At 37.4% G+C, this 144,179-nt stretch overlaps 2 protein-coding genes across 7 annotated transcripts; one reads left to right on the top strand and one right to left on the bottom strand.

The window, feature by feature from the left end:
* Positions 1-7,675: 7,675 nt before the first annotated feature.
* ACYP2 (acylphosphatase 2) lies at positions 7,676-54,408 on the bottom strand. 4 transcript variants are annotated; one of them, XM_052783946.1, is made up of 6 exons: positions 54,164-54,408; positions 53,456-53,472; positions 51,081-51,190; positions 28,593-28,716; positions 28,458-28,503; positions 8,520-8,640 (listed from the first exon to the last, which is right to left on the bottom strand). In XM_052783946.1, exons 1-5 carry the CDS (start codon positions 54,231-54,233, stop codon positions 28,495-28,497), a joined length of 330 nt encoding a protein of 109 aa, XP_052639906.1. In that variant the 5' UTR covers positions 54,234-54,408; the 3' UTR covers positions 8,520-8,640; positions 28,458-28,494. The 4 variants fall into 4 exon arrangements, 3 of the variants coding, with proteins under 3 accessions (XP_052639904.1, XP_052639906.1, XP_052639905.1); XR_008234700.1 differs by lacking the exons at positions 28,458-28,503; positions 28,593-28,716 and adding an exon at positions 47,939-48,092 and having other exon boundaries at positions 54,164-54,374; XM_052783944.1 differs by lacking the exons at positions 28,458-28,503; positions 28,593-28,716 and having other exon boundaries at positions 7,676-8,640; positions 54,164-54,355.
* A 17,893-nt stretch (positions 54,409-72,301) lies between these two features.
* PSME4 (proteasome activator subunit 4) lies at positions 72,302-142,918 on the top strand. Of its 3 annotated transcripts, XM_052783937.1 has the most exons (47): positions 72,304-72,591; positions 79,668-79,808; positions 80,357-80,473; positions 85,389-85,433; positions 86,799-86,948; positions 88,142-88,205; positions 92,128-92,202; positions 92,723-92,845; positions 93,331-93,423; positions 94,344-94,609; positions 96,199-96,385; positions 97,076-97,165; positions 98,967-99,031; positions 99,128-99,278; positions 100,925-101,023; positions 101,413-101,482; positions 101,938-102,005; positions 102,481-102,696; positions 104,720-104,877; positions 107,037-107,132; positions 116,074-116,129; positions 117,214-117,270; positions 117,461-117,516; positions 117,595-117,693; positions 118,191-118,253; positions 119,024-119,119; positions 119,958-120,089; positions 121,569-121,778; positions 122,475-122,611; positions 122,932-122,985; positions 123,846-123,975; positions 124,643-124,724; positions 125,295-125,448; positions 125,953-126,022; positions 126,771-126,896; positions 127,250-127,402; positions 128,166-128,270; positions 129,130-129,221; positions 129,612-129,743; positions 130,415-130,623; positions 130,934-131,019; positions 131,982-132,110; positions 133,175-133,330; positions 137,926-138,088; positions 139,390-139,523; positions 140,515-140,653; positions 141,311-142,918. In XM_052783937.1, exons 1-46 carry the CDS (start codon positions 72,413-72,415, stop codon positions 140,647-140,649), a joined length of 5,469 nt encoding a protein of 1,822 aa, XP_052639897.1. In that variant the 5' UTR covers positions 72,304-72,412; the 3' UTR covers positions 140,650-140,653; positions 141,311-142,918. The 3 variants fall into 3 exon arrangements, 1 of the variants encoding a protein (XP_052639897.1); XR_008234699.1 differs by lacking the exon at positions 72,304-72,591 and adding an exon at positions 73,138-73,155 and having other exon boundaries at positions 133,175-138,088; XR_008234698.1 differs by lacking the exon at positions 107,037-107,132 and having other exon boundaries at positions 72,302-72,591; positions 133,175-138,088.
* Positions 142,919-144,179: the final 1,261 nt, after the last annotated feature.

The following is a 144,179-nucleotide window of genomic DNA, read 5'->3' as shown; positions in this document are numbered from 1 at the left end:
GACACTAAAATAGCTCCTAGCATTCAGTTGTATCACAAGCCATCTGAAAGGTTAAAAGCAGTCACTGCAACCCATCCTGCATATGTACATAAAACACTCTGCTGACTTACTTCAATATTAGATAGTGTAAGAAGCAAAATAAGCACTGCAGGCCTTACTCATTAGGATCTGTCCTTTTTGCCTGGCTGAAAACCTGTAAGCATGTCTCATAAGCAGAACTGCCACCTCAGTATTTTCAGAACAATTAAGTTACTTCATTCAGAACATCTGTGCACTTTAAACATATCTTGACTAAGCCAAAAATTTCAGAAGTTGTGTGGCTATTTCTGTTCCTTCTTTTTCTTCTCAAAATATTACAGAATTTCCACCAAAGAAAAGGGCAGCTCAGGCGTGCAAGGTTTCCTACCACCTAAAGAGTAAGTTTTATGGCTAAATCAGAACAAAATTGTTATTTCATAAGTGATAATTTCTACAAATAACTGTGTGCAGACCTGTAACATTCTGATGACAAGAATCTCAGGAGTGAGTATTAACACCGTAAAAATGAACTACTGTTTATTCCACAGGACAAAGGCTGGTCACATAAATACAACCTAGATGTGCACCCATGCGCTGCCAGCTATTTAAACAGAGATGATGCAAGCATCTCCAACATGTCTTACATGTACACATTGACATACCTCTGTATCCATTAAGTACAAATATGGTTTGCTCAAGTTCCCGCATGTGAAGGTACTATGCTCTCTCTATTCCTAACCTGCACCTTGGTGCTGAGTGAGCTTTACAATCCCAAAGTCTGAGAGTTCCAAAGGTGTAAATATCCCTTTTTACAGCTGAAATTACTATCTAAACCAAAAAAACTTTGAACCTTTCTGTGCCTTAGTTTCCAAATGTCTGGCAAATCACACTTCCTACCTTTGATAAAGTAGTTGCGTGACTGGAAGTTGAAAGGCACTAAGTATTCTTATTCATCTGGCGGTTCTAGCCAGGAAAGCTTCAGGAAGGCATTTATCACAAAACACTGCATGCTTATCTGAATCCAGCAAACTTGGAGAGCTAAGAGTCTAGAGGAATCAAAAAATGCATTTCTCAGTTTGAGAAACATCAGCTTCAGACTATGTTAAATGTCATGATATTACTGAAAGACCAAAGGTAGAACATGGGTCCTTCATCAGCAGTGGTGAATTTCACAGTTGTGAATACTTTAAACAGTAGAATGTAAGAATTCAGTGGGTTTAATGGACTTTGCTTCAGATCAAAGTGTTGTTACGAATGTTAGTACCGTATCTTAGAAATAAGAGAAAGCCCAATCTTGTCAATCACTGTGTGCCTACAATTCAGTTTAAAACAACAGAAATAGTTTCTTCCTTCTCGGAGGCACATTACTGACTGCTAGATTATACTGTCTGCATAATGAATTTAAGTAATCAGCATTATGGTATTCAGGCTATGGCTTAACTGTGATAAATAGTGCCTAAATCCTATTCATCTTGGTATATCACTCATTCTTTGGAGTACACATTACTATTTAGTCATCATTTTGATTTGAAAGTGTCAGCAAACTTAGAAAACTGAACAGGTTTTTTTCTCTCTGAGTTATATAGTGGGTCACTGCAGACATGGTTATTTCTGATAAGAGATGTTACTGTTATAACCCCTCCCTTATCTGGAGATACACATCAATTCACACGTATTTTCCTACCTGGTGCGAAGATTTCTCCTCCCAAGTCAACTAAGCTGCTCAGCAGTACTCTAGTCATATAGTTCAGTAGTAGTAATGTCATAGGAATATTATGAGGGTAGTTGTTTTTAAACAGGGAAAAAATACAAAACATCAGCAACAGTTGTACAAGACTCACAGTAAGTCTCAAATGTCCCCAACTGTGTAATCTGCCTGGAGCACCAAGATGCTGCCATGCATGTCAACAGATGATTCTCTTAGCAGTTGATATATTATTTTGACCTCTCTTTTCATGCTCCAAACATATCTCCTGAGCTTTTGCTCCTGAATGCCTTCTCAAGCTCAAGAATTCCTTTCAAGATAGAACCTCTTCTGCTGAGACCCTCTTCCCCACCTAGCCATTTTCTGTTTATACTGCTCACCAAGAACTAAATCTCCAGTGATGCCATTGACTGCAGCTCCAAATAAACAACTTCAGGTAAATTTCTCCACATAGAGCTTTTTAAAAGTCCAGTTCCCACACCCTTCCTGCTCTATTTACCATCACTATGCCTCAGCTGGAATTTTAGTTATTACTATTAATGCTTCTCAGGGTTGTATGTATCCACTTATCTCTGCTCCCACTCTTTGCAGAACAACTTCTTAACTACAAATTAGTAATTGCTTGTTTGCTTGGGATAGCACAGCATCTGGCATGTTTTCAAGTGGTGAACTTCATGCAAGAAAGTTCAGGCTTTTGCAGTGTTCCTGAAGCCACAGTCATGCTTCTTTAAGTAGGAAAAAACCAAAGCCAGCACCAAGAAAGTGACTTAGTATCTTTATCTTATCTATCACTTCTCAAACACTGTCCCATTAATAATGTGTTTCCTTGCTTGGTAGTGTTCCTCCAGTTGCATGACCAATTATTGTTCTCACTGAAGGCCATGGCAGCATTCCAACAGAACATAAGTTACTGCCTCCAAGGTCAGAGCCTGTGTCTCTCCATTGTTCATTTTGTTATCTCCCTGCCAAATACAACTGAATGCCAGGTTACCTTTCAGCTAACGGAGAAACCTAGGGATTCTGGGTATACCTCCAATTCAGCCTGGTTTTAGTGTGCTACGTATAGCAGATCTGGAAAAGAATTGGTCTCAAAGAGCCTAAAGGGCATTGTTCCTTTTTTCTGGAGTAGACACCAGTGCATGGTTATGCTGGACAAAATTTACTTCTTGACGCTGATCAAACGTCTGTGAACCAAAAACATGGCTTAAAACCTATTGTCCACATTCAGGAACAACTCAAATGCAGAAAGAAATGTTACAAAACTATCCTATTTCTAAAATAGAGGAATCATGGGCATTAGTTAACACCAACGAGTTATTTGCACAGTTACAAGAGAAGCCACACTGCCTTTTCAAACAGCAGATCTCCCCTCTGATGATATTGGGCCGAACTTCTCATACTCCTCCATTAATGCTTGTTTAGAGTGTAATTCTTCATGCTGCTACCTTCTCATATAAAGGTGATTACATCTGACAACTGATTTAAGTGATTCATCAGAAAAGATTTTTATATATTTATATTTGTACTTATGTATATTAACTATTATAATAAGATCACCTAATTGTGAAAGACAACTAATAACCTTATCATTATTTAAACCATTCTTGAATTTTGACTAGTAAAACCTTTCAATCCATTTCTGCAGCCCTTTTAATCAGAATTGAGGTTGCTCCTCCTTTGATCTTCCATTTCAGTATTTCTTGTTCAGTTATGTCAGTATTAATATCAAATGAACTGGGGCAAGCATAGTTATTTTAAGTCTGTGCAATGTTTTTTTGGTTTTGATGCAGAAATAACTTCTGACTCTTTAATACTAGTACTTATACCCACTACATAAGATACTGTGAGGAGCCTTGAAGAATGAACAATACTACAGAAATTCCAATTTACAGTATTGCCACTGTATAAACAAACTTTTAAAAAACATTATAGCATACACCAATTTTTGCCCTCATCTTTCATTACAGTGTTCCCTTCAAATTAGAGTACTTTCAGCGGGTAGTAGTACGTAGCTATACATTAATCAGTAAGCTCTCTTCACTAATCCAGTTCATTCTGTCTAGTAAGAGGATTCCAGCAGCAAACATGCATACAGTTTTCTAAGAAGAAAGCAAGCCAAGAAAGGCAGCTCCAGAGGATACCAAGAAAATAAGAAGTGACAGATTGGTGTTATGTAAGAGAAAGTATGGTAGGAGATACCATCATGCTTTTCTCTGTACGAAGGCTTAAGAATGAGTAGGTATAGCAGAACATTCCTATTCTGCGTTACAACATTGTAAGTATTGAGAATAGATAGCATAATACATGATTCCATCACTCCTGATGAGGCAGAATGCTCTCGCTTCTGTACACTGCTTAGGGAAGATTAATTTTTTTATTCTTTAATCAAATATAAACCAATCCACAATTTTTTTAAATTGCCTGGCCATTTAGGAGTTAAGCTCCAATTTTAATTAAAATGTCTGGTCTTAATGTTAAATTACAGCAGAATAAAAGTCAGGCACAAAATTTTCCTTCAAGAAAGTCAGCATTGTCCAGAATTCACAAATAACCTGGAAATAACGGGAACAGACTTTCAGAAGTCTCAATCCTCTTTAGATAGGTGGAAACTATTTCCACTTACAGCAAGAATGGAGCTGGCCTACACATAATTTGTTCTTCCTACATTGCATTTTTAAAAAATAAGTCAAAATAAAATTAAAGGATATCTACAGTTATAACTAAGTGATATTAGTATGTAGTACAAAAGAAAAAGGTGTCAACTTAGTTTTGACATCTAATTAGCCAACTGTTCTTGCCTTTTTTTCTATCTTACCATTGGAATTCTTTGGCTCCTCAAAATCAATGCTGTTTTCATTAAATCTAGAGATACTGCTCTGATGTTCTGCACACACTGTATTTCCACAAATTGGATGATTTTGGACTCATGATACTTTAACAGAATCTGAGGATTAAATAAAATGAGAAGATTAATGCATGAAGTGCAAGGCAACACTTCATTAGTTGCAGTAACACAGAACACATGACTTGCAGCATGGAAAAATACTTGCAAGCAACCAAGTTCTACAGATGGCTCAGGTCTCCCCAAATGCAAAGGTGTCTTGCCCAGACTCATCCAATCCCTCTGACGAGCTCTTCATCCAACTTCAGAACCCCTGAATTCACTAGCACATAGGCCAGCCTCACTAGCCTACCCAGGAAGCTGACAGATGGAAGTTACCACTACCTCCTGCCACACCACAGGCTCACCATTAAGCCTTGACCTGCTTGGACTGCAGGACTGCATCCTGCCTCCATCTGAAGGATCTTTCAGACAGAGAACAGAAGGTACTTTGAACAGTCTTTGAATATCTGTCTTGGAAAAAGTCACCCAAGTTATAAAAAACAAACTGGTATCTGTTCACTTATAATAGCCTTTTCAGGAGAGCAACAATGACACGCTGTCTTCTAGACTACTCCGCTTCAATGTGCTTTTGACAACACCATCTCATGTAAGCTACTTAGAAACTTCAATCTATTCTCTTTCTTGCAGTCAGTACAAGCCTCCATTTTGTGTGCAGCATATCCCCACGGAGATGCAGGATTATTTGCTTATTGCTGGTGATCACCTGGGCAAAAGTCCTACAAGCTTGATATCTCCCCACAAGTAAGGCAGGTGCCACTTTGTGCAAATCAAACATTTCCCTGTGCATAAAGCAAGTTACTTCTCAAGCTGGCTATATGCCTTGACAAATACGGGATCCTAACTGTACTGCAGGCATTTGCATGAATAAAACATGGCTGTGCAACAACAGTTAAGAACAGGTATGATGCATTAAATTTTGATTTCAATGCAATGTAAAAAGAGCCTAAAATGTCTGTGAAGGCATTTCCCCATGGCCATGCATCAGGATGCCAGCAGCACTCAGTAAGTCAAGTATTAATTCCTCAGCTTGATAACAGATGGGCTTTGGCCTCAGTAACGCCTAAATTCACAGGGACATACGTTTTTCTATGTTATATATTATTATTACCCTTACCACCACCTTGGGCCACCACCTTCAGCTAGAATGAGGAAGCATAATGGAAGAGATCCCTTTGCCCCCGGCACTTCAGAAAACTCTACATGAGTATATTCCAGAAGTACAACTGGCTATAAGACTTCCCACAACTTTGAAGGTATGGAATGTGATATTTATTCCCTTTTTCTCTTCCTCTGAAAACCCTGCCCAGGGTTTCTGGGAAACAGACACACCTGTAATGCTTATTTGCTCAGCGAAATCTTAACCTCCCTAAGAATGAAACACATACTATGTGCTATTTATTTAGCACTGTTAGAAAACTGTTAAATACATTATGGCACAACACAAAGTACATCTATTTTAGTTTTGAATAATGTCAGAAACTACGAGCTAAACTCACTAAAGAACTTGCATGTATTTTTTGCCTCTTGTCATATCACTGACGTGAGGGAAGTGGATGCTGAAAATAGAAAACATCAGTATTGCTGACTCGCAAACAAAGAGGAAGGTTATAGATGTATTCCAGAATCAACCTTTTCTCAGATAGGCTCAAAACAAGTGCAAAAGCAGAGGCTGAGTGTTGTCACACAGATAAACACCCTTGTAACAGGCTCAACAAGAGATCTGACCTACAGTATATAGGCCACAGATTACAGGAATTATATTTGCTTAATACCATATTAGAAATAACTTCTGCTGAAAAACTTCTTGGTGAGGAAAAGAAAAGCACTCTAAAATCCTTGGTGTAGTGCTCATATCAAGACTTCAAGTATTTTTTTGGTTTTGAATATGTGAGAAAGTTACATACAGATTTCTTCATCTTTCAACTTTGAGAAAATTCTCTACCTGCACATTTTCTCCCCCCAAAAGTGAGCACTCCCTCCTCAAGCCTTGAATTTCTAGTGGAGTCAGGTTAAAATAATTGAGTCCTTATGAGCATCCAGCTCCAGCCATACCAACACATTGAAACAACAATTTCATCTTTGACTCGTCTTCCTGTGTATCTGATGTCCCATTTGTTTCCTGCCTTCCTCTATCATTGTTGCTCAAAATATAAGCAAAGCAACCTGGCTGGAAATGCCTTTGAGGGGGTATCTTCTGCCAGGTAGCTTCAAGGAAAATGTAAACTACTTCTGTTCTGCAGGATACAATTTTCAGAGAGGATGTAACAGGTATTGAGCTACCGCTACACGTGAACTTTGCCATTTATCACTTGAGTTGAACAAGAGTTATTGACAATGACTTCAACAAAGGATGCTTGTGTATAATCATAGAAGACAAGTGCAGTTTGAACTATAACAATTTATAAATAATTCCTCCAAATTCTAGAAAGGAGATTTTACTGCTTAATGCACAAAGGCCCAGTGAAAATAAATCTAGTAGTCAGTAGAAATACCTTTCTATGCACACCTTGCTCTGCACAGATGAAAAAGCATAATGCTTAAGTTATGAAATGTCCTCTCCTGAAATAAAAAAAAAAAAACAAACCCACAAATTTGATGATTAGCCTAAATTGACACTACCTATCCTTAGAAGAGATACAGACCAGGCAGTGGAAATACCAGCTTAAGTATCCCCATAAAGGGCATTTTAGATAGACCCCAGGCAGACAACAGCAGGCTCTGCCCATGCTCGGAGCCAAGCCGAGGCCGCATGACCACATTACTGCAGTATTACTGCACTTTATGTACTACACACTTCTCACAGGGACTTACAGCCTGAGCCTCCAGCATAGCACAATCACACCAATCTTGATTAACTGAGAATACTGCCAGATCATGCAGGTCCCTGCTTGGATATATGAGAGATCTAACCAAAGTCTTCCAGTATGTACTAATCCTGACACAGAAGTCCTTGAGAAGTGAGGATATAGGTCTGCTCCAGCCCTGATAAGACTCCTTAGTGCCTGTGAAAAAAGCACTACATATGAGAATTAGATCCACTACTGCAAAGACTTATCCAGTATTTATTACAAGCACATAACTCAAGTTTCTCAGGACCTTTCACGTACTTGATATGATGTGTGTGGATGCATCATGTTGAATCAGGTTCCAACATACATTGTTAACTAAGGAGCAAATACACATCGATAAATTGAAGATTTCAGTTATTTTCCTTTAGTAAGAACATCAAAAAAGCAAAAAGATCAAAACATCCTTTATAGTCAGTATGGATGTAAGCTGTAGGTAGACAAGGAAAAAGGGATGAGAGGCCACACATTTCATCATCTTGTTCCAAGACTTATCTGCATAATTACAGAGAATTTTAAACCAGAGCTGGTTAGATAATCTTAGTTTGAGGCAACATACATTTATTTTAAAGTACCACTATATCTTAACTAATTATCACAAATAACATGATCTATAATACAGAGCTGTTACAATAGAACTCTTAGTGTTCCAGCTCTATAGTTAAGTATTTTTGGTGAGGTTACGAACAGTAGAACATACATTAATTATTTTGCATCTAAAACATGAATCACAGTGTAAAGATTACGTGCCATATGGTTATATATAACAAGTCTCATTGTGCACAAATGATCACTGACACTTTTAACCATTTATCCAGCTTTCAAGATGCAATAAATTAGATATTGGCATTTTAGATATTAGATATTGACAGTCATGGTGTAAAATGTCTAATACAGCAACTAAGAATTCTTACTTCATGTGAACAGGGACCATTTATATTTATCTCTAGTACAGAAAGCATCCAAATACTCTTGTGACATTTTATGGAGGCACAAAAAATATCATGCAGCAGAAACATCATGGTTTTGTGCTTAGTGATGTTTTCTTCTATTAGTATCTAGTGCTAAATCCTGAGAAGTCAAGCTTGGAAATCTCCTTTTCATTGGAAAAATTTGTTCGATCTATGCGAGAACTTGGGCTTCCAACTTTACTCAGCCAGGATTTCCTGCAAGCAAAGTGAGAAGGTTAGCATATAAAAAAGTAAGAAGGTTAGCATATAAAGAATATGTTTAGTTCTTCTCTGTTTTCTCTCCTTTTCTCATTTAAAAGGAAAAAAACTATTTAAGTTGTGTCAATATGTCAAGAAGTTATTACAGAATATTACATAAAAACACATACAACTAAAGGCTAAAGCAGATTTACTTCAATAATCCTTTTTAAGTGCTTATTAATAGCATTAAAATAGATATGTATTAGCTTTACAGATTCAAGACTATACTTTTAGCAAGGACCTAAAAACCCTTCTAATTGAAAAATATTATGAAGAAAGAATTCTAATAGCCAGTTTACCCTTTTCTGACAACTAAAAGAAATGGAAACTGAAACAAAAATGAGTAAGTTCAAAACCAGCAAAAAGACATAAAGCAAACAAAAAAAATCAAAATGATGTCACAAAGCAATACTACATTGTAATAATACTGAATTTTATGCAGGCATTCTTCATTCTTATGTGGTGATTTTGCAGGTATTTGCATTACAATCCAATCTTTAATTATGCTGGTGCTTGCCTTCTTCCACAGCACACTAGACAATAGTACTGAACACAGATTACCATAATGTAATCAAGGCTGGAAGCTGACAGCACAATGGCTGCTCCTACACACACACCCACTATATTTTTATCCTGCAGTAATTTGTGAATTCACAGTAGTGACAAACTATTGTATGATAAAAGGAGGTGCACAAACACTTGAAGTGCAGCAGACGACACTGCTTCCAGAGAGGTTTATTTACAAAAAATACTTTATCAGTATCTTCTGTTGTACTAAAGTCTCAGAACTAGGAAAGAGAAAGTATTTTAGTGTACCATATTTAAGGAGAAATATTTCCACACAATTACTTTTTATAATTTTAATGATGCATAAACTGGTATAGATACCTAACTGTGATTGGTATTAAAAAATACATCATTATTCATTTAAATTTCAATTTGAAGACCATAAAAGTTATGTCTTAACAGCTATGTTAATTAATCCATTGAAAAAAATCACACTGAGCATTGTAAAATGCAATGTTCTTGCAGCGAGACTTAATTTTGATGACTTTATAATGAAAATTGTGCCTAGAGATTGCTTGTTGTAAGCCAGTAAATCAAACACACCCGAGATACAGAAATGTATCTTGTTAGAGACCTTATGTGGCAACAGGGTTTTTTTTGGTTGGTTGGGCGTTTTTTGTTGTTGTGTGCAATTTCTGACACAATGTACCACTGCAAAACATCTCAAATGTCTTAGCTGGTTATCAGAGACAAGTAATTTTCTCCAAACTGTGCTAGTCCTTCATAAGATTGGTCTCATCACTAGCACGGACAGTTCCAAACCTGTATTCAGGACCTATGCAACTAACCTTGGTCTTGAAACTCCACACACAGTCTCTTGATTATGAAGAAGTATATATCCTTGATACTTTTTTAAGAAAGCAGGTATGTCCTAGTACTCATGTGTTTTGAAATATAACCCTAGGAATATGCTTGGTGGATTATAGACTTGCAGTACCAAAGAGCTATGTGAGCCCCTTCCTATTTGATTGCTAAAATAGAGGCTCTGTATGGAAAGACTGCCTAGCAAACACAAACCAGGTATGGGTATCTCATGTTCAAAGTGTGACAAGCCTTCATTTAGTATACAGCAATTAAAATAATAAATATTTGTCAGATGTTTACACATCTTCACACCTCTTGTTCTTTGCTTCAGGTTGTGAAAAACCTCCCTTCTCGCCTGTTTTAGGAGATGAAGCCTTTCCAGTAAGGAGTATAACACAGGAATAGGAGGAGTACATGAGTGAAACAGGAGAACCCAACTTTCCACTCTGCACTGGAACCCTAAAGGCAGACCAGATATTTCAACAGAAGGAAAGAAGCCTAGTAATAGACCAGTCCATTTTGCTCCATATTATGAAAAATCTGAAAAGCCCCTTGTTTATTTAGCAGAAAAGTACTTAAGTGAGAAAAAAGAACATGTATTTGAAATACTGAATTACTTATATCTGTGTTATTTTTAGAAGACTAATGTGATATCCACAAGTGAACAGACTTTGTTTCTTCTCATTTTAAAGGTGAGCTTGTCCTAGACAAAACCAAGAGACATATATTCCTTGCCCAGCCTTCACAACTGTACATAAGACCAAAATTCATCCATGGCTGTTTCCAATTCCCAAGTTCCACTGCATGAAGAAAGTAACTCTGCAAACTTTGCACAGAGCAAACTTTATTTGTTGTCAGCTCCGTATACTCACATGAATAAGGATAAAGCACAAATTATGAAAATCCAATTAAACAATCCAGCTCCATGGAAACTCTTTATAGGATGCATGCATTTTACTCCTTATTTAATGCAGGAGGTAGGGAAGGAAGTGTTACAGAACTGCTCCCTACCTGTGATTTATATGACTACAGGGACTCAGTTCTTCACTAAGATGCTAATACTTTGCAATAGGACTTCATTGATCTTCCCTCACTTTGCTCAAGTGACAGACCATTCACTGAACACTATGAAGCGGCATGTTTTTTGCAAGCTAAGAGAGCAGGAAATCAGTATTTGCTAAAAGCAGTAGACAGTTATAGTTGTTTCCTCATTTATCTACAGAGCAGAAAATGTCATCTCTAATATCTTTGGTAAGGGTAGTATTTTTAAAATGCTTTTAACTTTCATTAGTATTCAGATCAATAGACCTGAGTTAAGAAAAGGTTCTGTATCCTCCTCTTGCTTCACTCAGCCTTCTTCATTGTCTTTCACATGCCATGAATTTCAGATCACCCAACGTGTGCAGGAGATTAGCTACAATTACTAGCACTTGGAGTTTTAGCTTGCCATTTATAGCATCCATTTGAAAATTCACTGCTGCTACCCACTTCTCTTCAGAAGTGAGAAAGCCTCCACCTCGCATGTCACATGGGGTATGTCTGAATCAAACGAGGACATTCCTTTAGTCTGTGACAGGACAGTATATAGCTTACTCTTCAATTTTAAAGGATGTATTTCTAAAGCTACACTGCTTCAATGAGTCTGGAACAAGAGCTAATCTCCAAACAGCCATTTCCTACCATGTTTTATTTCTCAAGTACTGCATGGCCATGCAACCGCTCTTGGCCATGCTCCAATCGCACTGTTCAAAACCAAACTGGCAGTGTGGGGACTAGATCGACTCAGACACACTTTAATCACAGATTTACAAGTTATACAACCTCCCTGTCCAGGGGAGAACCCAGGCAGGCCAGCGCCCTAGGGTCTCTCCTTGGGGCGTGCAGCACTCCTAGCACCCTCCTCCTGCCCTCTGCTACAGGGCTAAGAACACCCAGCTGATTGGTTCATTCAGACAGGCGGCACCTGACAATTGGCTGTTGCTGGTGTGCGCTGCCCACCTCCTTCTGGAAGCTTCTCCACAAGCCTCACAGCCAGTAACCACCCCTTACCCCCCAGATGTCCCCCACAACCAGGCCCCATGCACCCCAACTGCCACATCTGGGCAGGGCTGCTCACAAAAATACCCCAAAACAAACCTAAACAGCATTCCCAAGCACGTCTGACACTCCAGGCATTGTTAGTGAAGCCACTCAGAGCACACTGATTTTCTCACCGTTCTGGGTTTTACTTCCTCGGCCCAGTTAGGACAGCCTGCCTGAAACAGCTTCCTGGCTCAGCTTAAGCACACACTTTCTCTATCCCCATATTGATGGTGGCTTACTCGTAGTAGTTTAGAACAACTGGATCCATCATTCTTTTCCTTTTATCATTTCATTAACTAAAATGAACCTTGCTCAGTGACTCTGGCTTGTTACCTAGGCAACTGGTCTCTTTCTGTTCAACATATTTTTGGAAAACAACATCTAAAGAGCTGGGTTTGCACGATCCCGATTTAGATCCTCACAGAAATTGCCTGGCTGTGTACAGTATTCCAAGCAGGCATCTGTCTTGCAAAATGAGGCACACATGCCTACCTGTTAACTACTAATCGGAATGAAACCTGACCAGATCAAATCTGAAGAGTTCTCTGGAAATGTTATTTAAGGAGCCTTGCCTCCTCTGTAATACAAGATAACACTAGCACAGCCCTAAAAAGCACCGCACTTCGAGTACTACAAGCAGAACAGTAACTTTGATTTCCCCGAATAACTACTTTTTTTTTTTTAAACTGAAGCCTATGTTATAAAACAGATTTCTCTAAAATAAATGGCTTGGTTGGCACTATTCTCTGACTGAAATATCTTCGTACTTTGATAAGGAAAAAGTAACTCTGATACAGGAAGAAAGAGGCCTTTCTGCACCTTTACACAGCAGGCATGCCAAACAACCATATAAACGAACAATGCATTTTTCCTGTGCTAGACTCTGTATTGAATCATTGATACACATGGGATGCTTCTGCAATAGCTCATTTACTGTATACAAAAAGCCAAAATATTTTATCCTGAGATTGGAGCAATTTACAGTTTATAGTGCTAGAAATGGACCTGAAAATTACCTACAGCATTAATACTTGGTGAGCTAGGCACAGTTTAGGAATGTGTTTGTTTCTCCTCACCTTAACCACAGTGTCACTTACAGTGGAACAAAAGAAATGTGTACTTTTATTTAGAGGGAGAGAAAATAAAGGCACTGGTTTATTTACACTTTATTTCCCTTTGTTTAAGATAAAATACTGACGAGAATGTTGCTTTTTGAAGATTGTATTTACATCTGTGACAGCGTATAGACTAGGATTGCAAATATTTATAAAATACCTCCAAAATGTTGTTGTATTCTGAAACAATACTGTCAAGTTTTCATAAATCCTGATATTTAAATGTTTGCAGAAGAAATGTGGAATTCTTTTTCATTGGTGTCTGGCTTCTGAGCTTTTGGAAAGAACTTTAGCCATGGTTTTCAAGCTTTTCTCTAAAATCATAAGGGCTAGCAATATTTTACCCAAAACCTTTGTTTTTATAAACCTGAAATTCACATCTAGGTAAAGCGTCTAGTAGCCTGTATAGTAAAAACATCTCTCAGCTTACTGTAGAGCCTTTCCGTTGTCCCAACAGCTCTGCTCCTGCTGCAGAAGCCTAATAGTAAAATAGGAATCTGGAAACAAAATATATAAGGTTCCATGTTGTGAAAAAACTAGCAGGAAGGATAAAAAACTTAGTAACAAAAGTGTTTAAAAATAGTTTTGTTTGACATGATTTGAATCATAGTGTGGCCTGAAAAAAACACATTTAGCATTTTAACTTTAGCAAAAGCAATCAACACCTTAGTAAGGTGGAGAAAACAGGTTCTGAAGAAAATACATGAGGGATCCTGGGGAGAATCCTGGGAAGAATTACTAATATTTTCGTGCAGGATAAGGTCAAGAGGACTCAAGCAATATGTACAGTCAACTTGCTCCTACTGGCCTTCATCCTCTCTTCCTTGTAATTTTTTAGCTCTCAAAACTAGTCTGTAGCTTGGAGTAAAAACCTGAAGCCACCTGACCCAAAAAGCTGCTGCCTGTAGACAGCTCTGCTCAAGGGGCCTCCAAGCTGCCATGGAAACTGCTGCAATCGCCCCTGGCAAAGGGTGGGTTTTAGACTGTTGTGCCTGCTGCCTGATATACAACCAAAATCACTGCTGGCAGCAGTCCACACTAGGTCAGGATCTAACGTCTGCACTTAATTACATGTCCATGCCGTTTGCATATACATACCTGCAAAAGGAAGGAGGGAAGCAGTAGAGGTAAAACAAGGCGAAGTGCAAGGGAGGGGAATTTTAGCACATTTATTAGGATGACCCCACCACAGTCCACCAAATCAAAGCCAAGTGACAGGCTACTTCAAAGGATTAAAACAAAACAAAACAAAACAAAAAAAATAAAAAAAGAGAAAGCCACCAGTAGTCTAAGGATACAGGCCAACAAGTGGGTGGGCTAGAAATGAAGCAACCTGCTCAGGCGTAGGCACGGTGCCCCAGAATAGAGCTGGAGCCTGGAGGTGCAGGGAGGACTGCACCACTGCTGCTGCCTGTTCACTAGCTGCTCTGGGCACCATGACAACAGGAATTTCTTGGCCTATTGGATATTTAGCAGAAGTTCTGTAACTGTTTTAGAAAGGAAGAAAGATATTTAATCAAAACTAGTGTTTGGCTTTGTATTTTTAAACACAGCTGTCAGACAAATGTTGTTAATTTGTTTATATTTCTTCCTTTTCTGTCAAACCCTGCTGCACTCAAGGCCAGCATTTCGCTAGAGAATACATGATGAGCTTTTCTTTGAGGTACTATTTGAAAGTAACGTCAACAGCAAGGGCCCATTAGCAGAATCTGATATATTAAAGGTATTGTGTGACACAAGACGGAATAAGCTTCAAATACATATTTTGGTGTCACATTTCTATTTATAAACCTGAGAAAAATTACTTGTATGTTAATCTTCATCACATTGTGTATGTTATCAGCAAGATTTTTTAATGTAAAAGTGATCATTAGTAGTTTGCATTAGCACAGAATTTGACTCTATGTACCTCAAATTTACTTTGTTATTCATATCTGATCTATGTTAAATGCATTCACACCTTAATTTAAAGAGGAGGAATTATCCCAGAATGAATGAAACCAAGTATGAAGTTGTTTTGTTCTTGTATACAATGCAAAGATCTGTTGTGCATTTTCCTATTAATTTTGGTCAACTTCAAGTAGAATTTAATAATTTACTTAAACATGGGATCATAAGAAGTGTATTTTTATTAAAAAGTTATCAGAATATGTCTCTTTGAACCGTGTTAGGCAAGTCACATTTGGCTTCTTTCATAGATCTTATCAGAAAAAACTAAGAAATGTTGCAGAAATTTGTTCCAACAGAGTAAAGAAGTAAACGAAAAGTAAAACCAAATTCAGCCATTTCAGTAACTCAAAACAGCTTTTATGTCCACACTGACCTACAGAAAGTACAAGACAAAAGAGAATTTCCTATTAAGCTTGTGTCCTATCTTCCCAAAGCAATAAACATACCAGAGAGCCAGAAGCAGCAAAAAGGCCTATTGTATTTTTTCCCTGTAATATGTCTGCCTCTACAGGGTACAATTTGGCTCACAAGGCAGACTAGGAATTTTGGCTAACCCTACTCCACTGCACAGAATGCAATTGAAAGTTATTTCTCATTCCACATCTATTAAATCTAAGGAAACAGGAAGCTTAGATGAGGAGGAACTGTTGCTGTTAGTGTAACAACTCAGGCTTCTAGAAAAGAAAAGCTAGTTCTAATGCTTAGAAACTGGTTAGCACCCATCACCCACATAAACTATATTTAAAACAAATGGCTGTATTAGAGTTGAACAAAGAGAAAAGTACTATTGCCTCTGACCATCAATTTTGTACCTGAGAATATTAATTAAACCCTTACCTTGGCTATTTCAAAGCAACCCTATTGGAAGACCATAATGAATCATGACACTTTGGCCAATTCAGTTTTACTTAAAATCCATTTCATTATAGCGCCTGGTAAAACAGCCACTACAGTAAAGGGAACCCAGTTACAGCCATCCAGTTGGAGAATTCATATCAAACCAACATGCATCCACAGTCCAAGAAAGCATTCAAATAAGATAGAAAACTGCAGATGACAAATGCAATCAAGAATTTGAAAGACAACACTTTTCTGTTCTCTGGTAATGAGGTTCAGCAAGGGAGAAAGACATAAAACCATATGAGGACCAATCCCCATAACTACCATGCTTCCTGTATCCTCTATGTGATTCGCAGAAGACAGATTTACACAAAAAAATACAGATTAATTTGTTATGCAATAACTAAAAACAATGCCACACCAAAACACAGTGAATTCCTTCAAGCATCACTGGGATTCTTACTATTTTCCTCAAAAGTCTCCCTTACTTTGCAAGTACTTGGGATAGCTAAAAGACTGAAAACCAGGAAGACTCACTGAGAAGTTGCAAACTGGCCCTTTCCAATTTTAAAAAATAGAGATCTTAAAAGGGAAGCATCACCATTTTTAAAGCGTTACGTTATAGAGCACTGTGCAAGTCTGAGTGAGAATATTTAATATTTCCAGCATTGCAGTGACTGTACATGAATTTACCTTTCCCTAGAATACCATTGTTTGAATACTGCAGGTTGGCTCACTTCAAAACGTGCATGAGTGACTTGTTTCTATCAAAGTACCTTATATAAGCATCCACATGTGAGCACAGATTAGGTAGTTAGTCATCCAGCTGTTCCTCATGCTGAAGTGCATGTACAATTGCTTTTGTACGCACAGAACATCTGCCTACCCATTTTTATAGTGAAAACAAAACCCACTCCTCAGATTATCACAAAAATCTCAGCCAAAACAATTTTAAGCTGAAATACTTACTTCGATATGTTGGTATTTCACATACGTTTTCTTCTTGCTATTAGGCCAACTGATTAATATATGTTGGGACTTAAAAATTACCTTTAAAGAAAGGATAACAGCAACACATATGGTGTCTAGCCTCTATAGAAGTAGATGCTGTTGACAGAAAAATATGCAACAACAGAGAATTTTATTTTTATCTTAGAGCTTGCAAAAGTGTTTTTAAATTTTCTTATTAAGCATTCAGCTAGTGGAGCTCCATTTTTTCAACTGACTTTACACTACATGATTTAATATGGTAATTTAAATTGCACACTTTCAAAGGAAGCAGCTACACCTATCTTTTTAACCTGCAATCTCAAGGAGGTTTTTTTTAAGCAACTGTGATACGAAATAGTAGACGTTTTAGTATATGAATTAAAAGATCAGGAAAATGTTTTAATAATGTTATACTAGAGAGCACAACTGTTCAGAAAAACACTAAGTAGATTATACTAGCTAATAGTCTACTCAAATTTTACACAATGAGAAAATTTGGACTTTGTCAAGACTTACTGTCATAATGGTGTATTTTTTTTTCCATTATAAATATAGCTACAATAAGGAGGAAGCAAAAGATTAACATAAGGATATGTTACAACTATTACATTCTTTATTCAACAAGAGCTATTTATGGTTTCCAGCACACCATAACACACTTGAGGTGAACCCAGCATGGTATGTTTACAAGGAAGGTAACATTGTACCCATGGTATACAAGATGTATATACAATATTCCCCAGAAATAAAATCCCTTTTGCAATTGATTAGTTACCAAGAACTAGGATTTGTTGTTACATATTTATTGTTTCCATAAACAATAGAAACAGATCTTGTATTTAAAAGCAGTCATATACTTCCCAAAGTCTAGCCTGTCTCATCTGCCTTGAGGCAAGTCTCCAGACACAGCAAACAGCCTAAGGCAGCAGGGGCACAAAAGTGAGATGTGCCAAGCCTCTGGCATGCTGTCAAGGGCAGGCAGACTTTATGGAAGTGACATCTTCCATATTGCCACATCCCAAAGAGTTGTATTTCATTTAAAGTAAGAAAATTATTTTCATTCTTTAACATATTACTTCTTTATGATGTTTTTCTTACGACTTCATATACATTAAAAATACCATTCTTGAAAGACCTAATATAAAGATTGTTTTTCTCTACTGGCTTTATAAGTTCCATAAATTTATCATTTCACTTGTGGGCACTTTGGTTTTAAGTCCATAAATGCCACAGGCCATCATTGCAGGTGGGTATTAAATACATCATCTAAAGAAGCCTTTCAAGTCATGATCCCAAACTACTCCCATAGGAGGTGTCTTAGATGTATCAGCTGAGATCTTGAATAAGAGAACCAAAAATAATTCTCAGCCATAGGCTACTTGATTTCCTATATGTCTACATTATTCAAATCAGCTTTGTAACATCTCTAATTGTTAGGATTTATACTTTCTATTAATATCACGAAAAGCTCGATAGGAAGAAAAAAAAGACCAATTCATGTGAGCTGCAACAGTGCTGTAAGCACACCTATGGTAAAGTCCATTTCTGTGGTGTATAAGCTGTCATGAATATACTCACTTAGTAGAAATAAACACACTTAACATCAAAGCTCCAAGCTATTTAAGGAAGCTACCAGAGCATGAACATGTATTTTGGTTCAATGCTTCTTTGTATAAAAAAAATTGTTCTTTTAAACAAGGCTTTTAATATTTATTGAAATAAGATCTGATACATGTTGTTTGCTATTCAGTGGTTCCTGTGCTGTACATATTTTTATTAAAACTGAGTTTCAGACTATTTCTTTAAAAATTTTTTCCTGTTTATTTGCGGCAGTGATAAAATGAATCAAGAAATAGAGATTTCTTTCTGGAAAAAAACCCATCTTTTTCCTACAAAAATAAGGCCAGACTGGAAATCCTAAACTATTACCTTCTCTAGTCAACTATGGTACATCCTGCTTAAAGTTACCACTTAGAGAAAGCAAACCAGCAGATTTACTGATTTTTTCTTTTTTTAAATTATTATTATGAGGATAATGGACTTGATCTTTCCTCCTAAACTTTCCATTAGTTTTGGACATCTTCCTGCTGACTCATTAGAATCTGCCCTTTAGCAGTACATTTTTTTGTTACTGAGAGCTTCAGACTTCAAAAACTAGAATAAAAGCAGAATTCTACTGAAGACAGCATCTTATTTCTACTGAAGTCAACAGTAACACTTCTAATGAGTACAGTGGGAGACTTGACCTCTGTTTTTATGAAATTTAAACAAAGATCTACGACTACTTACAAGAAACAAACATCTGAAAGGCCTAAACCAAGGAAACCATCTTTGGAAGATGATTGGCCCATACTATTTTCAACTATTCCTTCCAAAGAGGCATTGTTAACTATTAATGAGCATCTTGTCTTGCACAATGGAAAATTTTTATTTTGTCACTTATGCTTCATGTGATGTAAGCTGCCAGAGCAGAAATGTGCATCAGGAGGCAAGTCTGGAAAAAAGGTGGTTTGGGTCAACATGTTAACAGGCCCACTTTAAATGTGCAGTGAGCTGGGCAGTATTCTCCACTGCAAAGAATTTCCATTTTAGAAAACTTATTTATCTCTTTTTTAGGATAACTTCATATTCCTTTGACATGGGTAACACCTAGCTAAATCTGAGTTTCTCTTTAATATTTTCTAGTCCAAATAAACTTGTTTGGTTTTCATTTAATTGTTTAAAAACACATTTTCAGAAGGACTATGGGCAATGAGCTAAGAATGCATGCTTTAATAATGAAACACTAAGACATTTTAAAAATAAGCAGTAAGAGTTAGGTGAAATCAGCTCTCTGCGTTTTTTATGTATATAATTGAGCGTATAAACTATTAGATTTTCAAGAGCATTGCTCAGGCAATGCCACCTAACTACTGTCTCTCACAAAGGTAGATTATAACAGCAGAGTAAGTGTAATATGTTGTAATTTCTTAATATACAAAGGGTTTTGATATTGTGAAATGCTTGGTAAGAAGAAGATTACTGGCAAAGTATAAATATGTTCCTAAACTCATAAATCTTCCCATTTCTTCATCTTTCCCTCAAGCTTCAGGGGCTGTCAAAAAGTATCAAACATCTCATTTGTTTTCTGTAATTTATTCCTTTTCTTTCTTTCCCTTCCCCCTTTTTTGAAATTTTATTCTGCCTGGACAGTTAAAGCAGACAGATCTGTTTCTGATCACTTTCACACTCTAGACTGCTGCTAGGGACTATGTAGGTTTTGTAATGTGAATTAAGAACTACAAAAAAATCCCAGAAACGCACTAATTTCACTAGCAGCTAATTTTACTGAAATTTGTTATGTACAAATACTTCATTAATATATGCTTGACAAACCTGGGTTTTATAGCTAATTACCAAGTGACTCATTAATGTACAAAAAGATGAGTAGTGAATGCTACCAGGCTAGTCATGACTCACCACTTTGAAACAAATTTTGTTTTCCACTACAAAGCTTGCATGCACCCCACAGAAAGGGCTTTCCAACAGAATTCATGGAAATGGGATAATTCACTGGTATAGTCACAGATGCTCAGCTGCATTATGTCTTTCCTGACTCAGCATTTCCTGTGATGGTCATGGTGTGATGGTGATCACCTGTGGGCAGGTTTTGGCCCTTTCCTTGTTAACTGTAACATTCCTGACTCAACTGTGCTAACATGCACTAAATTAAGAAGGGATTCAGGAATACAGTCCAAAGTTAATGCTTTCTTAAAGTGAAGAAGTAACTGAAGTATTTAAAATAACTAATTTCAAAATAAACTTTGAGTTACTTGGTACTTCAAGTGACAAAGATTTCCAAGGGCAGAGAGTTGAAATGCTGGCATTAATGACTGGCAGGTTTCCTAGAATAAAACCTCTCGAAAGGCACGCACTCATGCTCTTTGAATTTGCTCACAAAGGTTTGTTTGGCCATTTACAAGTGCACAGAGAATAAAAGATGTTTTCCTTTTTTGCAACCCCAAGACCTCAGAAGCAAAACAAAACTATTAATTTACGACAAAGAGTTATGCAAGCTTACAAACATAAGCAGTGTATGATTAGGGGGAGCTGTTCTAAAATAATAATTTTGCAGAATTGTCAGAACAGTTCATGTCATCATGCACTTTATAAAAACAAGAGTATGCTCCAGCTTCCTTGCTGTCCAGAAAAAATACTCCAAACACTATAGAAATCATATCAGTTAAATATGAACTTCACATTACAACAGCTGCAATGAAACTCAGGATGAAAAGGGTGGCTAGACCACAGATTTGGCTGCAGATAAAGACACTAAAAGCTTCAGGAATTTGAATGCCCGTTCTGAGATAAGCAAGGCCTGATTTTTAAGAATATTTATGATTATATGACAAATCTCATGACCAAACAAATGTAACTGAGATCAGGAAGGAGCTCAGTGCACATCACTTCTGCAAGTCACATTCCAGGGTCTCAAACTGGGTACCAGTAAAAGGAGAAAAACAGACAAACACTTAATTTCACCATTTCTCCTAACCCTACAGGTTGCATCCCCACCACCAATACTCCCCTTTCTTCCCTCAGTACATAACTTGGGAATAACTTCACCCCTGTAGAAGTCCTCTGCTACACCACCTGTACTAGGTAAGATGATGCACTCTTATTTGTCTTTTTACTACTTGCCACTCCTTTTGGGAACAATGCTGCTTCCAGTGAAGGGATATGACCATACCAGAGCACTCTCTGTAGGAAAAGAGCCCAGTTGTGTGAATTTCTCACCCTGCTGAAATCCCTGAAGTCTTTCCAATGGCACAGAATCAGAATTTCATCCTTTATACCTCTAACAAGCAGGTGTGATCACCATTTCGTTCAACATATTATGGAAATACAAGAAATGCAAAGTAAAATTTTCATTTCTGACATCATACTGAATCATTCTCCTGTATTTGGAGAAATTATTAACTTAGTATTCTATGAGAATTTTCATTAAAAAACACACATGCAAATATGTCTGAAGTAACACAACTGCTAGTACTCTGTAAATAGAGGTATAGATACAGCCTATGTGGGGCAAAACCTGCATTATACATAGTGTAGACAAGAATATATAAAGAGCTAGATCCTTACTGTAACACTTCTAGATAGAACATATTCTCAGATATATGTAGGTTTCCAATTCAAAAGACCTGCATTTTCAAAGATTATGGTCAGTCAAAACATACTTCAAACTCTTGAATACCAATGCTATCTTAACCACCAGAGGACATTTTCCTTTTGGACACACATACCAAACTACACACTAAAGTATTTAGGAGCACCAAACAACTCCAGGAGACTGGAAATCGTGGTACTCAGAAGTCAATAGATGTCAAAACCCAGTCATCAAGGACTTCTGCTAGCAATTCATTAGACAGTGAATACTTGTAATGCTGATTCTAAGAATTAAACATATATAATGTCATAAACAATGCAGTACACAGTTGTCGACTCAGGGAATTTAGCCACAGAACTTTCATTAAAGTAAAACATACGTCTAACTCTCCTGCACATCTATGAAATTCTCAGTGTATAATGTGTAGCATCAATAAAGCAACAACACTGTATTGCAAGTTAAAAGTTCCCACGTTTAACTTGGCTCTCCTGTTCCTTCATTACAGGACGCAAATATAGCATTTCAAGTAGAAAAGCTGTAAGAGTTATTATGAAGGTGCCTGCAAGTAGAAAATGTATCTCTACTCTTATTAGAGAACAACTTTGTTGTTACAATATAAAGCAGCAAAAAGGATTTTTATTGAATTAAAACAGTACATCCGTTTTGGCTTTAAACTTAATACAGGATGTTACGGTCTTGCCTACATATTTTTTGGTTTACTTAAACAATAGAAACAAGAGTTCATAATGTTCATAATTCAAGTATTGACAGATTTTTTACTGCTATGGTACAAATAATTCTATTCTTTCATTCTCCTTTGCTTTAATGACAGAAACCACCTTTATTCCTTCTTGCAAGTTTGCTTATTTATCCATGTATTCTGATACAGTATGTAGAAAAATACTACCACATTTTCTTAATTTTTTATCCCCCAAAATAGATAAAACTCCACATTTCAGCTTTAAAATAATTATTTCCACCCCATTTTTCTTTGAATTGTTGGACCTTTTTCATGACTCAGCTTTCCAAAACTGCAAGAGAAAGCCCCAAAATTCATAAATAGTGAAAGGTCCATTTCTTATTTCAGCTGTCAACAGTGCTTCACCTTCAAGACAGGTTAAAAATCAGTTCAGTGAAGGTCTATGAAAGCTAACCACCCACTTAAATAGCTCCCTATTCAGGATATTCACTTATAAGAATTTAACCCAAAAGCCTGATCCATTACAAATATACCCAAACAACTGGTAAGCATATCTCAATATAACTAACTCAAGGATTAAGTATAATAGCTTATGAAATCTGGATTTAGCTTCTCGGGCAAAGGAATCCAGTACGAACTTGAAGAGGCAACACCCTTCTTAATCCAGACAAAAAGCAACACGATTACGGTCGATATTCAGAATATTTAATTAAATATTACTATCTACTGCTTTGCCTTGCTCTTACAGCAGCAGTAAAATGATAAAAACAAAGCCAGAAGAACCCTGCCCAACTAATCAAATTGTAATTAATGGTAGAGAAAAAAAACCCTAAGACTCCTCTCCATACATTCAAACCTGGGTTACAGTGCTGGGCCTATCTGCTGCTCCTTCACTTTGTCTGGAGACAGAGAAAGTTCACTCCAAATTGCTAGAGCAGATTCTCTCCAAAACCACAGCACTGATGTATCCAAAAGGCTGGATGGCATCCAAGAACTGGATGAAGGGATGACAGTTTCTTACCTTTCACAAAATGCAAAACATTGATTTTATTAGGATAAAAAGTAATGCATTCTTCCCAGATATACAATTGATACACCACTGGTATGACCAGCAAATACCAACTAGGAAACAGACAAAACACTGAAGCAACAGGGCACTTGGTGGAAAATAGTAACTTTTTCTTTTCCTTAAACATGTACACAAGACTTACTGACAAGATTAAGAAAAAATACAGTGAAAAAAAAAAATGTAACAGGGAGAATGCCAAGAAGAACAAATTACCGGAACAGAAAACTATGCATAAACAATTCAGGCCTTGATCTCTATGTATAGTTTTAATACAATTACATTTACTATGAGCATATGGGACAAAAATGGTTACATGACTGTAGTTTTAACAAACCATAAACAGTTCAAAGTTGCTACGTTTAAACAGAACAGCCACACAACTCTGATAGAAACCTGGCTGGGCACCAGCCCCAAACATAGACATAGATGCTAAAGGGGATGCAAAGAGCACTTAATTCAGAATAATGGGTAGCTTTCCAATTCATTTATATGTGGAAAAATCTTTTTGTCCCTCCAGTTCTTCCTCCATCTCTATTACTGTCACTCTCACAAATCAAGGCTACCTTGCCACATATACACTTCATCATGCAGCTTAAGCACTGTGAACACAGCTTTTAATTTATGTTGCCTGCCATTAGCTCCACAAGAAAGTTCTGACAGTCAAAAATCCCAGGTCCTTGCTAGTGCATCAAAGATACAGCTGGCACAATGTTTCCTTATGAACTATTGGTACTTAGGACAGAATAGAGAACTACTCATCAACAAAAAGCACAGAGGAAAAAAACGAAGTTGTTTTAAACAGAATTAAACACGGCAAAGATAGAGCAAGTAAGTATGAACAATAATTCTGTGCCTAAATATGCACAGTTAAAGACAGAACATCAGCATTCATATCCTATGGTCTTCACCATTATGCTCAAAAGGACCACAGTCTGCATGAACATTGGCAGAAAAGTCTATGGAGAATGAGGACACCACTTTAAACCTCCTGATGAGGTTACTCAGTTGCTGGGTACTTTGTAGATGGCAGGAATAAAGGGTGTGCAGTCAAGTCTCACATCAGGGTAAAACCTGACACAGAACATCTCCAGTGTATGATGGAAGATCAAGTGACAGGTGAAGATGAACAAGCCTTCACTTTGATCCATACGCTCACAGGTGGAAGTAAGAGAAACAAAGAACTATGTACACTTTCAAATAAGGACACAAACAGAATCACTCATGTGCTTCTACAGAAATCACTTTGTAGGTTGCTCCAAAGTAACATGCTCTAAAAACTGAGGATTTTTGTATAAAATGTGATAAAGAACACCTAAATCTCTGTTTTATGATGTTACTACGTAACAGTCAAATTGGACTCTTTCCTGATACTTTTTTAAAGTAAATTCAGTTTTAAAGAAAATTCCAAGACCCAAGCAATTACTTATTATTTACTGCTCTTCAGCACACCTCAGTGAATTCTGGAAGAGACTGTGTTTGCTAAGGCATGCAAAACACTTCCCTTACAGCAAAATTCTTTCAGATAATGAAACTGTTCCATGATAGATGCTGGCTAAAGGATACAAATCATTCCACCTGATCAAAAGAATTTTTTTTAAAGCAAATTATTTTTCATTAATTATTACTTTATGTACATTCACCACTTTTAATAGGTATTTGAGACAAATTTATGTTAAAATAATATGCATTCAATAACTATTTTAGCTGCAGAATCCAGGCAATACGGTCCACGTGACTCTACACTCACCCCATAGGTTAAGAAAGAGCTCTCAGAGCAGCAGTGGTTAGCAAAGTTTTTAAATAGGGTTGGTATCGGTCAGCTCAAAGTAAGAGTAATGGCCTTGTTCAGTTCATTGCCTACGAGTGGTGATTCAGTGTGTAAAGTTGTCTCTTCAACTGATATTAAACCCTATGAAATAACACAAAATAAATGAAGCATAACTATGAAGACTACATTCTACCATACACCTTCCAGGAATCTCTAGTCAAAAAAAGAGGACTTAAGTAAACCACCAAAAAATCCCAAAGCAAGCCTATTTTATAGAAGTTCAAAAGTATTTTAAGCTACTAAGTGGAATTAGGCACCAAAAAGGCCTTTTAATATTTTAGAACAGAAATGATAAAGTACTTCCTTTTAAAGAAAATATTTCTGCACAATAATTCCAATCAAAGTTTCAGTTGTACCTGGAAGTACCAGGTATTGCTAGAAATACCTTCTTTAGCTTAAAATTGCCATGATGAAGTTCTCACTTCTCTTCCCAGCTAGCCTGCATTTGCATCTAGTTTCAATTACATCCTCATATGGTTGGTTCACGGCACCTGTAATGATGTCAGACTGGTACCTCAGGAGTATTTTAAGTATTTAGCTTCGTAATTCTAAATTGTAAAGCAGTCAAGGCAACATCAGTTGGACAGCATTATTGGTCCCTGAAATTACCCCACCAAGACACACAGATATTTAAGGATGCAGCCAGAGACCTGTATCACCTATTGTTACATAAACGCCTCTGTCTTTCCCCATCTTTTCACTTACTCTGTTCTATTCATGTCATACATTGCAGTTTGTTCTTTGCAATATGGATCCAATCTGACTTTCTGGTTAAGGATATATTTGGTGAAATTCCAATGTTCTTCATTATAACATAAGATAATGAAAGATGCTGCCACTCAATTGAGACTGCATTCCACTCTAAACTTAAAATTCAATGAATCTTTTTATTCACAAAGTCATACATCCTCCCTAACCTTACAGCTCTTCCACTGTGAGCTGAAAGGATTTTCTGACCTTGTAAGAAAACACATTAATTAACAAGTTAAAGTTAATTGAGTTCTTTAAGAAATTCAGGTCCATCTCACTCTTCATCTGCAATTAACTTCATAATGAAGAAGTACAAATTCTTCAAGCCTCTGCATATTTAAAGTCTTAAATAATTTTCATATAGGCAACATGAAGAAATTACATGATAAATTGCTATTGAGGTTTATTATATAATTATGTGAAGCAGTGTGGCCTGTCTCTTGGCAGTGGGCCCTATCTTGCCTTCACACTCATTCTTCTCCAATGCTGCCTCTAAGGCTTCTCCGTGTCAGCATACGGAGGCAGCGATCACCCAGACACAACTCACTACAATGATAAACCCACTGCAAACACAAAGTCAGGTGCAACTACACATTTTGGTTGCTCACACCAGAGGTGATGCATTAATGAAATGCATTAATGAACGAAATGCACTAAATGAAAATCCAGTTTAACTAGCCATGATGCTCTGCGTGGCTTTTCTGTTTTACTGCAATGTTGAATGTATTCTTTCACTTTTTAAACTGATGTCTAAACAATATATATCAGATCTCCAAATCACTAGAAACATTGGCCAGCTTAGTTCTTCAATGATTTTTGGAATTTTTAATCTCATCAATTTTTTAAAGAAATAGGAAAATGTTGAAAAATAGTTATATTAATGATACAGTACTGACCTGTATTACAAAATTAAAAAAAATTGGGTAATTTATTTTGCCCCAAACAAAGCACTGAAAGCTTTGAAGAATTCAATAGTTAATGCAATTACTTTAATATGCTTTATAATTGCATTTGAACTTAAAAGTATGTGAACTTGCATTCATTTATTCAGACATACAAAAATATTAACTCCAATCCAAACAGGTAGGGGCATGCAAAAAACAATACAATGTTTCTTTAATAAGAATTTTACCTACATTGGTATACCACTACTAATACATCCGAATTATAACAAGACTCCTGCATGATATTAAGGGCAGTATTACTGTTATTTGTAATCTGACAGAATTAGAGTATAACGCAAGACACCTTCACAGTGGAAATAATTTGGTTGAATATTTCCAACTAGGGTCAAGTTCATCTTACACAGACACCAATTAAAACATGTTTAAAACACTGCTTGACTAGAAGAAAAAAAAAAAGTTTTCAAACTCTGGGGTTTAAGTTGGGACATGCTGCAATCAGTAGAGGCAGTTCAGGTGGAGGGCAACAATACGCAATATCTTTGAGATGCCAGAGTGCTCCAGCCCATCGGACAGGCCCTCCTGCCCATGGAAAACCTCCACAGCCATTTACAAGAGGTAACTCTAGTTTTGGAAGCCAGCCAGGATCAGGATGGCAGAGATGACAAAGCATATCAGCAACAGTATCATACTGAATCACATTTACCTTTGTCAAAAATTTTACACAAGTTGTTAGACCAATCAGCTATTTTAGTGGTATCTAAAAATCCGCTAAGCTTCTTTCAGAAGAGGCAGAGAAGGTCTGCCACTAAAACTGGAGCTGTAACACAATGAAAGATGTTAACATGAGAAAGGGAGTTACATTGTTACAACCACTGCTACTTTGTGACTAGAAACTTCAGTGTAACTCACTGAACCCTGCCAATAGCATTCATAGCAGCAATTATTTCCACTTCTAAACAGTTACTCAGAGTAAAATACTGCTTAAGGTATATAGAAAAAACAGCAGGAGGCAGAGGCTTCTACCTGTACTACTGCCAGTCTCAAAGGTTTTCCAATCCTCTTAATGGCTCTGCAATGACACGATGGGAGATGCTTTTGTAAATGGTACTTAAGTACTAAAACAAACAGGCTAACTAGAAACAGGGTGGTTACACCTACATTAGCCAGAAGCAGGGACCAGCAAGAGCAGGTTTGTAGAGTACAACGGTTGGTGCTGAGGACCTGACTTCCATACAGTATTATACCTTTCAGACAGCGTCTTCTCCCCATCCCCCCATGATTTCTTAAATGAAAATAGAAAAAAAAAAAAAGAAGAGATACAGCAGAAGCAGGATATAGTATCAGAAAAATTATTAAAACTGATTTTGTAAGTGTTTCTGTTCTTCCTAATACTCCTACCTCTTCAAAAGTAGTACTACTAAATCACTGAAAAATTTCAGGATTCCTCTGGAGTTAAGTATCTCAGTCAGCCACAGACACCTCCATCCAGAATATTCATCCTTAAATAAGTACAGATGTGAGCTAAGTCTTGTGTCTCCTGGCTTGTAGGTGAATACCATGTTAAATGGACTTTAAATGCCTCTTGTCATGTTTGCTTCTGTAAGCCTGTGTAGCTCTGCGCTCCACCTGACCTGACCTGTATTTCCCATAACCCCACTCAAGTGATGACCACCAGTGGCATTTGTAATGGATGTGTCTGGTCATGATGGCTGCATCTGTCTCAAAGTGGATTTGGGGGAGACACATAACAACACAATAGCCAAGGACCAATTTGAACAATTCATCCACCTAACCACAGTGCTGGTCAATGTCCGACTCAAGCCAAATTTGGAAGAACCTAACACCTGTCGTCAGTATACAAATATGACTATGAGTCAATTATCTTACTCCATAAATAGTGGATAGCCCAGGGCCCATTGAGCCCTCCTGCACACCAGGACCTCCCCTTGAGTAGGGACGCCTCTCAAGGTTACTCCTCAAGGTTGAGAGATTCCTTGCCTCAACAGATTCTCAGTAAGTGATTAATAGCATGCTAAACTTTGAAATCTTAGCAAAGTCATATAAAAGATTGATTGTGCGCATATAATCCTTTAGATGTAAACTGTGGACCAAGTCTGGGACTAAATCTGGATCCAGCTAGCCCTGAACTGCCCTCTGAGAAAGGGTTTAGAACACAATGGGGTCCTTTCTGAACCTCGTGACTCAATGGGAGGGTGTCCCTGACAGTTTTGTCTGACCCTGTCCTCTATGCAGTAAGCATCAAGTGAACCTTGCGATCGAACCTTATTAAACCACTGTCACACTTACTATCAAACTTTGTTAAATTGCTCTTTTTTATCAATAAACATATTGCTACTTCTCTCTTATGAGTGAAGTGCATCACTCCATCTGTGACAGCCTGAAATTGTATTGTGTTTTGCAAGCACACCACAATATATCACACTGTTCCTCCTTTAATTTAAAGATCTTCATTTCAATAAGACCTTGCAAGAATGGTATTTGAAAAGAGGCAAAGAGATTAAAAAATAAGCACTGAAAGAAGTTTCTCTACATTTTTATGAATTATACATTTTTCTATACAAGACAGTAAACAAGATTAATTGTATGTATGTTTGTAATCAATGTTTTCAGACTTCCAAATGTTTCATACTCAAGCTTCCCTCTCATACTCACTGTTATGATGGCAGTGTTCCTGCTAAGTTTAATTTGGCTCATCTTATATCCCTCAACACGCTGCCTGCTACAGGAATAGAACAAGCAGAACAGAGATGGGGTGACACAAGCACACATCTATGATTCCCTCTAGCTTAGAATTCATATTTTTGCAGCCTCCGTCTTCTAGGAACTAAGAATTTGTTCTTGCAAACAAGTTTTACGCAGCCAACAAGGGACTAGTCACACAAATATTCAGCCATTTTACTAAACTCAGTACCTACAATGTTGAAATAGCAAGACACAGCTATCAACAACAAATATTAATATGCATATTTAAATTACTGTTCAGCAATTTGAAAAAATATTTCTACCTAAGCCTTTCCAACTTCTGCTTCCATGTTGTTGAAATTTCATTTTCAATTAAAGCTGTCAACCAGCTTTAGTGAAATCAAAGATTTTAATTACACTTGGCAATCCCGAAATTGCTGTCTTATTTGGAAGAAGTGTTCTTCAATATTAGCCACCAAAAGAAAATTGATATTTAAATTCATCCCTTCTCTCGTGGCATTGACTCCCCTGCAAAGTAGATGGAAAATAGGATTCTTCTAGTGCAGTTGGTGAAAGAAATATCTAGAAGGCAAAAAATACATAGCAACTTCTACATATGCAAGTAGATTGACATCTAGTGTGAAAACACTGAACTACAAAGCCTATACTGCATATCAACAAGGATGAATTTAAAATAAGTAAAAAAATATGTATTAGTTTAAATGACAAGAGAACCAAATCCTCCAAGCACCTTTAAATATTTTTTTCAAATTGCTACACAGAGCCAAAAACATTTTACTAGTGACTGAGGAAGTGTAGCTTCTAGAAGAGAAGAAATGATACGTTAGCAGTGAATCATAAAAGCCAATGAGAGAATCAGGAAAGAAACTCAAGACAAGACTGAGAAGGAGAGGAGCACAGGCTAGCTGGTCAAGCAGAAGTTCTTTTTCTAACCTTGGATAAGGTGAAGTATAAAAGTTAGAGACAAAGGCAGAATGATTGCATGATTTGTTTTAGAGTTTACAACTGAAAAAGATCTTGAATACCTTCATTTCTGTGATGTAGGCGCAAAGACTGATTAATTCTTTATGAGTAAATATGATTCCTTAGCTTGACATGGACTCAATATGTTAATCATTAAACAACTGACAGTTTCCAACGTTGCAGATATGACCAAAGGATTGTTTTCACTCAGGAAAACTTAGGACTTGAGGGAACCTTTGCGCGATGAGTCAGAAGCAAGTGATGACTTCAGGATAAGCTCTGGAAATAGTAAATATATCTGGAAAAACAAAACAAAACAAATAGCTGTTCACTGTGCCATTTTTGCAAGGGCACAGAACAGAAAACTGTAAGCCTACACACTGAAGTAAAACTTTCCTGACAGTAACTATACTGTACACATCAAGTCAACCGGAAAATAGTTTCTTGGCACCATTTAAACCCTACAGAGTTCTAAAGAGAAAGCTAAAAAGAATTTGCTCAATACCAAAGACCTTGCCAATCTCAAATATATCCAGTTTTGCTCCTCAAGCTAAGGATTTTCAGAAACTGCAAACAAGCAGGAAAAGCTGAGGAAAAAAAAACCCGTATCTTGTCAATTTTTGTTTTGTGCTAGCAACCCAACAATCTGAAACTAACTGGAGAAATGCCCAGTAAAGATCCATGACTGCACCCAAGATAACTACTCCAGAAACATACTGAAAACAAATGAAAGTTACATATTTTTGGAACAAACAGCTTAAGTTTTGTTTTCCTTGAATATCTGAGAGATCTAGGGAGTAAGTTGCTTTATGCTTACTTGACTCCATTCACCACATCTTACACATTAGACATGTAATTCATAGTTTACCATGTTACTTTTAAAGTTTATTCCTACCAGACAGTTTGTGTCTTATCTCCTCTTCACAGGCTAATTCTGACACTCAGAAGTTCTTCTCTAGCAGCCCTACTCAGTACATGTTTTTCACTGAACACGAGCAGTTTAAAAGACCACCATAATTTAAGTGCAATAAATCAAGAGAGATCTTGTATGCAACTACAGGAAGAGAAACACAACACAAACCACAAATTAAATATACTTCCCTACATCCTAAGATACAAAACCTCCACAATTCAAAGGAAAAAATCAGCAGGTGAAGAAAGGAATACTGAATGGATGAAAGAATTGAACACATCCAGAAGCAACACATGAGATTCCCACTGTGAAGAATCTCTAACTATGAAGCAGTTGATATTTCATACCATACTTCATTGGTTCATGAGCTACACAGACTGCATTATATTTTACTTTGTTGTGAGGCTGAGAAATTTAGGACACCTTCTCTAGATTCAGATATAGCTCTGGCTGAACATTTCCCAGAAAAACAGTTCAGAATTCAGTTGAACCAGCTACCAAACAGATTCACGATCTGCTTTCTCATCTGTCATTAGTATTACACTGGGTCTGATTGAAAAAATAGAAGATTTAAACATACCACGGCATTACTTGAACATAATTATTTTCTTTGTTTTTACCATCCTTTTTTCTTTGAGGAACTAGACATCAGAACAAAATGTGCAATGAACCTGAACAGATATGGCATAGAAAAAGAAATACCTGAAAACTATTCATAATACTCTTAGTATCTCATTTTCACTAAAGATTATTACTAATCCCACTGTTCAGATTTATTAATCAAGTGCCAGAAAATCATGAGACCAGCTGAAATCTTATGAGATCTTTAAAACAAAATTCAGAGGTTTTGCTTGCCTTTGGGTTTTGGCACTATCTTAACAGTGCCAACTTTTTCTCTGCAATGTGCAAGGCTGAAAACCGTTCTTTAAAGCAGAACTTCAATTCCTACATAATAGTTTTGTATCAAGCATTAAGGCTTTGAGAAAAAACATCAAGTATTGTCACAAAAATCTTTAGTTAGCAATGCAGTCAATCCAGGTGGGATCACCGAGTCATTAGTGAATTAAATATTATCAGTGTGCCTGAAGACAGGCTTCACAAAACAGACTGTTGCTGTTCTCTGTAGAGTTAATTAACTAAAAACTAACCTCCCTTTCTAGACATTTTATTTTATTCACCAACTAAAAACACACCAGCAGTTACTTGCTAGAGCAATAGCCCTCTTTGCACTATTTCTTAAGTTATAGCCCTTTCTCCCAAAGGAATTTAGTTTTTCTCCTTTCCTGAAAGAAATCTTTCCATCAAGATCCATATGCTTTGTGAGGCTGACTTGTTTTATTTTTAATATATCACTAGATTGCTTAAATTTAATCAAGGCAGAATTTCTCCATCATCCAGTCACTTTTTCCCACTATAGTCATATAAACATAGCCAAAATTTCAACTTAATGCCACAAGAGGAACTTGTTTGCTGTCAAGCTGTAGTAGAGCCAGAACAACTGGGAGGGCAAAAGTGCTCATGGATTTCAATGTCTGCTGGCCTCAAGACAGCTGCTTTTCTTTCTATTGGAGAGTGACAGAATCAAGGAAAAGAAAAAAAAAAAAATTTAGAAGTACTTGATTCGCCTGCCCATCTTACTCCTTCCTCTTTGAGCTGGTTACAGAACCAGAACTAACATTTTCTTTCATGTCAGCATTTAGAGTACTTCATCTTGTGCTTTCCTCAAAATGAACTCCATTCTCATTGCCCCCACCAACTCCAAAGCTAAGAAAAAGGTCTTTTTGCTCACCGTATCAACAATCCTGTACCTTGAGCAGAGGGCAGGCTCACCAGGTGCTGTTTGAAATACTGTCTACAATGGCAATAATGCACAAGTTAATGTAATTGTGGTAATTTTTTCTTATATACTAATTATTCAAGGATAAATGCTTGTTTTAAACAAAGGTAAAAGACTTAGGTTACACTGCCATGGGCTACAATTTTGTTTTCTTTAAATATGTAGCAACTTTTAAAAAATGCTAAGTTAACTAAATCCAGGATGACTGTATAATAATGATACAGAGTATACATTATGCTTGCTCACAGCAGACTGGGGCAGGGTAGGGAACATGTAGCACAGGCCTTTCCTTTTGTTCCCCCGTATTTAGATAGGACCTTGAGATTAATTCCAAAAGCCACTAGCATGTTACACTGCTGATCCACTTTAAGAGCAGGGAGGCAGTCTGAGAGGAGAAAAGGGTTACCAACCACAATGCTCTAAACAAGTGGCATCAACATTAACTTGAAATGGACTGTGTATTCCATCCTCAGGCAAGCCCATGTCACCTCTGTTCCTGTTCATTTCACCACCACTAATTTTCACTTGTGGATTTGCCTAATCTTGTGACCAGCTGAACATGACAATTCTGGATTGTATTTTAAGAGGCGTAGATCAGAGAACTTATTTCTACCTAAAGACAGCTATTTAAAATTAACACTTGCTACATACCAGATATACTTTGACGTCAGCACATTATTGAAACTACCATAAATTCTCTGTCCCTTCCCACTGTCCTTTGAGGTTTTCTCTAACAGCAGCAACAATAAGCAACCACCTACCAGGGAAACCACTGCTGCAAACAAACACTTTGCTACCCTGGAACACTGACTCACATTAACCAAAGGGACTACATATTTACTGCCTTTAGTCCCCTGGCATTTCTGTTCCTTTTCCTCACTAAAAAATATTGGGTTAGGCAGCACATATCACCTGGCAAAGAGTAAGAAAATATGCTATTTCTGTTGAGTCCCCCTGTATCTCAAAGCACATGCTGTGATTTCAAACAGGCAATGAAGTGGATGGATTAAGGCAAATGTTTCCCATAACAAATGCCATGATGTAGTCAGGGAGATATGGACAGACCCTTGCACCAGTAGAGTCCCACTAAAGACATCCGAGCTCCACATTCATACAAAAGCTATCCATTTCGAGATTAACGTCATAACTTTTGACAGACACATTAGCACATTTAGAGCATTTTAGTAAGTTCTATTTTCAAACCACATGGTAACACAGACCTCTTTTATGCCTTTCTACAGGGAATCACATTCCCAGTGACACAATCCCCTCAGGAGAAGACAGGTTTCCATGCAAGACTCCAACTAAAGACATTAACTTCATTTTTTACCTCCCTTTGGGAGGATAGTTAAAGTGCAGTCAGGAAGAGGAGAGCCAATAGCATAGCGTGGCTTCCTTAGGGGCACTGTTTTCAGGGTAAAGGCATCAGGCAGGTCCCTCATGGGAAGGAATCTTCAGCAATCCCTACACAGCTCACACTGCTGTCCCACAAGCTCTAGCATCCCCTCCCAAGTCAATCCCACACAGGAATGTGACATTTTAACTCACTGGGCAAGGCAAACACTGGCACCTATCCCTTCAACACGCTGCTTCATGCCCGGGTCCCATATGTGCTCCACACTTTGCAATTTCCATTTGTCTCCAAGAGGCATACCTTACATGCCTAACAACTAGAAAACTTGAGATGATTTTTAAGTATACTAGATCACTCCCAACAGAATCAAGCAAAATATTTCGCATTTCTCAGAACGTGTGGTGCTCAATATTTAGGTTGTCAGCCTTCTACATGTTTCTGGTTGGGAATAACTGGAACATCTCTTTTAATGTTAGCTAAAACAGTAAACCAGACACTAAGTTGAAGAGATTTTTGTTAGCCCAAATTCACTGAATAACTGTGACTAAACTCAGGCAAAAGAACAGCTTTCAGAAGGTGAGAATAACATACAGTTTTAATACAAGACTACAGGTCTGGTTTTTTAAGTGTTTATCTACAGGTCTGCAAGTCCTGAGAAATCTGCTGTATGTACTTAAACAGCACGGCAGAGAAAAATCCTGCCTGCTGTTCTGGTCCTACACCAAAACCCTTTAAAAGGATAATGAAGACAGCATCACATTTCATAAGAGATTTCCTGAATGCCTGCTGAGCTGACCTTGTTTACAAGTACGCACTGAAACGATTAATTGCTCATACATTCCAGTCCACACTGCTATGGCTCAGAATTTTCTGCCTATACTATCCATATGGATGTAAGCCAGAAAGAAAATTTCTATGTAATTATCCAATTAATTATTATTAATGCTAGCATTTAACAAAAAAATGCCAGCTGGCATACATAACCATCACTTCACTTCTATTGTGCAAGAACTACAGAAGGCATTTGTTTTCTTATTAATAGCTATAAAATACAGACAAAGTAGACCAGTTTTGTTTTAAACTACAGGATCAGAAAGGCAAAGAGAACAGAGTGGTGAAGGACTGGACTGGGAATCAGGAAACAACTTGAGTTCAGAGTCTGCAACAAAATTCCTGTGCAACTGAGCCAATCAGTTCATCTCTGTGCTATAGGTTTCCATTTGTAAATTAATACTTTCTCACTCTCTGGCTTTATTGCTTAATTTTACTATCTGTTCTTTGGTAGTAAGAATCTCTTAAAACATGTTAATAAAGCAGAATGGGGCCCTGACTGACTACAGCCTACAAATTTTTTTTCTTTGTACTGTTTAACATCAGGGGGATTTTGAGATTAGAAAGATACAATTTCTTCTGAACCTAGCAGAAACTGACAGCTCCAGCTGGCCCAGAGAAATCAGCTGATACAATAATGTAACACTGTAGTTTGAAACAGTCCACATGCAGTTACTGGAAACTAGATAAAAGCATACTATACCCTGAAATTTAGAGCAAGATGTTATTCTTCAGGGCTTTGTTGACATTAGCTAACCAATGCACAGAACCCCAACAACTTAAAGGGAGAAACTTTGTGCTGATGATTAGTGTAGGACAGGGTATTCACAGTCCCACACCTCCCTCAACTCCATCACAGATTTGCTGTATGAGACTGTACTGATGCTGCTCTGTGCCCCAGTTCCTCTATGTACAGCATGGGCATAATCCCTATGTAGCTACTCAACAGAATTGATTTCAATTTTAATTCACATTTGTGCTAGGAATTTAGAAAGACAGGCGTTTACCAAAATTTGCCTCAGCCATCATTCCAAATATACATAGTACTGTCATGGCTATCAGTTTCAGCTCCATTACAACAGCAAAAGTAATTATGAACTCTATCTGGTTTTTGAAGTTGTACTATAATGCTACTGATGTATTTATGACATCACTTACTGCAATAGCAACAAACACCCCCTCGGCTTGGTAACAGTAGGTCCTGACAGCCGAACTTCACACAAAACCATTAAAGTGTTGTGTAAACTGGACAACACAGAAATCCATTAGATCTTGATCTTCAGGGGGGGTCCCAATAGATATCCTGACATCCCTGGCACACTTAGCATACAAAGCGCTTCAAGCTTCAAACCAAGCAGAGATGTATCTCATTTCACTCATACTAATATTCAGCGCTTTTCCCCTAATTGAGAGGATATAGCAGTTAGACGAAAGCTGAAAACATGAATACAACTATTAGCAGGGTTCATCACTAGGACAGCCAGCATTCAATCAGCTTTGGTCTCCCTAGCAGGTCTCACACAACACGTTGTGGGGATTACCACCGAGTGTTCATGAGGGCAGCAGGATAATATAATATAGCGATTCATGCTCTAACAAAAAAGATCTGGAAAAGCAGCCAAACAGACAGCAGTCATTTTGCAAGGCATTACGGGAGCCCTATTTGCCTGAACTTTTGCAAAGCTGACCACATCCTAGCTATGACTTTTTTAAACATAAGTAGATATCACGAGTGATGTTCGTGACAAACAGCAGGGAACAGCAAATGTGTTCTCCTATTGCTGAAGGTGAAAAACACTGCTCAAGCACAGTTTCCCAGCCAAGTAGGGCATAACACATGCAACAGTAAATTGCAGCAGCACAAATAAAAATTCTGTGTATATACTCCCAACCACAGACAGGTTACAGGTGTGATTCACTGGAAAACAGGCAGCTGACCTAAGAGTTTGAACAGATTCATCTCCAAAAGGAACTGAATTTGCACTCCAAAAAAGTGGTTTTCATTAGAATATGCTGCCAGTTTGTCTATGAGGCTGCTGGGGAGCCTGAGCTTTCAAAGTTCACAGCCCCAGGATAGTTGGGCTATGCAGACTTGCTCAAGACCAATCCTTCCAACACTCCTGGCTCTGCAACAGCCTCTGCAGAGCTCTCTTAGGGCCAGAGTCCTTACAGCCCCATGACTGACAAAGAAGATCTCAGTTTCCAGGCTCCAGTTCCTGGATCCACAGTCTGTAAAGGCAGGGCACGTCAGGGAGGTCTCAGACTGGCAGCAGCCAGCTGCTCTTTTTCACCCCTCCTAGAATACAGAGCCAAACCACCTCATTTTCCTAAACTTGAAAATCTCCTCTGCAAAAAAAACACTGAGCCATTAAATTTAAAGAATATTTTAAACCTGTACAGACTGACAGCAGGTATAGCTGTGTTGAAAAGTTTCCTAGTACTGACCTTGAAATCTAATTTCAAGGAATGGCTTATATTATACAATGAGCAAGGCCAGAGGCTCAGGATTAGCATTTGTACAGCATAACAGGATTTCAGGTGAGTTCCTATATGGTAGGCCAAACCTCTTCAGATCCAAAAACATGATGACTGAAATCTCATTAAATGATTGCTGGGAGATTTGTGAGATTGGTTTTGTGGCTCCAGATAGTTTGTTTACTAGTATGTAGTAAAATTCTATGGCTTATAGAGTCAAAAAAGGGAAGGAAAACTATTTGTCCAGGACCCTCTCCCACCAGAATGGTCACTGGGAGTTCAAGGAATCTTCTTCCAAACATAGTATCAGCTGCCCATTTTAAAGCCTGCTTTTCTTTCATTAAGTTCTGAATACTTTCCAGACTTTTTCCTGGCTGATTTTCTTTCTTCCTTTAGCAGCAGGGAAACAAGCAGGAAGAGCCCACAGCATCACAACATAGGAGCACAAGTCTGAACACCAGTGGAAAGCATTTGAGGTACACCAGCAGAGTATTCACTATAGATTAAAACAGCCAGCTGTTGCACCCCAGCTAGGGAAAAAACATCACAAAGAATACCAGCTTTGAAAGGAAAGCTTCTAATCCAGTAGCAGAGTGACTATAGTAAATCAACTCAAGAGCAAAAGGATGTCAGACCAAACCCAGTTTCTTCTCCAAGTTTATCCAAGTGGTTCTCTGTAAAGAGACTTCAGTATCCCCTTCAGAGGGGCCACATAAAACAGAAAGGCAAAGATGCAGAAAGTAATGTTAACTCTGCAGGATAGTTGGTAGCATCCAGCATAGTTCAAGGGGAAAAATCTCAGGGCACCACATTAATCAAATAAACACTGTATTTCCCTGGAGCATAAGACAAGGGAGTGGAGGGAAGAGTTGGGGAAAAGAAAAGAAGGTAAAATTGAGTTATATGTTATATAATGAAGTTACCTAGCAATACCTTTTTTTCTACTGCTGCGATGCACTAATAGTGGCAGAGAGAAGAGCAGCATCAGAAGAAATTTTGATTTTTTTTTTCCTCCCCTGTTGGCAAAGGGCAAAAGGGCATATCTTAAGTACATAAGTGTGAAACATACTCTTCTTCTATAAAAATATGGTAAATAAACTGAACACAGCCTGCCCATGAATCAAATCAGTACTACAGTAATTCGTGGAATAAAACAAACAGGTATCTCTCAGCAAGATAAAAAGGCTTTGGAGTTCTTTGCCCATAAAACAAGCTCTAACTAGCTTCCTCCTCCTTTCTCGCTATCTGTGCAGCGTGGCATAAGTAATAAAGATTTCACTTAAAGTCCCAGATTCACCTAGCTAATCAAGTGCTTAAATCCTAGAGAGATTATGCTTTTCCAAGTCATCATTTTTACCACCAGAATGTTGATAAGATCAGTAGTAGTAAGATTCATAGGATATGTGCATCATTACACTAGTGAATTCAGAACTAAATCAAATCCACCCACTCAACGCAGGATTCATGGTTAACTATCTGCCCCCCCCCCCCACTTTGTATGCCGTCCTTTTCGACTACCAAATCTTTGCATTCCTATGAAAGAGCTCTTGCATCTGGTACTATACACATGATGTAATACATCTGAAAAATATTCCCTCCTGATTTCTTACCAGAAGTGAGGGCTACTACTAGCTTAATCCTGAATCTGTTTGCCTAGTTCATAACACTTGTTCTGGGGAGAGCGGCAGCATTCTTGTAGAGGTCTTTTCATCCTTATATTATGCAACCTTAATATTAGTTTAATGTTGCTTTCTCCTCTGGATTATAGACACAAATCTCTAGACCCAGAATAACACCCTTCATCCCTCTTATGATAGAAAAGTGGTCACAACAGGCTTGTTCCCTACTTACTGGTCTATTAATCTTCAAATAAAATCAGCATGCACAAAAGGAAAACAAACCCCTTCAGCCATCAAGTGTGAAGATCAGAGAACAAAACAGATATTATAGTGCACTGTAGTACAACTTTTTTCTAGTCTACCCCGACTTTTGAATGCTTGGCTTTACAAATTCAGTAATGATCTTTTAACATTGCTCTGCACATTTAATCTCCATTTTTAGACCAGTTAGCTGAATTCTTTTCCTTCTCAGTAAGCTTCTGTAGGGTAGAACATTGAGTGGACACCCTTATCAAATTATAAGTTTGTATAAAGAGTGTTAGTTACCCTTTCAGTATACAGAAGATTTGTTAATTCTTATGCCTTGCACTTTTCAGAAGGCAAATATGCACTATGATATCCAGCTACCATGTAGGTATCCCTGGCTATTTCTTGGTTCATGCTAATGTCAGTTAGTACCTACCTAGGGAGAAATATCAGAATTTACATGAAGCCAAACCAAAAATTTTCATACCAGAATTTACATCATACTTTTGGCATGGCTTCCTGGACAACATTGAATAAAGTCACAACCACCCTACACAATCTTTGTGCCTAATCTGCTGAAACACATTAGCCTTAAGCAATGCTGTTTAAAAAAAACATTTTAAAGTGCCCCAATTTATTTCAGTACAAAACACACTTCGGAATTTGAGGTCAAAGAAAACGTGTTTGAATAAAAAAAGCAAAACAAAAAATTAAATTTCTGAAGTTGTTCTTTAAGAACCACATTAGCTGTTTTTTATTTTCAGAACTTGTTTGAAACTTCACATGCAAGCTGTGGCCAAGATGCATGTACATAAGCTCATTGAAGTTTATATACAATTTCATGTGTGTAATCCATGCACATGAATAAACTCAGTCTCACCAGCATCCGAGTCTTTCCTACACAGGAAGTAAAAAGCTTCTCAATTTCCTTCCCATTATGTTTATGCAATTTGATACAGGCAAATACAAGTAAGCTCTACAGTGTGGTAAGATGACTGGAAGCTACAGAGTATGATTGGTGAAGCACTAAGCTCAAAAGCAAAGTACAGCAGCTTAGGTTCACTGCTGTGAAAATAGTCCCACAGCTTTTGGCTCTTTCAACAGGGGTAAAGGAAGACTACTTCAGAAGGCAACACTGACATTGTCTCAGCAGTCTTGACAGAGTAAGCCATATTCTACAGGACAAACATTTAGAACCTTACACCACTCAAGTACCAGTTTTATTTCATACTGCAAAAACCCAGGCAGCTTTGTCAAATACACCATCTATAATAGGTTTAAAAAAACCCCTATCAATAAAAGCATGTACTTCGTGTAATTACCAGTTTGTTAAAAAGATCTGTTTTTTACTGTGTGCACACAGTTATTCCCCTTGATAAGCTGGAGTACAAAAGCCTCCTTTAAAAATCCTAGTTGAAACTGAACTTGTACTCATTAGTGTTTCTGTAAATGTTGTGTTGGAGCACTAAAGACATCTAGAACACTCTTTCTTCAGCACAAAAAGCCAGAATAATGGCATTAAACTGTACCACATCCTACTGTATCAGTAATAAGAGAATACCTTCACTCTGAAAATATCAAAGCATTGCACGTGGGCCCAATAATATAAACTACAAAGAATGCAAAAATGCTTTAAATGCTCAAGTGAATAAAAAGCTTCCAGTAGAAAACACACATCATAGTGGAATCTGCATTTTGAAAACAGTCTCCCAGAAAGCTCAACCAATCCTGCATAAAGTTGCTATAGAACAGTTACTGTGGTTTAATTAAGAAGATTAATTTAGAGTCAAAATAAGTTCTGACTTTTCAGTGTGGATGAAAGGCATCTCACTTCTAATTATGCAAGGAAATGCCTAAATTGAGTGTTCAGACAACAGTTTCACTTGCCTGTGTTTATAGTACAATCCAATACAACCCTGCAATCCTACTTGCTTTCAACTATACAACAGAAATCTGAGAATTGAATGTTATCACAGATAAGTCATCAGCTAAGCAAATGAAAGCCTGGAATTCTGTAGCAAATTAGGACTTCACATAGTAACACTGCTAAAGGACTTTGAAGCATTAATGCAACATCCCTGTGGAACCATCATTTCCAAAGAGACAAGCCACTAGAGAGACATAGTAAGAAAACAAGTTAAGCACCTTGCCCAAGATCACATACTGAGTTTTCCAAGACACCGTACAGAGTAACACTTCTTATTGCAGAGGCACAATTCCAGAAATTCAGTCCTGTTTCAATGCAGGAATAACATCTGGTAGATGCTCTATAAACATAAAAGGAAAGCAGCTTTGTGTCTTGTCTGTATCTAACAGTTAAACAAATATTAATATGCCCACTAGTAATAAGAACAAGAGACCAGGTACACGAGAGGCCTGCAGCAACTTCTTTTCTCACCTCATTTACACAGACTTACAAACATGCAAGTGTGGAATACCTTAAAATTTTAATGAACAAAAGGAGTCATATGGCTCCCAGTAAAGCAAACAGACATTTCTGGCAGCTTGAGAGGGAGGTGGAAGGAAGAAACATTCTTCACTGAATCAATTCAAGCATCAAATACCATAAGCTGTTGAGAGGCGGCCCCCTCCCTCCAACAAATGAGGTAATAACTCAATAGACTTGTGTTTAAGACTAAACTATAGCACATATTTTAGAATAATAGCTGTGAGAATTAAAACACTGCACTACCTTATTAACCTTAAGTGTCATGAGAACGTGATCTTCAAGAACTTTTTATTCTCAAACCTGACTAAACTGCTTAGCTTGCACTCCTTCAAAAAAATCAAATACTCAAAAGGTAAAGAAAACATGAGGATTAAGCTCTAATAAGACAGTATTTAGTAAATCCTAATTAACTATTTGTATTATAAGCCTACATTTAGCATAATTTGTTAAACTATATTTCTATCAAAATATATTACTGCAAACACTTCAGTGATCAGAAATGGAAACAGACACTTTATAAAGAATTCCAGTTCCTCTGAGCTACTGCAAATTCATAGTGACTGTAAAAATTTCTAGATTAAAAAAATCTACCATACCATACAGCTATCTTTATACTCCAGCAGAAAAATCAGGGGTGTGGAAAACATTTTTTGCACTATTCCATATCAAGAAAGACATAACCATGGCTAAAAGCTTCAGTGGTTTATGGCATTTCAAAGTAACCAACAGAGACAATCCAGCAGTCTAAGGGACAGGACCTGTGCCAGGAGTCCACTTCTATTTCTGGCTCTGTCACTGGTGGGCTGTGTGACCTTAGTGGAGAGCTACACCTCTCTTCCTTCGACCACTCCTGGTCCTCAGGGAGAGAATTGCCTTTTGCTATGCCCTTAAGTGACTAACAAGAGCAGACTTCACTTAGGGGCAGTTGGCACTACTGCAAGATATAAAATGGCAAGGGCAGAAGAAGGGTAAGCCACCAGGCCTCCAGTTTTATGTTGGAAGCACACAGCGCTCTCCTTCAGCTAAGTATCATGAATGTCTTACTGGTTTTATTCTCAGAAGCCAGTAACAAAAAACTACATCTTCTGACTTACCTGACCCATTCCTTGTCTTTTAACCAGAGTACAGTTGCTACAATAAACCATAATTAGTTCCTTCATTTATCTAGTTTTGAACTGCTAAGATCTCAAAGAACAGGGTTTAATTCCATTCTTCCCAGGTCATCATCAGTAACGCCTAGTAAATTTAATTTACAGGACCAAGCTCTGAACCTGCATAACTTAAATAGTTCACAATTTAGCCTATCACTTTTAAGCAATAAACTAATAATCATAGACAAGAAGTTAACACCTCAAGCATTCAGTATGAAGAGAGATGGTCACATTTACCATTACACTAGCCACAAAGATTATGGTTTAACACAATTTAATTTTCCAGTATAGGTTAGTTTAACCTTTAAACAAATAAAAATAAAACCAAACAAAAAAAACTGAGCTTGTTATACTTGGACCCACATTGAACTATAAAAGCCCCCATCATATTTCTTGTCATCTGACTGCTATTGAGTCACTGAAACACTGTAAATCACCTTCAGTGGTGATTAATGGAAGAACTCTACTTCATTACAATCATAAATGAGAACACATCCTAACCCTTTTTCACTATTTCACATTTTAGCAAAATAAAAAAGAAAGCTTAAAGAATGTGATTTTAATTTCCCTCTCCCCTTTCCTTCAAAATATATCGCTGTCAGCTTCCCAAGAACAGCACATCCAAGAAATACTTCAGCCATATTATTATGGCACATAGCTATCTCATTGACAAGACACAAGGTAAACATTAAGTGCTCTGCATCAGAGCAGATGTATTTTTATAGAGTATTATAGAAAATAAGCATGGCAAAAAGTATTGGGCCTCACAATTTTATAAATGATTTCTGTAACAGCAAAGCCTGTAACAACCAGTGTTCTTTGCATGATCAACTTCAAAACTAGCAGTTGCAATTTTGTTTCTATATGCTTTTCCAGACACCTGGGATGCTAATGTTCACCTTGGCCTACATATTCGTTGATCACATAAAAGATACAATGGAATTTCAGCCAGCGTGTTCATTAAACAGGGCTAGCAATTAAATCATTCCAGTAATAAATTTTTACAGCCTTTCAATAAATACAAACCTGAAAATGTATACCTATGAATTTGGAGCCTACTTTGAGAACTACATTCATCTTTGAATAATGGTAAGAGTTTCTCACAGCCTACTTCATTTGTTTTAGAAGTAATTGTATTAAGATGGTCTAAATATCTCTTTCTTGCTATATCCTCTCTACCACATTTGATCATAAACTTGGTAGAGTTTATCAACCTCCCCTCCATATTTCACTTCCACCACTGACATTCTCCTCTCCCACACTAACAGATTTCAGAATTTTCCTTCCATCTCTCCAACCAATCTCCCATAATGATTTTTTTCTATTACAGCACACCTTTGGTTACTGTATCATGCTGCCTCTCTGCCCCCCAGATATAAAAGTATCTCTGGAAGTTTTGTAACTTTTCTGCTAGTCTGATGTTACTCACCATTTCTTGAATCTACTAATTCCCAGTCTGCAATCACATTATTTTACAGATCAGCTGTTGCCAAACACAAATTGACTTCCATATTCTCTCCCTAATCCATCAATATTTCCAACCTCTCTGAACTTTTCACTCAACTGCCTTTGTCTTCTTTTCAATAGCAGGCTTCTGGGTATACCACAGAAGTCTTGAAAGTATCTAAAAACCTAAACCACTTCCTTGTCTGTACAAGTGTCCCCTGCAGATTCATTTCTACTATTATGCCTAGGTTCATGTGCAAAGAAGCATTACAGTTTCTTCCCTTAAACAACATTTAGACTGAGCTGAAAATTTAAAAAAATATCCCTTTAAAACGGACAAAAATCTCAAAATCTGTTCATTTTATATCTCAACATAAATTGGGTTTTAAGATCCAGGATTTTGCTCAAGGAACCCAGTCATAGTCTAAATATGGAGGGGTTTTTTTACTAGCATTTAGTTCTGTTTCATGCCATCAGGGCTATTCTCTGCAAACAATTAAAAATTATATTGAGGAAAAAAGTATTCAATGCCAGTTGGTACAGACAGGAATCTTGGATACACCCAACTAATGAAGCAGAGACAGAAGGACACTTGCAATATTAACTAATACAGAGTTTTGTTCTCCCCTCTTACATGGTAGAAAAATCTAGATTTTTCTACGCAGATACACACTGAAGTAATTTTCAAGTCTTGTGTCATTCATCTATTTAATATTAATTCTTCTTAACTGATGTTGATATTAAAAGGTAAAACATTCAAATTAAATTAGCATTAATTTACTAATTAAGAACAATTTCCAAGACAAGCAATCTATATTTAATATCATGCCTTTCTACAAAGACAGGAAGAATACTTACTGTGCTGTTATATACTACTTGTGTCTAAAAAATGTTGTAAGATTTCACATTTTAAAGTGTCAACCTTATTTGAAATCTTTGATTTTTGGAATAAATTCTGAACTTGGCAATCTGCAAGAGTCTTCCTTTTTTAATGGCTAACTAATATGTCATCATTCAAAGTTCAAAAAATTCTCATAGGAAAGTGATTTCTAGCCTGTCAATGCAAGTTGCTATGGCAACAACCACAATGACTACAACAGCTCTAACCTTATTTAATGAATAAAATGGAAAAAATATCACAAGATACTATAATGAAAACCCTGTACTATAAGTCTTCCTGAAAAAAAGAAACCAAAGGGCTACCTCCTCTACCCCATTTAACAATACCTGGGCTGGCAAAAAAGCCTTCAGTTTACCATAAAACCTTATGTCATTATGTTTTAGAAATGCTGCAACTCGGCTTTTCTTGTGACTTCAGTATTCTTTGGCTTACAAACAGGCAAAAGACTGAATATGAGCTTTCAGTATCTAAGGATAATGGGTGTTATCTATGTGGCACAGTAGCAGCAAACAGAACAGGACTCTAAAATACAGTAGGGAAAGAGGTAGTGAAGAAAAAGATGGATTCTACCGTAACAGTCTAAAAATAGATACACTTCAAATGAAGCATGTATAGTTGAAAGTATCTACAGACCAAACAGCTCCATCTAGAGGTTAAAAAGCAAAAGCTATTAAAGCAAGCTTCCAGGTAAAAGGTTCTCAAGTCTTCTTAAAAATAGCCTCTAAAATGGTCTGCAACATCTCCCAATTAAAATGAAAAACTGGCTTCAAAACACACTTTTAAGTAAAAGTCACCTGATCTGTGAGAATCTCAAAGTTTTTCATTAAAACAAATTGAAGACAAATCTTGAAATGAAAATACCTAAAAATCAAAACCTTCTCATTCATACCTCAAGCTTCTTGAATTTCAGTGAAATTCATGCTGAAATCCTAGCCTCAGGGAAGTCAGTAGATTTTGCCAGTTTTCAGTGTGGTCAAGATTTCACCACCACAGAACGTAAATCAAAAACTTACACCCATATTCAACACGAAGTGAATGGTCCAGTAAGGAACTAAACTTCCTGTACATACAACACTTTTCAGGCCCCAATTCTTCATACTTACCTACCAATTTCCACTTATTTCTGCAAAAGTCAGAATGCCCCTGCTAAGTTGTTACATGCTCCAGAGGAAACTCCATTTCGCATTTCATCTTTCAAAGTAATTCATCATAACCATATTATATGTCTGCAGAGAAACAATTACTTCCACACTTTAGGACAAAATCCAGGCTTCAGCATTCTGCTTAAGAAACTACACCAGGCTCAGGTAAAAAAGGCCAGTTCTTTTCGCTGGCAAGATGGGTAGGAACAAAAGCCGCAGACCACTGCCTGCATTAGCAAACTCTCCTCTGTGCTGCATCTGCAGCAGTAGACACATAGCCTCTGGCTGCCTTCCCGCACCTAAACCCTCAGTTCTAATGCAATAAAGTTGTATTTGACTACCTAAGACTCTCCAAAGATCATCGGTTGCCTGGCCTACTGATTTTCAAAAGTGATCTTCTCTAACATGCTCTCACTTCACTAGAAAGTTTTAAGTATGGGTGGATAGTCATACCTCAAACTCTCCTGCTTTAAAGCTTATGTTCTCCATTTTATACTGGTTCTGGTCACTCTCCATCTAAACTCCATGCATGCATTACAATAATGCTTAAAATAGATCACCAGGACCATCTTCATAATTCCTCCCAGATTGTATTTTACCTTGCAGCCTGCATGAAAAAAAAAAATCATATAAAGGCATTGTTTCTTGAGCCTGTACTGGATGCTTCCTAGCTGTGCCTCACAATACAAGCAGTGATACAAAACAGAATAAAAAGGGTCAGAAAATCAGGAGCAAAAGACTGCTGCTGGAAAACCGTTGGGTTAGAGGTCTGCCGCTTTACTGCTCCAGAACAAAGGCATGCTTTGTTATTCACTCCATGCTTCTAGTAACATTGAATTGCCTCATGGTGTTTTTCCCCACATTTTCTATACTTTCCCTGTCTTTATCCTCCTCTCGAACCCTTATCCCTCTTTTCCTCCCTCCCATATTGCTTTTTCTATTTACCTGTTCTAGAACTGTACTTTCTAATGGCATCCCTACTCTCTTTTTAGTCTATGTTCATGATTCTATTTAGCATCATGAAAAAACAAACATTGTTTATGATAAACCAAAACACCCCTTCCATCTCCCCCTAAAAAAATACTAACATTAACAAGCCAGAACCAGTAAAACAACTGAAAAATCATTTTATTACCATTAATACGTGATTTTTAAAAGTCCAGGTGCTGCACCTCTGAAAATCAGGCTATTTTGTGCCTAAAGTTTAATTTGGAAACTTACAGAAGTATGAAAATACCTGTCCGAAAGACACTGAACAAACTATTCTTGAAAGATTTCTACAAGGTAACAGATTGTCCCAATATTTGAAATAGCACTCAACAGGAACCTTTCTTGAAATATCTTACAGTATTGATTCATGTACTGTATTTCTCTGAAAAGTGTTCAATTTCTTTGAACATACGAGATCTCCAAATTTTTAAGTGTCATACACATACAGTCTCCTAAGTTCTGAATATCTAGCAAATACAAACAAGAGCTTGCACAGGAAGCTGGTGCCAGAATTTTCTCCTGATTATTTATCACAGTTTGATTACAAATGTATGTTTAGGATTACTGGTTAATATTAATTTGCCATAGCAGAAGCAAGCCTCACATTTTTATTTAATATAGTATTTTAAATAACCCTTCAATCTAGAACACAGTATTATGAATTCCTAGGAAGCGTGACTGAGCATTACAAAAAATACTATAAGCGCTGCAAAAAACTTCAAAAACGCAAACCTATTTTGATCTCCTATTAACATGTACTAGCAGAGAGAAATAAGGGCCTGTAGCTGTTCATATACAAGAGCTCCCTTTTCCATGTGCAAGTTCACCGATTGAATGCCAAAAATAAACTCATTATGTTTTCACGATATCAGAGTGCACACAGGGAACAAGGAAAAGTGAACTGTTTCTCCTTCAGCATTCTACTCTAGGATCTCCAATTTAATAATCAGATCTCAATGCATACTTCAAAATTGTACTTCAACTTCAGCATTGCAACATTATTCCCACATCAGAGGAAAACATTGATTTCCAGCATGAAAAGAAGCAGTGGCAACACAATGTACATCAAAAGCTTCAACTTTTTTTTTTTTGGTCTCAATCCAGTTTGTTGACCCTACTTAAAATTGTGTGACAATGAAAAATTAAAACTTTTACTTCCTTTTGGAATAGTCTGTACATATCTTTGAGAAAAAAAACTAGTCTTGTTAGTCTAATTTTGCAGCTGTACTGCCAGATCCCCTATTACACACAAACTTTCTGGCGTTGGGGTAAGCACTGTTTCCTTTGAAACCTATTGACACAGATAATGGGGAAAGGGAAAAGGATAGAAGAAAACACTGCATTCTGCAGCAATCCTAGTTCATGCAAATACAAGAAATATCAGGAGCTAAGCTGTGCTTTCACTTAAACCTGCTTCATGGGAATAAATCAACAGACTAGAAATTTTTAAATGAAAAAGTACTCCAACAAATAGAAACCAAATCCCAATTTCTCACATATTCATTTTAGGTGTTCTAAATTAACTAGAGAGGTGGCACCAAGTTACTAAATTTACAAAATACTTAGATCAGGCAAAAGTCTTCCAGAACACAAGTATAAACTTGACCTATGAAACGAACAACTGATGTTTCTCTGGCTTTGTAAATGATTTGCAGCCCAAGATAAACAACCAAATGTTAAGCTCAAGACCAAAGAAAATTACTACAAATACTTCTGTCACATTCAATAATCATATATAAATCTCTTTACCAGAGAGTGTAACACTACTTTCTCTGCAAAAAAGCCAACTTTACTTTATCTAAGTTCAGTTTTGAAGCAATTCCTGTATTGGAAAGTGCTGGCAGAATTTGCACTAATAATTGCCCATCCATATTAAAGCTTACAAAGGAAAGTTTTACCATCACTCATTCTTTGTTGAGAGAACAAACCACTGAAGGATTTTTAAAAACTCCCAACAATCTCCCTATATACACTTGCAAAAAATGATAGCTGGAAGCAACTGAATTGGGCTTTGTGCTTTTCCATGCATCATTTCCTCAGAGTGATAGCTGTAAGCATTCAGAAATTGGCAGTTTAATAAAGAAAATAATACCTATTCCTTTAAAGACACCAAAATATTTCAAAATTTATTTACAGATAGTAGAGACTACAGGCCTTTACTGAAATGTGTATTTTTTTTTTTTTTTTAATCAGGGGAAAAAAGTCATACTTAAACTCAGTTTCCATTAAATTAAGCACAGGCTGAACAAGCATTTCAAGAAATTTTTCAGTCTGTTTCTTTACAGAGATGTTTTGAAGAATTAACCAGATCTGTGCTCACGTGTATGAATAAAGGCTTCTTCTTCATTTCACAGAAAAGAATATGTTAGGGAAATACACTGACAAACTGTGTGACATTAGAAATTAAAACTGGCTAATGCCACACACTATTTTTAAAGCTTAAAGACTTTTCTACAGCTTAAAAGAACGTATCCCCTCAAAACTAAAACTGATTACTGAAAGTACTGTTACATTACTGACATATGAATGTACTTGTCACTTTGGATGAAAAATGTTTCTGTAAATTACTTTAATAAGACTAAAAAAACCCCACAAAAATACTTACATTGCATTTACTTTATCTTCTGGGCCCTGAACTTGGCCCGTTACAGTTCCTTGACTGGTATTTTTAACCCAGCCAACCACTCCTAATTTCCTAGCTTCCTCTTCTGTGTACTGATTTGAAAAAATAATGAAAAAGGACAATCAGTGTCAGCACATACACCCCATGTATACCACTTAAAACCCCACTTTCATTTTCATAGCTTTAATACCTACACTTAAGAAAAAAATCCATGGATGATACTTATACTCAGGCATTAAGAATCTCCTGTCAGCTCTGAAGTTGCAGCAGAAGCAGCCAGCTTTTGAAAAAGAATGAGATTTTACATATAGGTAATAAATGCATGAGTTAATTCCCACTTCCATCTTCACAGCTTTTAATACTTATCTTCAAAAAAAACCCTATAGATATGATGGCTCCCACTGAGACACTACACTGCTCGTAATAAAAGTCATCTTCCTCTTTGCTTTATCATATGTACATACATAGAAACCTTCTGATGGTGTGATGCCTTTTTTCACTGACAGGGAGGCCAAAGACTTGCTCCCCTTATTTCAGGAACTTAACACAGTTTTGATCACAAAGGACTCTACTAATCCCACACCACTCCCTTGTACCTACTCTATTCCTTTCTGTAGCCCCTATCACTGCTCATTTGTCTCTTCAATCACATGTCCAAAATCATTAAATTTGTTAGATGTACAAACTTCATAGTTCCTTTTCTCCAGTTCCATTTTAAATCCTTGCTACCTGACTTTCACTCCTTAAATTCTACCCCTAGCTGCTGCATTACTACTAACAAATTGCTGCAAAGGTCGTAACCTAATTATACTGGTTTTCTAGTATTTTTGCAATACTACAACAAATTGTGGTTTCCCAGTTATTCACTTCTTCTGAGTGCCCTGTTTTCTGAGCTTGTTTTTTTGGTTTTGGGGTTTTGTTTTGTTTTTTAAACTTTCCCATTTTCTGTCTTTCATGTACGTATGAAACATATGCATGGTTTTCATATTTTGTCTCTGAACACTGAAATGGTAGGGAACGGAACGCCTGTTTTGCAGAAATCCATTAAATTTTTGTTCCATATAGGACAATAAAAACACTATTAGCCAATACACAGTACTTCATTTCATCAATAGCAAATTTATTTATATTAAAGGTACATCCTCTGTTTTGCTTCTTGCACATCTAGTAAAGAGGTATAAGACTGTGTGGCCCATGGTTTTATTTTGTATTACAGAACATCAACAGACTGATGGCTCCAACAATAAGATCTGAGAGTTTTCAATACATTTTGATGGGAAAGAGCCAAACATTTTAGAGTATGTGCAGTAATACCCAAAAAGTACACAGATACTAAATGTGTGCACTGCATTATCAGCCTCTTTACACACTTACTCTAATGTCAACAGCCAAACTGCAGGTCAATATGACTACACTCCAAAAGATGAAACAAATTTTGGGGTAATCTAGGCAATGAAAAGGTGTTGCTAACCACAAAGAGTATTTTTCAAGTTGATTATGAACAGCTTCTCCATAGGAACTTGTCCAAAAGCATGGGAATGCAGCTGACAACCTGTTTCTCAATACTGCTTATTAGCTCAGTACTGGCAATGTGGTGTGTGCACACACAGCTCCAGGTCAGCTCAAAACAAGGCAGAGCAAGCTTGCACCTGCCCACCACATAACGTGTGGGCATACCTTTTCCACTTGATAGAATAATTAAATTCAAGACATACTATATCATAATTCTCTATCCATTTCAATTTTTCACTATTTCACAATACATATAATCTACACATAAAAACTTTCAGGTCTAATATTAAGCATGGTCCACTATTTTCAGGCAAAGAACTGTTCTTATTTGAAATGTGTCCTCTTGCTTCTTGGGTTTCTGTGAAATGCAAAACTACCTGCTGCATGTTCAGAGCTGGGGAGACATTTGGCTGGAATATGAGCCATAGACTGTGTGTTTGTAGCACATTGTTACAAGGAAACACAATAAGCTTCCTTAAATATGGGTACAATTGCCATTAAAAAAAAATTAAACTGGAACACACTGTTTCAGAAGCCAATATCAAGAATCTAGAGATTAACATGTTATAATGCTCTTGTGGCTGTTTTATCACAAGTAATCCAAACACAATCTTTAGATAGTATGCAAACAAGCAACACATTAGTAAGCTTTTAAAAATCCATTTTAATATAACAGTAATATAAAACATTTTTTCCTTTTAAATCCACTTGCAATACTTAACCATCTAATCTAGAACTCAAAGTTCAGGTTGGATATGCTTATACTCTACAGACCTGCTGCCGTATTTTTAGCACTGGAAATACTATCCTGTAAAGTAGAACTGGTAAATCAGACATTGCCTTACCATCCTGAAACAGACACCTAGAAAAGAAAGAAAAAGACATTAAAATAATTTGAAAGAATAACACTTCTAGGAATTTCACTTCATGTAAAGTTACAGTAAACTGCATACAAGTCATCTGGGGTCTTTCTTACAGAAATTTTGGAGAGCAGTTATGAATTTTAACGTTGGGCAAACTCTACAGAATTTGGGTACAAGCTGGCCTTGAGTCTTCCCTTAGACAAACGATTATTTTCATTAACGCAGTTAGCTCATGTAGCTTTCTTTAACGAAGACGCTGCGGTATGCGAATTGCATTTGACTCAATTTTCACGTTAGAGGTTTGCTGCCAACCCGGCGGGGGCGGGGGGGCATTCCCACACAACCGCGCTGACAGAAGACGCGAGCATAAACGCGGCTAACAGCAAGTGCTTTTGACAGCACAGCCTGTGCTCTCCAGGGAACCGGACGAGCCTTACAGTGGGGGCATATTTACAACCTTTTTTTCCCCCCTTCCCGCTGGGGGCGAAGAGGCGGCCGCCGCTCCCGCCCCTGCCCCGCTCCCCCACACGACGCCATCGCCTCAGCCCCCTCCCGCCTCACTTGCCCCCCCCCCCCCGCGCGCATGCGCGGCCCGCCGCAAGGGCGCGCCCTTGGCGCCACCGCAGCAGCAGCCGCCGCCTCAGTGCGGCGCCCCTCCCCACGCGCCCCCACCCCAGCGCCCGTCTTTACCTTGCACTCGTCCGAACACTTCGTAATCCACCGATTTGAGCGCGCCGGAGGCCTTCGCTAGGGCAGACATGGCGGCCGCGTGGGCGAAGGAAGAGCAGCTGTCGCGTAGTACGCTGCTGTCCGGGCCGCGGCCGAAGGGGGCCGCCGCCGCCTTCCCCCGGCCAGCGGCGTCCGGACGGGAGCGCGCGAGGCTCAAGCTTCCCGCGTAAGCGGCCGCCTCACACAGAGGCAGGCGGGCAGGCAGGGGCACGACACCCCAAATGAACCCCCTGACTGGGAGCGGGAGAAACCGCCACTCAGGGAGTACCTCGCCTCTGAGGGCCGGCGCGGCCCTTCGCCGCCTCAGCCGGGCTACAAACGCTCTGCAGCAGCTGCCGCCAGTGGCATGTCGTGAGGTACTTGCTGAGGCTTCGTAAAGGCGTTATTCCCTCTTGTATTTGAGATTAGAAATACGTTGAGAGAACAAAGGTCTGAACGAGACTCTCCTCTTTCAGGGCTGGTGCAGTAGGTGTATATGCCCAACTGGGTTTCCCACCTCGAGCATCCAGCACACAGGTAACCAGCATTAGCCTCTTTCAGGGATTTACAGGAATCATTGAAACAAAAGAAGTATTTTCCACGCATGGCTGAACCGAGGCAATTTTGACTGATAAGGTGGAAAGTTAAGTAGTTGAAAGCTACAACATACAACACTCCCCCACCCCCAGTTTATCTTGGGCATCCCTCCCTGGCAAGGCTGCATGACTGACTTTTCTCACATCTCCACATGACTTCAGCTTTCACACGGAGTTTTAAAAGCTCTTTTCTCTTCCCTGTTCAACCACTGTTTTTTTGCTGAGGCAAATACCAAAGCCAGCAAGGGGCCAGACTCCTCAGCTGGAGCAGTGGTCCTTGGAGATAGAAAGCTCCCCTCACACAAACTAGTACTCACCAGACCCTCACACTGGTATCTATTAGTGCTCGTGTTTTCATTAGCAACCCTTTTCAGAAGTGTTGGTGTGTTATTTCTTTTATGTAGGTGCTACATGCACAAAACCACAGGCCAGGAATCAGTTGTTTAGTGGACTGAACCTCCAACCAAACACCATGAAAATTTTTCTGTGGAGTGTTCTATGTCTGCTGGCAGTTTAACTTGTCCCCCTCCTGTATTTGCTTTTTCCAAAAAAATCTTCGGTGTCTTCAGGTAGAATTCTACACTAGAAGCAACATTAACCAACCTTGGAAGATGAACTCGGCCTTCCCTTACTCACCAACAGATAAAGGCAGGTTAACTATGACTTTACAATAAAAATGAAAGTAATAATTTTATTTGCTCTCTCCATTAGGCAATTCCCTCCCACACACTGCTTCATGTCCTAACAGTAACGCAGCATAACCTGAGTTGTTTACACGTTTGAATCTCAAGACTATAGGGAGGTTAAAAATAGATCAAGACCTAGAAAAAAATAAAATCGCTTTTCTGAGATACATTAATTAACTAGAGAAACAACCATTCAATTCAGTGCAGAACAAACATGTTCACATAGGATCAGAAAACTTCCAGTATTACAGGGAATAGGAACACAATGGACAAAGTTTCATCATTCACTTTAACTGTATAACATGTTAAATCATACCCTTGCTTTTTACAGGGGTCATACATTTTGCTAGTGTGGAATCAGCACCATTTTGTTTTTAAAGAGGAGGATTCTATAGAAAGAGGAACAGAACGCAGTATAGACTGAAAATCTTTTGTCATTTGCTGCCATCTATCAGCAGTGAAGAGCAAGACAGATAAAAAAATAAAGGTACAATAGCAACCTATTTACAGTATAAAGCATTGTAATGCATGCCTTGAAACTAGAGCTTATTCTGGTACTGATTACCCTTTGCTATCTGCAGATTCCAGTACTGGCAATGGCAACCTTTGTTTTATCAAGAGAATCTTTTGACTTTTCAAGTGAGTTTTCTCAATGTCACTCAGCTAGGTCTCCTCATATCTGTACTGGCTTGTTCTCAGGATGGGAATCCATTCTTGTCACTGTCCTTGAGAGCTTCCTGGCTCAGAGATAATCTGATCTCCTGTCTTCCTACTGCTATTGTCTTTTTACAGAAAAGTCAGCTTAAGGTTTTTTTATTTGCCATAAGAACATCTTGCCACTCTTTCCCTAGATGAGTCTAAATTTCTCATTATTTCATGACAAGTAGCAGAGATACCACGCAGAGCCTGAAGAACTCCAGAAAGTGATACCATGAAACACCCAATATTTTACGGTCCAAGTAATCAGTAAACAAACAGTATTTAAATACTCTAATTAACAAGAGAGCTTTAGCATACACTATCAAGAATGTAGACAGTCTGTATGAATTCAGTGAAATTCTGAATTTTTCCCCCCCTCTTTCACCTCTTTACAGCAGTGATGTTGGCCTAAGAAGAATCAGCTGGTTGCAATTCCTAAAGCTACAGCCAATTGTAAAAAATGCTAAATGCCTACATCTGTTAAGGCATAAGATACATTCCTTGATTATACTGCAGAGGAATGCAAAGGATTATGAACATCTCCTGCAACAAACAAATTGCTGTACCTTTAGGATGAGCTTGAGGATGAACAGAAAAATGTAATGCCATAACATCTGTAGATCATCTGGAAATAAAATAGAGAGTCTTTCATTCTGCTGGCAGCTTAGCTATTACCAAATGTTGGATTCAGTTTGCTACTCGGTAAATAAGGGTGACCTTTTGTATTATTAAAGCAAAGCAGCAACAGTCACAATTAATATCTGAGTGAGAAATTCCAGGCTGCAGTGAATTCCAGTGATAACCATCATGGTGCCAGTTTGCCCAGGCCCTTGCTATACTCCCAGCAGTTGCTTTTTTAAGATTTGTCTCCTATTTCACCATATTAAGATCAGTTTTCCTTTTCTGATCACTACATATCCTTGTTAATTCAAGTATGTGCTAGCTAGCTTTTATTCCTCTGTCTCTTTCAGAAGACATTGTTTTGTATTCTCACTTCTGATACACAGATTGACTTTCATTCCCAGCACAGCATCATCTAGGAACAGCTATTATTGCAACTTAAGCTTATACAGAAGGACTTCTTTATTCTGAAAGGTGCTTTAATTAGCAAGCTTTTTGCAGTTAGTGAAAACTCTATTGCAGATAGGTCTCATTTTACCACTAGGTCATCTGCCTCTACTCTGAACATTAAACCTTTAAAAATTCCTCCCAATATTTACTTTAAGTGCAGTAAAAGTTTCCCCCTGTGCTGTTTTTAATCATAGCACAAAGAAATACAGTAAAAAATATGACAATTGGAAAACACCAAAACCCCACAGTGGTGCCATTGTGGCCAAGCCTCAGACAAGAGCACAAACATGGCTGTACAAGGAACTGAGGGTGATCCTAGCACTTAAGTGACACAGCCCTACAGTACCTGAGCAGGGCAGGCAGAGCCTGGGTGTAGAAACAGGGTCCATCCAGGAGCAGTAGAAGACTGGTCTAGAAGTAAGCTACAACACAGAGGTAAGGTGTATCCAAGAGGTAAGGCTAAAAACAGGGCTAAAGACTAGTCTACCCACACCTTAGAAGAAATAGATGTGCTCAGTCCTGAGCTTAAATGGAGCTCCTGGACCAAGGAGCAGAGAGGTGTGGTTGGGTCCCAGGTGAGACTGGTCAGGACAATTAGACCTATTGGTGCCCTTGACACTGACCACTATCAGTAAAAAAAATTCTTATTTATTAAGCTTTTGTTTTGGTTGTTAAAGTTATTTTGAAAGTTGTAGCTTTATTATTTATGCTGTTTGTTCACCTCTGGCACAGAATAGTTGGAAAACTGTTAAAACCTTTTTTTTCATTCAATACCCACTACTCCTGCTTTCTTTCTATGTGGCTGTCACCCCACACCACCATATCTACTTGATGTGTTCCACTCCTAAAATTACTGTCTTTGGCGTTCACGCAGATGTCCCATCAGGCACATAACCTCCCACCTTGCTGTCTTAATTCATCCTTTAACTTGTAACTATGCTGCTGTTTTTCTGCACCATTTTAATTTAACATGGCTCCTCCTCAGACCTGTCCATGATTGCATTTCTGCTCTCCTGCTGCTTTTTTGCACAGTCTACAACTATTAACATTCCTGAATTTTCTTTGGAGTTCACCCCTCTCTCTCAGCCATCAACTTGCTAGCTGATATCTTTAGCTATAAATTTTCTTTAGAATTTTTAATATTTGTGCAACTGTTTCATCACTGTTTATCTGAACCAAACTCTAAACCTGATCCACTTGCAAATGGTCCCCAGCTGATTTTGATGAGTGGTTTCCCAAAGGATACCGAAGCCTCTAGATAAAAGAAGCTACTGCTGCTGTTGCCTGGTTATTGCTGTTACCTAGAGTGGAGTGAATACCCAGGAAAAACATTAGAAGTTCTGTGAGTTTAGTTTGTCCTTTCTAGTGTCTTTTTTTTGTTTGTTTTCTGTCAAATGCGATGTGTATCAGTCTCTTTCTTCTATCCTTTAAAATAATGTCTTGTCCTTCCTTTGTGTTTACTTTTTCAAGCAAAATTATAAACTAACTTTCTTCTTCAGTAGTCTTCTGCTTTTCTTTGTTCCCTTATCGCATTTTCTTCTCCTAAATTATATTCATTCTCACTACTTCATTTCTGAATAAAAATTAATAGGATTTCCAACTTTACAGACTTTACTGCAAAGTTGTACAAGCTTTTTCAGGGTCTTTATTTTGCAGTCTTTTTTTACATCATATCTAAATATACTGAAAACTTTTTGAAGGCATAATCTTGATCCATTATGAAATAAGAGATGGCTTCACCTAATTTTTTTCTCTTTCTGCAAATTGCTGGCTAACAGTAGCTGTTGTCTTCTCTTTAGCACTACATCTTAGATTTAGAAGCTTGCAAGACAAGACAGACACACAGTGGGATTCTTGAAGAGCAGTAGTTTGCCTTCTTCAGCATAAGATATAAAACAATGGTTTGTTGCAGAACTACTGAATAGACATGTTGTAATTGTGCAGAAATAAATACAAAATAACTTTTATTCCATAAGCTTTAGTACAAGATAATGAAGTGTTTGTAGCCTGTAAGGGTTTTGCCAGTACTATTACCAACAGCCACGAGTCAGCTTATTTAGAGGAAATTAAAAATCAAGTAGAACGGATGTAAAAGTGTCAACTGAAGTAAAGATTTAAGCTTATATACCTCTCATATGGTATCTTCATACTATAGAGGGCCTAAGGACTCTGTAGAAAAGTGTAGGAAAAGGGTGTCTGTTAAGAGAGCATCTAGATATAAATCAACAAGCCAAAAAAAGTAGTGTTTGGTAAAAATGAAGTCACGTGTTAAAATAGAACAACATAGGAGGAAACAGTTTTCTTTAGCTGCATCATAAACTAAAAATTACTTTGTGCTGTAGAACTGCAAAACTTGAAATTCAAGCATATACATTTTATAAAATCTTTGAGAATGATCTACCTGGTTACTTATATTGTAATTATTACTGTGTAACCTAGAGAAAAAATTTAACAGAATGGTTGAAAGAAGTACTGCATTCAGTTCAGTTTTGAAAGAGGATTTGACTACCCTTCTAGAAAAATGAAAATTAAAGGTTGTTGAAGTAATAATGCGTGGACAAAAATAACAGTTGCTAAAATATTTGCTTGGCAGTTGACTGATTAAATATATTATAGATGAATCTACAGTATACCCGTAGCACAGGCAGGTGACCTGGTTACAACATTTGTCTCCTGATCCATTTATAGTGCAAGATCCAAATCCAGCAATCTGATCTGTGTGGGAGGACCCACACACCTGTGTGGAGGCCCCCTTAAGCAAGTGGAGTGCTGTGCAGAGGAAGGGTCATGCCTACACAGATCACATTACAGGACTGCAGCCAAACTTTGTGTGGATGGGACCTAATTTTGTCCCTCTCATGCTCTAAAATCATGGACTGCTTACATTAAGTAACACAAGTTATATGGTGATGGATACAAAATTGTGAATCCATTATTTTACTGTGGCTAGACTATATTGTGTAGATTTTGTGTTACTTTGTGCTTTTAAAAACAGTTATTCTGAGAGCCTATGTGTAGAACTGTGTTCTCATACAGCAAATTGCAGGGAAGACTTTTCATTTTATCAAAGCCCTAATTCACTACATCCTGATTCTGTCTAGGGCATGAAGACGTATAAACTCTATTTTTCTCTGAAATGAGCTTTTATTTTTTTTAAGGTAAAGCAGTGTTGTGGTTTAACCCCAGCCAGCAACTAAGCACCACGCAGCTGCTCACTCACTCACTCCCCCCCCCCACCCCGGGGGATGGGGGAGAAAATCAGGAAAAGTAGTAAAACTCGTGGGCTGAGAAAAGAATGGTTTAATAGAACAGAAAAGAAGAAACTAATAATAATAACACTAATAAAATGACAACAGTAATAATAAAAGGATTGGAATATACAAATGATGCACAGTGCAATTGCTCATCACCCGCTAATCGATGCCCAGTTAATCCCTGAGCGGTGATCCCCCCCGCCCCCACTCCCTCCAGTTTATATACTAGATGTGACATCACATGGTATGGAATACCCCGTTGGCCAGTTTGGGTCAGCTGCCCTGGCCGTGTCCTGTGCCAACTTCTTGTGCCCCTCCAGCTTTTTGGTTGGGCTTGAGAAGCTGAAATATCCTTGACTTTAGACTAAACACCACTTAGCAACAACTGAAAACATCAGTGTTATTAACATTCTTCTCATACTGAACTCAAAACATAGCACTGTACCAGCTACTAGGAAGACAATTAACTCTATCCCAGCTGAAACCAGGATAAGCAGTAATCCCCAAAGTTCTTTTGCTTGTGATCCTATTCACAGCTCAAGAATTTTGTTTGACATCATATATAGATATGAATATTTGATGAAACTAAACTTCTGTCTACTTTTCAACATTTTTTTTATCATTGCCATGTCAAAGTTCTTAGTTTGCTTAACACTCTTCCACATAAATGTCTAAGGCAATAAACCACTAAATCTCCACCAAAACAACCATGTGAAAATAAAGTTCAGATTTTTCAGTCTAAGCTTTAATAAGTATTTTCACTGGTAAATAAAAAGAAAGAATCTTCAGGTAAATCAGTTCTAGTTAGTAGTAAAAGTTTTTATCTGAAAACATAATAAGGAACTAAACCACTGAGTAAAAAGAAATACTTAGTATGAGGAAATCAGCCTTGAAGACTTCCGTGATCATTGCAATGTTCTCTTAAATCATAAAGTGTTGTTAAATAAAACATGAGAATATGAACTGATGTATCCTATAGCAAAAAAATCCATCTCAAACAAAAATGTGACTGATAAAGTTATGCTATTGAGTTCTAAAGCATAAGAATCAGAGGGTGCAATTTGGGGTTAAGTCTGTCAGTCCTGTGCTGGCATGATGGATCAAGTCAGTCTTGGCTTGATGATTAAATCTAAACACAAACCCACCTACTATAATGCCTGCAAGGATTTAAATTCACTGTGTATAATTTCATTACAGAAGTTAAGTATAAGTTGACTTTATAAGCAGTTTGGGAACAAAGGAACAATTTAACCATAATATTTTAATTTTGTGAATCCACGTCCTAGGAGTTTTATGCAAATTAGATTAGATCCTAAACTAACAAACATGTAATAGCAATGTTATTCAGGAAAAAGCTTATTCTGCATGGAAGTGGAATGTTAAAATTCTTCAACTTAGCAAGCTGCTCTTTTGGTGTTGTCTTTGTGATCTCTGTTTTACCTGGATTATTATTTAACGATTTGAAATGTCATGCTTCCTGAGGTTTTACTGGAAACATTGGTGAGCTCCAAAGGGAAAGAGAGAAAGTGCAGAAGGATTGGGGCTCAGTGAAGAAGGGGAGCCCAGGCCATCCTCTTATATTTAGAAGGAGCACTTTAGAAGTCTTAGTCACGTAGTTTGACAGGAAAGCAGAAGGAGATTTATCTGATGTTTCACTTATGAAATATCCATTCACAGGAAATGCATTAAAATTTGGGGAGAACATTGACTGAGATGCTGCTGATGGCTATATTTTCTCTTATGCAATATGCTGAGGAGGAGATGTGGTCATTTAAGGCAGTTAGTTCTTTATTCCCATTGAAATATGGGAAAATTAAACATCACCCTTCCCACCGCCACTAGAACAATGATGTCAGGTTTTGTGGAGGATTTAGGGCTCTATAAAAGATCTAAGAAAGCACAAAAGAGTGTGGGTTGGTAAAGGAATGGTTTATAATAGAGGTGGGTTGACAGCTATTAAATTTTGCAGTTCTGTGAAACTATTTGATTCATTCTCATTAACTGCATTAGCCCACTATTTCTTCTCAAAAGCAACAAAGAGAAACCCTAATTAATATTTCAGAATCTTGAAATGTATTAGTGCAGCCTGTGTCATCAAGTATTTCAGTCAAGTCTCACTGAAATGGTTACTGCTTCAATTCTTGGAACTGGATAACTTCAAAAGCTTAAGTTACAATTTGTTTTGAAATAGATAAAATGAGCTATCTGTTATTATTACAGGGATATCTGAGAACCAGTGATGGCCAAGCAGCTGGCATTGATGGCGTGGGGGGTCAGAATAGCTTTTTAGATTTAGCAATAAATACTGTCATATTGTCATTTTAATTCAGACATTTTCTGGGAAAGTGAATAGTCTGTTCCAAACATTTACTTTAAGTTCCCATAATAATACCTTCTTAAACTGGTACATTGAGTTATTATTTCTGCTAGAAGATTAAATGGTAAATTAGTCATAACAATGAAAGCATGTTGATATGCTCATCATGCTAAGATAAAAAGAGAGAAAGCGTGAAAGGCAGTAAGTCCCTAGATACTGTCTATATTGTAACACATGAAAACTGTCAGATGGTTTCAGATGCTCCTTCTATTGTCTATTCGTAGTTCCCTGGTACAGCACCTTGTACTGATAAGAGTAAGCTGATAAGAATAAGAAGAAGATTTTGCTGAAGAAGCAATGTTTATGCACTGATTGTGTCCACCTGTCTGTCAACCTCCCGTATCTCTCTCCAAGTTTGAATCTGCTGGCCGACTCCAATCAAATGAGGGGAGTATGTTTCAAAGGCATTAACTTGTGACAAAATTGGTGAAAATCAGCATCTGGATGAAGGAAGATGTTCTCTTGCTTCTGAAAGGTGGGATGAAGCTCTAGAAACATATATCACGTTATCTAGACGCAGCAGGCAAGACTTAGTGCATGCCAAAGGTAATGAAACAGACCCCTACAGTGAGGTCTTGTGTGCCCTTTCTTTTGTCCTACCTAGACAGGGTTTATGCTTAGATAAAAAGGTTGTTGCTGTCAGACCCAGACTTCCCTCCATTCTTATACTACCTTGATGCCATCTTCCCCATCCAACCTAGTAAGAACATGAGTAGTTCTGACAAAATGGGAGTAATCAGCATGATTTTTGTAGCAAGAAATCATGTTTCGAATCAACTTGAATGCTTTTGAGATATGAGTGATTATGTGGAAAAGGGTGATCTGGTTGATCAAGTGTTTCTGGATTTTTAAAAAGCTTTTGACAAAATCCTGTATTAGATTACTCTGGGCAGTGAAAGCAAGTGCCACTGCAAAGAACTATTGCAGTATCTCATTACACTGAATGGCTATTAAAAAGTCAGACTAAATTCAATGTTATTAAACACTATGCACAAAGCAAAACCACACCAAACTGTACAAACACAGTTGTGGTTTCTGGATGAGCCATTTATCATTCAAGGAAGAGATTCTGGAGTTACTGTGAACAGTTTATGAGAAGATCAGTGTAATGTTCAGTAGCTGTCAAGAAAAGCTCTTAGGAAAAGAACGTTAACAAAGAACCAGAGTAAGACAAAATACCCTCAGGTCACCCTGCAAACCCTGGCAGTACCAAATACCCTATTCTAGCCATTCCTCACCTCAAAAACAGGAAAGGCAACAAACAAAATCAGTAAGGATGATCTGAAGCCTGGAACAACTTCATATAAAGAAAGACAAAATAGACTAATATTCTTCTGTGTCTTCTTGAGGCAGAAGAATATCAGTCTGTCCAGGGAATACCACATAGATCTGTATAATCATAAATGGTGAATAGGCCTCATTATTTCTCACATATGAGAATTTGTGGGCATCAAACAAAATTACTGGGTAACAAGTTTATGACAAACAAAAGGGAACAACTTTTCACACTGTGCATGAATTGAAAACTGCGGCTGCGGAACATTGATGCCAAAACATAACGAGCTTAAAAAGCAGATGAATGAGGGGATGAAAAACCAATTTAGCGCTATTAAACACAATGAAATAGCCTGTGACTCAGGATGTCTGTCTGTGAACTGAAGAAAATGGAGAGTATACAAAGGGGAAGTAAAATTGTATGCATACCCAGTTCTTGGTCTTTAGTTTTAGTCTTGTCACAGGAAACTGTTCTTGCATGTTTCCGCAGCAAAGACTGAGATCAGTCTTAAAGAAACTGAAAGCTTTCCTGGAAAAAAAGAAATGTTTGCATGGGCTGGAGAGACAAAAAGGCACAGAGCCCAGGAATCTAATAAGAAAAGAGGTGAATATCTAAGTTTAAAACATCAAAATGAGGGAACCAGAAGGAGATACTGAACAAAGCAACCCTGAAGGTATTAACCACTCCCTGAATAATCCCCCCGAGAGCTAGGGGATGCTATCCCATGTTTTGAGCAGAGGCATGATAGCATTAGGTACACAGGGCTGATGGTCTTGGCTGGTATGGCCATTCTCTCTGTTCTCTGGTAAGCGCTGCAGCTGATGTGACACAGAGGAGTTGTACTTGGCAGCTAAAGCACGTCAAGCCATTGTGTGGTCTGTTGGGATCTGAAAGTGATCCCTGCTTGGTACCCCTGACACCACCCCAAATTCCCTTTCCTCCCAGCCTCCCATTTCAAAATGCCCTGCTTTTCAGAGATGTTCATTTGCTGGGGATAACCAGGGTGACCCTGACCCAGTTTCTTCTAATTCCAGAGCCTGTCAGGCCTCTTGCTGATACCGTTCCAGATGCTGATGACCAATCCCTTACTACATCTGACTCAGGCAAAGAGGGCTGGAATCTCCAAGGACAACCATTTTTCCAACCATGTCTCATCAGACAGATTAATTCATAGCATGGTTATAGGATTTGAGCACGCATTTGGCAAAGCCAAGAAAGCATGAATCAGATTCTGTATTCATCCATTGCAATGTTACTGAAAAAGAAAACACATGGGGGTTGTAGATAGTGGTATCACTATCTGTCTGAGGAAATAACAGTTAATGCCTACTGTATTGTCCTGCAGAGCTCTCTTTTGAGATTACAAGCTATCTTTTCTGCTCTTTTTGTTCAAGACAGATTCTCTTTCTCAAGTTTTTTAAGCTTCCTTAGTTCTTTCACCCAGTTCTTGGTACTTTGCCCAGCAGAAGGGCAGCTTCTGGCTTTATACTAAATATGGCTCAGTTTTCCACTGGGCTTAGTCTTTAAGTTACAATACATAAATGTGGCAAAAGCGACTTTTCCCTCTCCCTGGGGTTTCTCTGGATTTACAGCCCTGTTGTGTTCCTTAATTAGAATGCTCCTTCTATCCTAAATGGCCTTTTTGACAGTTACATTTCCAAGGTTGTTACAAAGTGTTGATTTACAGTTGTTGTTTCACCTTGAACTCTTCTTAAGGGGACACCTGACACAAAAATAAACCCCACCAATTTACAGTTCCTTGAATCCCAATTTTAGTCAGGGAGACCTGCATTGCCATAATCATGCCCTGACACAATTATACTTATTATCCCTATGTTACTAGGACATAAGCATAAACAACTTGCCACGTTAGACCAAATGAATGCTAGATAGCTCTGAGCTTGTTTCATGTGATCCTCTCAAAGGTTTGTTAATCTGCTGGATGTCTCCATAATACCCTGTGAGAGAAGCTGCTGCTGCTTTAGAAATGTGCCAAAATGTCTACCATGCAGATTCAATGCATAAAACCGTGCAGCCAGAAGCAAAGTATAAATAATTCTTTAGCAGGAGAGAAAGGAGTGGTTGCTTAAGGGAATATTTAAGTGAGCTTGCTTCTCTTCCAGAATTCATAAATATTTAAATATTTCTGATCCACACATAGAAACAGTGAACACACAATCTACCCAAAGAGTTAAAGTCCGAACAACCACTTGAGCTACAGCTGTGATAAACACAACAATTATTTGTGCTGAATGCTACTTGAAACAAGGTTGAAACCCTGAGGAAAGATTTTTGGCTGTTGCTTGATTTATCCTGGGTTAGGAAAACAAACCTTATACTTCTTTCTTTTTTTAAAATAGACATTGCCGATTTCTTCTCCTAACTGGAACAACATGGAAGACCTTACATTTTCAGCTAATGCCTAATTCAAAAGAGGCAAGACTGCAGATATTTTAGGATGAAGAGTACCTGTTCACAGGTTCCATCCATCAGTGATATCCAAATGGGCTTCGAAGGCTTTTCTAAAAGAAAGTATTTATAATCTAATGCAAAGAAGCACACTGCTGTGTGTGATACCCCACTGAAGTCAATGGGACTATTAATGAAACAGGATACTGTCACACAAGTTGGTATTTCACAATTTGTTCCTATTTCGAAAGATAAATCCTGCCCAGAAAAGTTATATGTAGTTGCCATTTTGCTAACCTAAGAATTGGAAAGAGGCTGAAATGAGAGAAATGAATAGACAAACCGGAGAACTGAGAACTGCAAGTGAAGATGCAACAGATGCATTTACCACTGAAAAAAAATACCATCAGCTACTCAAGCACTTGGGGTAAGGTCTGCCACAATTCTGTTTTGGCAAACACAGAGTAGCGGTATGAAACTGCAAAGTCCATAATGAGCAGTTTCTATGCTCAGGCTGCCAAGGGACTGTGTTTCCTTGATTTCCTAGAATTGACCTTTGTGAGTTCACTGTCATCACATGCTCCTCTGCAGCTGGTTTCTGTTTGGCAAGACAGAAAAATCCATCTCAGTGCCTCAAGAGGAAAACAACAACAAAAGTAATGTCTCCTTCCCCGAAGTTGGCTGCATTTATTTCATATCCAAGGAATTATTATTTATTTCAAATAGCTATGAGTAATTTGGAAAGAAATCAGCAGTAAGCTCCTATTATGAGGCTCAAGTCTATTACTTTTTCTCCCTGCAGGCACAATAGTTTCCAGGGATATCTTCAGGAGTTTCAGATATGTAGAGGAAACAGACTCAAAGCCAGATTCTCTTGTGTGGATTTGAGAAAATTTTGCATTCCAAATCTTAGGCAATAAGACACCTAAAGAGAACAAATCCAGGGAGTGGAGAGGGAAACCCCATTTTGCTGTAAATTAATTTATTTCACCAAGCAGGATTTTGGTCCTGTTTTTGTACGAACAGTGACTGTCGATCCTTGTAAGAACAGTAACCCACTAACTAGCTGGGAAAGAGAGGAGGCCAAATAATATCTTGTGAATTGGTATAATTGAGGATGGATTTAACCACCTGAACTCTCATAAACAGAATCACCAAGAATGTAAAGTGAAGTATAGCAATGTTGCATATATTTGGTCAGCCTGGTCTACATAGTAAAGCTTTACAAGTTGTACAGGTGTCCATATTGACACTTTAACCCTTTATTGCAAGTGCCTTTTATTTCTATTCAGTATAGGCTAAACCGAAAAAGGTTCCACTTACATTAGAACATGTGTATCTAAACAGGCATTATAGAAACAGAACAGTATCGGTGTTCAGTGTATGTGCTTTAGGTGATACTGAACCCACCTCCCCATCCAACTTGAAACATGTCATAAAGTATTTAGACCGCCTTACTTTAGGGACCTAAAATTAGTTACTCTGAATCATGCTTTAGAAGAACCTATTTTTGTCCCATACTATGCAGGAAGCCTAAGCTCCTTGGCACCTCATTCAGATGCTGTAATCACTCTTGCTGCCATCCTCCAAATAAATTTTCTGTAAAATAGAAGTTTATGCAATAGGTATGTTTCTAAGTTGTCGTCCTCTGGCTCTTGAAAGTTTTCTCTGTCTTTAGGCAGAGCAGTGTTTCTCATACTTTTTTAAAATAAAGCAAAGGAGGTCATGTCTTTAGATGAGATTTTTCTAGTTACAAACCAGCATAGATATGTTAGTTTTAAAATCAGTGTTTCTGTTTCTTTGACTTATAACTAGTGATTTAAAATGCATTCACACACTTCAGAAGATTGGTTAGACTGACTAATCCTACTGCCATCTTGCTTGTTTCTCAAGAAAGTAATAACTGCAGTTGAGTTCCTAGGGGCAGGAGGGGAGGCAAACAGCTGTAATTACTGCTCTTTGCTGTTTATACCAGACAAAGAACTGCTACTACCCAAAATCTTTGGAGCAACTCAGTTTCCCAGGGGCAGGGGAGTAAACGCTTTCACAGCAGGCTGTAATTACAGGCTCTTCTCATGTCCCCATCCTGAAGGGATGGAGCAGCTCCTTGCAGTGAAAATGCCCTTGTTAGTCTAAAGACTTGCAGCTAGTAATCACAGATGCTGCTTCTTGAAGAAAGTAAGTTACTGCTGTTTTGTCTGAAAGCTGGTGAGCAGGATGGCAGCAGCTTCTTGACTCTCTTTGGCATCTTTCAGTACCTGCTTTGGATGACTGACCAATTTAGAAACACAAGAGTGAGAGAAAGTCTGAGGATCCTCATCACTGACAACATCAAAAAGCAAACTATTCCTCTTTATTTTTGTAATGGGGCTCTTTGAGTTATGGGGCGGTCACAGACCAGGACGGGTATGATCAGGTAATATGAAGCTCCTGTTGGATTGGGTGCTCTTTTCCAAATTGTAAAATATATAGGAGTCTGTCACTCAAAAAATTATTCAACTTAGGTCGGAAAGGACAGATGGGTCACTAAGCCAAATGTCTATATAGGAAAAGTAGTTTGAGAGCCGAGATAGTAGAAGCCACAGTTAAGGCAGAGTGGCAAGTTTCCTAAATACCGATGACAGTGCTGGTGTTAGTTGACCTAAGGCAGCAAGCCGTCCAACAAGGGAATGTGTGAACAATGCACAGCGTGGCTTAAGCCACTGTTAATAGTTGAAATTTCTCATGAATGGAAAGATTGTATTTTTTTCACAACTACAACACTTGGATTCATTAATTCTCAAGATTTAATGCCAAAACCAATGGGTGGCAGCCATATTTGGGTTGCTCTCAATTCATATTCCTCCTACTTAATAAGAGAGGAAAAAGCTGTTGATGCAAGTAGCACAGACGGGTTCCTTGTTATGAAAGCTAGTCCGTCATCATATGACTTGGGAACCAAATGTGCTTTTACACACTGCTGCAGCCAAAACATATTGCAAACTTGAAGAAATTTATTTTTGACTCACTGGGCAAAACGCATCATTTTTTTCCTTTTAAATAGCAGAATGCCAGCATACTGGGGGGAAAGGATTAGTTTTTTAATAATTAGTAAATTAATCAATGTGCAGAAAATACTTTGAAAATGCAAGTGCTATATATATATATATATTACTCTTGTAATTGCGAATGGACTCAGAATCTCCTTTTTCCTTGTTTCAGATTCTGAAAACAGGAGTCATATTTCTGTGAACGACGAGGTCGCATTAGTACGATGACTATCCGAGGGGCTGATGGCATACTTGGCACATTTTTCCCTGAAAGGTAAGTGTTTAATTCTGGTGGAAGGCACTGGTGTGTCTGAGGTACAACGGTCACAGATGAGGAGGCTTGCTGGTTCAGATAAAATGGGCTCCCTGAGGTCAGAGGTGTTTATATGAATAAACATTGCAAAATACTTAGAAACGTGTGAAAAACCAAGCTTCAGTTTTAAGTCGGGTTGGAAAGGGCAGAAACTGCAGGAGTATTTTTTTGATAATGTAGCTGTGAAGCAACAGAATGCAGCTTTGAAGTTCCTTATGTATCTGCCAACTTCAATTTCAGAAAATTGGACTATAATTTGGATTATTTTTTTTCTCCAAGTCCAAACAAACTCTGCATGTTTCACATTTAATAAACACTTCCCTACACTGGAAACGGCTGTTTGGACCAACCACTATTGCAATTAAGTAGGAAAGAAGAATTGACCATAAATGATAGAAAATAAGTAATTTAATACTTTTCAGTTTCAAGGCACATATATTTTCACTTCATCCTTAAACATGGGCTTGGGGTTTTTTTTACAGCTTCTGGGCCAGTTACCCAATTTACCCTTGTCTGAAACGATGATAAAACTATTCATTTCATAGTGTTTAGCTACACCTTTTGCTTGTTCCTGTTTTCACCCACAAAACACTTAAACAAGATGTAGTTTGTCCCCATAGAAATTTGACCGTAATCAAGTTTTGTTTTTAATTCAGGCCAGAAAGGACAGAAATTCATGTATAAATTGTTTTGCATAATGTAGATATGAGGCAATAGAAGTAATTGTAAAGCCACTGTGAAAGATGTCAACAAATACCCTCCAAATCACAGTAAAAGTTATAGTGAAGTCCAACTATTTTGTAATAACGTAAAAGGTGATACACATAATCTACAACATTATGTGATATAAAATCTTCTAGGAATGGAAGGGTATTTCAAAAGTATTGAACACTAAACAAAATCATTATGCTTCCTTTCTTAAAAGTATAGGTCTAGGAAGGTGAGAAAATGTAGAACTTTGTTTTTTTGATACCTGCTTGAAAAGGCTTGGCCTTTGTAGCACTTCAATCAAGGCAAATTAGCAAAGTATCTATTTTGTCCTAATCTCATCCTATAACACAGAACAATTACTGTCACTGAAGCTTTAGGAAAAGGAGCTATTTGGTGCACTTAATGTGACAATAGACTTGAACTTTCCCAAGATACTACAAGAAAAAATACAAGAAAAAGCAGCATCAGGCCTCCTTTGGGCACCTGGAAAAACTTTATTTATAAAATGCTGATTTATTAGTACTCTTTGTCAGAAGAAACCTACAGCACTTGCGCCGATTATTTTTTTGGTGACTGTAAATCAAAGTAGCGTGACTGTGCTCATGCAGGTGTAGGTGACTGTAACACACAGGATCGTTTCCTGTTGCAGTGGACTGGAAATAAAAATAATACCCGATACAAAAGGTATATAACGAGATGGTATAAATGCGCTCTTCAGGAAAATGCCAATATCTGAGCATTATAGCCTTTGCTTATCATACTTAGGCTTTCTGTGGCATTTCTCCTCTTTGTAATGTGTTTCAGCATTTAGTTAGCCTTTTTTTTTTTTTTTTTTTAATTTTAAGCAGAGCTAGTTTGAGCATAAAGATGAGAAAACAGGATTTGCCCTTGTGGGTAGCTTTAAATCTAATCAGTTTGCAGCTGTTGTATGGTCAGGATGTGATTCTTGAGGGGAAATTCAATTAACAATTATATTTAGGAGACAGCTGGAGATAACAGCTATCAGTACTGCTAGTGCTGTTATCACATATCCATCACAAGCTTTATCCTATGCCCGCAGGCCAATGGCAGGACCAGGCACCACTGAGCTCCGCTTTATTGACTAGCGTTATTATTTCAAATAAGCCTCTTAAACAGTCAACACAATCTGCTGTCAAACTGCGTGGCCAGTTATCTCCCTCATAAAGTCCATCCCCGCTTCACATTACAGTAAATTTTTGGGGTGAAGACCAACGTTCGATTCTCTTCCAAAGAGAAGAACAGCTGGAAGGTGAACGTTTTCATGCCGAGTTAGGCGTTTCGGCTGGCGGCAGCTGTACGAAAAGGGCTTTTTAATAAACCGCAAAGCCGCAGAAAGCGAACTCTGAACTCGAGCAGGCGTTACGGCCTTGCCGCCACATCGTTCTCCTCACACAGGTGTCCAAACCCACCCGTCCTCTCCCCGAGTCTGCCAGGTGCTGCCCCGGCTCCCCTCCGCCGCAGAACCAGGGGGCACCGGGAGCGAGCTCCCCCCACGCACCCGCCTCCCCTGAGCCCGGCCCCGCGGCGTTTCTCCTCGGGGAAACGCCTCGTTTGTGTGGAGATGGGGGGGGGGGGGCGGTGTACCCGCGGCAGGGGTAGCTGCCGCCCCTGCGCGCTGCCCTCAGCCCCCGCCTTCCGCCGCCGCGCCGGAAGTGAGCGGGGCGGGCGGTGGTTCCCTCGCTCCCCGGCCGTTCCCCGGTGTGTCGTCACGGCGCGCCGCTGGGTGAGTGCCGGGGCCTGGCGCGCAGCTGAGGGCGGCGGCGGGGCGCGAAGCAGCCCAGCGCCGGCCATGGCGCCGCCGCCGCCGCCGCAGAAGGAGATCGTCTACAACAAGCTGCTGCCCTACGGGGAGCGCCTGGAGGCCGAGGCCGCCCGCTTCCTCGCGCAGATCAAAGACAACCTGGCCCGGGCCGTGCAGCTCCAGGAGCTGTGGCCCGGCGGGCTCTTCTGGACCAGGAAGCTCTCGACGTGAGTGCCCGGAGGGGGTCTTCCCCCCGCCGCGGGGCCGCTGCGGCTCCGTCCGCGCCGGGGCGGGACGGGGCGGCGGCGGCGCGCCCGGGGTTAAGGCGCCTCGGAGGGGGGCCTGCGGGCTATAGGGCTGTAGAGGGTGCGGAGCCGGGGTGCCGGGCTCGTCCCTTCCCCGCGGGGCCCCCCCGGGGCCGGTGGGGCTGTTGGGGAAGCGCGGCGGAAGGCAGGCTCGCTGCATAACGGTTCCTCCCCGCGCCGCTTCGTCAGAGGTGAGCGGGTGCCGACTGCCCCGTGCCCGCCTTCCCCCCCCCCCGCCTCTCCCCGGCTCGGCTGAGGCTCGGGCGGCGCTGCCAAGGCAGGACTGCGGGCCGGCGGCGAGGGCCGGCCTCCGCCGGCGGAGCCCGGGCAGTAGCGAGGCGTCAGCGCGGGTCTTACACAAGGCCCGTGGGTGCTTCGACGTAGGAAACGGGGACAAAGGTGGCTTCGCCTCCGAGAGCGCGCCTGTGGTCTCTGAAACTTCCAGACTTTTACGAGTCAAGCTCTTGTGGGGTTGATCGCTGCTTGGTTGGTTTGATATTTTTTTTTTTTTTTTTTTTCAAATGCGTACTTGGCCACCTGTTTCACCACTTACCTTTTTAAGCAAGTTGTGCGAGACGCCGTCTCCATGTAACTTCTGCTGTAGGAACATGAAGTCTTTCCCAAGACAGGCTGGTTGTTAGTTCAGTGCTAGCAGGATTACTTTCTGGCTTAATGCTGTGTAAACACCGTTGGTGCCCTTGATAGCTTGCCTGTACTGTGGCACGGTGTAGTTTACGCTGATGTTGGCTCTGCTGTGTGTACTGGCAAGGTGCTTTTAATACAGATGAAAACATGGTGGTTTCACAGATAGCACCGAGTAGAATGTGGGTTTCTCTTCGTGAATTTTACAAAGCGTACTTAACCCTCTTTTCTTTTGGACACTGACACTGGAAATGGCATCCTCTGACAATGACTCCTGTAGCTTCAGTCAATAAATCGTACTTCTGTGGGTATTTATAATGTTTTTTTGCTGAATGCTCCATGTGCCTTCATAAATGGTGTTTCCTATGTGCTAGAAATGATGAAATTATGTGCGTTTTGTACAATTTTGAGATCTTCACTTGCAATCTTCCTCCCTACATAAGTAATTTTTTTAACATTAATTGGGAATCTAATATATTTGGCAGTCAAATCCCTTTGATAGCGTGTATTGAAATGTGTCTTTATATTTGCCAAGAGATGTTCTTAGAATTACATTGATGGTTGCAAAATGACTCACGTGTTTGTGTTTTGTGACAGTTTGAACCTGTTTGGAACCAGTTCAATACTGTTTCCCTTCCCGCCCCCCCAATCATCTCCTAGCTCATACTGGTTTCAGTGGTACCTGTTGCCTTTGTACCGGTGGTAGAACTTCCTATACTAATCAAGTTGAAAGAAAACGTAGCAGTTCTTACTACGAGAAAGATCGGCATTGGGTAAATAGGCTGAATGTGGCACATGAGTCCTTTGAAAATGTGCTGGGTTGTATCAGAATCACCCTGTTACTCACTCTGTAAATTGCAATTACTGTTACCAGTTTAGGCTTCAGGGCAGTGAATTTAGCTTATTGAGAACTGCTGCTGTGCTACTTTATGAATCACAGAAAGGTCAGGAGGGTCTAATTTGTGGTTTTCCACCTACTCTTTGAAGTTTGAATTTAGTGTGTGTGTTTGTAACTTGTCTGATGCCTGTTAGTCCCAAGATTTCTTTGTAGCATCTTATATGCAGTAAGACTCTGCATATGTTTGGATGTAGGCAGGGGGAGGAAGCAGTGGGCTTGGTTTAAAAATAAGCTGGTGTACTGAACACGAGAGATGTTTTGCTTCTTAGTGTAACTTGACAAATTATTTCTGCAGGATGAAATACATTAATAAAAGTTTAGGCCTAGATGAAACACTTCCAACCATATGGTGTTCTGATGTCGTATCTAAGTCAAATTATAGGATAATGACAATAAAATAAAAATTTTGCTGTCTGTTCATAGTGGGTGATTCATCTCCAAATCAACTTACTACCTTTTTCCCTACTGGCCAGCACATTTGTTTGATGAAAAAAAATGCCCAGAATCTTCATAATGGCATGATCACTGCTTAGCTTTGTTGCAAATGTCTGAATCGTAAAAGCCAGTATTGTCACAGTATTCTGTGAAATAATGTATAATTCAGAACCGTGGCTGACACGTCTTTAATCTGTTTCTTGTACAGATACAAATGTTCATTCAAACATTGTAATATGTACATACATATAAATGAGTAAAGGGAAAAATTGCATGCAAATTATATACTTGTATAGTTACACCTCCTCAGGTACTTGCAACTTTATACAACTTGTATAAACCCTGCAGAGCATGAAGAATGAAAGTGAAATTCAAATCTTTTTGTGAATTAAAAATTTGAGTATCAGTTGCTATTTCATGATGACAGCTGAACCTGAGATCTTGTATTTCTTACACTCCCAACAGCTGAAAACATGACTTGCACAGTTACCTTAAGAGTAGCTGTTTCAGCTGTCTGATGTCATGAACTGAGTAGGGGGCAAAAAAGAGCAAAATTGGAGTTTATCAGATATGCAAATCAGCTTACGGACATTATAATTCTTTTATGCATAATTTTCAGTGATGGGAACTGGTTCTTTGGTTGGGATGCATGTGTGGAGTGTGGCAAGAGAACTTTCTCTCTTGTGAAGACAGAAATAGTGCAGTTACTGATGTAACTTACAACTTACTGGGACTTCTTATGCAAGTAAAACTGCTTGCCTCAAAGACTGGCATTTAAATCTGTGATCATTACCCCAAGATTCCTCCAACTTTGGCTAGTAAAATCTGTATCTTATAAAATGCTAATCCGGTTGTGAAAGCAGAAGACTGAATCTCAGTTGTATAACTTGCTACAGTGTGTGGTGGTGGGGAGGAGGGGAAAGCATGTTGTATCAAAATAATTTGCTTAAATGGACTTGCGTCATACTCCCGTATGGTCTTTAGGTCAAAAATAGGCTGCTGTTTCAATTTTTCCATCTTTCATGTGTTACATATAAACTTTGTGTATAGATGTTTTTGTTTAATTTTTTTTTTTTTTTAAGAACATAGCCTGTAAATGAGCATATTGGTATAACATGAACATTTAGTAGTTACTGTACATGTGGTTGGCTCTGCAGCCTGGAAAACCCACAAATGTCTTTCTGTGCTTTCTACTTCAGTAGGCAAGGGTAGAGTTTTTGGAGCTGAGGGACAGAGTTTCTCTTCCTGACAGTGTTATTTTATGTGTTTGTCAGGTATAGGCTTATTACAAAATGACGTTTAACTGTCTTGCTGTAAGGTGTGGCAAAAGCGCAGCTCAACTGTTTTGAATTAGAATGACAGGACACAAAGTTATGGAGGGGATGAAAATATCTTAGTGGGACTTTTGTGAAGTATTTTAATCCCTGTTGTGTGTGAATCTTGTTTTATGTCTATTTCCCTCTCATCTTTATCAGGTATAAGCTTTCTATCTAGATGCATAAGGGGTGTGTGTGTATACTGTATACATGTACATGTGATTTAAATAGTCTTGTTGAGCATGATTAATTGTTTTTCATATTGTCAAAAACTGAGTTTTAGACCAATCATAACCCTGTTCTGTGTGTTAGAAAATGAAAATAGATAGCTAGGAATTTAGGAGAGTGCTCTATTCAGCTTCAGAAGTGAAGGCAATTTTTAACTGTAGCAGAGCAGCCAACTTTCTAGGGCAATTTAGGATGTCCACTTGATATGATAGTGCATCTCCTAAAAATAGGTCTATTGTAATTGTGGAGTGAGGGATTGGATACCTAATAATTTTAGAATAGGGAATCGGCTTTTCAGTTCTAATTTTTTTTTTTTTGTAATCTCCAGAGACCCTGTACACTGTACAGAAAGGATGGCGCTCTCAACAGAATTTTCACTTCCTAATTGTGTTTTTTAGGGTGGGTTGGTTTTGTTGCCTTTTTTTTTTCTCTCCATGTAGCTGAACTCCAAATCAGGACCCAGTGGACCAGCACAATGAAGGACAATTTATTTATCCTTTTTGTAGTTGACTGGTAGAGGCTGAGAGCTCATAAAACCTTTGATGGTTTTCTTAAAGGAGGCATCAAAAGGGCAGCAGCATTAAGATTTCAAGAAACATCTCAATGTAGCATTACCTGCCTTCATACAAGAAGTCTTATTTTTTGTTTTGCAGTAATTTAGTTCTGGAATTATTTTTTTTTCCCCCAATAACCCAATTAATAATTTTTTTTTTTTTTAATCCTGACGAGCCACCACTTATATGATGAATGTGCATCTGTGTGATTAACCCCTAGGCATCCTTCAGGATTCATGAAGTTCTGCCTATATTCTTTTATTTAGTAATGACGATACTTCATCCTTTGTGAGGGGATATTCTGAAAATATTGTAGTTCCCTGCTGTTAGATTTTGCTCATTTAATCTTGAGGAAAAGGTGATTAGCCCCTTTCTAGAAGTAATTATTTTCTGTCATTGTCTTAATGCACAGCTGGATTAAGGCAAATAATTGATGGTTTTAAAATCTGCCTCCCCCACCTACATAAAGAAGCTGTAAATATGGGAGCAATTTGGCATCTAGTTCTGCTTTTTGGGCATAGTGACATCTTTGTGTTCAGTATGTTTCTGTGTACTTTACTCCTTCTGTTTCTTTCTTAATTAAATGGCATTTTGTATAATAGAACTGCTGTTAGCAAATGTCAAGAAAGGTAACCAGCCAAACATTTTATTTTCGGTTATATATAGCAACACTGACAGATTAACTGAATCTCTTGTGAATCTAGTGTTTCTTTGTAGTTAAAACGTATTTTTCAGGCTTCTGCAATTTCTTTTTTTTTAATCATACATGAAGAAATTCACATTGGGTTATTCCCATGCAGTATGTGAGCAATGTATGCTTTTAAAAGGTGAAATATTGCAATTAAAATAAGTATGATTAAGTTATATACTTCTGTTAGCCCTTACAAAATCATCACCCTTTTTTTTTTTCTGAGGATTCTTTCTTCATGTCCATTTTATGCATGTGAAAAGTGTAGGTGTTCAGCTGTTGATGGTGTAATTCTATAGGTAGATGGTGTTTCTGGCCAATCCAGATCATTTAGGTTCCTGTGATAGGAGAGTGGGTTATCCTGTATTTTGTTTGTTCCCTTCTGTATTTGAAATAAGTGAAACATGTTGAAATAAGCATTAGTGAAAATACTGCCCATCAAATGTTAAAATCTCCCCTTGAAATCAATGGCAGAAGGAAAAGGGAAGTGCAAAGAAGCGCTGTAGTGTTGGTTGGTTTTTTTCTTTTTTTTTTCTGAAAACTGCTGATGATTGGTTTGCTGGAGCCCTGCAGCTGTTCCACTGTGTCTTCAAAGGAAACTGGAGGAAGAAGGTTGGGAAAAAATCTTGTGAGGGAAGAGCAAGGGGTCTTGGTATATGTATATTTAAGGAAACTAACTCCTCCTGGTAAGATTACTAGCTATGGGTGATCCTGAAAGAGATAATTTTGTTTTAAATTGAGGAACAGGGATGTAGAGAAGTAGGAAAAAAAAGTACTCAAGCGGTTGAGTCCAAATCCCGTGTGCTCTGTGTTACTGTGTGAAGTGTGCTTTGTGTAAGCATGTTTTATTAAGGGATCTGAATTTTAGTTCTCAAGGAGTCAGTTCTCCCACTGGCAGTTCTGCGAGGAATAAAAGCTTACAGAGGAGCATGAAACACTTGAAACTAAACCAGTTATAATATTAAACTAAACTCCTCAATATTGCAGAATTTCAGAAACCAAATTCAGGAATTAAGACAGTTTGTTTTGATTGTTAGATCAGTAGCTGCTAACGTTTGCCCCTTTAAAATTACCTAGCCTCTATTTCTTTCAAGTAGGAGTCCTTCAGAGATGTTTCCTTCCTAATCTTTTCACATGGCAGTTCCAGTGTAAGATTCTGCAATGTGTGCTGCCCTGCATACCAGATAAGCAGTGCAAGATCTGACATTTGTCTCATTACCAGAAAAAGCCTTGATGCTCCGCTGGTTTATATTTAGCAACAAATCAATCCAACCTCTACTACATCTTAAACAAAAACAACAAATAGGCTTCTCAAAAAATTGTTTTATAGGGGTTCATATCTTGTATGCTTTGTCTGCTACTTGGAGGACAGCATATTAGTAAGGTTTTTTTATGAATCTTTAAGGATAGTTGGAGCAGTAATAACAAGGAAAGCGTACTTCCCAGGTGAGCAGTAATTTATAGTTGTGCGACATGTAAAATGCTGCACTAGAACCTTATATAGGTTTTGCTGGTGCAAATTACCTTTTGAAATTTTAAATGTATTCCTGTATTCAGTCTAAACTTGGAAATAGCAAGTACTTCTTCCAGAGTTAGTCCTAATGGATCTATACTTTCTTAAGATTGTAAATATAAGGTATAGAAGCGGGACACACCACCAGCAAAGCTCAGTGGCTAAATCAGTTGTTCAGCCTTACGGAAGCTATCAGATTTGGACTTTACGTGATACTCGTTTTGGGGTTTTTTTGGGGGGGGGGGGGGGGGGGGTTTCTTTTTTTTGGCTTCTGAATTGTGTCCTGGTTCCTTCTTAAAGTGTCCTAGCTGCAAAGGATAGACTATAATAAGGCTGCTTGTGACAGTTGTGGTTTTGGATTTTTTTTGAGAGAGAGATAAATACATGGGGATATGGAAATACTAAATTTTATAGCTAGTACATTTTAAGTTGAGGTGAAAGAATATGATCCCTGTTTTTGTGGTATCTGGTGTGAGCATGAAGTTACGGTATTTGCAGAATCTTAGAAGACTGTAAATTTTATTCGGTCATTCTTTTTCTTTCTGTAGTTAGTTTCAGTTGTCAGTCTTCCTTTGCTATATGTCTTCAGGTTCTTATTTGTTGGACTTGTGAATCAGGTTTTAGTTTTGTTTCATTAAACAGCAAGTCAGAGTCTGGCTTGGGTCTTAGACAAAATGGAAATGTGTTAAAAATTTTGCTGACTCATCTTGTGTTTTGTTTGTAGATACATCCGATTATATGGGAGAAAATTTAGCAGAGAAGATCATGTGCTTTTTATCAAATTGTTGTATGAGCTGGTAACAATTCCAAAACTGGAGATCAGCATGATGCAAGGATTTGCACGCCTGTTGATAAACCTGTTAAAGTACGTACAGATTTCTGCTGACTACTGAAACTTTCATCTCTAAGTAGTTGATCACTTCACTTGCTTAATGTTGTTATATACTTTAATGTAATAATATGTTCTATTACATGTTAGTGCACTTAATCTCCCCTGTACAGTTGATGTTGGTTAAAGAGTTCTTGTTACGCAAACACCTTGCCCCTTCCAGAGCTTTAGGATTGGTATTGAAAGTGAAAGAACATCAGGGTTTTTTCTCCTATTAGGAAAAGAAAACATCTCAGAGAGCCAAGTGTTAAGCTTGAATCTCCGACGGAGAAGATGAAGACTGTCTCATAATTTGATAATGTTTATTTCACTTAGACTTTTCCTGAAGATCTTGACAGCTTCTGTTTGTGCAGAACTGCTGCAAGTGGCTAGCTTTTTTCTTGCCTGACCTTCCTGCAGTTTGTGCCAAATGCTGATGATAAGCATAATTCAGAGCAGTGATCTGGGGTATTCTGGTGTGCTGTGTGTCAATGTGAATGTTTAATCCTAATGTGCTCATTGTTTTTTTTCTTCTTTTCTATTAGGAAAAAAGAACTGCTTTCCAGGGATGATTTAGAGTTACCATGGAGACCGCTTTATGAAATGCTGGAAAGGATATTATACTCCAAAACAGAACATCTTGGATTAAATTGGTTTCCCAAGTAAGTTTGCATTTTCAAACATTTGATAGACTATAAGTACGTGTAATGCTGGCAAGTACTTTGTAATTTGCTTTAATATCTGGAATTTGATATACAGTAAATATTTTGCTTATATTTTCATGAAGTATATTTCAGTAATTGCATGCAAGACTGTACTAAGTCATGTATACCCTTCTGTCAGTGAAATGTGTTTGTTATGGTGTTCCTCTCTTTATGAATGTGATTGAGTTCATTTCCAAATATGCAGGAACAGGGGTCGTCTTCAACTTATTTTAGGATGATAACCCATAGTTTAGCAGATATAATGTTAAATTTTAAACGATATTCAGGTCAAATGTCTGCTGTTCAGTTATATAACACAATAAGGGTTTGGGAAAATAAAAATGGTACTGTTCTAAAATATATGTACTGTAAGCATTCCCAGTATCTGTAATCTAGGTGCAGATCTGTATGCATACAAAGAAAAGTGACGTGCCCTCTACAGGAAATACATATATGTGTCTGTATATATATTTTCTAAGTGATGATATGATATGGGCAGATCAATTTTTTTCCCAGTTAAGAATTTTAGAAATGTTCTACTGATTTTAAAAATGAAAACTTGTTTTCTTTGCTTTCTCTGCGCTGCCAATCCCTCCCCATCTGTCAAATTTGCAAAATTCCCATTTTCCTGGTAATTCCAATTAAAGAAGGTCCTGCTTTATAAATTACAGATTATAAAAGGTATACATGGATAACACATTATGTTTGTTTCAACTGAAACTTCACGTAAAGAATTGCAGGTGAAAATACTTAATTGGCTTTATTAAAAAACAAAAAAATTCTGTCCAGGGATACTGAAGTACTACCACTGATTCCTTTTACTGAGTGGAAGATCCTATTGCTGATAAGTGACATGAACAGAAAATACATGTAGCCTTGTAACTTGCTACGCAGCGTTTCCTGCTGTATTTCTGTCATGGCTACGTAGGTGGAAAAATAATTTTGCTAAATTGCATTATTTTGCTAATTGTAGATAATACTTGTGAGTGAAAATCCAAAAGAGCGGAGCCTTTTTTAGTTGGTTTATGCATATGCATATGCCAGCACCTGCTGCAGCTGTATACTTTGCTCTGTGGGGCTGTTGTCTAGTCACTTTTCATTTATTGTGTGAGAAACTTGTGTAGTGGGGAGGGACTTTTCCAAGAGGGAAGAGGAGGTTAAGCTGGGAGGAAGATATCGATTGTGATGGTCTGTCTGAAGTGTTTAGCTTTTATTAACTGTATTAGATATCAGACACTCCATCTTAATATGCAGTGCGATTTGTTCTCATACGGTGTTTTTTCTTTTTTTTTAACAGCAATTTTGAGGGGTGTCTTTTTGGTGGAAGTCGAGATATTTTTAAAAGCTGAGTTGATTTATAGCTGTTAATTTAACTACTGTTTTAATTTTTTTTTTTTTTTTTTTACATTCAGTTCATATCGACCAGGCTTGTCTTCACCTAAAACATTTGTGCTTAATGTATTACATAGGTGGTAAGAATGACTTTTTGTTTTGTTCAGCTCTGGCCGATGTGTAATCTTCTGCATGTTCTGTTAGATTGTAGCACATGTCACACAGGTGTAATTTTCTGCATAAATAATTGTATTAGAAAACCAATGTTAACATTACACCACTGTTTGAGAATGTCGCACTGTATGTAAACCTTTCTAATTGGGGAACAAGATAGCGTGTGTGAAGTGGCTGATAAAGTGGCTACATGCTAACTAATTTAACCAGCATATATATTTCAAGGGTTAAATGAAAGGTAGATTTTACATTTGAATAATTGCTGTGTCTTAGTATGGGCAAAATCAGTATTGGTGCAGGAGTGCATGTTACCAAGTGAGTGTACCTTACTATTAAAAACAATGAAATCATGGAAAGTGCTTTAGCAGTGAGGTAATAGGTTCTGGAAAATACACCCAGCAACAACCTTGTAGCTGTGAAGTGTGAAACAAAGTTTCTGTATCGGAAGAGTTTATTGTGAATTTTTGCAGTGAAAACTGTATCAGGAGTTTTGGTGTATACATAAATTCAGAAAACTGGTATAAGTAGAAGTGGAGTTGCAGTGCGTTTTGCTTTGTTTGGGTTTTTTTTTAGGAAGAAATTTTTAGTTGTACTAACCCAATGAGAGATCAATATTTGGCTCACCGAAGTTAGAAATTCAGTAAAATAATTTGTGAAACTGTAGCTGGTTGCTCTTTTCATTGTCTTATTTTAAGCTCTTGTAATCGGGTGTCTACTGCAGGGCTAGAATTTCACTTAAGGCCTGAATCTGTCCTGAAAAACTGAAAATTGTGATTTTACTGCTTTTCGATAATGTAAGAGTCAACAGTGTCAGTTTATATGTTTGTTGTTTTAACTGAAACATGTTTCTCTTTGAAAATGCAGGCAAAAACCCCCCGATTTACAAATTAATATGGTCATGTCATTTCCAAAAGAAGAAAATAATCATGTAGTGCCAAAACGATGACTAGTGGTAGGGGTTAATAATATTGTTGGGTGTTTTTTAATATATTCATGTGACAAGACATAATAATAAGCTAATAATGCCTCAGGTAATAAGGAGAAACTAAAAGCAAAGAAAACTGAATGGGATGAGAAATTTTCCTCATCTCCTTAAATACACTGTTGTTTCAGTAATTAATAGGAGATACCTTCCAGTGTAAGTGGCTTCATTATCTCTCTGTGACAAAGGTTTTAAAAACCTTATCCAGATGGTCAGCATTAAATACCTGAGCAAGGACAGGAGTACAAACTGCAGTAGGCTGATCCAATCTGGCATGGTTTATGTATATAGTTGTTTGCTGTTGTGCTCTATTAATCCATGGCTAGGTTTAGGGATAGAGTAGCATACGAAAATTGGCGAGTGTGATAGCTGTAGATATTTTTCAGCAATTCCGCAGTAACAGGTATGCAGAAAGTCTAACCAAAAGTGGAACAGAAGCCACTGCTAAGAAGTTTGAGAGTTGGTTCAAAGTGATAATGAAAACAGTAACCAGCAGTCTCTTGTTCTCCCCAGGTGTGTTGTCCTGTCCTTTTCTAGCTAGTAGTCATCAAATGGGAATCTTACAAGATGTCTTCTGTAATTAGTCTGTAGTTTTAACTGTGTCTTAGATGGAAGTTTCTGTATGTTCAAAATTGTCTGCTGCTGTTTTTTTCTTTCTAGCTTCCATTCTAAGATTGCGATCAGAAGGGGACATCCCTTCCAGTCTTTCTGCTTTGCTCGTTTCCACTAACAAATGCTGAGATCTGACTGAAAACTTGTGAATTTGAAAGACTTGTTGATCTCTGGCATCCGTGTTTCTTAAAATTCTTCTGTCCTTCAGGTTCTCTTTAGCAATATTTTACTTCAGCAGAGTGTGATAGTATGGGGGTAGCTTTTTTGGTTTTGTCACACAAACGTTTTTCATGTTAATCTTTAATGCTCTTAAGGAAAGTTGCTGGTTCATGCTTTATTTATCTACTCTTGGAACAACTGTTATCTATTTTTTAACTCTTTCAAGAACAGTATGCACTTTAATCCAGAATCTTTTAGAGCTTCTTGCAGAGTTTGATATTGATTTTGTTTAATGAATGGTTGGCCATTCCTCTTCAAATTTTAGAAGCTGTCAGTCAGGTCAAAATTTTCATTCTGGGAGAGGTCATGGGTTTACTTTGTCACTGTGGCATAAAGTGCACAGAATTTTGCATCTTCTAGAGTGCTGCTTGAACTGAAATACTGTTATGAGGGCTGGGTGGGCTTTTGCTGGCTTGTGGTGAATGTTGAGGTGTTGAAGGGAAGTAGTGGTTTATCCATTTTGTATTTCTCCTGGCTTGTATGGCATCAGTTTATTTTGTGTAGGACTAGAGAGAGAGTATGTGCATGCCCAGTATTTGTGTGTCTCAATTGACCTAAACTGATCTTTGGTAAAATTCTAAAGATGATACGTTTGTGTCATCTTTTTCTGATGAAAATAGCAATTCTGTATGTTAGTTTTTGATGATGAGCTAAAGGATGCAATTTTTCTATTAAGAGTACAGAAAGTATGTCTACAAGCTGTAGGAAGTTCTTGTGCCAGAACTTTTTTTTTTTTTTTTCCCCCCATTCAGGGAATGTTTTTTGGTAGAAGTGCAATTTAGTCTTGAGCTCGTCTTGTAATAAACAGAAGATTTGAAAACATGACAGTTTACTACCTTTATGGTTCCATTGATCGATATCTTTCTCTCCTCCCCCTTCCTTTTATTCTTTGAGTTTATTCTGAGGTTTAGTCTTTTTTAAGTGGTTTGATGGCATCCTGTGACAATTCGTGTTAAAATGATTTCTCAAATAAGTTTTCTTGCTATGGATAAAAACGCTTTTAAAATCAGCTGTTAATTGTGAGGGAAGCTAATGAAATAACCATTGATTTGCAGATAGTTCACTTCTCAGAACCACTGGACAAAACCCAAAACCAGATTGCAAAGGACAGATAATGGTGTTTGAAGTCTAATAATAACAACTTTCTGAAGCCTGTTGCCTTTATGTATCTTACAAATATTTATGAAGTCCATAAAACCATTTCTGTTTGTGTTTTCAACTTCCCCAAGAAGTTACCTTGCTTTGCTGGTTGTTCATGGATAAAATGCAGGACATTACTTACAAGAAATTATAATAATTCTACTCTTCACTTAAATGCAGTAAATACTAGAGTAGTATATGAAAAGTAGAACCAGGAGTTCAGCAGAGCAATTTTAATCGTTATGATTAGGTCTGTGTAGAAGGCAACTAGCTGCTGCATGTTCACAGAAGACATCTAATTGCATCAACATTATCTTAAGCTCTTCAGGGAAGAATCAGCAAATGGCTGTTTATTTTATGCTGTCATTGAAATTTGGTAATATACTATCCATAATTTTTCCTTTCTTGTTTCAGTTCTGTAGAAAGTGTTCTGAAAACACTTGTGAAGAGCTGCAGACCGTAAGTGGTTTTTGTTTTGTTTTGGGTTTTTTAAGCCTGTATCTTTAATATTACTTTAAGAGGGGGAAGAAAAGTGTTTAAAAAAAAAACCCAAACCAAAACCCACCCTACTAGTCATTCCTTGGCTGATGTTGTTCCAACTCGTTTAAGAAGTTTGGGGTGGAGGGTAGAAACTTTTCTCTTTTACTGCATTATGAATGATCAATACCTCAGGTTCATAAGTTGCTTAAAATGAAAACAATGACAGGCATGTTCTATGTTATAATATTTAAACAAAGTGTAAGGTTGTTTGGTGTGGGTTTTTTTGTTGTTTTTTTTGGTTTTTTTTTTAACAGCCTTGGTTGAAAATCTGTTAATAGTTAAGCCAGGGTATCATTAGATAAGGCCACCATTGCTTTTGCTCTTTTGTGCTGTTATGTTCGCTGGGAATGTGTGTGCCTGAACCAGTCTTGCTCTCTGCATTAATTGACTAGTTTAGCAGCTTAGATACTGCAAAGATGCAGAGAAGAGACTTGTTCTCTTGTTTTTTACTGTTCATATGGCCATTTGTAGTTACCATCTGCTTTCATGGGAGCAGCTGTTTCACGTACTGATGTTACTCCATTGAGTGTTCCTATAGGAGATGCTGTTCTAAACACATACGTTTAGTATGAGGAACATAAGGATAAAACAACCTTAAAACCTATATTCTCCCAAATATATATGGTTTCGTGGCTAAATAAAACCCCTTAGTTTTCAGTGTTGATTTTTCTGGTATCTGTTCTGAGTATGAAAGTCACTGAAGCAGAGTGTTTTAAAAATGAAAATGTGATATTTGTCTCTTGAAAATTCTGACTTAAGGTTGGGACACTGATAACATGACTTACAATTGGCCCCATATCAACTGCAATAATTATGTTGTATAAACAGTTGTATCTGGTATGCATTTTAAATATTGCATTGCATGGATATTTAGTTTCTTTTAAAAGAAATTAAATAACCAGCATTCTTGTAATGTTCCAATAAATGTTCCTCATGCCTTACGTAATCTTTTTTTACATTGCATTGAATGTGAACAGTAGGTGTTTGATTTTGACCAACCTTCACATTGAAATGGTTTTGCGTTGTACAGAATCTTTTGTGGTTCAACAAGACAAGAATCTTCTTACATTTGTGGTCTTAAAATGAGGCACCATGATGTCCTTGATCTTAACTCTGTTTTGTGAAGGTTAAGTGGAGTTGAGGACTGCCTGTCTATTGCCCCTGTGTACACGGTCTTACTGTAAAACTAAGATTTATGACAAATTAGTAGTTTTAAATATGTTTAAAAAAGACCCAAAGTTTAAAGCCAAGTCTGTATATGTTCAATCGTTTCCTTGTTTTCAGATATTTTCCAGAAGATGCCACTGCGGAGATGCTAGATGAATGGAGGCCTTTAATGTGTCCATTTGATGTTACCATGCAAAAGGCTATTACCTACTTTGAACTATTTCTACCTACTACCCTTCCTCCTGAACTTCACCAGAAAGGTTTCAAGTAAGTGTAATTGAATGTCTGTTGCTATAGTGTTCTGTTGCAAATGCAGGTGATTCTTTTACAGGATGACTTGAAGTCAACCAGCAAAATGAGTGGTGGCTTTTAATGGCATTTTTGAAAGGAGTTCAAGACAGAAATTCTGTCAGCATTCTTCTTTTGTAAAAGTAACCTGGGGGAATCTTAGTACCTATTCTCTAATGAGTTCTCCCTTCTCTAGAGTGAAGCACATGGTATACAACAAAGCAAACTAATTGAATTACATGCACTTTAATTCTGAAGGAATGGTCTGACAAATGAAAATTATTAACCATAGCCCAGCTTTAAGTCCTACCTTCTATTTAATTTGGGGTAGCTTCTGGTAAGTCCTTCATGTAGGTTAAAGTACAGCTGTTACTACAAATATGGGATTGTGAGAGGTAGAGGTCTTCAATTCACTGTCAAGATGTGGAAGTATGAGATGGTCTGAAGACTGCTATAGGAAATGAGTTTGAGAATTAAAGGACAAACATTTGCAGGATGGGACAGTATCTGGATCATCTTTAAGGTAGAACTATTGAACTTTGAAACATAAGCCAGTGATGTTTAGCGCATGTAGAGATTACTTAAGCTAGTTAGGTTAAAAGTATATTTGTGCTATAGGATTAGTGAAAACTTCAAGGAAGGGAGGGAATATTGTTTATAAAGGTGAATTTAAGTAAGGGACTGGTATGGAGGGTTTGCATATTTGGCTTCAGATGAATTCAGAATAAATGCTAATGATGCTTGTAACAATCGGTCAGTAGGGACAAATTTTAGATTTTAAGGTAGATAGAAATGAAGTAATGATTTATTGTCATCTGGTTTACCTGTGTTGGGATGGCAATATGTAATGAAATAGCAAAGCTGAAGTAGATAAGGAAACTCCTGGTGAAACACTTGTGTGAAAGGGGCGGGTGGGGGGGGTGTCAGAAAAGAGTAACAGGAGGAGAGGTAAAAGAAGCAAAGACTTAAGCTTGGGATCAGAGTTGGGGGTGGGGGTGATGCTGTGGCAGGCACAGTGATACAAGCATGTCCATGTTGACGATCCCTGTTCTTGTTGAATGAGTTGAGGGGCAGGTGAGTTCTTGCGACCACCTGGTGAGATGAGGGATAAATATCCAGTGAGGGAGCTGCTTTCACAACATTAAAATTATTTTGATTCTGTTCTCTTGCAGGCTTTGGTTTGATGAATTTATAGGCCTTTGGGTGTCAGTTCAAAATCTTCCCCAGTGGGAAGGGGTAAGTATTTACTTTTCACCTACACTAGAATAAGTCCATTTAAATATTCCTACAATGTGCTTGCAAGGCATCAAAGTCAAACAGTGATACAATGGATTTTTTTTCATTCTGCTTTAACTAGTACAAGAAAGCAGAGACAATAATTTCATGATTGTTAGCAAGCAATTACTGGCTGAATAAATGAGACTGCACTTGTGCTTGGTGAACACTGTTTAATGGCTAGCTCAGGCAGCTTTTCTTTCCAGCCTTGGGAAAGCTGGCATTTTCCAGACTGCCTGCTAATCCTTACAATGATGGAAAGTGCTATTGTGATTTCTATAAATTATAATTCTGTTAAGTCCCATCTCTTATATCTTAACACACTTCTCATGGTCCCTAATTTTGAGTAGTAATGCTTTGCCTTGACTTCAGTGAGTTGTCATCTTTGTTTTAGATACAGTAAAGAATCTGAACTCCCCTTGGCCAAAAATACCATTGGGCTGTATCTTTCAAGGAAAATAGTCTACCATGTACCTGTCTGCCTTTTTTGTGTGTCTCATATGACTAGATACAAACTTGGGAAATAAAATCTCATCCTTGAGACAACACCACCAGCAGAGTAGGTGCTATTGTTGTCAGCTGACCTGTGCCTTGGCTTTACTGCAGTGAAACTTGGCATATTACCAGATTTTTTTCCATACTCAGTATGAAGATAAGCTCATTGACCATCTGGCTCCTTTTACTAATCTCCTGCCTATATATACAAGGAGGACTTCTCAGTGTCTTTGGAGAAAGCTGATTTCCAAAACACCGCTGAATGCTACCTTTGTAGCACATTCTGTTTCTGGCAATTTCTTTGTGAAAAGGCTTGTGTGTAGGTTTTTCTGGTTTGAGTTACATTTCATCACAAATAAAGGAAGGCAGTCTTTGTTCCAACTGTTGGCAATTGTCCAGATTTGAACAGGGGTGACTGCCAAAGTTTTATTTGAGATTGTCTGTAGACACTTCTGCATCTTTCTGATGGCTATCCAAAAAATGAGAATTGTCTACTCTTTCTGACAGAAAGATGAGAGCCTGTACTTTAGTATCATGGTTTGGTTTGTTTCTGTCAAATGGTCTAACAGATAATCATGAATGCTCTTTCATAAGTTCTCTGATATTTTTTCCCTCTTCCACTGCATTTTGACAGTTTGCTCGGAAGGCCCAAACAATTTTATTTTTTCCCCAAAGGTTTCACTTCTTGTTTTCTTTGCTGTATTGTCCGCTTCTTAAGGGCAGGCTTGTTCACTTCATCAGGCCTGGATGCAGATGATTAGACATATGGGTTCTGACTATGCAATCCAATTTAAGCCTCTGTATGCTGCAAGCTTTTTCTCAGCTTGCTTTGGCAGGAATTAGACTTGCTGTGTGAAGGGGAGCTATAGAATCAATTGCATTTGTGCATGTTAAGGGTTTTTTCAGTGGGTATTTCCTGGTATCAAACAAAAAAGGTAGATCATTTAAGAAAATGTAACACTTGTCTTCAGGCTGTGTCAGCTGTGACTGTCCTGAATTGAATTTGTGTTTTTTTCCAAAGCTATTGTGTCCTTCAGAGTGAGAGGTGAACTGTTCTTCTGTGAACACCTGTCTCTGAATTAGACAGGATTGTTTAAGGCCCTTCCTTTTGGCTTTGCCATAGCTTCAAGGTACTGACAGAAGCATCAAGGCTCTTGGAGACCTGATAGGTATTTCCCTATTTGGGCAAGCTCATAAAAGCAGTGTTGGTGGATTATGTACTTTCTCACAATCAGGATATGAGAGTGAGACTTCATCTCCTTTTTTGTTTAGTCCTGATAACTCTCTTTCCTGATGACATCTTTCAGTTCCCTTTTGGACTCATGACACTGTCTTCTGGTGATGGAGTGTCTTAATTCGTCATAGATAGTCACATACTGCCATCCCATCTGACAGCTAATGCCTGTGACCTTCACAAGCCACAGATGTGTTGTCCTGGTTTCAGCTGGGATAGAGTTAACTGTCTTCCTAGTAGCTGGTACAGTGCTATGTTTTGAGTTCAGTATGCGAAGAATGCTGATAACACTGATGTTTTCAGTTGTTGCTCAGTAGTGTTTAGACTAAAGTCAAGGATTTTTCAGCTTCTCATGCCCAGCCAGCAAGAAAGCTGGAGGGGCACAAGAAGTTGGCACAGGACACAGCCAGGGCACCTGACCCAAATTGGCCAAAGGGGTATTCCATACCATGTGACATCCCATCTAGTATAGGAACGGGGAAGTGGGGCCGGGGAATCGCCGCTCGGGGGACTGGCTGGGTGTCGGTCGGCGGGTGGTGAGCAATTGCGCTGCGCATCATTTGTACATTCCAATCCTTTCATTATTGCTGTTGTCATTTTATTAGTGTTATCATTATCATTATTAGTTTCTTCTTTTCTGTTCTATTAAACTGTTCTTAGCTCAACCCACGGGTTTTGCTTCTTTTCCCGATTTTCTCCCCCATCCCACTGGGTGGGGGGGGAGTGAGTGAGCGGCTGCGTGGTGTTTAGTTGCTGGCTGGGGTTAAACCACGACATGTGTATAAACCAAAGCTTATGAATGTGACAGCCATCAGCACAGGCAAGCGCGCTTTAAGTAGGATGGATCCTGCAGAAGCTGAATAGTCCTTTAAGATGTGTGGTTGAATTTTCTTCAGTGTCTATATATAGATGCTATTTTAGGCCAATATCCACATTCAGCTCGCATGAGAGCGCTCTGCCGGTGAGGAAGGAAGCACGATGAGATAAATTGACAATCATAAGCACTTGTTAAGCTGCTCCAGCTTGGAGTTATAGTGGAATGTGTGCCTGGCGTGTCACTTTCTGGTCAAAGTTATCAAGAACCAGGATGATGCATTGGCAGCTGAAGTGGATAGAGCAGGGCCCTTTCCTTTGCCAGAAATTGGTTTGGTTTTGGATACCTGTTTATTCTCCTCCCAACCCTCCTATCTTCTATAGAGCCTATCTCTCATTCTTGCATAGAAGAGGATTCCGAATATGTGTGTTGGTTGGGTCTCATTCTTCAGAATGTTCCTTAGGACATTTTCCAGTAACCAATCCAAATAGTCCTCTATGCAAAGGCTATGAAAGTAGGTAGCAGGTTTCTGTTAGAGTAGTTGATGAAATCACCAGACTAGAGCCTGTTCTGTTACGAGATTTTTTGCTTTGCCTAAACTGTGTTGTGGGAAATCTCTCTTCTGTCACCTGGAGTTTGTTCCAAACCTTCGCTGCAGAGATGACTAGTCTGCTACGCCCAGTTGATAAAATGGTGGTAGCGTTTGAAGGACTCTGAAGCTTAGTACAGGTGTCTTTCTGTAAGTGACTACCAGGAATATTCTGGTCTCTGGAAGCTGTTCAAAAAGGGGAAAAAGCTCAAAGCTGCTCAAAAGGGGAGAAGATATTTCTTAGCAAAAGCTAAAGTCTTTGATGACATATAGCTCAAGTATAAGTTTGTTTGTTGTTCATCTACTGTTCTTCAGAGTTGTTATAACAATAAATGGTTGAGAATTAAAATGATAGTGAATACATTCTGCCTTTCATTTTAATTCACAGAGCATGGGGAAAGGGAGAGTGTAACTTCTAAAAATACTACTAGTATGTCTTTATATTTGAAAGAAAATTTGAAGAGATAGGGGTGTATATTCTGACAGGCTGCCTCTCCTAGAACTTGGATCACAATTACCTGCTTTGTAAATGCTCGGATGAGTAACCGAGTTGGACTCCTGAAGGTAGGAATTCAGATGCATTAGGCAATATGGTATTGGTAGCTTCTGGTAGAGTGAAATCTCCCTTTACAAGTGTTTTAGTGCCATGGGTAGCTTTTATCTTGCATCTGTAAAGTAGACTGAGAGGTTTGTGCATCTTTATAATAAATACATTCTAATGAGTATTTCCTTCTTTTATGGTTGTTTTCAGCATCTAGTAAATCTGTTTGCTCGCTTGGCCACTGACAACATCGGGTACATAGACTGGGATCCATATGTACCAAAGGTAATATTTTTCATTTTATGAAATTATTTTGTTTACTTTGAGGTAAGTCTTCAGTGTTACTATGCTAAGAATAATTAATATTCCCTGTATGGGTCTTATACTGCAGTGGCCCAGTGTTTCAAATTAGGTGCATTCATTTGAAGACGTAAGGTTAGCTTTGAAAATTTGAGCCATCCTTTTGTAACAGACAGATTTGGAAGTTGTTACTGTTATCACCTGACTTGAAACCAAAGCAACAACATACCTTACTACACAAGTACTGTCTGATTGTATAACTAATCCCATGTTCTTGTGGAAATAGCCCTTAATGATATTCTTTTGATAAATAGTATATATGACCTTTGAATCTTTCAGTCTATGGATTTTTTAAAAGATGTTCATAGCAGTTATGTTGTTCAAAAAAAATGAAACCACCAAACACCTTTTGATTAGAAAATTAATTTGTCAGTTTAAATAAATAAATTTATTTAATTAATAAATTAATTTATTAATTTATGTCAATGTTTTTTTCTTTTTTCAGATTTTTACCAGAATTTTGAGGAGTTTAAACCTTCCGGTGGGAAGCAATCAAGTGGTTGTTCCAAGATTCTTAACAAATGCTTATGATGTAGGACATGCAGTAATGTGGATCACAGCCATGATGGTTAGTAACTTTTTCATAAAATGAAACAAAAACCAATACAGAGCTTTTAAGCAAGTATGTATTTAAAATTAATATTTGTTCTGTTTAGCTCACTGCAGAAGTGTGTTTTTAGGCTATCTTTTGCCCAAGGTTTGTTTTAAAGTACATTGTTTCACTGTCAGTTTAGAATGTGGATGGAAAGGTTTATTTCACAGCCGCTGTCTGTGGCGTTCTGGAAATGAACAGCCAGCTGTAAATGCCTCTGTGGATACACACTTGGGACCTGCTGAACATTGAATCACTCTTTTAGGGTGAACCTCATCAGATCAGATGGAGAGAACTTGCTACTTAGTGCTGAGCTGAGGGTGGGGAAGGGAAGGAATTTGCAGATGTGATTTGATGCTTTGAGGTATTGCTGTGGTAAGGGAGAGCACTCACTTGTACTACTGTGTTACCTGTTCATTTTAACTTTCTCAGAGTAATAAACTGTCATTTATTTTTTACAGGGTGGACCAAGTAAACTAGTGCAGAAGCACTTGTCTGGATTGTTCAATAGCATTGCCTCTTTTTACCATCCTTCAAATAATGGGCGGTGGCTGGTGAGTTTTTTGCATGTCAAGACAATAACTTTGGCTGTAATTTCAACAGTCAAACCTGTCAAATCAAACATAGATAGATAGATACACTATGCGCTCCAACAGCCAGATTGTCTGTTGGTTGTATAATATTTTGAGGCTTTAATCTTCAAGATACGTGATTGTACTGTCATTCAAATCATACTTTTATTCTGATGTCAGGACCACAGCTAATGGGAGTATTCTTCAAACATCTAACCCAAGTGCAGTTTAGATGTGCAAAACTAGACATCCAATTCATATATAGCTAGGAAAAAGAAATTGGCACTTTAAAGGAGGGTGATACACAGCATCAGTGTTACTTGTGTAACATAGCTTTTGTGTTACTGACCTACTGTCTCCAAGTTAGCAAAATCTAGTTTTGATTAACCAAAGCAAAAAAGATTTTTAATGCATATCTAGTTTGATGAAGCATAACTTTTTGATGGTGTAGCTAGTGGAGTCTTCTGCTAGAGAATGTAAGAATCTCCCTGTGATAACTAGTAGAAAGTACAGATTAAAGTAGCAAGGCTGGTCGAAGCAATGCCAAACGAGCTGACTTGTTCTAGAATAGGATATTTGCTTACACATGAATGTGCAGAGAATGCTCTCAAAGATTGCCTAATTACTGGTAGGTAATCTTTATTCTTGACTATATCCTTTGTATGTATTTTTCATGATTTTTAAATCATAAGGCGTAGTGCTGGCAGCATAATTGCTAATATTTTGGGAACTGAAGTTTAATGACAAATTGTGAACATTGTAATTTAGAGCTCTTCTGAGTTTTCTTTTATTGCAATTGTGTAATTTCAAGATACTGGCTTGCTAATTGTCTATTGTACACTTAGCAGCTCAGATTCTGCTACTGCCCAGTAATTGAATAGCATTTCTTGTATATTCAACAGAACAAACTGATGAAACTACTTCAAAGGTTACCCAGTGGTGTTGTCAGAAGACTGCATCGTGAGCGCTACAAGAAAATGAATTGGTTAACTCCTGTGCCTGATAGTCATAAACTTACTGATCAGGATGTTACAGACTTTGTAGAATGCATTATTCAACCTGTTCTTCTGGCTATGTTCAGTAAAACTGGAAGCCTGGAGGCTGCCCAAGCCCTGCAGAACCTTGCACTGATGCGTCCTGAATTAGTAATTCCACCTGTACTTGAGAAGTAAGTTCTGCAGAATCACTGCAACTTCCCTGCTCCTGTTCCCAACAAATAAAAATGCAAAGCAGTCATATTAAATGATAAGCAATTTCCTTGTTGCGAATGAATGCTTGCAGTGAGAGAAGCTGCTGATACACACCCCTGAGCAATCACCTGAATCAGGACAGGGAGTGAGGGAGGACTTTGCTTTTTATTTTATTAGTTTTGTTTTAAACACCTGGCAAATGGAATAGTTCTGGGAGCTGTTCATAGCTTGTGCAATATAGGGTAGTCGTCAGGTGGTTTGCCTTTCTGTTAGCATTTTGTATCCGATAGTGGCTGGATCAGTTGACAAAGCAACTTTGTACCCTTTATTCATGAGCCACCCTATGCCTTCTCACTAGCTTTCCATTGGGCGAAATATAAATGATGGTATTGCGTGTTTGTGTAGTAATAAGCATAAGTTTTATATTTCTGTTTTGTGTCAGAGTATGTTACAGTTACTGATTGTTTAAAATTACTGTCATTGCTTCTGACTTCATAAGCAAATTCCTAAAGCACATGCCTGTGTAAAATACTTAGTTTGTACTCTTACTAATCCCTTGGTGCCTGAAATTCCAAAACAAAAATGTAACTCCTTCCTACCCCAATGAAAGGCTTTCTTTCTAGTCCCTATCCATGTTCCCCCTCCTATGCAGTCTTTTGTACTTTAACAACTCGTATTGTAAAAACAGTGGAGAAATGAGTTTGCCTTGAAGAGCCCTTCCTGGCTTCCATACCTTAGTGACTCAACTGTTTGTAAAAACTTGATAAATCTGCTCTTACATGAAAACATTTCAAGTATAACAGTTCTAAGAAGGACAGCAATGGACGCCCGTATTGGGTATGTCTACTTTTTCTGTTTTGAGAACAGACAATGTCTGCTCAGTAGTTCAAACTATCACTGGTATGTTTGCCTTGGCTGCAGTTCTGAATTCCTATTGTTGAGTAGATGTAGGTCCTTTGTGCTTCAAATGACATAGGACAGGGGTAGCACTATGACTCTCATTTGAACTGTAGGTTGTTGATAACAGTAGGAAGTGTTACGCAGTTTGCTAAAAAGTACTTGGTGTAAAAAAAAGGTTTAAAAATCACAGTAATGTAACAGGTTTTTTTAAAAAATGTATGGACTTTAATGTAACATTAGGTAATATATCCCTTATCTTTTTAGAGGCAGTCAAGGTAAGATTTCACGCTTGTCACAAGAACCTTACACTTCTAAGTTCACAGCTTGCATTAGCTTAAAGTTCAAACATGAAAATCATCATAGCTTTGGATCTAGGAGGCCATGCAGTTATTAATTGCTATCCTGCAACTGCTAACAGATTCTTTAATCCTGAATTTGTTGTGAATAGGACTGATCAAATGAAAGGAACATTTTCTAATAGAGCAATGTTAAGTCCATTGCAAAAAGATTAGGAAAAAGATTTTGGAACCATCGATGAGTTTGAATTTTTCTTGCAGAAATTTTGTACCCATTCTGTAGAAAATAACATGTGCAATCCACTTTTTTTTTTCTTTGAAGACTTTAGAAACATTCTTGTTCCTAATATGACTGCTCTTAAACTTTATAGAACATATCCTGCACTTGAGACATTGACAGAACCTCATCAGCTCACAGCTACTTTAAGCTGTGTAATTGGAGTAGCTCGTAGTCTGGTGTCTGGTGGGAAGTGGTTTCCTGAAGGTCCAACACACATGTTACCTCTACTGATGAGAGCATTGCCTGGGGTGGATCCAAATGACTTCAGCAAATGTATGGTGAGTGTATAAATCTTACCTTTTTTTTAGAAGATAGTTAGCCAACTAGTTCACTCTGAAAGCTTTTTTTTTCATATTTGTGTGAAAGCAAGTAACTCATGTTTCCAGAAGTTCTTAGCCTGATTTTGTTCCTGGACAATTTTATTTGTAAAAAGTTAGTATTACAAGCCTCTAACTTATGATAATGTTTTTGGCTTGTTGGACAATGTGAAGTGAATCTTTAACTCCACATTGTTGTAAGCATTGTACTGACTTCTTGGGCAGCTCTAAAAAACAAGATAAAAGAGATGTTCCAAAGCTCCTAGGAAATATTCCTAGTCTTTTAAGATCAATAGGAAGACCCTTATCACTAGGTTTTCATTACATTATGTCCTAAAAGCCCACATGTTCAGGAATTCCTATTAATTGACTATTCAAACAACGTAAACATTATAGGGATTTTGTAACTTTAAAGTTCAGGATAAAATACGTGTTATGTTACTCAGAAAATTGAGGGGATTTTGCACAGTGCTGACTGGTAAGTTTTACATATGAAATCAGGAATAACTATTGAAGTTTTGGGGTGGAAGAATTAGGCTTTGATATTTTTTTTAATGTAATGATTTGCTTTAGCTCCCATAGCTTTATTGCAAAAGCTTTTTAATGTGTAGAATACAGTAACACTAAAGAGCTGTTTGCAACTCTCAACAGATTACATTCCAGTTCATTGCAACATTTTCTACTTTGGTGCCTTTAGTAGATTGTTCATCTGTATTGCAAGAAAGAGATGATCTTTCAGAGGTAAGAGTGCTGTGCGGTTATAAAAACAAAACTATAACCTAGTTTTCAATTTGATTTCTAGCAATGTAATAATCTCTTCAGAACTGTAACAGGTTTGCTACTCTTGTATACATAAAATGAGGTTAAGCAAAAATGCAACAAAGAAATGAAGATGTGGATGGGGTTAGCTTCTGGTTGGTGTGGTAGAGCTGACATCAGTGTGCAAATTGGCCATGTGTTCTTAGCATTGCTGCTTAGTGATAAGTTGTTGTAGAGATAATGTTAAATTCAAACAGTTTAATGTTTTTATGTCAAAACTTAGCTGCACAAGGCCCTGTGTGGTGTAATTTGACTCTAAGCTTTCCCTGCTGTGCGTAGGAGGTTGGACTATGTGGTCTCCAGAGGTCCCTTGCCGTCTAAATTTTTCTGAGTCCAATAAAACAGCAGCTTCGTTACTATTAAATTTTTGAAACTTCTTGTCACCATAAAACATTATAGTGGCAATAAAAAAACCCCAAACCAATAAAAGCTACAGTGTTGTTGTAAGATATATATACATTGTTTCTAGTTTAAAACTAGTCCAGCTTAGAGTGAGGTAAAAGGATAACTATTGATTGTCTGGGAGACTGTGGAAGGAATTTGGTCTCCTGTTGTTGAAAACTTTGTATGTGTTAAAAAAACAAAACAAAACCCAACCAACCAACAACAACAAAACCACGACCCCAAAACCAAATCTGTTTGTATTTATTTTTCAAAAACCTAATGCACTCTCTAACTTTCCAAGGCTTTTTTCCTCCTACAGGAAATAATTTCAAAACACTTGCTCTTCTTTAAAGTGTTCCTGCAGTCATGATTCTCTTTTTTCTGATTGAGATTCTGTTGCTTTCTCTTCAGATGCCTGTTAATCTTTTCCAGTCAAGAGATAGTAACATTATTAGACAGTGAGCCTCATCTCCCTCTTCTGTGTTTTATCCTTTGCTGCCCTTTTGTTATTAGACATGGTCACCCCACCTGTTTGCTGCTTTGGAGTGCTGTTCATATACATCTCTAGTTTTAGAGTTCCTTGTGCTCCGTTTCTCCAGCATTGTTCTAATACTTTGTCCTTTTCTTTTTCATGTAGCAAAAAAATACAGGAGAGAATGGGAAATAGTTTTTGTTTCTTTACGTACCACTACACTTTTGATTCTGCTTTTGATACGGCAGTTCAAGCACAGAGAGTGAAGCTATATCTGGCATACTACAAATGAGGCAGCAGCAGCAGTATCCGCTATGGTAGTTGCAACTGCCGTATAAAATCTTGTCCACTGCTAGAAGAGTCTTCTTGTAGCTCAGAGAACAGCTTGTAGCTACAGATTGCACAGATTCTGAATGCTTAGCTACTGGAATAAGGTTAATTTCATTGCCCCAGAGTTGCAGCAGTCAAAAATTAAGAGGAGTTTGTATGCTGAATATTTAATGTAAATATGTCAGCAGAGCCAAGTCTGCCACCACAGTTGGCACTTCCTGACCTCCTGCTGGAAAGGAGGATCAGTAGTAAGGCCAAAGGTTGTATCCATGGAGGCAGACCTGATTTCATCCTCAGAGGTTATTTGGCTAGACATCAAGGCCAGGAAATTGGACAGGACAGTGTAAAGAAAATGTAATAATTGTTTCATGTAGTGTACTCAAGACTGTACGAACTTCAATGCGAAATGCGCTGTAGTCTATATCGCTTAAAAATTGGAAGTGTTTTTGAAGCAGTTAATATAGGAAATAAACTTTATATTATATTTCCTTAAGAAAAGCCAACCTTTTGTGCTTCTTTTGTGTTGGAAAACTGTAGGTGGAAAGAGAATTGTGCTCTGCAACTGCTGAGTTTGAGGATTTTGTACTGCAGTTTATGGATAGGTAAGTAAGCTAAGGACAAGTGAAAGCCTGGCATGAAGAGCTTAATAAAACTTTCAAGTTCTGCTTACTAACATTGTACTTATTGTATTTATATAGATGTTTTGGACTTATAGAGAGCAGCACACTAGAACAAACCAGAGAGGAGACTGAAACTGAGAAAATGACTCATCTAGAGAGTCTAGTGGAATTAGGTCTCTCTTCTACTTTCAGTACAATCCTTACCCAGTGTTCAAAGGATATCTTTAAGGTATGTAGAACATGGGCTTTCCATCTAACTTTAAGAGGCCTAATTTTCTGTTGTGAATGACTGGTGCGTTCAGATTCTTCCTTCTGTCATTGTCCTGTTGTGAACTTTCATGTTTAACCAAGGAAAGGGCTGGGGGTGCAGGGGAAGTAGAGGACTTGATGTCAATTTGGTTTATGATTTTACATATGTCAGTACAGAGCTCTTAGGTTCTTGATGCTGTCTTGCCAACTGATGATAAACGTTAGGAGAAATCATTCTAACGGCTTATTTTATCACTTTAGGCTGTGATTTTTGATGTCTTTTGATAGTAATGCTAACCTGCCCAATCCCCTGCTTTTCTCTCCCTCTCCCTACCACTAATTCAGCTGGGCAAAAGAAGCTGTTCAAGGAGCTGTGTGGCTGATGGGATCAGAAAAATTATCTGGATTAAACTAACTCTGAGGGAGGGGGGTGGAGAATCCATGTTGTTACATGGACAGATTCCTTCCTTGCAGGATGGGTTAATGCGTTTTAATCTGTTTACATTACATTATGTATATATTTGGAGATGCTAGGTTTTGTACATTTTGAACCATTGCATTGGACACTTTGGTATGATTTTGTCTGGAATCTTTTGGTTAATGTAAGTCTTAAGTTAATCCTTTGTTGTCATTAAGTATTTAATTTGTATTTTTCCTGATTGTTCAGTATTAATCATCTGTGATCTACACTATATAGTTCAGCTTGGCTTGCAAGGTATTGGATGGCAATAAGCTGCTTTAAAGCATGCTGGCCACTTAAATAGTTGATAGTTGAATTCCCTATTTATTTATTAATTAAGGGTTTTGGCTTTACTTCACTTTGACATGTGAAATAGCATAGTTTTCCTTTCAGCGGATTGTGACTTATTCAGGGAAAACTGTTTTTCTGTGTATTTTCTCAGAAGCACCCCAAGCTTACATTAGGCAACAAAATTTATCTGACCTTCTTTCTTCCCAAAGTGAACATTTGAGAAGTGTCTCCAGTCTTCAGCTGAAGGCAGTGTCCTGTTATGTCACCAGTTAAAACACTTAGTGTGTTTTGTTCATAATTCTTGGGGGGAGGAGGGGAATATAGACCTTCCTATGATTGAATTATTTTAATGATAGTGGACACTGTCATGTATTTTCCTGTTACAGTGTGTTACTGTAACTGAGTGTTACAATAAATAAGAAGAAAAAAAAAAGTGAAAATCCTGCAAACTGAAACTATTTTGACAAACCTTTTGTCATTGCTACTTCTGTAGCAGACTTTATTCTTCTGCTCAAGGCAGTAGTTGTACAATTAGACATAGGTGTCGCATAGAGCGCAAGTCACGTGTACTGATAACATTTAGGATTTTTTTTTTCCTGAGCAGTTACTATTCACATAAGGTTTTAATCTTTTCATTCCATGGTATTGTCAGCTTTAATTGTGATGGTAGTTACATTTTACTCAGCTTTAGGCATTCTACAGAACTGCTTTCTCTGTCTCTATTCTGATTTTTTTAATGTGAATCATGGTTGCAGTCTTCTGGTTTGAAAGAATACAGTATTATGTACAGATGCTGCTTTCTGCGTAACATCAAACATTTTATAATACCTAGTTCTCTTTTTTAAAGAACGCTGTCTTTTTGTACTCATTTTTAGGTTGCCTTGGAGAAGGTTTTTAACTTTGCTGTTTCAAATATATTTGAGACGAGAGTTGCTGGTCGAATGGTTGCCGATATGTGCCGAGCTGCAGTAAAAGTGAGAGAAAATGCTCCAACTTAACTTGACCTTCAGTTTAAAAAATTTTAAAAAAGCAATACTACTACTTTTTCTTATGTAAGATCTTTAAATTTTCATGTAAATACAGGTGGTTCTTAATATTATGTCTTCTAAAATTAGGTGGTTGCGTATAGGAATATTTCAAGAGGTTCATTCACAATTTTTTTTTTCTTCCATTTATGTTAAAATAGGTTTTATTGAGTGTTTAAAAGTCGCGAGGTCAGACTGACTCTAGATTGAATTGGAGTTGAGATACAATCTATTCTTCTCTCTTTTTCAATAAAGTTGTTAGAAGTTGTTTATCAATGTGTGCGCTGAGTTCCCTAAGACATCTTTTTTTAAAATGGGCTATTTGATGCTGTTTCCAGTGCCGCCCTGAGGAATCCTTGAAGCTGTTTGTACCACATTGCTGCAATGTTATAACTCACCTCACAGTCAGTAAGTTTGTAAGATTTCTAGTGTGACTTGCTTTGGTTTGGGTTGACTTTTGTTAAACATGAAAAAATATTTAAAACTTCCGTGTGTTTTCCACAACTTCATTTCAATGATGGAAAATTAATTCTGTTCATTATTTTGTCTAAAAAAACCCAAACCAACAACTATTTATGTGTAATTTCAAGACAGAAATCTACCAAGCTACAGGAGTATGCTGCTTTAAAAATGTGGCACTCTACAATGTCTCCAGACACTTCTCAATTTCTCAAAAAGCATTCAAGATGTTAAATTGGCTAAAGTAACTTCCAGTTGGACACAGGTGCAATATGAATTGGAAGGTTGCAATACAAGGGTTGGGAGTAAACTTTTGGGATGCAAGCGTTGGGTTTATGATTTAGCTTGTTTGGAAAACTTGACTTCAGTATCATTACAGCAGTGCTTGTCCCTTGTTCCTCTAGATGATGATGTAATACATGATGAAGAACTAGATAAGGAGCTACTTTGGAATCTTCAGCTTTTGTCAGAGGTATTGCAAAGAATGTTCTTCCCATGCATGTATATTACTGAATCCTGTTTAATGCCCCTGAAAGAAGAAAATAAACTTCTGCTATTAAAGTAAATGTTGTATGAATGACACTGCATAACTTCTTTTTCTTATCTAACTTTAAATGGGACGTAAGTGGCTGCTGTTTGAGGGAAGTAAATGTACAGTGTGTATGTAGAATAGAATTAAAGCATTTAATACAATTATTGAGGGATAGAGAGAAAATTTTGAACAGGGTCCAGAAGCGATGTATATCACAGTTCTTATGTGTTACTTAAACTTTTCCAACAGCAGTAGAAGTGGTAGTACATGTGCAAGTTCAGTCTTTAATTTGAATTCAGCATGACATACAGAATGAAACTTGGTACAGGATCGGTTGAGCAGCGTAATCCTCTCTTTAGTCCTCTAGAACAAAATCAGTTATGTTTACCTTTGAAATGTTTGTTTTTCCTATTAGATCACTCGAGTGGATGGAAAGAAGTTGCTACCGTACAGGGAGCAGCTTGGGAAGATACTGCAGCGAACCCTACATTTAACCTGTAAGCAGGGTTACATTCTGTCTTGTAACCTACTGCACCATCTTCTTCGTTCTGCTACACTTATCTACCCCACAGAGTACTGCAGTGTGCCAGGTGGCTTTGACAAGCCTCTTTCTGAATACTTTCCTATCAAGGCAAGGATTTTAATTTATTTAGGATTAGAGGATTTGACTTTCTTTTTTAAAAAACAATCATACACTATATAATTTGGTTTTATTTGCAGATTTCTGAACATAGGTAGCAGCAATGGAAAGTGTAATTGAAAGATGCTTTGGGCTTTGAAACATAGGGCAAATTACAAGTTACTTAAAATTATATCGATAGCAAAAAATGAATACTGACTTGTTTTGAGTAGTTTTATAGCATGACATATTAGTGTTTTATGACCTGTGTTTTACAATGATTGCATGACTACAGTAAGATAATACAAAGCAAGAGTGCCTGCTCATGTTTCTTGATCTTGTAACATACGATGCATTTAGCTGAGACCTAGCTGTCATGAAGTGCAGTGGTATAAACAGTTAAGTTTGGAGTTTAGCAGGAGAATTTTGCTGTTCGCTTTAACTTAAATATCCAGTCGTAGGAAGCATTGTTGCACTGGGACAAGCTTAGTCTTTCATCTGCTTTTGTGGATGAGAACTGCAGCCTTTCCTTGTTCCTCTTCATATAAATGTGTTTATCAGATACAACAAGTAATGGTGAGTGCATGGAAAAATGAGTACATCAGTGCAAAGCAATTGCAAGAAAGGAGATATGGTATTCTACAGGTAGGCAGAATAACAAATGAACAATGATTCTACACTGAGCTTGAGATAAAGTGAAAGTAGAAGTGGCAATATTAAAAATTACTGAAACTGTCAAAAGTAATATGGTAGTTTGCTGTTAAGACTTTTAAGGTCAGTTTATCAGTATTACAGATGAACAGTGCAGCAGTTTTCGTCTGGCTTATTTGAATATAAAACTGCATTTTGCTGAAAAGTGTTCTTTTATATAACTTTACAACTGCAGGTAATCGAATGCTTGTTACTGAAAGCTAGTACAGTTTTATAAACTGATGAGGACATCCAGTTGGGCCAGATACTCATTTAAAAACAAATAAGCAAATCTTAATTAAATGCCCCAATACAAAAAAATAGAATTTTTTTTAAATTCCTCCTCTGAAATTGAAAAAATCCCCAGTGGCTACTTTAGAAAATGTATATATATTATATTAACTCTTAATTGCCATTAACAGCTTGAGTTTGTCACTTACATGCTTCCTACCCTGCCCCAGTGTAAAACTGCAGTTCTGTCACTTTCTCAAGTAACATTCATGGAGGACTAGCCTGCTCTTCCAAGGAAGAGACGTAATAGCAGGCTACATGGAGTAAGTGTATTGCTGCAGTTCTTTGTACTTTTTGTCCAGTCAGATCAGTCAGGCATTTTAAGAACAGATGGTGAAGTTTTGAAATATAAAATTACCATGTAAAACTGGACAAAGACAGGAAATGGAAAGTGAAGACTGCAAAGGCCTATCTATTAATACAGTCCTAAGCATGGATTTCATGTTTGAATACGAATTAGTAATAAATATTGAGTTCTCTCTTCAAAATACTCAAGTGGCGTTGATTCTATAGCAAGTCTGAGCTCTTTGTAAGTCAAAATATAAAAAGTTGTCTTTGTTATGGGATGACCTAGCATTGTATGGAAAGTCCAACTTAAAATTTAGCTTTCTTTTTTTATTTTTAAAATGAAAGTACTAAGTTTCCTGATTGTGGTTCAAAACTGAAAAGAAGTATTCTTAAATGGGCTAGCTTCTTTATGTTCTCTATAGGAGTGTCAAAAGTCACAGTTGTACTTAAGAATATTCCTGAATTTGTGTCCAGCCAAAGGAATAATAAAGTTATATCTCAGTTAGATGAGTACAGTCCTTTTCCTTTTAGTCCTTTCAGGTATGTGTTATTTTCCAGGTACATGTAGACATTATAGTAGGTATGGGATTTCTATTTGGTTTTATTGTGTTCTTGGGGTTTTTTTCCTGGAATTATCAGGATAACTGCTTTACAGCAGTAGCTAGTTCATGTGTTTGGGGTTTTTTAGTAATATTAAATGCTAATTTTTTTAGAAGACAATTTGCTTCATAGTTTGATTAATAAGAAATGTCTTTATTTGCCATAGGACTGGGGTAAACCAGGTGACCTGTGGAACTTGGACATCCAGTGGCATGTTCCTTCATCTGAGGAAATAAACTTTGCTTTTTATTTGCTGGATACTTTTCTTCAGCCTGAGCTCACCAAACTAGAGCACTATGCAACTGGAAAACTAGAAATGTCCAGGTTAGTGGTGATACGTAATATGGAGAAGGTGCATTTATCCACTCATGTCTGTTTTAAGTAGTTATTGCCAATCATACTGGCACTACAAAAATTGAGGAGTAAAATACTATGTTACACTGTCTTCGATATTATTCCAAGATTTCCAAGATTTTAAACCTTAAGAGTACATGTAGCTTGGAAGTGCATGTCATAAAATGGATAACATTATTTTGAACAGAAAAGCTCTTAAAAAAAAAATAAAAATCTTAAGACACTTTATGTTGCTATAAGGATTTCTCTGTTCCAGAATTTTTTTAAATACATACTACAAATTACGTTTCCATTTAACTGTAGTCAGCAATAAAAAAGCTCTTCCTCTAGACTCTTGCCTTGTTGTTTTGGCACAACCATTTGTATCCCTAAGCTATGAAGTGGAACACAGAACTGATTTGGCTTGGAAATCTGCCTCTCTCCACTTACTTCCTACGAGTAAATGGATTCAGTACATAGCGTGTCCCTGAAAAAAGTGGCAGTGTTGAAACTGAGGAGGTAATGCAGAGTCAGTGGCATAACAAAGGAATGGAGGCAAGAATACCGTTGCCCAATCTTGTTAAACTCTGTTAGTGTGAAACCGTGGCTTCATAAGGATAGTTTCCTAAGCACAAGATAATCATGAGTTTAGTATGTACTAAAGCATTTATAAGTATCAAATAGCTAAAGCTGTTCACAAGCATTAAATCTCAAACATTCTTTATTTCTCGTGTTAAACCTTTGTGTCCTTGAAGCTATATATACTTCAGTTGATGTTCATAGCATGTGATGTCATACCTCGTGCTGTAAAGTGCAGCCCTATGTGAAACAGGGCATGGTGTATCGGACTCCTAAATATTTTTCTGTCTGACCAAGTTCCCACATTTTTTTTTATCTGAAAAAGACAATATACGCTTGACAAGTCAATGCCACCAAACTGCAATCAGAAAGTATACTTAGACTAAAAGAAGAAAGGATATGCTTCCTATTTAAGTCTTTGGTTTATTTGTATGTTTATTTCTTTTGTGGTTTTCTTTCCTCTTTGACACCTTGTATGTAAAGCTGTTAATTTTTAACGGAATTGGACTTTGATTTGGTCAAGGTTTCACTGTGCTACCTAACAGAAATAAATGGTGGTGATTTGGGAGAATACAGCGAAGTGCATGCATTGCAAATTAAATTGGACGGCAAGATAGCAAAGTGGCAAGAGTAGAGAATACCATTAGTTGCTGAGGGAGTAACAGGTGCGAATAAATGGGATAGTAGATGAGCCTGCTAGTGCTTTGAATTGCAGTATTCCTAGAGCTTGAATTCTTGTCAAATTTTTTTTCCAGTATTCCACTAAGTAATAATTGGAAATCAAATTTTTTTTATACATTTAGGAGTTTGAGTAACACTTTCTATTACAAAAGATAAAATGAAAAATTCTAACAGCCTTTGTTGAACACATGTATTTAGAGAGTTGATAAGTAATGCATGAGTACTAAGAGCTATTTGGTTAAGGAACCTCTTAAGAAGGTTGAAAGGAGTTTTTTTTACAAATCAGAGCTGCGTTCCACAAAGACAAGAACAAAGGGCAAAATTTGTAACTATATACTAAAGGCTACTGCTTTAGATGAGATAGCTTTAAAAACAATTCCTTAATTCTCTAAAGTAACACAGAAAAAAATTGTTCACATTGTTGCATTATAATTTATCTTCAGACTGTAAAAAAAGTAACTCGTAAAGAAAGTATTCCCTCATCCTGCTCATGGTGGGAAGGACTCTTCTTGGCCTTGGGGTGAGGAGTTATTTCATAGGTTTTATCTGAGATTAGATAAAATTCTTCAGAACAATTTTTGGGGGTAAAGCTGTCTGTTTTGAGATTAGTTTATCTCATTATACTGAAGTTATCTTCACAGTTTCAGAATATAAAATCTCCAAAGCAAGTTTTTCAGAAAATAAAGTTGGATGTTGAAGTTCTGTAACAGAATTAGGTTGGATCAAAAAAGCACAGCTTGATTTCTGTAGTGCTCCCTCTCGTGTTTAGAACTGATATAGCTAAAGAAAAAAGCTTTTATAAAACTTCACAAAAAAAAGATATGTTTTATCATTTGTGTATTTTCAAGCATTTAACAGATAAGTAATCAGTTTTTTTTTCTTTGTTTAAGAGATGATGTGCAGCAGTGTCTTGCTATAGTGCATAACTGCTTGATTGGTTCTGGGAACGTTCTGCCTCCTCTAAAAGGAGAAAGGGTGGCTCATCTGTAAGTAGAATTTATTTTAATATCACAAATGTTCTTATATACTGTTCTTCATACTGGTTTTTAGTGCTTTCTTATTGCTATTGTCACAGAACTGTTTCTAGTGGCTATTTTTAAGGAACTCTTATACTAGTCTAAAGATACAGAAATTTGAAATAGTGACTTACGTAAACATTGGAGTACTTAAAGCATGAAAGAATGTTAAGTCCTTTTTTTCGTGCAAGACACTGAAAATGTTTAAAAAAGGTAGGTGATGGCACTGCATTGCTGATGCTACTTCATGTAAAGGAAATGGAAGCTAGACATTTACTCATGTGTTTCCCCTCCTCTAAAAGAAGCTTTCAAACCATAGTGCACTGCCATCTTACTAATGTTCCTGTCACCCTGAATGAGTAAAGTCATAAACATTCTGAACTTAACTTCTTGCAGGCTGTCTTCTCATATTAAAATAGGAAGTAAGTCCCATTTGAATGCTCAAACCCCTGTGAATAATGTCAGAGCAGAACTTGGCTGCTGATGCCAGCATACAGTAGAACTCTAGCAACAACGCTTGAGTAAACTTTCATTTTGGAAGTAATAGGAACTTTCTGTTCCATTACAGTAGTTCAGGCTTTAAAATAGACTATTTCTTAATAGATGGGATTGCTGCTTTAGGTTTGACTTCTTTGAGAAAGTATGTTGAAATATTAATGTTAGAGGCAATTATGAGTTTGATCTCAGTATTCCTGTTGTTATATATCATCTTTAAAATATGGAGGCTTTCAGTTAAGCTTATGGCTGCAGTCTGTATTTGGTGACTATAAAGTCGTTGCTGAGATTTTTTTGCCAAAGTGCTAGCTACTAAAAGTGCCAAGGAGCATTGATGCAGTCTCAACCACCTTACTTCAGGTGCCTAGCTTTTGTGAGCTTCTTGTACAGTGGGAGAGGCTCCTCTTGAGAACATCTGTTAAGCTGGGGAGCTTTGCAGAAGCCATCTTTTGCCATTGACTATGGAAGAAATTCAAGGAAGTAATCTTTTAGTTAAAGAGGCAGTGCAGGATATTCAGGCTGATTATTATCTGTAAGGACTCCAACACCTTTCAGGAGGCATTGACTGTTCCTGTACCATCAATGTGCTGCTGGTCCATATTGGGAAAATGTGGGAGCGTCTTAGCATTGCTTCTTGATTCAGTCTGAATCCTGCCCTGGTGTCTGTTAGGCAGCAAGCACTAGACGCTTGCAATTCATGTGACTCATGGGTTCAAGGACAGAGTTTCTGGTGTTGGTCCTTCAAAAGAGAAGGATTTGTTTTCTTGACCTTCAAAATACAAGGCTATCTTGGCCCAAAAAGTCTTTAACGCCACCACAAACAAACAAAAAAAAAGTTGTAGCTGTAGTAATCTATTAATCAAGGAAGAAACACCTGTGTAAGAGTAAGCAGTTTTGTACCCTTGTCTAGGCTATCTGATTGTCAATAACTGAAGCTTCATTTGGTCGAAGAACCTCACCACCTGTGAAGAAGAGTGAATTGCAGCTGCTGTTAGAATGTGTTCGTGTAGACTTTCTCTGGTTTTGTTTTGGTGTGGGGTGTTTAGAATCATCTTTTTATATTGTTGGGCAAGGTCTGTGAATTTTTAATGTACAGATTAAGACATTAGCCTATAATCAACTTCTAAATTAATTGTATACTTTATGGCAGATTTGCTTCATTCTATTAGTTATCCGTGCTGCCTTATTAAATATAGACAGTTTACATGAGAACATGCTGAAATCAATTTGTTACTAAAGAAATCAAAATCAGACTTGTCTCGCATAATCTGAATTTCGGAACTCAATAGTTCATTCTACTAAATGTCTGCAGAGCTTCAGAATCCATCATTATCTGGTTTTGGACAGACTTTATGCACATTGATGAAACATCTTCTGCCCACTGTGAGCAGGTCTTACATCCAAACTTAGTTTACATTGCTTTTTAAAAACATAATTAAGGCAATTTATCTTTTCAGTGACACTACACAGGACTCTGGAATTTGCCCACTGAAGTTGAATGAATTTGGTTTAAGTAAGCTTTAGTTCTTATTCTTTGTATGATTTGAATTATCACAAACGGAACACAGATTTTTAATGAAGGAGACAATTTGAGGGAAGTAGAGTGCATTTGTGCACAGTGGATTGTACTTTGGCCTAGTAAGGTGGACTAAATACTTAAGGAGATCTTGTTGCACTTCATATCAGATAAATGTTAGATCACTGTCAGTTTATTCAACTTACTTGGCAAGAAGAGTTATAAAGGACAATATCAATTTAGCATCTTGAGATGAGGCTGAGTTCATCCATCCAGGACAGATGGTGTTTGTTCTAGTGATGCTTCTTACAAAATGTATATTCTGTTTTAATGGGTTACTGTATGTAAGCAAGGATCACAGAAGGGAATTGCACCAAGAAGGAAGATGTTCTCTACTCTGCCTTACTCCTTCCTCTTCCTTCCCAAAGAAATAACTGGAATATTTGTAATGAGGGAGATATCTTTTGATTTAAGCAGTATGAAACAGCTTCCTGTGAATACTACTTTCTATCCTGTATGTCCATAAAATTGTATCCAGTTTGAATGTAGGAGGTGTCTCCTGATGAGCTTGCTATTAAAACAGAAAAAAAGTTTGATTTTAATTGTTATTGTATTGTGAGTTTCTGGGTTATTTTTTTCTAAGATAGCAGTTTACATTCCCAAGCCTGTTCCCTTTATATATAGTGGGAAGGCCCATAAAGCACTCGGATTTGAAACTGAAGGGCTTTTATTGAAAGTAACTAAGTCAGTTACCCAGAACACCCTTATTTTACATACTGAGTATTCACAGTTAGTACTTACCACTAGTGGTGATGATATTCACTGTCCTAAAGTGGCAGTATAGGAATATTTTTGAATGTGGGTATTGGTAAATGGCTTGATACATTTCAGTTAAAAGAATTCTACGTGTATACCTCTAAAACAAACTGGCACATGAGATTTCTTGTCACATACCTCCTATGCCACTTAACTCCAATGAACCATAGCTGATCACACACTGTGTAGTACAGCATTGTTAGTTGTGCTGGCTGTAAAGTAGAGCTGAGTAGGTGTAACTGCTAGATTTTCTTTCATCTTGATGGTTAAGGATACCTGAAGATTCTTGCCAAGACAGATGATGAGTATTTGTTCCTTTATAATCCTCTAGGCTGCTCACTTACTGAAAGGAGAGTGACATAGATGGGGGAGAGCTTGGAGCTATGTAAATTGAACCTCAGCAGAAGAAATATGTGGCTAGAAAGAACTTTAAAACTTTGTGTGTTGCGGGATGATGAACTAGATATGATGGTTCAGTTCATACTGTGAACTCTATCTGCCTGCAGGCTGCTCCTGCCACCAATAGGGAAGACTAATTACGAAAATTATATATTGACCGTATGTCACAGATATCACAAGCTGGCCAAATGCTTATTTCATTATTGGTTGTCATAATTGACCTGTGTTGTTGCATAAAATTCCTATGCATGAGATGCGAGGTTTGGGGGTTTTTTTGGATGGTTGGATTTTAAATCACAGTATTATATAAATGTGGCAGTCTTCTAGAGGAATGAGAATGTAACAAAAGATATGAGCACTGTTTTGGGAGAAGAAAATGAGTGAATCTCGTTTGAAGTTCTAAACCTTTCTGCTTTATAATAAATTGCAGAGTTGAATGCATGAGACTGCTTCCGCTAACATGGTAACTATTTGCTGTTTGGTGTTTTGTTGTTGCTGTAATTCTTTTGCAGTTACTCCTACAGTAGGAGAATAGAGCTGTTGCAAATATAAGGCCTCTCCACTAGTGTGGACACTACTACATTTTACTGTAGTAGTACTTTGAAACCAGGATTCTGTTTTTTTTGTTTATAAATGGTGTATTACAATTCATCAACACCATTTTATGGAAATAATGTTTAAAAGTCTGTTGCACTGTTCACTTACAGAAACTTTTCATCTTGAAAAGTTTTGTGGGAGGACACTTGGTACATTTCTATGGACTTTTACAGGTTTTTTTGTTCCTCAGTGTCAAACATCTGAGAGTACCCAATAATTTCAAAATGACTGTCTTAATTTCTTCTTGTTAACATTAGTCTGTTCTGTGTCTCAGCAGTTTGTGTTTATTTTATTTATTAACTATTGAAAATAGATTTGCTTCTTGAATAGTCAATATACAAAGTTTTTCTGTTGTGTGTTGGGTTTTTTTAATTTTTATTTGTTGTTTGATAAAGCTGAAACTGAATAAGATTCCCCAGCATTGGTCTTGTATGTTCTCCCTGTTAGACAAAATCAAATTGTGCCCTTATTTTTATGGCTTAATAAATACTGGTTAGAGTAAAGGTTTCAAACTTCTGTTTATCTAGAAATGTCTATATTGGCCTAAGCCTTCTTGAATCTCCTGTCAATCTAGGTTAATGTTTTCATGTTGATTCATTAGTTTCTCTTATTCCCTTTTTTTAATTGTTTGATGACTGGTAGTCTTCAAACTGAAAAGTGATATATTTAGTACAGAAAACACACTGTTAAATTGACCAACACTTGATCTGGGGATGCTCAGTATACCCAAAAGTATACACTCTGTCTTCGTGTGTGTGTACATCCACACACTCAGTATACACATCAGCATAGCTGTTGTGAAGTGCTTGAAGAGTGATTTCCTTGTTTAGTGAAGCTAGGCATAAATGGTTTAGGTTTCATAATGCTCCAACTTCTTTGGAGATGAAGCAGTTCTTATGTGTACTTTGTGATACTATTTTTTTTTTTCTTCCCAATTTTGGGAGCAGAATTCTCATTTGTGTTTTACATGAAAGACAAATAATTTATATCCTTCTGAAAACCCAATCATAGCTTATGCTATTTTAAATGCTTAGTGTCACTGTGAATGTTTCATACATGAGCAGGTGTTTAGGGAGGAGACAGGCAATTCAGTAGAAAAATTATGCACAATCCATGCACAAATAAACTGTGTAGTTGAAACTTGTCGGAACTGAAAAGAATAGTTAAATTTCAGTAGGAAATAGAACTTTACTAAGTGGCACTTGGTGTTGACCTTTTATTTTTTAGCCTGTAAGTAGCAAGGAATTTAAACTTCATATGTTTTGGAGATTGAATGGATATTCTTCTGAAGTGCCATGCATAACAAATTAATAGAAAACTATTTCATGACTCAATAGTGTGTATTTATATTATTATTCCACATAGTGTTCTTCATCTGTAGTAGAGATGCCATTAATTTCAGGTGTGTTCTGTGAATTACTTTTTTAATGCAAAATGGATAGTTACAAGGGGAAGGGGGAAAAAATGAGTTGAGGCTGCCAGAGGTTGTGAGGACCAATCCTTTATAACGGCAGTAGTTTTTTGTGGCTGAATTATGGTGTTCAAAGCCATAGAGTCAGAGTTGTGATGAATTATCCTGATATAGTTGGGGAAAAATGAATACAGAATTTTTTCTGCGCCTGCAGAAATACAATATAATGGTTGCTCTGCCACATGAGGTGTGTGCAGGTATACATAATGTTTCTGTTCACGCAGTCTACCCTTTTTCTTGAGGGGCCACTGTAATTGTAAGTGATATCAATGTCCTTTTGTTATAATGACTCTAATGCTGTGCAAATAAAGATTATTTCAAATGCAGACAGTATAAAGCTCTCTAAGGTTGAGAAATCTTTCACTGGTGTTCAGCTGAGTTCCCTTTTGCTTCGCTTCCCTTCCTTGCAGCCTACTTATTAACGAGGTAACACTAAGCAGTTGATTTAGGGAAGCAAAAACAGGGTTACTCAGAGAACATCCAGTTTTTGTCTCCCTCTTAAATATAGCTTGGTTAGTTAGGATGCAGTATTGCTCTACTCTTGCTACAGACATTGGTAGGACCTTTCTTAATGTCCTTTCACTGAAGGTGTTCAGACTGCAGGTCAAGGATAAGACCGCTTCTTTTAAATGTGTAAGGATGTGATACCGTATGCTGAGGGGCAGGGCTAGCTAACCTCTCTTGGCATCTCCAGGAAACTTCCCAGCTCTGCTGGGGGAGCTGCACACAGAAAAGGAAACAGTTACTCCTCCACGGTGAGTAACCCTGTTTTCTCCTTGTTCACCTTCCGACTGTTGTCTCTTAATCTCTTATGTCAAAATAAGTTGATGCAGCCCTTGATCTAGGCCTTAATGTAACATGGGTTTTTTTTGCAATTAGAAAAACTTCCTCTGCAATTGGTTCAGTGGAGTGATGCTAAAAGTTATTTGTGTCAGAAAAGCTGTATCTGATTGCTGAACTGTATTTATATACTGAGGAGAATATTTACACAGAGACATGAATAAAGTGCTCTGTAAAATGTCTGGAAGTTGAAAAACTTAGTGCATCAATTTTTCTCAAATAAAGATGCTTTAGTTTTTTGTACTGTGGCAAATAAGGGAGTGAATTCTTCAAAGTTCTGTTTCATTGGGATTTCTGTTCCAGCTGTGATTTTGGATACTCTTTGTTCATAAGTTTTCTTGGCAGTTTGTGTTGAAAACTGTTGATAGAGAATGAAGCACAGTATTATTTATACATTGCATGAAGCATTGTCATGAGAGTCTTGCTGTCAGTATTGAGTGAAGTTAAGAAAAACACGTCATGCCTCTTCCTTTTGTGTGTTCAAAGTAAAACACAGTTTTCTCTGGCTCAGTGGCTGACACTTACAATGCTGAATATTACTAGCATGGATCTTAGTTTGTGGGCCAGCTATAGAACTTTGTTGGTTTTGAACATAAAGTAGCCTTGTTGAAATAAATGGTTCTGCCTGTGGAGTAATGTCATGGTGCGTGTAAGGACTATACCAGGCTAGTTCTTGATTACTGGATGCTATGTGTTGAGTTGTTACTCCTGGTTTGCTCAGGAACCTGAAGTGTAGAGAGAGCTTGGAATGTTGTTTTTTCTTTGTTTTAAATATTAGAGATTTGGTTCAGAACTTGGCTAGCTGGCAAAGAACAGTTGAATGCATTTTGCTGGGAGTGGGAAAGAAGCATGAAGATTTGTAATCTTTCTGTAGACTACCTGAGGGAAAACTGGGAAATTGCACTTTAATTTTCCTTGCCTTGTAGGTAGGAAAGCCTTATTTGAACTTAATTTGTGTTTAAGGGTAAAAATACATTAAAATACTGTAGAAAATATTACTATGAACTCATTTACCTATCAACATATCCAGCATCCTGTACAAAAAAAAAAAAGTAATTGCTTAATGTCTAGCTGCCTGAGATTTGTTGGATTTATCTGTTACCTTCTTTTTTTAAGAAGTAATAGTATTTGGGGTGGGAAGGTTCACACTCCCCCCCCCCCCCCCCCCCCCCGATGTTAATTGCAGAAATATCCCCTCTTTGTACTTTCCCAACTGGAAAGATCTGAGCTTGGAGAAATACATAGCAAACACTTTCAAAGTCAATCACGTAGATTATTCTAAAAGAGCAAGTGTGTGAGACCATAGAAACTTTATATTTATTTATTTATTCAGGACCAAAGTACTGGATTGATGTTGGATATTTTGGAAATTGTATTAGTGGCCAAGTTGTACCTTAAGCACCTATGCCAGTGCTGAGTTTTGGGGGAAAAAAAAGTGGGAAGACTTTTGGAATGGCTTATTTTCCAGTTAACCTGGCACTACGAGAAATACAATGAGGAAAATGAAATTAAGACTTCACTTGATGTTTAAATCAATTAAGAAAAAAACATTTCAGGTTGACTTTTTTTGGTGTAGATGTGACTGTTACGAGGGTTGCGAAGTCAGTTTATGTAATTCTTGGTTGCACGTTTTCTTCCTTCATCTAATCAGCACAATAATTGTAGCGCTCATGTTTTAATGTGTTCACTTATACAGGAGAAACATGACCCTTATTTCTGGTTCTGACAGATAGAAGTTTGCCATTGCTTGAAATCTGAAAATTTATTTTAGTATCTCATAGCGCATGCTCAGATATTGAATCTAGAGTTTTATGGTGTGTTATTTAGCATTTGTAATAGGAGTAGATTCACATTGCTTCAGTTAGCTTTCTTCTGATTATACTGTCAATGCAATTTTATGTGAAGATCATTTTTATAGGGATTACTTGCTGATACTATTTGTTTAATATAATACACTGGTGCATTTTGTCGTTGAAAGCTTGAATTTCTCAATCTTAATGTTTTATGGGGTAAGACTGTAGGTTTTAAAAAAAAAAAAAACAAACCAAAACCATATAACCAAAACACATCCCCGCCCCACCAAAAGACCCAAGTGTATGTAGGGTATGTTCTTATGTTTTTTAAATTCATTGGCATGTGATAACTGAGTCTGTATTTTTTTTTTTTTTTTTTGCATGGTTGCATAAAAGCAAATTCACAAAGACTAAGAATTTACTTTTTAAAAATATTTTGGATGGATAAGTTTGACCCAAATCCTGGAAGAAGCATGGCTTTATTTTTTTGGTATGGTTATTAATAGTGAACTTCATATAGCAAGAAGTAGGACTTCTGTAGATAATGGGTACATTTCTTTACTTTATAAAGAAAGGACCAAGGTCAGAAAACCTTTATTGGCTTAACTTGTCAGGAAAGGATTCTGCCTCAGCAGTCAAATTCACCTGTCTTTCCTAGACTAAGGCAATGAGGAGCCATGCTTGTTTTGATGAGTGTGTTCATAGGTTTCACAATGAGACCAAATCTCTGGCTATTTAACAGAACTGACAAGGTTCTGGTTCAAGATGGTGTCTTTATGGTGTACTTGTCTCTAAAAAACAGTCTGACCCATAGGTATGGTTGATTTATAAACGTTAGAACTGAGGCATACTATTAGTAAATCCAAACATCTTTGGTGCTACTGGCATGAAATTTAACTTGTTAAAATGAATTAAATGTCAATGAAATTCACATAGTCAATGATTTCCATAATGCATAGTAATACTTGCTTTGTTTTCATGCAGGGTCGCAAGTCTGGTGTCTTTGGAAGAGACAAAACTGTACAGTGGTGTTGAATATGGTAAGTAGGTCCTAATTCTGTTCAGACAGGTTGTAAGTGTTGTTTTCTTTTTTTTTCCTGCTGTAAAAACAGTAGGTTCTTTTTGAGACCATAATTCTGATTCTTCTCATTAAATGGGCTCTTGTGTACACACCTTTTCATCTTCAGTGATGGCATACAAGATACAAATCTGCTGCAGTAATATGGCTGGGAATGGGAGCTCAGGTCCAACCCTCAGGTCAGAATGGTTTGGGACCTTGTACTTCCATGCAAATGAGGGGTGCAGAAAGCAACACCCATCACCCAAGGACTGCACTTGAGAGACAGAAGGAACCAAGGCATAACCTGCTAAAGGCTGTGACAGCTTCATTATAAGAAAACTGCATTTTTCAGGCTTTGTGTGTATTCTTCACCATCTTCCAAATGAAGATGGGCTATTTAAATAGGGTAGTGAGACACACAGTGATTGCTATCAGACTATGAAATGGTTTTAGGTGCTTTAATACCTCCTCTAAAATCTGGTCTGTTACTTTGCAAGTGGTGAGTTTGTAGCCATATAACACATAACAGAGAATGGGCATTTATTTAGTGGTCTTTTGCAGCAATTAAGATTTTTCTGCTTTAAAACTTTCCAAGGAGACTGCTTGTATCATTGATCCTTCTTTCTTCTGCATTTTTTGTTGTTTAAGTTGGGAATGTCTGTTCCCCTCCTTGTATTGAAGGGGAGTAAGTCCCCAGTTTTTTGCTGGCTTTGTCACCTGATAGGTAAAATCTGTATTCTATTTACTTTCTTCTTTACCCTGCTTACTGTGTTACTCATTTTTCATATGCTAAATAATCTGCCTCAATCTGTGGTTAGAAATGAAGCCAACTGTCAAGGCAGATAAAGAAGGTTATATACCTATAGAAACCATACTGTTGACTTGATAAACCAAAGAAGGCCCTATGAGAGTGGTGTCCTTAGATATAACGAGGTGGTTATTTTTATAATAGGCCATACTGCCATTTCTGAATAGTCTGCTCTGGCTTTCCACTGGTTTACTTATCTATAAATTGCTTTTTATGGTACTGTATAATAAAGAAAAAATATTTCATTTTTTTGTAGATTTATCAAGAGAGAATTATCGAGAAACAATTGCAAGGGTTACAAGGAAATTGCTGCGTAAGTTTAACCACTCCTCTATCTAAAAAGTACTGTGTTGTGCTTTTAAGTATAATTTTATAGATTAGGAACTTGTTTTGTCTACTTTGCCTATAATTCTTAAATTCAAACTTTATAGAAATAAAATTATTGTTTAATTTTTAAAGCTCTCTTCCTGTCTGATAATAAATTATTTTTCTTCCAATTGCAGGCTATATACTTGATAATTCAGAAGATGATACCAAGTCTTTATTTCTAATAATAAAGGTATACTTATAATTTGTAATACTTAAGATTACTTGTTTTGCAAAATAATCATTCTTTGTCATCTTTTTCTTTCTACAGATTATTAGTGATGTTTTACAGTTCCAAGGATCTCACAAGCATGAGTTTGATTCACGATGGAAAAGCTTTAATCTAGTGAAAAAGTCAATGGAGAACAGGGTCAGTGATTTTTCTTTGTAAAGCTTAGGTGCGGGATGGAAATAGTTCCTAATTTTCAGAAGGACTTTTTTCATGTTTTTGTTACTGTCCTAATCAGTTTTCATAATTTTGAAATCTAATTCCTTTATAAGAATATTGTTTTGCAGTGCTTTTGTACTTTTATTTGGAAATCTTATGAGCAAATAGCTTAGCATTTCTGAACTGTAATAATCCTCAGTTTGCATATATCCTTGGACCAAAGTCTGAGATTTGGCATGATGCTCCATTCTGGTCCTTGTTAACCGAGAAATTTCTGTGACCAGAGCTTTGTTTTGCTTAGAGTAATAGGCAAATAAAAAAACTTTACCAGGGCAAAATAATCAAGGTTGTCTGCCAAGAAGAATTTCTACATGAAATTTGCCTGTTTCTAGATGAAAAAGAATACATGGGGAATTCAGTCAGTACAAATTGCTAATATGAATACTGAAATCTAAACCCAATTATGCATTTGTTTACAGCTTCAAGGAAAGAAACAGCATATCAGAGCTTTGCTGATAGACAGAGTTATGTTGCAGCATGAGGTAATACTTTCACTTAAATCTTCACTAACCACTTTGCCTGAAAAGCTGATGTGTTACGTTGTCATTTAGCAAAAGGTGCAATAATCCTGCACTAGTGTTTCTCTTACATGTGTGAAATGTAAAAACAATCTGTCCTTTTGTCGTGGTTTAACCCCAGCCAGCAACTAAACACCACGCAGCCGCTCACTCACTCCCCCCCACCCAGTGGGATGGGGGAGAAAATCGGGAAAAGAAGCAAAACCCGTGGGTTGAGATAAGAACGGTTTAATAGAACAGAAAAGAAGAAACTAATAATGATAATGATAACACTAATAAAATGACAACAGCAATAATGAAAGGATTGGAATGTACAAATGATGCGCAGCGCAATTGCTCACCACCTGCCGACCGACACCCAGCCAGTCCCCCGAGCGGCGATTCCCCGGCCCCACTTCCCCGTTCCTATACTAGATGGGATGTCACATGGTATGGAATACCCCTTTGGCCAATTTGGGTCAGGTGCCCTGGCTGTGTCCTGTGCCAACTTCTTGTGCCCCTCCAGCTTTCTTGCTGGCTGGGCATGAGAAGCTGAAAAATCCTTGACTACTAAAACCTAAACACTACAGTTAAAAATCTAAACACTACTGAGCAACAACTGAAAACATCAGTGTTATCAGTATTCTTCACATACTGAACTCAAAACATAGCACTGTACCAGCTACTAGGAAGACAGTTAACTCTATCCCAGCTGAAACCAGGACACCTTTATTTGTGTTTTCTATGCAATTTAGCTGAGAACACTAACGATGGAAGGCTGTGAATATAAAACTTCCCACCAGGAGATGATCAGAGATCTTTTGTGTTTGTCCACAAGTTCATATGGTCAGGTAAGGAACAACCCCTTTTAAACTGAAATATATGGAGTTTTTTGTTGATCTCTTCAAGTTATGTTTTCAGGGTCTTCACTTTTCAATTTGTTTCCATGGCAACGTGAAATATTTACTTATTTCATTTGCATTAGTTGCCAATTTTGTAATAGGTTTTGCTTTAAGCCCCTTCTTTGTCATATAGAGGACTTAACTGAGTGGAGAGGCTGCCAACTTGGGTTACAATTTTTAAATTTTTTGAGGGACTTAATTCTAAGTTTCCAAAAACAATAATTCAATTAAAATTAATAAAAATATACCAGATTGAGGTTTTTAGATGTGATTATATGATTCATGATACTATTTGAAAAGCTAAGTCTACTTTTAGGTAGTAGCTATGATGGCATCCTAGTTCTTAAAAATACACAAAACAAGCGTGCCAATAGTTGGATTGTGAACTCTGCCCAGTGGGAACTCCATGTGTGTACGTAAGTTCAGATCCATCCACATGTCTACAGGCTCTTTAGAGTAACGCTAACTGCATCTGTTATTCTAGCTGTTTGCTTTTCAAATTGTCTTAAAAACACATTGACTGGTTTTGGCAGCATAAAGAATTTTCTTTGACTTTGTAGCTGTTCTCAAGTAAATGCTAGAAACAAGAAGTAACTTTTTATAAACAACTGTCAACAAAGGTGAAGGGAAGCATGCTATTTACAACCTTCTACAAATAATTTTGTTTCTGTGCACAAATACCTCATGTAAACTCTGTGCATAAGTAACTGAAATGGATAAGGATGTTATTTTTGTATAGTATATTTTTGATTCAGAAGACTTTCTAGTAATGTCTCTCTTCCCACAGGTCAGAAGTAAAGCTCAGCAAGCATTTTTCACAGCTTTGGGAACGTACAATTTTTGTTGCAGAGATATCATTCCCTTGGTTTTGGAGTTCTTGCGTCCAGACCGGCAAGATGTCACTCAGAAGCAATTTAAAGTACTGTCTCATTAACTTTTTCATGTCTGTCTTTTGAAAGTGTTTTTATAGGAGAATTTTTAATGGTGAAAGCAGGACTTACTTGTTCATTGGTGTGACTCTTGATATTTTCATGGCATATAGTTTATGCATGACTAGTGTAAGGAATTATTTGGATTAGGATCAGATCAGTTGTCAAGAGAAATTTTGTGTTTATATATGTTCCTCATTTCATTGTGTATTCGGATATTACAAAAATGTTAACACTTATTTTTAAATTATGAAATAGAAATTGAGAAGCTATAGTCCAAGGTGGTAAAACTCATTAAGCAGTTCTGTCAGCTGTAGCAGTACAAGAAAATAGTGTGAACTGGACAAAAAGTTGATAACCCAAAAAAGTTATACTAAATCAGGTGGGTTTTGTTATGAAGTGGTGGATAATTGCTGATGCTGTCAGGCCTAGAAATGGTGCTGACGCAATGATGTCAGGATGCAACTATTTGTCCAGGTGTTCGAATGCATCACGCTCACCTCCTTCCTCTGCACCCCCCTCAGTCCTCCTGGCCACAGAGGCAAGTTGGACTCTTGTCCTATGGTCAGAATAACAGCTATGGCTTACTATCCGGCTCCAGCTCCCTGACAGGGACTATCAGACAGCACATGATTACATTGTTTGCATATCCTATTATCCCTTTTCTTGTTTCTTATTATTTTTTTCTGCCATCCTTGTACCTCCCTTTCTCTAGCCCTGTCTCTTTCCAGATACACAACCCATGCCTAGTTACTTTTTCCCAAATGGTCCCAGTTTTGCTACACTTAGAGCATTTGCTACCATACCTGAATTTGGTATTTCTGATACTGCTACTAGGCAGTCTTAGCCTCTATGATATTACTGATGTAGTTACCTAGGCACTGTTTTTCTTGTGAGACTCTGCTCTCCAAAAGGTCCCCAAGGCTTCCTTTCAAATTTCCGCATAACTCCCACTTAATCACCCGTGAAATCCAAACCCCCTTTGTTTCACTGTGTGTAACTTGTCAGCTTCTCACACAATCACCTGTCATGTTCACCAGTTTGTTGTGTCCTGTCCATTAGTTACCCACATCCTGTTCAGTCGGTGTCATTTCAGATGCCTAGTTAACAGCATTATTATTTGCCTGCAGCCCAAACATGAATAAGTTCACAGAAAGGCCAGGTGTGGTACTTGATCACTGAATAATCTCCTTTATAATGTAATTCAGAAATCAGCCATTCTGTGGATAAATTAATTGGCAGGGCTTCCAATCTTATTAAAATGGCTCTTTAGCATGAAGAGGATTCTGTGAAAAATCTTCAGTATTTTGACAATGAAGCCACGTAGCTGAATGTTTATGGTACATTTTAATGATTTGGTAATGTGAAGATTAATTTTTATTCTGTGTGGGTGCATGCTTATGTAGATAGATATCACTTATATATGAACAATGCTTTAGTTTTCTAAAATTAGATCTTTCATTTTACAGGGTGCCTTATATTGTCTACTTGGAAATCACAGTGGAGTATGTTTGGCAAATCTTCATGATTGGGATTGTATTGCACAGACATGGCCAGCAATTGTTTCTTCTGGTCTTAGCAAAGCTATGTCCTTGGAAAAACCATCCATAGTTAGACTCTTTGATGACCTAGCAGAAAAAATCCATAGGCAGTATGAAACAATTGGATTGGATTTTGCAGTAAGTGACAGATTGCTTGGTATTAATGTCTTGGATTCTGAGAGCATTTGATTACGTAAATGCTTGAGACTCATGTACATTATTGGAGTTAGTGTTAGCATTCCACTTTCTGTTATGGAGGAATGTAGACATGTATTCTTGAGACAGAAGTAACAGAGCTTCCTGTAATACTATTGGAATTTGTAACTTTTTGTTAACCTCTAAGGAAGCCTGTTACAGAAAGGAAGTTTAAGTTGCCTCTCAGTGTTAAGTAGCATGGGTCATGCTGATCAGGTGTGAAGATGTGTGTTGGTAGGACAATGTCATCAAATTAACATCGTCAGTATTTGTAGTATCATCCCACTGTGCTAACACACAGCACTCATTACACAACTGCGTCTTGCCTAATTAGTGGGATAAATTGCATGGTACTTATTTTAAAGAATGAGTGCTAATCAATAAAAAACTTTTTTTAAACCATTTTCATGCTTAATGAAATACTAAAGTTTGTCTTTACCTTTATTTTAAAATAGAATAAAACATGTACTTGGAGAAATAATTCTGCTGTGTGAGCACAATAGCTGTCTTCCCTGCTTCTTCACAGACTTGTCTATGTAGACAGGAAATTCTGCACTCTGCTAATTTCAAATCAGAAACAAACATTAAAAACTTCTAAGTTGCTGCTCAGTCCCAAATCTTTGCATTCTCTGTCAATAGGTTCCGGAGAAATGCATTGAGATAGCTGTTATGCTGCAAAAATCAGAACATCCAGGTTCAAACTTCACAGGTCTTCGTTCAGAAGAAATTCAGTTAGGAATTCAGCGACAGAAAGAAAAGAATGCTGAGGCTCTGCGGTAAGTTAAACTTCCCTGAACACCAGTTTATACTGTCTAATATTTACTGTACATTAAATGTAATAATCCAAAATTACTAAACTAAATCTTAAGTTCAACAAATTCAGAATGCCCAAGAATTGTTGTGGTGTGTCTTCTCTCTTGACTTGGCAGCCTCTCTCCTCTACACTCATATTTCCTTCTTTCCTCTTCCCTGTCTTGCCAGTTGGTGCTGTGTTTACTGCATTGCCTTAACCCACCTTTTGTTGAGGCACTGTTACACTATTTTTAAATGGTTCTCTCAGTATTGTCTGGTTGATGATTCCCTCTTTTTCCCTCAGAAACTATGAAAATTTGGTCAACATGCTGCTGGACTGTGTGGAACAAAGAAATCTGTAAGTCTCCCTTTCTGTGCATAAGAATTTTTTGGGGGGTGGATTGGAGGTGACTACATGAATAAATACCAATTGCATCAAGAAGTGCAGCTAGCATGACCAGAATTGAGTAATATTTTTCCACTCTCGAGGTAATTGTCTTAAAGCAGTATGTCAGTAGCAGTCTTGCATAAAATGGATTTTGGCTAGCTTCTTGGAGGGCTTTTGCAAAAGTGTCTGCAGAAATTGAATTTCTGGAGGTCCTCGTGCTTTTGTTTATGGATTCGCCTTGCCCAAACAGGAAAATTAAGGCCAATATAGGGGAATCTTGCATTACTGTTTTCTAGGTAAAGAATTGAATGAGTCATGAATTTCTTTTCACTGGGAGCTTGATTTGTTAATATAAGGTGTTAAGCTTTCTCGTTAATTAGTTTGACCTGTTGTATTTTTTTAGTATTTTTTTGTTCTGGGAAAAAAGCTCTGGTTCTGTCTGCATAATACTGGTGTCCAAATAGATTTTAATTGGTAGCATAATATTTCTGTTTAAAAACTTTAAAGGAATATCCCTATAGGTCTGTATTTTACATTGAAATGCCAAGATCAAAAAGGCACCGTTAACTGAATATGTTTGATTGCACTTGTGTGTTCCCAGAACACTGGAGGTTTCCCTAAATGACAGTTAAGCTTGTTGACTATAGCAGTGACATAGAACGTTACTTATGTTAGTGCAAACGTATTTACATAATCTTAATACGTATAATCATTTCTGTGCAAAAACAGTACATGCAACTATGCTCCTTACTGTCTGTTTTGAATATTTTGGGTGTTGTTTGGTTTTGTGGGGTTTTTTGGTGTTGTTTTTTTTTTTTTTTTTTTTTTAGTCCCTGGAAGTTCGAGCACATAAGTATTGGTTTTCTGTCTCTGCTCCTGAGGGATGATAGGATACTGCCTGTCCGTGCCATAAAATTTTTTGTGCAGTGTCTCAACCATGATGCAATTGTAGTTCGTAAGGTAAAACCAACATAATTATATCTTTTTGGTTTGCTGCTCATTGGGGTTTAGGTCGGATGTTTGTGATGTTTTGCTGTGATAAAACACAAAAGCTGAGGTGTACATTCCTGCTCGCCCTTCCAGCCATGCATGTGTACAAAAGTTCCTAATCCAAGAAGATGACAGTCTTGGCAGTGCTGTAGCCATGACATATGGTGTAAAGTCTGTAAACTGTGAAAACTTGGAATGTACCTATTAATTCTTATTCACTTCAGAATTCTTTTGCAGACTTTCTTTTGCAGATGTCTGGTTTTTTCCATCTGCAGCTTATTACTTGAAGGGAGCCATCTATGTGTTTTATTTGTACTTTTCATTCTGCTTGTTGCCTCAGTGAGGCTTGAAAGTAATGGCCAACTCCTTTTTTTCCTGAAAATGATTAGTGGGGAGGTTTTTCTGGGCTATAAAGGTCACACTTAAGTCATGTCCTGTATCCCCTGAAATGAGTGAGATTTACTTCTTTATGGGAAGTATCAGCCACTGGAGTGACAAAGTTCACTGTAATGTTCACTGGCTTTTTATGGGCACCGAGTAGCTGGCTTAAAATGTGTCTGTGATGAGATGATTAGACACATCCTTTTGGAGGTAAGTGTATGGAATGGGTACATTAATGCCGATTTTTTTCTTTTAGGTGGCCATCTCAGCTGTGGCTGGTATTCTTAAGCAGCTTAAGAGAACACACAAGAAAGTGCCCATCTGCCCTTATGAAATAAGTAAGTTTTATTTAATATAAGAAATGTCTTACATTTAGCCTAAAATTTTTTTAAAAGCATATATTTCTGGTTAAATTAAACATAGAATCATAAGCTTTTCACTTCTCTCTGGTTGTTAATGTCCGAAGCAAACAAAATAGGTAATACAGTCAGTCATTTTTCAGTTGTTTGGGGGTTTTTTGGGGGTTTGTTTTTTTTTAAACAGTGTTACATGTGCAAGTGTGTATTAAGCTTTCACTTATTTAACTTATTTGAAGTGAGTTAGAACTTCAGAGAGATATGGTCATTCTCCTTTCAGAAAGCCTTATAATTTGTGAGAACAATATCTGTATTTCCTTTTTATTCTTTTTTTTAATCCTTTCAAATGGCACATTATATAAATTACTAAAGGAATCTCTTCTATTACTGTTAGCGTTACTTTTAATTTCCTAGGGCAAATCTCTGTACAGATTTGATTGGGGTGAGGGAGACATAAAAGCTCTTTAGAATCTTTTGTTAAAAGTAAGTTGTAACATTTGCTGGGACTGTTAATGAGCAAGTTTGATAGAGTATAAATTCCTCTTTAACCAGGTGGAAACCCTAAGCCTTCCAGCATTCAGGCTGGGGACAGACTGGATAACCAGTGGCTGCACTATGACAGTCAGAGTTTACCAAAGACTAAGGAAGCTTGGGAGTCATGTTGTTTTGTGGAGAAAACACACTGGGGATATTATACCTGGCCTCAGTAAGTATCATTAAGCATTAAGATAGAATTGTGAGAGTCAGCAGAAAAAACCCTGTGGGAAATTAAATAATGTTTGTTAGGTTTAATTTTTTTTATTTCATCCTTTGTGCCTCTTGCTTGTTGTACCATTTCGGGGGGGGGGGGGGGCATTGTTGGGGTTTTTTTTTTTAATTATTTGTTTCCTACCTGTTTCTCTTTGGGTTTTGTGGGTACTATAGACACATATTTTATATGGCTATTTAACTGCTTGTTTTAAAATGAAGTATGCATGTTTGAAAATTATATTGTTGTGAAATATGCAGAGTATTTGATCACTAATAATTCTGGATTGCTTGCTGTAGCAAAACCTTTGTAATAACAGACTTAATTTTTTTGCTGTAAATTTTAATTTTCGCTCCTTTGGAGTTGATGATAAATCCTATTTAATATAGAGAATATAGAAAATAATCATAAGCTTTATTTTATTTTGAAACGTGTTACTGTATTATTTTTTTTAATATTCAGAACTATGACAGTTTATGCTCCAGTTGAGCATCAACCAAAGCTTGGGCGAAGGAGAGATGAGCTGACAGAGGTAAGGGTTTCAGTGTGTTTCAGTTGTGTGGTTTTTTTAATACTACTTTTCCTCCTTTCTTTTTTTTAATATTGTCCACAGATTACTGTGGAGATAATGTGCAGCTCAAATCCCCTTTTCTCTCTTACTCTAAGTATTGCTTGCCATTTAGAGAGTGCTTACATAAAATGTGTGTAAAAAGATTTGTTTTGCTTGATTGCAAACCAAGCTGGAGATTGAACTCAACTATGCAGTTTCATGGCTGTGTGGATATAATCATGTTTTTAACAAGCAATAAGTGATAACTATTCTGAAAACTAGATCCCCACAAGACATTTTTAATCATATTTTTCTACTTCATTTTCATACTTACTGTGTTAGCATACAAGAAGAAATTACTATTTTAATGTCTTGCAGCTTCTTTGTCAGTGATCATGGAATAATTATATTAATGAGCACTTTCTTGTTCCCTTTCAAATCTTTATCAGAGTTTAGAACAAGGTAATTAATGACAGTGGGAATGACTACTTTGTAGGGGTTGTGCTAGTGAAAGGAAAGACAATACAAGGTCATTAATGAAAATAAAAATCAGGAGTCTGGCAAAACATTACCCAGTATGCCCTATAAAATGAAGGGGAAATAGATAACCAAGGCATGATTTTTGCCAAAAATAGAATTAAAATGAAAAATGGGACTTGGAAAGATTCGGGTATCACTGTGACAATCAAGCACCTCAAAGCTAATTCTTATTTTTTTTTTCCTCTTACAGGCAGAACAAATTATATATGATCACTTTTCTGATCCCAAGTTTGTTGAGCAGTTAATAAAATTTTTGTCTTTAGAAGACAGAAAAGGAAAAGACAAATTTAATCCTCGCAGATTTTGCCTCTTTAAGGTAACTAGAGTTCAGTAACTAAATTGCTTCTATTTTGTAGGTAATTATCAAAGTGTGGAAGAGCCACACACTATGTGGCTTATATCCCACTGTTGCAAAATGTTGATTTTTTTAAAGGTATGCTGCTATGATTAATCCTATTAATCCTCTTTTCTGATTAACTACTAAGGGAAACACATCTAGAGTAATATAAAAGTACATAGGACACTTGTATATAATTCTGTTACAAAAGCAAAGTAATTTAACTTCCTGGATATTCAAATCTCAAGTGCTTCACAATCTTATGTTCTTCTTACAAAGATAATGGTTTAGTTGGATAATTACTGAAGACACTTTCACATCTTGTTTTACAGGGCCTTTTCAGAAACTTTGATGATGCCTTCTTGCCAGTTCTTCAGCCCCATTTAGAACAACTTGTGGCAGACTCCCATGAAAGCACCCAGAGATGTGTAGCTGAAATTATAGCTGGCTTAATAAGAGGTTCTAAACACTGGACATTTGAGAAGGTGCTGAAGTAGTATTTTTGAGTGATTCAGGGAAGTTAAGGAATAAGTTTGAATTATTAAACAAATTAAATGCATGAAGTTGAAGGCTTTTAATGTGTCACCTGTGTCCAAGAAAGGACTGGAAAATGTGCTTCATTGCCAGACTTTGAGCACAATTCATAGCTTGGTTTGGTGCCTGTATAATACTAGGTGTTAGTAAAATGCTTCAAGATTAAAACTAAGAACAGTTTGCTGGTAAAGAGATAGCAAAGCTGACATGGTTTGTCATTTCCAGTTGGAATAAGTGCTTATGTCCACCTCAGACTACTACATCTTTAGTCTAGACCTAGCTGCCTAGATTGTCTTTAAATGAATTTCTGTGCTGAAAAATAATTCTGGGAGAATCAGTTCCTTAATGAAAAAAAAAAAGAAATTGTAAAATCGGGGGGGGGGGGGAAGTCCTTGGGGTATACAAAACTGCTATCCTACCAAAAGCAAAGTGTATGCAGTCTCTGATACAATTGTATTTAAATCACCATGAAAATGGTGCATATGTAGTCCACAGTATTTCTAAACACCTTGTAAACAAAATTTAAATTATTCCTGAAATCTTAACCTCTGATAGTATTTATTTCCTTTTTTAAATAGCGTATTGTAGCTGCTTCCAGAATCAGTATTGTTTTTCCACGATTTGAAAAGATGGAAGTATTTGGCTTCACAGAGGTTAGACAGCCATTTTGTTCTTAAATAGACAAATCTTGTCTTTTGCCTTTTTGCTGAGCAGGTGGAAAAACTTTGGAAGCTTCTCTGTCCATTGCTTCGAACAGCTTTATCCAACATTACAGTGGAAACGTATAATGATTGGGGCACATGCATAGCAACCTCCTGTGTAAGTACCCCATTTTTAGTCTTGTAAAGCTGTATCCAGATGGTCAAGTTTTACAGATAATATGTAAATAAGAGCCTTATGAGCACAGGTATTTGGGTATATTTTATCAGCTAAAACTGAGAACTGTAAATACAGTATAAAAATAACTTCCATTTAACATCTTATAGCTTTTCTGGAAATTTTGTTCCCTTCTGCCTTTTGCAGACAAATATAACATTTTAGAAAGGAAATAAAGCCTTAGTTTTCTTTTTAAATATTTTAGAAGAGCTCTATAAGGATAGTGGGTGATGTTATTGTGTATGCTTGCAATGTGTTCAATTTTTGTGGGAGTTTTTGCACTCAAATTACACATTTATTCTTGCTTTAAAAGTGTGCAGCTTAGCATTATGCTGTGAAAATTAAGTCTCAGGTTATCTTCTAACATACAGTAAGATTTCTGTACACTGTGGTGGACTGGGGAGTTGTGGTGTCTGAGAAGCAGGGTAAAGGGTAGGCCACAAATATCTTGGATCAGTAATTCTTTGAAATCACTCAGCAAAATTCAGCATAGTTTGTCAGCCAGAACCCTGGCAATTAATTAGCAAAATTCAGACATGATTATTCATATATGTCAAAAATGAAGCTGAAATTCCTTCTATTCCTACCATTGTATTTACCAAATAATTAAAAATGTGTGTAGTTACATTGGGTTTTCCTCCTATTGAGGTTCATTGTGAAAAGATCTTTAACTTTGCACTTGCTTAATAGAATAAACCCAAGGGATGCAAAGAAAATCTGTCAAAACTGTCCTTGTTTATGCATTATTTACTTTTAAAAAATGCCCTATTTTCTTATATTTCTGATACCCCTTTATTTTCAGGAGAGCAGAGATCCTAGGAAACTGCACTGGTTATTTGAATTGCTGTTGGAATCTCCATTGAGTGGTGAAGGAGGATCATTTGTAGATGCATGGTAAAATTAATTTTAACTGTTTTATTGTGGCTGAATAAAGAAGGAAATAAAGCATGGATAAAATGTATTGAGAGCATATTGTGCCAGCTGGCTTGTAGAAGCAGGGAACAACAGTCCTGCTTTCCAATTAGCTTTCCCCACACAGTGGCAGTTTCTTTGTTGTTATTTTTTTAATGTAATTAAATCTAGTTAACAGAATGTGAAAGTTTGGTACTGGCATAGCAGCAGTGCTGTTGTTTCATTCTGTAATTTTTACCCATCTTTGCATGCAACTCATGCGGACACTTTTATGCATTGACACACACAAAACATACCAAAACAAGGCTTGGGGGTACTGGGGAAGGCAGGAACAATTTTGTATGACTAAACATAAGTTGTTCTGATTCCTAGCCGACTTTATGTACTGCAAGGTGGCCTTGCACAGCAAGAATGGAGAGTACCAGAGCTGTTGCACAGACTGCTGAAGTACTTGGAACCTAAACTCACACAGGTTTACAAAAATGTCCGAGAGAGAATAGGAAGGTCAGTGTTCTCTTCTGCAGTTCTTGGGGTTTTTTTCTTCTTAATTTTGGGGGGGGTAATTGAGTATCTAAATAATTACACTGAAGTGGTCACTGCTCGTTTCTGTGCGTTAATACTGGTTAATAGACATCAGATAAATTATTGGTAACAGACTTGCTTCAGAAACTTCAGATGACTTCTGTATTTTTGTCTTTTATTGTATATGGCCTGTTACGTTTATGTATGATATGCCTAAAGCTCTTAAAACCCCCAACAAACAAGCAACCTGCCCCCCTGCCTCAAACCCACAAAAAAGCCCCCCCCCCCCCCCCAACCATCAAAAACAACACCGCAACCCAAACTTACTATGTCTAAGCCCTAATAAGCCATAAATTTACAGGGAGTCCTTTAGAGAGCATTTTAGTGACTTAAAAACTAGTTGCAGCTCTGTTTGGAGGAGAGGGGGGTTGTAGCTTAGTGATTGTCTAACCCTGCTTGATTCAAATGTCTACAAAGAGGATATTTGAAAAACATTTGTTTTTAAATAACTCTGAAGTGAAGATAAGAGGAAATTTTCTATAAGTATTAAACTTCAAAGTTCAACAAATTGATCTCAGATCACTTTTAGCTATGTTCTGTAGACAGTAGTCATGCTGACTGTATGTTCTTGCTTTCTTTGTTTGCTTTTTTAGTGTTCTGACCTACATATTCATGATAGATGTTTCCTTGCCAAATACTGCTGCGACTAAATCTCCTCGTGTCCATGAATTTACTACCCGGATACTTGAAAATCTTAAACCCCTCATGGAAGTAGATGAAGAAATTCAGAATCATATTATGGAAGAGAATGGAGTTGGTGAACAAGATGAGCGAACTCAGGGCATTAAACTCTTGAAAACTAGTGAGTTGCTTAATGAGGTTAAGAAATGGGGTGTATTTTAGGACATGATGATTGAGGTCTGCAAATAATACAGTTGCAATGCAGCACAGATCTGAGAGGAGAAATTGTGTAGCAAGCTATCTGTTGTTTCAGGGTTGAGGTTTATAAAGTCACCTTTACAGGGTCAAACTTAACTACCAGTATAGGTCCACTCTGATGTCTGAAAATCTCACAAGTGATTCTTGGAATAAATTTAGTCTATAACTTGTTTTGGGATTATTGTTGGGTTTTTATCTTCTTAATCAGTGATCATTTCTCTTTATAAAAACAGTTCTGAAGTGGCTGATGGCAAGTGCAGGGCGGTCCTTCTCTACAGCTGTCACAGAGCAACTCCAGCTTTTACCCTTATTTTTCAAGGTATATGCTTTAATGCTCCTTTATTAGTTATGTTTGATTAAAAAGGGACTCTATATGTAAACAAAAGTTAGAAAGGACTTTATAAATAAAAATAAAACCTATAATGGTAATAAAAAACATGCATACCGAAGAGGCCCAATTTTATTTTTGTGCTTATGTATGTTTACAGCTGGTAATCTAGCCTGTTAAATGGTTTCCTGACAATAATGATTTCTAGGTGAATGCCCTGTACATGTGTAACTTGGGGGGGAAAAAGTGTTTAATTCATGAATGAGTGTGTTTTGTTTCTATTCTGATACTTATCTTTAGTTGTTTTCTTTTGTTCCATGATTATACAATTCTTCCTGAATTGTGGTACTTCTCTTGTTTTTCCTGGCACCTCTAATCCTTGTATTCTTTTATGAAGCTGCATCATTCAGTGCTACATGTCTGAAAAAATATATATTTGCATTCTCCAAAGCATATGTCCTACTTGATATAAACATCAGTCGATTAACCAACAATAATGTACGTGACCACAAAATAAAGGTTTACTTAGGTGAAAGTGAACTTGAAATACTGATAAAGCTTTCTCTCAGTTTTGGACTTGCATCTAAAATATTAAATTAATTGGGTTTGATACCAAAAAAATTGCGATGGGGAATCAAAGTCTTAATGGCACCGATTTAGTCCTCCTTAAGAGCTTTAGACTAGCCATACTGTTTAGGTAAGTAACATATGGTGCAAGGAATAAAGATCTCTTGATTTTACTCATTTTTTTCCACAGCTTATTGCTGAGAATATTTTAAGGTTATATTGATTGTTTTTCCTAGTTAACTTAATCTTTCAGCATTATATTGATTGTATTTTTCCTAGACAACTGTCCTTTCACGAGACTAAACTGTCAGGATTTTGCTGTTAGCAATGCATATTTACTAACATTAGCCCTTTTTTTTTTTTTTTTTTCCCCTCTTGTTCTGTAGATTGCACCGGTAGAAAATGACAATAGCTATGATGAGCTCAAAAGAGATGCTAAGATGTGTTTGTCGTTAATGTCTCAGGGTTTGCTGTATCCTCAGCAAGTGCCTTTGGTACTTCAGGTGCTAAAACAAGTGCGTATGATCTAAATAGCTTAAAGCTTCTTGTTATCTGATGCACTCTGTGCTTTTTTTTTTTTTTTAAGATTACACGATAGTTGTGACTTGAAGAGAATCAAATACTGATTTTCTTAGAGGCGAAAGGAAAAAGTTTATTATAAGTGGTTTAAAACATTCTTAGAAACAGTAAATGTATTTTGTTTCCTACTTCCAAACATTTAAACAACTTGTTCAATTTCTTATTAAAATACAGTATTTTAATAAATTAAAATTTGGTTCAGTAGTGGATCAGTTTAAGCCAAACCTGTCTCCTCATGAGCATAACAATTCAAAATACTGTTTCAAAATGAGTCATCATATAAAGAACTGCCCTTGAATCTCTGCCTTTTTATAGTTTTACAGTATACTTATCAACTGTACTACTGCTTTCTGAAAAACACCACAAATGAAAATGCACTCTTGAATTGAATAGTTCATTCTGTTGACAGTTTGTCATGCAAAAAATGCCTTTTTTTTTTTCTCTAGTCATTCAAGAATGATCTACAATAGTAAAACTACCTATTGCTGGTGTAAGCTGTATTGGTGTAAGCTGTATACACAGCCAAAATAGTATCTGCAGTGTTGTAAGGCAGGCTGCACCCATGCCTGATGCTTTCAATAATTTGGACTTCCATAAGCACATGGAGATCAAAGTAAAGGAACTCAAAAAAACCTTGGCTTTCCAAATCTCTTGTATAGAATATATATACTCAAGCAGAACAGAATTTCTGGTTTATTTTTATCTGCCTTATGATGGCTGTTGGGAATGAATCAAAGGGAGAAACTTGCCTACTTTGTCTTTTATAGTATTAGGTATTTGTTAAATAACAGTATGCTTTGGAACTTAAGCCTGTAACAATTTATTGTCTAAACAATAATTGCATGCTTTGGAAATTAAGAGTGTATGAAACAAAAATATCTGAATAAGGGAAGTTATTTGCAACTGTCCCCAAAAGCTTTTTCTTAAATATTGCTAGCTTTACATCAGGTAGCTGCTTTCTTTCACATTCTTGCTTTTATGTACTTATTTATACTTGTAGACAGCAAGAAGCAATTCCTGGCATGCTAGGTATACCATATTAACCTACCTCCAGACCATGGTGTTCTACAATCTCTTTATCTTTCTCAACAATGAAGAAGCAGTCAATGACATTAGATGGCTGGTTATAAAACTCCTGGAAGATGAACAGCTCGAGGCAAGTAATACCTTTCTTTTTCTGAAATGCTTTGTTTCACATGACTGGTTTCTTGTCCTTGTCAAGTTTTATGAAAAAGCTACCGGTTGTAAATTAATACAGCACGTATTTCTAGCTTAGCATTCTTCCTATTTTGAAAATATAATCAGCTTTATAGGTTTTATTTCTTTCATATTCCATTTTTTTTCTTCTAATATTCCATTCCAGGAAAACAGCTGTTTTAAAAATCACTAATGAAGTATCTTCTAAAGTTCCATTGTTCCTACTTTTTCAACAGAATGGAACATTGCTTTGTTTCATTCTTGGTTTAAGTACAGCTGAAATAGGGATATTATTTTACTATAAATATTAGCATGGATGCTGATAGCAAATTCAACTTCCAACAAGGTAAAATGCATTCCTGTGTGAAAACTATATAAAACCACTATTTATTACTCTATAGGTCTGATTCCCATTTAATTATATCAGCTTATTAATGACAAAAATAAGGTTTTTTTAATACATCCAGCTCACTAAGGAAGTATTTCTTTAGTTATAAGTAGATTTTCCTAAGTTTTGTGAAAGATGCATGCATAATAGGACAGAATTTGTCTAGCAGATGCTGTTTTTACTGATGGTGTTATATATTTCAAAAAGATAATAGTTTGTAAGCTTACTTGTCAGTCTGACAAGTTTTTGTGCATCTCTTGAGCCAGTGATACTTCAGTATATGGCAGGAGATAAAATCCAAAATCTTGGCTGCGGTACATGTGTACTGTTGAAGATCTGTGTATGAATGCACAGTTTGCTCTTAGAAGTGCTATTGGGATCATAAGCTTGTTCTCAGGGGAAAAAAAAAAAAAGGTGCCTGATGTGAATCATTGAGTCTTGTTTGTCAGGCTTCCAAAAGCTGGGGAAAAATCACAGTAGTACTTTATTCTGTATCACTAATTCACAAAACTGGAGGCTTGTATTAAGTGATATGAATTTAAATATGTTTGATCATGTTCAAGCACAGTGAAGCATCTTTAGTGTTAACCTCTGGTCTGTTCCTTTTCCCCTGTGCCAGCATTGTCACTGTTTTTTGTGCTGTTGACAAATATCAATGAAATCCTACTTTTGGGTGCTTGGATGTTTTTTTCTTTCTAGAAGAAAGAGAAGATTCTGAAGTGTGATACCCTTCTGCCAAAACAAAGATCCTGGTTTAGGTCTTCCTGAAGCTACATTTAAAACAGTAGTTATACCTAAGATGTGAAGCTTGCTTTTGTGAACAGTGAATTGGAAATAATTTGAATATAGAAATTAAAGTTTCTGGCTTAAAAGTTTTGATATTACAGTTTCTAAAGAATGGCACTTAGACTACTCACCCAACCATGCCAATTTCAGTCTTGAGATGAGCTCTCTCTTGTCTTTCGTGTCACTATTTGTTATAGCGAACTGGAAAGCAACAGCTTGCAGCTCTAGATGTCAGAGCACTTACCTCATAATCTCACATAATTTTGAAAAATGCCTTTTATTCACTTTAATACCATTTATCTAGTTATTTTAAATGTACAAAAGTACTCCTCTGCACTACAGAGATGCAAATCAAAAAAGCTTATCTATGTTAATAACCACTTATGATCATGTTGTTACCATGGAAGCTTTCAGTTTTCTTTGAAAAGTAGTCTTGTTCTTTCTTGATAATAATTGGCAAGATACAGTATCTTGCAGAGCAATCCCTATGTATTTTTTTTTAATGCTGGATTTTTAAGATGAGAATCCCTAGCTTTAATTAGTATTCGGTGTCTTTATGCTGTAGAGCTGAGATTTTGGTTCTTGGATTTAAAGATACTTTTTTTTTCTGCTTATCTTGATACAAAGGTGCCAGACCTAATGATCCAGCCCATCTTGTTCTTTGTTTTAATATACAGTTTGCACTTCTAATAGTGCTAGAATTACCGTTCTCAAACTTCATGGTGACTTCATATTTTTTCATAAAATCATTGCAACAAACCTCGGCAAATGACGATGTCAAATGACCACGCTGAATGTCAAATGGCAATATGACTGCAATACAAAGTGAACATGGGTCATAGAACAGTCCGGCTTCTACTGAACGCAAATTTCATGCATCCAACTTTAAGCACAGATTTCTAGAATTGAAGAAACCTGTACTTAAATGATATTGTGGGAAATTCTCCTTCTCAAAGTCAGAGTAGTCATGGAGCTGATGGAGTACTATGAATGTAACAGCTAATGTGACCCTGCAGCTGATAAAGGGAAAAAGTATAACAGTCCTGAAAAATAATGTCTCTGTGTACAGCAGTATAACCACCACTGAATATAATGTCTAATTTTCATGTCATATAAGGCAGTTGGAGAGAGCTGCAGGAATGATTTGAGTTTGGGAAAGCATGTTTTGCACTAAATAATTCTATTTACTCAGTCAGAAGTAGAAGAAAAGTGAATATGACTGTATTCAACCTGCAGTTATGGTTAAAGTGATAGCCTAGTTAACCTGAAAGCATCTTTTTCACAGTTTTCTCAGCCATAATTTGATCTAGAAAGCTATCTGGATAGGTGCTTCATATGTTTATATTTTTACAGATCAGTGTACAGAATACATAGCACTCATGTCTTCATGAACATTTTTCATATTACACTGCAGTATTACAGTAATGGGACTATTTTCTCTTTGTATAGGTAGTCCCTTGTAAGTACGCAGTTAGGTTTTGCTTCTGCTGTTGAGTGTTTTTGTTCTGATATTGTTACAGTTTTGTAGATCTTGGTCAGTCAATTCTGACCAAAAAAAAAAAAAAAACCAAACCACCAAACCCCATACTTGATTGGAAGAGTATTCCTCTGCTACTCCTCTGTAGTTTTTATGTTCTGTAAGTCATCATGTGAGTATGATGATCTGTAAATTATTTAGTGTCAGATGATTAGCTTGTTAATGTATGATTTTAAAAGCTTTGCTTCTAGGTGCTCCTTGCAGCAAAGTGTTCCTTTTAGTTAGATTATTAATTTAGAAATGAAAGTGGTTTTAATACAGTGAATAGTGATGTAAATGAGGACAGTTCACTTGGGAGCTTGCTCACTTTACAGCCAAGCTTCTTTCTATTCTGGGTCTTGCATTAGCACATCATGTTTCATTTAATAGCTTAGTTCTTAAGAGACTCACAAATTGCTAATAAACAATACTGGCAGACTTTCACTTCGTACTTCTTTATGCTATTAACAAAATAGATCACGTTTGAATAATATGTTGTAGAAATTTAAATAGAATTAAGTGAAGTCTCAGGAGCTTATTGTTACCTTACTACATTTAATTATTGCAGCACTTGCACCTATACTTATTGCTTTGTGGAGGTTCAGAACATTATGTTCAAGGATATAATTTATTATAATCTGCTGCACTGGATTCAGAGCGTTGGTAGGTGTTTGTACTCCAGATAGACAAATGTTCCGTTTACAGTTATGTGTAACAGTATGTACTTACCAAAATCTGGTGACTGCTGTCAGCATTTCATCAAGTTGATTTGGTTTTCAAGTTTGTAAATGTTGGGAGGTTTTTGTCAGCCTGTAATTATTGAAAGTGGAAGCGAGTTTTGGAGGGACTCCAGTTTAAATGTGGTCTTACAGTTCTATAACTTTATGGTTTTAGGAGATTTGAGTAGATGAGATAAATGAGTAATACTGATGGGTTATACTTGCTTTTAAAAGCAAGTGACTGCGTTGTCTCTACTTGTAATCCACTAACAATGTGTTGTGGCTGTTTTAAAAGGAATGGAAAAGGAGATCTATATTTTGAGTGGTTTGGCAAGTAGGTGAAAACTCCTTGTTCTTTGGGGTTTCTGTGTTACCGAAAAGAAGAATATTTTTCCAATCTGGAATTTTGTTTTTATTCATGTAGTGAAAAGAACTGGTACTCGGGACAAAAAAGTAAATAACGCTGGAGCGTTACAGAGCTGCATTGTTGACCATAAACCACTGAAGTTAGTTGTCATTGCTTATTAATCCAGCATCTGTTGTATCTCTCAAAGAATTCTTGTGCTACAGGTAGAACAGAATCAGCTTTGTCTCATGAACATACCTTCCACCTTCTCTTGGAAAAGATCTTCAGCTTTTGTCAATTCTAATGTCCCCGCATTTGAGGGGGAAAACTAAATGCTTTTGAACATACTTTTTTTTTTTCTTGGTAAAACTGATGTTAATACAGAGATTATTACAAATTTTGTAATGCAGGTTGATTATTTGGGGTGCCACATCTTGTTCTCATTCAAAGTCTGTTTTTAAACTTTCTAAAGCTAATCTAGTCTGTGATATATATGTCTTGATGGTGGAGTTAAATTACAGTATTTGCTTGAGTAGTAGGTCACTTTATGACAGATTATGTAAACGTAGTTCTATATTACAATAGTACTATGTTTATTAATTTGTGAAGAGCCATATAGTAAACTAGTAGTAGTTTATGATCTATGAGAAAACAGGATAATACTCTAAAGACTTTTCTTGGGCAGTTTGGTAACTTGGCCTAGCTGGATGTGCTTAAAAGGATAGGAATAGCATAAATATCTCTTTCTTGCAGTGCATGTGTGCTTAGTAATTGTGGTATGTACTATCTCTGCTCGTAGGTGAGAGAAATGGCTGCTACCACACTAAGTGGTCTGCTACAGTGCAATTTTCTCACTATGGATGGGCCCATGCAGACCCATTTTGAACAGCTGTGCAAGATGAGGTTACCAAAAAAACGAAAGCGAGACCTGGGTTCAGTGATGGATACAATTCCTTCTGGTGGTAAGAAAATTGCTTCAGAGACTAAAACCATACATGTTGATAGCAGGTTAGGAAGAAATAAATATTTTTTGCTACACTCAAATGCTTGTTCTGCAAGCATTCCAGATGCAATAGGATTTGTCCTGTGGTGAAGCAATATTTAGAAAATTAACATATACCCAGAGAAACGTAAGGCCTGTTGCCCATGCAAATGTTTTTTGCTTCCTAAGCATTCATGAACCATAATGGCAAATCACTTGTCCTTACGTACCTTATTGTCTGTTTCTCTGTATGTAGTGCAGATCCTAATCCTTGTGAAGCACTTCAAGAATTTGATTTACACCGTAAATGATGAATAAGAATACACTACCACCAAAAGAGCAAATCATGTTTTTTATGATGTATTCCTATCTTAAACTAATTTATTACTTTTCCAGAATTAACACTGAAGAGATTTCTCCATTTCCCATGTGCACAGTTCACATAGTTAAGAATGCAGATGATGAGGGATAGCTATTTCGTCAGTGAATAAACTTCCTTAGCTGCCACAACATAATTTTGCTCTTTATCTTCTATTTGTTAGCAGTGTGGTTTTTTATTCTAAAAAAACCCACTGCAACCCAACCCCCCCCCCCCACACACACACAAACGGAACAAAAAAACCCCCTTAGTTAGGAGCTTTGACTTCTTACCAAACACTTAGTGCATCTGAGTCACATTCATTTGACCCAGAAGGACTGGGTTTCCATATTGTCTGAGGGCAGAAATAGGGAACAGTGGAGATGTAGTTCATGAGCTATTTATTGAGTAGAGAGAAAGATTCTTTGAGAGAAGGAAGCTCATTTGAAATGTTTAAAAGCATACAGCAGTTGCAGATTAATGGTTTTTTTACACATTCTTCCATTAGAAATGAAAGATAGAACCAGAGAACGAATCTATGATTCTGTGTAGGAAAGCAGAAGCAATTTGGAGATCCATACACTTGTGTGAATTTATTTGTCTATATGGTCTGTAGAACTATCTCGTTTTCTGTAGAAGCTAGAGATCTCTCTACTGTGGCAGGGTTTTGGTTTTGTGTGTTCGGTTTTTGGTTTTGTTTTGTTTTTTGTTCATTCAGGGTCAAAACTCAATATTAGTTTAGTATGTTACTCTAATTAGATCATGTCTGTTTAATATATAGGCTCTCTTCAGTCATTCCCATCAGTTAAAAATAGCCTTATTTTCACTGATAACCAGTTTTAAGTTTGACTGTGTCATTGAGGAATGTTTTGGAGAAGACAGTTGCACCTTGCTAAATGTAAATTAATATCCTGCAATTGCAGACTTGGTTAAACGCCATGCTGGTGTACTAGGACTTAGTGCATGTATTTTGTCAAGTCCGTATGACGTACCCACCTGGATGCCACAGCTCTTGATGGATCTCAGTGCCCATCTTAATGATCCTCAGCCTATTGAGGTAAAAATACTTAATGTTGTTTTTCTACTCAATATAGCACATCTAAAATATACTTGACACATTCTTAGTTCCCCTTTCCTAGAAAAAAATAAGAACTTATTAAGAAACTTAGTTTCTGCTGCTTTTTATTAAATGGTTCCAAATACGTTTTAAGTCATGGACTGCTTTTAAGTATTTTTTGTGGTAGTTCTGTTCTTGCTTTATAATTTAAAGCATAAACTGAAAGCTGAAAGAACTCTATCTATAATGAGGAAATAATATTTTTTAATTAAAGATGTCACTTTTGTGCATGCCATTCTAGAAAATACCAACCTGAACCAAAAAATCGCTCTGAAATGTTTAAAACAAGGTTTTATAAGCAGCCCTAGAAACAAACAAATTTTTAATGAAGTAGTTACCTTTAACTCTATTTTTTTGCTCCGTCTATTCGGTTTTGTTGACCTTTGCTGTTTTAACCAGAGTAGTGAGCTTATGGCTGAAGAATTCCATAGATTTAACAAACTTTGCTATGGTGTGCTTTACTGAATCAAGAAACTGAACTTTTCTTTTGTTAATTTAATGATAATTATTTTAATAACAGAAGGTAGTTTTCCTCTGATTTGTTTCTTCTATGCACCTTATGTGATTCATTAACTCTTATGTTTTGAGACCCAAGCTATTGGTTTGAAATACCCAAGGAAAAGAAAAAGGGGAAAAGCATTCACTTATACTTTATAGGAATCTATTCATTTTTTCAAACTCAGAATTGTAGGTCAAAAAATCCTTTTTATAAGAATGTTGGAGTCGTGACACTGGTCAAAAGACTAACCAGAACTGTAAAAATTAAAATACTGGGGAACTGGGCTGAATTTCCCAGAGCCCTTCTAACTTTTGCAACTGCTCAAACACTTTGCTCTACTCAGCAGTTATTTTTGTTGTATTCAACGTTTGTTTTGTCATGGAGCTTAAATCCATAACTGATACAGAGCAATACTGATTGTCTGCTATGCAGATGACTGTGAAAAAAACGCTGTCAAATTTCCGGAGGACCCATCACGACAACTGGCAGGAGCATAAACAGCAGTTCACAGATGACCAGCTACTAGTGCTTACTGACCTCTTGGTTTCACCATGCTATTATGCATAGATAGGTAAGATTATTTGTTTTGAAATAAATTGACAGAAACGTCAGTCTTACAAAATCTACTCTAGCTCTCCAGTCTAGCATGGAGAGTAGGGAGGAATCCCTAACCACACGGAAAATGCTACAGCCACATACATGTCCCTTGCACCTCTAGTGGTCTGTTCAAGATCAGATTTATTTTGGTTAAATATTGTCTATCTTTCTATGTGTCCCTGTATTACATTAGAGTTTTGCTAAGACACTTAGACTTGTTTTCTTGAATATTGATGTTCCTTTTCTCCATTTTCTGCCAGTTGGCTGTCTTTTAAATGCCTGGCAGTTTGACTAAAGGCAAAGTACTTGCTGCTTTTTGCCTCTGAGGACTTTAGCCTACCACCCAGTCCAGTATATCATCTACATCTCATGATGGGGAATGACTTCTCCCAAATTCTTCCCTCTTCCACATTATGGCTTTGCTACCAGGTCTCTTCACGCAGGCATGTCCCCAAAGAGTTAATCCATTCCTAGAGTTTCTCTGTTATGCTACAAGATTCTGATCTCTGTTGTATTGTGATGTTTTGTTGACAGTATTCCAAGAGAAGTTTTAGTTTATATTTTCATTTTGTTCTGTGGTAATAGCATGAAGCAATAATCCTGTTTTGAATTCTTTCTTCTTTGTTTTCAGGTTTTTCCTGGAGAAATGAGGATGTAGGAACCTTTCTGCAAAATAAAGGAAACTCAAAGAAATTTATCATGTAGAAAACTTTGTGTTGGAAGTCCTGATGCCTAATCAAAGCCACTTTTAAATACAAACCTAAAGACCTGGTTCTATTCAAAAAGCATTTCACCTCCCCAGGGAGCAGCTGTGGGAACCCCACAGTCTCTTTCTAACTGCACTTGCAGAGCCTGATTGTGAGTTTACTGCAAGACCCTTCTCATTGGCCTGCGTTACACATCAGTCTTGTTTCTGCTTTCTTGCACACGGTGACTTACACTGCACGTTTCTTATCCTCTTTTTCTGACCCTTCTTCCCAGCTGTTTCTGACATCAAAGATATGCAGAACCAGAGTGTGCTGCAACCCTGAATATTCTCAGTGAAGCTCTCCAATTCTGTTGATGCAACTTGTTACCTAGTCAGCATACAATACCAGGAACCTATCTTTCTCAGAGTTTATTTTTCACTACTTGGATTTGAGTGCCCATCAGGTGATGGGCTCTGTATCATTCAGTCCACCTCAGGGCAGGATTGCCTTTTTGTATCTTCCTTGTCAAAATGTAAATAGCTGATTTTCTCTGTGCAGTATAGATGATGGCAGGACAAAACATGGGGAGTGAAAGCTCTTACTGTCTGGCCAGGTCTTCATAGATAGCTTGACCACGTGTGGAATAAAAATCTATGATTATCTGCATATTTTTAAGGGTGAAGGACTATGGGTGTTTCCACATCATTAGAGCCCACAGATATGAAATTATGGACTATCAAGTGATGGGTGAATTCACAGAATGAAATGTATGCACAGTGTGAAAAGGCACTGAATGGCTGACTATTTTTAACAGCGTATTCTCATAAAGATTGTCACTGTTTGAGCAAGCGTATCTTCTTCGAAGATTGTGGAAGCTCTATATTTTTTTGCCTGCAGCTTTGTTCAGAGACTGGTATCTATTGGCTATTTAACAACATGTTTAATATGTGTTACATAGTTGTAAAAGACTGTATAAATTGTAGAGGCATTGCGTTGACAAAACATTGTACAGTTTGCAACCTTTTACATAACACCATTGTGAGATTAATTTGTAAAGATTCATACTTAGATGTTAATATGGTAGTAGTTCTGGCTTTTGTATCAAATCAAATGCCATTATTAGTTTTTTAAATTATTTTCTTTAACAGAATATCTCTTCATGTCTGAAAAGCAGAGGTTTTGTTTTGGTTTTCTTGTATCTCATTATTACTATGTCTCATTCAGATTTTTATGCAACACTTGTGGCCATCTCTAAATGCTGACATCACATATTTTGGTGTGATAAGCTCATAGAATGTGAGGTACATAGAAATAATTCATAAACTGGTGTGTGTTTCCACTTTCATGCAACCCTACAGGAGCACTGATACATTTCAAGTGATCTACCTGCTGAGTGTGTGACTCATTCCAAACTTCAAAGCACAGCAGTGTTCCTGGTGCAGTATTTAATGAGTGTCAGCACACAGATGTAACCACTGTATAGCGTAGTGCCAAAATTATTATTTCAATTGTGTACGTAGTTTAAGACCCAATAAATGGACTGTTTGTAACATCTGCATTTTTTTGTATTTCTAAAGCAGAAATTTCTTATTTTGAGACTATAACTTCAGGTTGTTTGCTGTGCCTTTAAGCTTTTTGTACGAGGCATGTGTTTATTGTAGGATTTAGCAGTGAGTTAAGGCAACATTTAAGGATAATTGAAGATCTAGTTCTAAGGGTTGGGAAACTAGCTCACTAGCTCTTATATTTATGTAAAAATATCTTGTACCTGGTGTGGCTTGCCAAAAAACTTACTAACTTCTGAGGAGTACACTTAAAAATTGGAGAAACTAGTTTGAAGTGGAGGGCGTTTTGCTGATAGAATTAAAAAAAACTTTAAAAGTAATGGGAAGTATTTGCTGCAGAGGATCATCTTTAAAGTATGTGTGTGCTGATTAACTGATGGAGCAGATATTATGTGTGCCATTTTGCATATGCTAAGGGCAGCTAACTATAGGATCCAGTTCTGCTGCTTTTTACTGTAGTGGGGAGTTTCTTTTCTTACATATCTATAGACAAAGTGTAGCAGGAATTGGTTGCAATGTTGAGGATCCAGTGCTCTGTAGAGAATCATTCTGTAGTGAGAGCTACGATGGCAAATAAGTAGGTGGTATTAATTCACAATAGCTGTTTATAAATCAGCAATAAATTACTTCATCTAAAAAGATCCCCCAGAAAATAGAGTAACTATTCAAAGTACAGTTCTATAGGATAAAACATATCTGTGGTAGGGTGAACAAACTTGTACTAATTGACTTTTTGTGCGTGAAAGATTGTTAGTCTCCTATTCTGAGAACGTAGGAATAATTTTGAGTTCTTCATCAAATACCGCAACTCCATTGCTACTTTTATTCCTTAACTTCCCCAAGCAATATACATATGTAATGAGTTCTGAGCTTTCCATCACTTTGATGTCTTATGCTGTCTCTTCCCTAAAGCCTTAGAGATGAAGCAACTACAATACCCCAGTCTGGAGAGGGAGACATTTCTAGCATGAGAAGAGAGAATTTTTCCCCTTGAACAGTAAGGGGGATGGAAAAGTATCTTGGAGATGTTTTGGTAGCCTTGATAGCCTTAGTGACCACGTGTCAGTCTGCACAACTAATCTCAGTGACCACCACTGTTTGAAGCACCAAAGAATGGCAGTGATGTAAGGCAGAAATCGTCTGTTGTTTTGTTTTTTTGGGGGTTTTTGGTTGGTTGGTTGGTTGGTTTTTTTGCTCGAGTTGCAGTGACTTACTGTTTAGTGACTATCTTGCTAGAGTATTAAGT

Source organism: Harpia harpyja, chromosome 4 (genome assembly GCF_026419915.1).
Source record: "Harpia harpyja isolate bHarHar1 chromosome 4, bHarHar1 primary haplotype, whole genome shotgun sequence".
NCBI classification, from domain to species: Eukaryota; Metazoa; Chordata; class Aves; order Accipitriformes; family Accipitridae; genus Harpia; species Harpia harpyja.
This window is presented reverse-complemented; position numbering and strand designations above follow the sequence as displayed.

Excerpts from the sequence above, each read along its gene's own strand:
- ACYP2 (XM_052783946.1), bottom strand. The coding sequence starts at position 54,233 with ATGTCTGCCCTAGCGAAGGCCTCCGGCGCGCTCAAATCGGTGGATTAC. Across the intron at positions 28,717-51,080 it reads GAAGATAAAGTAAATGCAAT|AAATCATGGGGGGATGGGGA; the intron begins GTAAGTATTTTT and ends TTTTCATTTAAG.
- PSME4 (XM_052783937.1), top strand. The coding sequence starts at position 72,413 with ATGGCGCCGCCGCCGCCGCCGCAGAAGGAGATCGTCTACAACAAGCTG. Across the intron at positions 92,203-92,722 it reads GGGATCCATATGTACCAAAG|ATTTTTACCAGAATTTTGAG; the intron begins GTAATATTTTTC and ends TTCTTTTTTCAG. Across the intron at positions 125,449-125,952 it reads GGATATTATACCTGGCCTCA|AACTATGACAGTTTATGCTC; the intron begins GTAAGTATCATT and ends TTTAATATTCAG.